General features: G+C 39.9%; 3 protein-coding genes across 5 annotated transcripts; all 3 read right to left on the bottom strand.

The window, feature by feature from the left end:
• Nucleotides 1-9,344: 9,344 nt before the first annotated feature.
• CYP26A1 (cytochrome P450 family 26 subfamily A member 1) lies at nucleotides 9,345-11,957 on the bottom strand (the record flags this gene model as incomplete). The annotated part of the gene is made up of 7 exons (XM_082286341.1): nucleotides 9,345-9,686; nucleotides 9,877-10,029; nucleotides 10,243-10,377; nucleotides 10,709-10,858; nucleotides 10,980-11,267; nucleotides 11,359-11,583; nucleotides 11,769-11,957. 7 exons carry the CDS (start codon nucleotides 11,955-11,957, stop codon nucleotides 9,345-9,347), a joined length of 1,482 nt encoding a protein of 493 aa, XP_082142467.1.
• Nucleotides 11,958-15,753: 3,796 nt separating this feature from the next.
• On the bottom strand, nucleotides 15,754-23,150 carry CYP26C1 (cytochrome P450 family 26 subfamily C member 1; the record flags this gene model as incomplete). The annotated part of the gene is made up of 6 exons (XM_082286628.1): nucleotides 15,754-16,116; nucleotides 16,393-16,899; nucleotides 20,457-20,612; nucleotides 22,255-22,530; nucleotides 22,660-22,884; nucleotides 22,959-23,150. 6 exons carry the CDS (start codon nucleotides 23,148-23,150, stop codon nucleotides 15,754-15,756), a joined length of 1,719 nt encoding a protein of 572 aa, XP_082142754.1.
• Nucleotides 23,151-23,860: 710 nt separating this feature from the next.
• On the bottom strand, nucleotides 23,861-110,420 carry EXOC6 (exocyst complex component 6). 3 transcript variants are annotated; one of them, XM_082286561.1, is made up of 24 exons: nucleotides 110,185-110,419; nucleotides 89,777-89,948; nucleotides 88,452-88,499; nucleotides 88,248-88,338; nucleotides 87,290-87,335; nucleotides 79,937-80,141; nucleotides 78,698-78,853; nucleotides 77,966-78,034; nucleotides 75,889-75,972; nucleotides 75,749-75,795; nucleotides 75,246-75,366; nucleotides 73,283-73,354; nucleotides 72,605-72,702; nucleotides 71,560-71,665; nucleotides 69,578-69,687; nucleotides 68,435-68,546; nucleotides 67,552-67,686; nucleotides 64,209-64,388; nucleotides 61,135-61,164; nucleotides 55,421-55,562; nucleotides 48,145-48,218; nucleotides 25,886-25,998; nucleotides 25,452-25,463; nucleotides 23,861-24,999 (listed from the first exon to the last, which is right to left on the bottom strand). In XM_082286561.1, exons 1-24 carry the CDS (start codon nucleotides 110,304-110,306, stop codon nucleotides 24,867-24,869), a joined length of 2,478 nt encoding a protein of 825 aa, XP_082142687.1. In that variant the 5' UTR covers nucleotides 110,307-110,419; the 3' UTR covers nucleotides 23,861-24,866. The 3 variants fall into 3 exon arrangements, with proteins under 3 accessions (XP_082142687.1, XP_082142685.1, XP_082142686.1); XM_082286559.1 differs by lacking the exons at nucleotides 23,861-24,999; nucleotides 25,452-25,463; nucleotides 67,552-67,686 and having other exon boundaries at nucleotides 25,666-25,998; nucleotides 110,185-110,420; XM_082286560.1 differs by lacking the exons at nucleotides 23,861-24,999; nucleotides 25,452-25,463; nucleotides 25,886-25,998; nucleotides 48,145-48,218; nucleotides 55,421-55,562 and having other exon boundaries at nucleotides 61,145-61,219; nucleotides 110,185-110,420.
• Nucleotides 110,421-144,179: the final 33,759 nt, after the last annotated feature.

The following is a 144,179-nucleotide window of genomic DNA, read 5'->3' on the forward strand; positions in this document are numbered from 1 at the left end:
CAGCATAACAATGGCTCTTTCTCATCCCTGCCCATCCTCCCTGTCCCAGTTAAATGAGCCATTTCCCAGACAAATAAAGACTGGAGAGTCTGCCTTCGCTAGGGGTAGGAGACTGAGGAGGGCAATTCAGACGGGAATGATGGGAGACTGCCGGCAGAGTTAGGGAGACAGGGCCACCGTGAGCACTGCTAAGGGAGATGAGGAATAAGGGAAACCTGGTACAGGGGAGAGAGATGGAGGGAGCATGAGGGGACATGAACTGCACTTATTCTGAGTAACTTGCAGGAGGGAAGGGAAGCCACAGTGCAGCAGCAGATATAAGGGATCAGAGACATGCAGGAGATCAAAGGAAGATGGGAAAGAGGAAGCTGACAGGGAGGTGACCCTGGAGCCTGCACCAGCTCAGCCTGCAGGAGCTGCAAAGTGCACAAGTGTTGGGTAGAACCAGCAGGAGAGGGCTGGGTTTCTGTGCCCCCCACTTGCTGTTTTCTTGGCATACTTATGTCCCCTCCATCTGAACAAGCTGAGCAGGCACGAAGGCACCTATACTGTCCTTGTCACAAGCTGGTGGCCTGACTACACTCCTGCTCCTTTTCTGCTGCAGCTGCAAGGACAGTGTGTCTGATCAAGAAGCTGCTGCTAAAATTCTCGTCCTTCTTCCAACCTTCAGAAAAAGCAAGCAAACAAGGAGCAGAAGCCAGATGAGACACACACTGTGCTTTAGAGGTGACAGGTTAAGCTTCAAGTCCACAGTGCATCTGTGTTTCTTTGCCTAGTGTATGTAATATGAAGTTAAAAATCATTTTTCATATTTCTGCCTGACTTTATATAGCTAGATGTATAGCTATAAACATTTGCCCACGTATAGTGTGAGTAAATATTTCTATGTCTAACCTGACTCCAGACTTCATGCTGCCAGATAAAGCAATCAGTTTTAAAGAATTCAGGAATACAAGATTGGTTTATAATATCTCAATTGTATTTGTGTCACTTGTGCTGAAAACAACTGCTCCAAAACCACAGCCAGCCATGCTGATAGAACAGAGCCCAGAAGTTAGGTTTATTGAGCACAAAGTTCAGTACATGAAGAAAAAAGTAGCAAGACAAATACTTAATTTGTTAAAAGACATTGGGTCAAATTTCCCTCTACAACAATGTTAATTATAAGAAGCAATTATCAAAATAATTCAAAAAAACCAACTTTGAGTCTGCAACACTCATAACCCAGAGAGAACAGAGAGTCTTGCACAAGACTGGGAAAACATATTCAGGAGCATTTTATGGTAGACATCCTCAAACATAATACTCTGCTAAAAGGATGAAGCTGATCGGTGCTGCAATCAGAACATTATTGACAAGCTCTGATTTAGCCTTCCCTGGTATCTCCTTCTCAATCCAGCCACTCCTTGTTACACAGGTACTGATGCTTCTCTATGTGCTTGTGCTCAGCCTTTCTGCAGGCTGCAGGAGCAAGGAAGTCACCTGAGGGCACACTCAGAGGAAGAACGCTCTCAGGAGAGTTTGTGGCACAGTTTCCCTCGCTTCCAACTGCACCCTCCTCAATATACCCCTTGGTAATACCGCTGTGACTTTCTTTTCCCCCTCAAGCTGTAATACTGGTGCTGAATTTTGATGAGACAAAACCAGGTGTAGCCTGTGGCATGTATTTATTTAGAAGAAAATGCAACATTTCGGTAAATATTTTGGAGTTGCAAAGGAGAATGAAAGGTCAATTGCTTCTCTCAATCCAGAATGGGTTCCTATATTTTTACCTGTCAATTAAAGGAAATACTTGCCTTGAATCCACAAATGTATTTTTCCTTTCAGATATTCCAGATGCTTTTGGATGTACATTAAAGTTAGTGTTCGCTCTTAATATAATTCATATAAGTAGCGACAGGCACAAAAAAAAAGTTAATTTCTTAACTGTAGCTTTCCTCTCTTTATGTTTGCAATTTCAATTAACTGTTCTAAATAACTGACAACATGGAATATAAAACATTCCTGCAACAATGTAGGTCTAACAGCAATTACGTTGATTTACTCTGGACCATGTTAAGTTCAGGGAGTAGGATAAAGAGACAAGAGTTTAAAACTTCTTTCACACTGATGTAATAAATTCAGTACATTGCTTTAAAGTTAGGGCAAAATAGCTGGTAACTGAAAGTCAAAAAAACCCCTTGTTTTGTTTTCCACTGTGATAGAAAACAATAGATTATGGGAAAGTTCTTCGGAAGGTGATCAGAGGAAAAGTTCACCAGCATCTATCATGGACTGTGTCTCTGCGGCCTGCTGGGATAGGAGGGAGGGACATAAAGGTGTCAGCAGTTGAACTGATACGGTAAATCACAGTAGGGCTAGTAAAGCGCAATGGCAGCCTAGTGTAAATGCCTTCAGGCTTCTATTTCTTCTCTGAGGTTGTACTCAGGACACGTCCCCTCTTTGTGACCTTATCTCTGGGGCAGTGGGTTGTGCACTGGTCTCTTCTCTTTGGTTTACAAGGACTAATCCATTTGCAGGTTAATAAAAGGTGAAAAGGACAATCACCAAGGAGCCACCAAAATAAACAAGTACCTTTGACTGCTTAAGGATTCTTGGTTTTCAACATCAGCGTGCTCAGCCTGTCTCCCTTCTCTCCTCCTAAATACTTTGATAATAAGTACATCTGCAAAGAGTTGATTACAAAAAAAATTACTATCAGTATGCAAAAGTGGAGAACAATAAGACAATTCCAAAAAAAGTGGATGGTTCTACTTTGCAGGCAAGTAACTGGTCTCTGTAAAATGTACTTTGCTGTGCATGTCCTTGTGGTTGAAATTTGTGATTTTTTTCTAGAAACGCTGACTGACAATTAGTGAATTTCAGGCACCAACATGCTCTTAGTCCCAGTTAGAGGAAAAGTCCCCTCAGAAATGTCACAAATCTGAGCCATTTCATTTCATACAATGAGCAGAAAGGTTACGACATGCTATCACTTCAAGCACGATTAATGAATTTTTCTCTTTAACTGCTAGATTTATAATGCATATGCTAGCTTGCTGCAGTACTGTAGGCAGCATCATTAACATCAATAATGTATATTTAATATAATGACACCAAGAGCCAGAGACAGCGGGACAAGGAGGATGACACCAGGGTGAAAATCACCTGTGTGTTAGGCAGCCAGGGCTGCAGTGTGGTGCTGGAGCAGTGGGGCTGTTTGTCTCACTGCTGGTTCCCCTTTGTTCCCACCCTATCTCCTTCCATTCTTGTCAAAGTTAAGGACAATTCACCAAAGAGGAGGCTACTGCCAGGTCAGGGAACAGTTTCCGATTATTCTGTGGCTCCTAGGCTTCCGAGGGAAGCTTTGGAGAGAAGCAGCGTGTTTGATAAGTAGGTATATCAGGTAGATTGCAAGTAAGAGAGGAAAAAACCCCAACTTTATTCACGTAGACAGGCACTGCTACTGCTATCAGGGCAATATGCAGTCCCTTCCTCTCTTTCCCATAGCATACAGGCAGTTAGTTCACTCAGGTATAAAATAAAGGCTATTAGGTGAAGCACACACAGCCTCTTGCTTCTTTAAGTCAATTAAGCCAGCAAGCCAAGGAAACCAAGATCTCCTATCATTCCACTGAAAATTCAGATTCAATCTTGAAAATATCTTTGTTCTGCTGATGTTTTTCAAAAGCAATATATTTCTGAGATACAGATACACTAGACTAATATTCATCCCATACAGCTCAAGCAGAAAAAAATACCAAACCTAAGTTGTTCCTTTTCCCCTCAAAATAGCAATTGCTGGAGGAAGCTATTTCATTTAAAGCAGCATTAACAAAGATGACTTAACAAGTCTTGGTAGATGTGTGCCTTTGTGCATCTCCTCCTTAAGCTGTACCTAGAGCACTGCTCAGGACCCACATCTCTGTATTGACACCGATCTTTTCAGTTTCCCACCACCTCAGAAAGTTACTGGCCTGCCTCCTACTCAAGAGTGTGAATGGTACTGACTGCATTTTGGTTACTTTTATCTCTAGACAGGTCCTGTGAGGGGCCCTCAGCTCTGGAATTTATTCCCCCCTTTGCTCAAAAACAGCCTCCAACAATCTTTGACCTTCTGCATAAGCTGTGAGGCCCAAGTCCAAGGATTTCCTTTGGGAGAAGCATAAAAAAGGTTGGCATTTGTGGGTGTGGTAGGAGAACATGTTGTCTATGCCTGATTTAGTCCTGGGTTTATAATTTTCTCATGTTGTGACAGTTATCATGTACAGCAGTGTAATCTGAACCCATGGACTTACAGGCTTTCCTAAATGGTCATAAACTGGGGGAAAGAAAAGCATTGAAATCTACCAACATATGAATGATTGTGTATTTGTGAACAAAATGACCTGGCAAACAAGTACATCATAAGTCACTTTTGCTAAAATGATCCTTCCAGCCTTGCAAATCACACAAGTTCTGCATGTCTCCGGGACACTAACAGATACAAGTGAAATTGCAACGTTGGGACTGCTGATAAAGGGACAAATACCACTTTAATTAACTGAGAATACTTAATATATTGCCCTGCCTATGTTGCAACTGAGAGGCAAGCTGTAAACACCTATCAAAACAGCACTATTATGTCCTACTACGAAAGTTCTCTTGTCTGTCACCTCTTAAATATTTAAATCTCAGATTCTTTAAAAGCTGTTTCTGCTGCTTTTACTCTTTGGATGTAAACAGATTTGTTAAATATTTTATTTCCAACCCACCCACGAAGCTACATTCATTTACATAACTTAATGAAGGCTGCATTATTCATTGAACTTCTCATATAACATTTTTCGTAAGACATTATTAAACAAGTGAAGCAAGCCAGTCTAATAATGAGTCTTCTCTAAACTTGCTGCCAGTTACATTTCCTTTCTCCTAATCTATCACTCTAATGGTTGCAACTAATAAACTTTTTGAATTTTTGCTGCTAATCTGTATATGTTTTGCATTGCATGCTGGATGCATAACTTGACAGAGAATTTACAATACAAACCACCTGGCAAACAAAACTATCTCAATTAACTAATGCTATCCAAACCCACCCCACTCTTTTTTTGTTATAATAGAGGACAACTCCATGTAACATAGTACCTTTAAGCCATAAATAAATTCACTAATTTGGGCCTGAAACATACCAGCAGTGTATCTCAAACACAAGATTTGTGTCTGCATTTTATAATTTCTAAAACTTTGCCAAAGGTAGTAGATTGAAGTTTGGTTTATGCAAATCTCCTGCGTGACCTTGTAAAAGATCCAGTAGTTTTGCATAGGATCCTGTTAGACTGTTCTAGGAAAGATGACATGCAATAATTTTAAGGTCAAGAAATTCAGTGATGGGTTGCTTACACATGGGCTATTTAATCTGTGTTTAAGACTATATCAAAAGTAGTTGGATTTTCAGGCAGTCTAAGCAGTGCAGCTCCCTTTGAGATAGATAGCAAATTTTCAGAATTTATACCTCATACAATCAATTCCAATGATTTAAAAAAAAAAAAAAAGAGAGCTGGATCCAGAGTCCTAATTTTATGCACACTAGTTTTTAAAAGACTGGGGCATATTATTTTATCAGCATCCATCCTGAAAACCTCTGAAGATCTGTGGAATTAACAAGACACAGCAGTGTTCTTTTCTCAAAGATGCCTAGATGCAGGTTTGTAAAAGCACTTTTAAAAACTTCCTATTACACTCAGGAAAGTACCACTTGAAAGTCAAAGATAAAGTATTTTACATATTATTAAGTATTTTTCTTGCTACCTTTTCAAAGGTTATTCTAAATCACTGAACAGAATAAAATAAGAAAACATACCATGGATTGAAATGGGGCAGAAAGAAGGAAAACCTTTTTGTCAGCCTCTCATCTTGCAAGGTCCAGGAAAAGACTGCTGTAATAAAAGTAATAAAATAAAATAAAATATCAGAAAAGTAAGTTCAAAGCCTTAAGCATACAAGACTTCAAATTATACTGTCCCTTGAATAGCTGCTTCTGTGAACCAAAACAAAAGAAAATCTTTCCCAGCTCAACTGCTGAAAGCAACATGCAAGTAACATGTCTTTGTTTCACAAGGACAAAAGAAATAAACCTGATCAAGTTATTTTTAAACATTTCCAATGAGTCTTCAGCACTTTTTTTTTATTAATATAACCATTACCAAAATTCACTTTTACCTGTTCTGACCTTATCTGGAAATACTCCTACCTTTCAATCAGGTATTGATTTATCAAGCAGCATTCCTCAATGTCAATTTACACCAATGTAATTCTTTAATGTCCTTTTAATTCAAGAATAGATATAACTGTGTGTTTTTAAGAATAGCACTGAATAGATAGTTCAGAAAGTCTAAGCTCCAGAGATGCTACTGGCTGGCAGGAGCTATTTCTCACATGGTTTTAGGAGGAGTGTGGGTTCTATTAACTCACCTTACCCTCAGGGAAGAACCAGCATGCTACATATAAGTCATAGCTTTCTACTCCAGGACCAAAGCAGAGCAACTTCTAAATTGTGTGTGATTTTTCCAAGAGAGACCTGGTCAAATATTTTTCTTCTAAATAACAGGTTAACCAAGAGAAGGAATATGAAATACCCTGCCTCCTGTCTCGGTGCAGCACCCCAGCACAAACTATGCTCATGTGGGGAGCTGGAATGAGGACCTGGTCTGCCCAAAAAGCAATTAGTTTTTTGATGGGTAGTTTTTCAACAAAATCAGTTCCTGGACCCAGCATAACAAGAGGGATGGGGGCTCAGGGTGCAGCAGACAGGCAGCACCTAAACAGCAACTACTGTCTCAGCATGTGCCCACCCCAGCCTCTGCTGAGCAGGCAAAGCTACACTCATACCAGAGCTCACCTGAAACTGGTCTGCAGCCAGCATCTAAGCTGTCAAAATACAGCTGCATACAGGAGATTAGCAGGGGTTGTAAAACCTGCTCAAGAAGTTGGGCAAATATTCTAGCAATTAACCCACACTGAGCTCTCTTTTACTGTAGCTACGCTGGTACCATTTCTCGAGATAGCTTGTTTAGAGCTAGTGTCAGGATGCCTAAATTGCACAGCAGTGACAGACCACTTAACTACAGAGATAAATTATTACAGGGGCAGTACCTAACATAGGTTATGTTGTCATGATTTACAACAGCTGAGGATGTGCCCCCAAGATGACCAGACAAAATCAAGTATATGATTTTTTTTTCTTCTTCTTCAAACATAAAAGCTGTGCAAACTTGACTCAAAACCAAAAATTAAAGACTTGCATGTATGACCTTAGACTTACACCGTGAAAGTGTTTGTATTCTCCAGACAGCACTTAGGTTCCCATTCTTTACAAAATTAAAATATAAACTAAAATAATGTGAAGACCATTCAGAAAGTTCCCACATATAAAAGACTTTAATTAAAACCAAACAAAACATTTAAAGAATATCAGCATCTATTTGGATTTGGAGAATGTTGTAATGTTACAGAAGAACATGTTAGTAAAGGATACCAAGACACGAGCCTTGCGGTTCTCCAGGCTCTAGATCACCTCCAAATCAGGATCAAGGTTTGCAATTTTCCACTACTATATTGGTAATAAAGGGGTTTTAAACTGAGGCTATTCATCAAGTCCCTGAGGAACATAATGGTACAACAGGTTTGCACAGTAAAAAATATTTAAGATTTTAAACATTGCCAAGAAGACTCAGGTGCAATCTAGAAAGAACATATTTTGTATTTTAAGGCTACAAAAAATTGAATATGAAAAATTCTTTATAGTTATGCTCATATGTAGGTTGCATCTAAGGCCATGTGTTAGAAGCTTCCGTGTTTAAAATGCTAGCTGAAAACACATCAAATGTGTTACAGAAACACCTCTTAAGAAAAAGAAAATCCAAACATCACAGATGCTATTAAGGACCTGCAGCTATTTTGGGCAACTTCACTCTGTCCTTAATTTTAATCTTGGGAGAACATAATGAAAAAGTGACTGTTTTCCAGAAGAAAACAAAAAATTTAATTATTCTATATGGTGCTATAAGTGTTTGTGACACTGAATTACATTGGTTTACTTTGTAGATGTTTATAGAGCCAGCCCATGTTGTTTGACTTTTGAGGGAAGACTAATAGGTGTAGCAAGTGGGGGTGGGCACAAAACTCCTTATGGTTAAGCCAAAATAGGGGTCATGCCTAGGGCATTTTATCTGCCCTGCTTACACACGCCTGGGGAATTGCATCTCAACAGTTGATTCTCTGTTAATCAATTCACATTAGTGCCTGCCTTTTAGTTTTCACTTTGCTGAATTCCAGGAAAGAAGTTCTTAAACCAAACGCATGCTCTATCTCTGACCTAGTCAGAACTGTTACATTTCAAGAAGAAATAAGCAGATCTTATTTGCTCTACCAGCTGATAAGAGACACCTTCATAAGCAAAGATTCATAGCCAGCAGGCTCAACACAGAACAAGATTCAGTGGTCTGTTCACACAGGTCAGCAGTAATATGGGAGGAGAGGACATTTACGGATTTTTTTCCTCGACCAGCTCCAGAGAAAGACTTATGTGACATTATTTTTCTTTCCTTTTCCTTCTTTTCTACTGTGGCTCAAAATGATGTGCTTGATAAGGAGACCTGTAGCATTTGCCATGACTCCATGCAGTTTTCAGCAGGCATGTGGTTTTGCACTCTTGTTGCACTTACAAGCCAAAACTTATAACTAACTAGTCACAAGCAACCACCTGTGAAGGAGGTGAGAGTTATGAAAACAGAAATAGTAAATACCTCATTTACAAAAGCAGATCTGACCTTACATCCAAACCCTAGAGCCACATTCATTAAGTTACTCTTTAGCATACACTCAGATTTTCATACAGAGGATCATCAAAAATAAACTTTATTATCAAACTTAAAATTCACACATGAAACACACGATCTAGACACAAATAATACTGAAAACATTCTCAAACAATAACCATTTCAGGTAATTTGGATAAGTAGCTAGTTTTGAATGCTTTGTATGAATGATAAGTAGCATTGTTTTGAATGCTTTTTGAATATTTCTTAATACACACACCATCCCAAAATGTCTTCAAATGCTTAGCTAGCCACCTTTCAATGATATTTTTAAATAGGGGAAAACTTATTTCTATAGAAATAACATTATCTAATTATGAATCAGAGACCCATAATTGTAGTGCTTGGGGGAAAAAATATCATAGCCTCTTGAAATATTTAGAAGACATAAATTACTATTGTACATTTACAAGTTTTAAATATTTAAAGGCCTTTGTTACTATAAAAAGTTACTATGTACATATTCAATGCTATATAGAAATCCAGTCAGAGGCGAGTGTTGAGCTCTCAGATTTGGCCGCTGAAACCTATGAATTTGGTAGGCAGATTGTCCACAGGGTACACTATGGGGCCCGTTTTCATTGTAGGAGGTCCATTCAGCAGCTGCCAGTCACAGCTCCGAGCCAACTCCACTGTAAATATTTTTAGGAGGACTTTTGCAAACTCTTTGCCCACGCAGCTCCTCAAGCCCCCACCAAAAGGAATGAAACTGAACCTAGAGGAATCCTCTGGAGATGGAGACATGAAGCGATCTGGGTTAAATTCCTCCTTGTTGGTAAAGAGATCTGCCACATCATGTGTATCACAGATACTGTAAATAACATTCCAACCTTTAGGGATCTGGTAACCCTATAAGAAGAAGAGAAAGGAGATGTGGAACACCTTGCTGTGTTAAATAACGTGAAGTGACAGCACAGGACACATCAGTGCACCCCACCTCCCCTCCTGGCTTCCTGCACGTCACTCTAAGGCAGACAGGCTACATGACCACAAAATACTTCACAGCTGCTCTGAGGAATTGTGCCCAAACCTTGCTTACATTTAGCTCAAGGGTCTTGAGTGCAATTCGAAATCCTCCAGGAACAGGCGGGCTCAGCCTGAGGGTCTCTTTGATGACACAGCCCGTGTACTTCAGCTGCTCCAAGACCTCCATGTCCAGCTGCTTCTCATGGCTGGAACTGCACAGTAACCCCTAGAAAGGAAAATGCTGCCATGACATTCATGAAGCAGCCAGCCAGAGCTCCTGGCACTGCAAAGCAGCTGCCCCTCACCAAGTGGTATTTTCCTGTCACCCCTAAAAGGAGGGCACCACCTGGGTCAAAGGGAGCCCTGTCTGGGATACCTGTCCTGGAGGTACCTTCCTCCCACTACCCCCTCCTGTGAAATGGCTCTGAGGAAGACACACCTTCACCTGCAGTTCTTTCCTCACTTTCTGCAAGACTTCATGGTGGAGCCCTAGGAAGGCAATCAGCGATGTGGCAGCACTAGCAGTGGTCTCATGGCCCCCAAACAGCAGCTCTGTGGCAGACTCCTTCAGCTCCTTACACAAAGGATAGAAGAGGAATAAACCAGGCCCTGAACGCAGTATCTCTACCAGGCCCACTCTACCACTGCAATGCTGTACATTGTTCCCAAACTGGAGCAGACACCCAGGGGCCAGAATGGGGGTGGTTGGAGGGGCTTATGCTCCCGATGGACATGTCTCCCCAACCAACAGCCTGAATGCAGCCTCTGTACCCTAGTACTCAGAACAAGCTGGTTTATTTTGTGGGGAGAGGGAGCACCTCCTGCTCTCTCCATTTGTCCCCACAAGTGTGATGCTCTCAGAGGGGCTGGGGGAAAGGGGTGACTCCAGTCCTGGGGAACCTTACCTGCATGTTGAGCTGCTCCCCGTTACCCTGTGTGTGTTCCATCAGCAGCTGCAGTGCATCCTTGTAGCCGCCCTCAGGCTCCTTGCGGGCCATCTTGGCACGGATGTTCTCCTCGATCTTGGCGTGGATGATGTTGCGTGCCCGCAAGCCCTGACCAAGCAGCAGGGAGAGCAGTGTGGGTCTCAGGCTGTACTGCCATCCCTTCCCCCCGATTCTCCCCTGCCCTGGCGGCAGGGGCACCTCTCTCCTCCTGGCCCGCCGTGAGCCTTACCCGGTAGAGCCCACTGAACGGCACATCGATGGGCAGGGAGAAGAGGTTGCGGATCATCTCCTCGAAGGCCTCCACCAGCTGCTGCTCGCCGTCGGGGCTGGCCTGGCGGGGCTGGAAGCCCAGCAGGATTCTCATGGCAATGCGAAACATGAGGCGCTTCACCTCGGGGTACACGAGCAGGCAGGGCCCGGCGGCGCCCAGCCACCGCTCCAGGCAGGCGCTCACCTCCTCCTGGATGACGGGCACGTAGTGCTGCAGGGCGTCCCGGGAGAAGGCACGCATGATCACCTGCTCAGGGGGACGAGGAGGAATGGGACAGAGGCTCAGCCGCCGAGCCCGGGGCGACCGCGCCCGCTCCCCGCCCACCGTCGGGCCGTACCTTTTTGCGGTGCTTGTGCTGCCCGTTGTGGAGGTTGGAGAGGCAACCCGAGCCCAGGATGGTCCGCACCGAGGCGGGCCACTGCACGGAGACGAGCCGGTGCTCGCCCAGCAGGATGTGCCGCACGTTCTCGGCGCCCATCACTCGTACCGTGGGCCGCCCGAAGAGGTGAGTCTTGTAGATGAAGCCGTATTTTCTGCGCTTCATCTGCAGGAATTTCCGCCTCTGGACAGGGGATGAGAGGGGGGAAATGATAAAGGAAATTTTAGAAAGGAAAAGAGGAAGAGGCAGGGAGAGCCTTTCCCACCTGGGCACGGGAGCCTGTCAAAGTTGCCGCTCATCTCCCTCCCCTGCAGCCAGAGGAGCAGCCGGGGCGCCTCTCCAATCCCCGCGCCATCGCCTCGCCTTACCTGCAGCACCAGCTGCAGCGTCTCCCCGAAGAAGGGGAGCCCCATGGTGCCCGGGGGCAGCGGGAGCGGGCAGCTGGGGTCGCGGCTGCTCACGCAGTACAGGTCCCAGAGCTTGACGGCAGCCAGAAAGAGTAGCAGGGGCAGCAGGAAGGTGCACAGGGCGCTGGCGACTAGGGCGGAGAAGCCCATGACTGGGGAGCGACTCCGACCCGGCCCCCCGGGAGCTCTGAGTACGCGGGCCGGTCTCGCCGCGGGCCGCCTTTTATACCCTTCCCAGGTTGCTGCCCACCCCTACCTTGGTCCGATAAATTAGTTCACCCAAAGTTCATCCTTAATTGCGGATTGTGGCCTGACTCCTCCCCCCGAAATCTTTAACTATTTGCTTTGCGTAGTGCATCCTGTCCACCACAGACCGCTGCCGGGGAAGGAAAGGTGCTGTCAGGGGCGGCGGCAGGAGCCCCGGGCTCGCTGACCCTGCACCGCGCTCGGCGAGTGGGCTGCGGGACGCCGCCGACAGCTGACAGCCGGTGGTCGGCCGCCACCGCCTCCTCCTCCTCGGATTTATCGCCGATGCTCGTTAGAGACCAGCGGTCGCCCCGAGAAATTCCCGAGCCGGCACCCGGCGGCCCGGCGACACCTACCCCGGGGCGCTACCGCCCGGCGCCGATGCGCTCTGCGGAGTTCCTTCGCCCGCCCGCCGCCGTCGTCGGCTGGGAACGGCGAGGTAGAGGCCGGACCCGGGAGACGCCGGGCCGGAACCGTGAGGCGGCCAGAGCGGACGGTCCCCCGTGCTGGGGCTGCCCGGAGACCCCCTGAGCAGAGCTGCAGCTGTGCTGGCGTGTCGGCGGAGGAGCCTCCGCTGTCCCCTGGTTCACCTCGAAAGGCACGGCTTGTATTTCTGCCGGGCACGGAGGAAGGAGCCCCCGGCAGCAGTCCGTCTTAGCCTCCCGATGCAGGTTCAAGCGCAGGTCACCGAGGGAAAAGGAGGTGAGCGCGGAAAGGAAACACCAGACCCGCCGTGCCCAGCTCCTCTCCCCGGGATCCACTGCCCGCCCTCTCCTGAGGCTCTTCGGCATCCCGTCGGGGCTGCCGCGGTCGGGAAGATGCGCTTGGCACGGCGGGGCACGTCGCCTGCAGCCGCGGCGCAGAGGGGCTCCGTGCTGGCACCGGCGGGCGGGCACCGGCGCTGCGCTCCGGGCGTCAGCGGCGGCTCCGGGCAGGAGGAGCGCGGTGGGAGCGGGGCTGCGGGAGGGCTGCGCTGGATGGGGTTGCTGCTGGGTACCGGCGGAGGAGCCGCCGGCCGCTGGGGAAGGGGCGCCCGGCGCGGACGGCGGCTGCGGGGCCGTGGAGCTCTCCGCCGGCCACAGCTGCCGCCAATACACTTTTTTTTCTTTACGGTTATTATCTCTTCCCTCCCTGTTACTTTTGCTTTCTTGTTCCCAGACAAGCTCAATAAACGCTGGAAGTTTTGTGTGTGAGTGTCTGTGTAGGGGAGAGAGATGTCACTTTTAATTATTATTTTTCTAACAATCAACGCATCACACGAGACCCGCCCTCCTCTTACGATGCCTTGCCGAAGCGGGGCTGCCCGCCTCCGCAGCCCCTTGCCCAGGAGGGAACCCCCCCGGAGGGTACTCTCCAGGCCCCGGAGGCGGTAGCCCCTCGGGGTTCGCGGCGGGCCCGGCCGGCGCTGGCCGGGAGCGGCGGCCGCGCCCTGACCCGGCGCTCTCCTCTTGCCGGGCGCTGACCTGCTTGTGACCTACAGCACGGACCGTGACATCTGCGTGAACCCGGCCGGCAACCGCGCCAAGTTCACTGTCTATCAAAATAACGAGATACGGTGGCCTGAGCACCGATAATTGCCACAGGAAGGCTTTATTATCTCCCCAGCTGTGTATTCCCCAGCCATCGGCTTGAAAAGAAATCAAATGGTAAAGAGTGAAAGGGATAATTAAAAACATCTTGGAAGGGGGTCAAGAAATTAACAGCCTAATATGAACAAACTTTGATTACAAGCAACAATTATTACACTTCATTTGTAAATGCTTGTGTTTATCTGAAAACAAAATCAGTTTATCCGTTTCTTTTTTTCTTTTTTTTTAATTTTTTTTTTTTTAAACTAGATTCATGTTACATTTTTCAGCGGGCTCGTTAGCAGTCAGGGCAATTTTTAAGTGCACTGCTGGAGGAGCCCCAACCTTCCTGCACCGGGTGCTGGACGCTGTAGACCCAGCCCTGCCCAAGCCCTGCCCGCGGTGAGACCCTGAATCGCTTGCGGTCTCAGCCAGCCAGTAGCTCCTGCTAATTAAAGTTAGTCATTGCCACTTGCAGCCACCATCTACTGATTTCACCTCTGATAGGCAAAAAGACTCACCTTTCAGGACAAGGTCAGGAGGGCCAGAGGCTCTGGTTCACTACAGAGTCGACTTGCCAATAGCACTTAATCTCAGCCCTGCCGTTCAACCTCTTCCAGATTTGACCTGTCACATTTGGGAGCCAGGTTTCTGCCCGAGGTAGCATGGTGGTCACTGCACAGCCCTCTGACAGCTAACGTCAGCACACGCCCCGCTGCAGTGCCCCAACACGGACAGGCAAGGGGGATTGGCCAGGGCAAGGTCATCTGTAACACTGAAGCAGGATGATGACAGAGTTTCAGGAGACTGGAGAGCTCCCCAGAGCCTTTCCAAAGGGACACCGTCTTTGTGCCATGTTTTGGCCCTTACAGGTCAAGCTGGTTCTTCACATAGAGCACACGAAACCACCAGGCATGGCATGCTCTGTAGGGACAAGGAGGATTATTTTCCCACTGCATTCACACAGGATGCATGACAGTGGGGAGTAGAAGTAAAGCTGAAAGAAAACACATTGTTGTGGATCAAGGACCTGGGCCCTGCTCTGTTCTCAGTACACAAACAACAGGACTCACTTCATTTTATTTTCATGGGAGAGAAATATCCCGTGGGAGTACTCAAAAGCCACATAAAAGGGTGCCCTCAGCATCCAAATTTAGCCTCAGGTACCACCCCCTGGATAGACCCATGGAGTTGCTGTCCTGACACTTTGCCTGGCAGAGCTGGGCTGACAGAGGTGACACAGTCAGTCTGGCCAGCCAGCCAGCTACCACAGGGCCTGTGTCACCTTGAAAATATCCCCTCCACAATGTGAACAGCATCATCAGGAACAAGGGACTTTCTACCACAAATCAGACATATTCATAAACGTCTGCTTTCTAGACATTTGCTCCCCTGCTTCTGTCCAATCCCATGAGCAGGCTGTGGCTGGGGAGCATATCCTGGGGGAACCCCAGAGGGGGCTTCATGGCAGACCCCAAGCAGCAGCCCAGTGCTCAAGCACAACATGCACAGCTACTACTAGTGAGTGAATGAGAGTTACGTTTGTGCCAGCTCTAATGGGAAGTGCATGAATGAGATTAAATATTTACAATAAAAACCACTTTACACCCTATTATTCTAGCTAGAGTTGATGCCGTAGATCGGGCAGCTCTGGGTTGTATTTTCCTGCAGAGCCCCCCTACTTTCCCTCTTTTTGCATCTAAAAAGCTACAATGTGCAGGAGGTTTGTCCTGCCTCTCCTATAACACACCTACAGGAGATAACCCTGGGAGCCCTAGCTGTGGGTCTGGGAGTTTTGCTCCCCATCCCTGGTAGATGGGGGCCTGTATGGGGCAGGGCCTGACTGAGCCCCCATGGTATATACACCCTGCCAGCAGCTTCAGTGGGTTTTGCCCCCAGTCTGGGTCTGAGGTTCACCCCAGTGCTCAGGAGTGGGACTCTGCAGGACACCCTACTCCAGGATGCTGCACACCCTACCAGCCTGTACACCAGGACGGGAAAAAAAGAAAGACCTCTGGGGTTTGTTCTGCAGTGACCCAGTAGCACACTCAGCCTGGGGCAGCAGAGACCTGCTCCCAGCAGCTGTGGAGGGGCATCGGCTCCAGGGCTGAGGGGAGCAGCGTACCCCTGGCTCAGGCCTCATGGCCATGGAGGGGCTGCAAGGGGTGGAAGTAGAGCTGCAGCCCATCATTGACAGGGTGCACGATGGGCACGGTCTGCATGGTGGGGTAGCCAGGGGTGGCCAGCTCCCAGCGGGCCGTGCTGACCAGCTCAATGGCCAGCAGCTTGAGGATGGCCTGTGCCAGCTCCTTCCCGATGCAGCTCCGTGCCCCGCCGCCAAAGGGAATGTAGTGGAAGCGGCCTGCAGCCTCTGGCCGGCTGGCACCGAAGCGGTCTGGGTCAAAGCTGCTGGGGGGGGTCTGGTAGACAGCAGCTGTCTCATGCGTGTCACGGATGCTGTACATGACGCTCCAGCCTTTGGGGATCTGGTAGCCCTGGGGAGGGGAGAGAAGAGGGAGGAGAGGACTGTTACATACCTGTGCTGCTGGAGGGTGAGCAGAGGGTGCCTGGGGACAGCCCCACTGCACTGCCCACCTGCTCTGCAGTTCCTTTTCTCCCCAGCCCAGCTGGGACCCACAGAGGTTGCTGGGTGACACTTCCCCTTAAGGTACACTGCCAAGTCCCACCACTGTGCTGGACACAGGGTGCTTGCACACAACTGCAGGCACCAGCTCTCTAGCAGCCTGCCAGAGTGCAAGGCACTTACTTACATCGAGCTCAAAAGTCTGCAGTGCCGTCCTGTAGCCTCCGGAGACTGGGGGCAGCACCCGCAGCACCTCCTTAATCACACAGTCCAGGTAGCGCAGGCGGCTCAGCTTCTCCAGGCTGATGTCTGAGGTGCAGTGACAGCTTTGCCCTTTTTGCGCCGGGAGCTGGGGGCCAGTGCAGGGGTTGCTCTGGGGAACAGTGGGCTCCATCAGGGCACTGGGCTGGAGGGAATCTTCCTCCAATGGGGCTGGGGGCTGGCTCTGGTCCTTGTGAACATCTTTGGCCATGGAGTGGAAAAGTGGTTTCTCTCTGTGTCTGCTCTGGACAGTCAGGGTGTCCAGGCAGGATCCTGCAGGGCAGCACTCACATTGATGGTACAACTCATGGGACATCAGCTCCTGCCTTATTTTTTCAATCACTGAGGGGTGCTTCAGTAGCAGGAGGATCAGAGAGGTGCTAGCACTAGCCGTGGTGAAAAAAGCAGCAAATATGAGCTCAATTGCTGATTCCTGGGAGAGGAATGAAAATGACAAGTTTGAATAACATTTTAAAGTGATTGTGTTTCAGACTGTTCTCACCTTTTGCAGGTTTTGCTACTGTGCAGAGGGCCCCCACTCTGCTCTCCCCAAACCTGCACCCATCCTGGGTTGGTAGGGACTAAAGCATTTCTGTATGAACTGGACATCCACTTGCCAAGTGACTGATGCAGAACCACAGCTGGGATGAGTACACATCACCTCCAATCCAGCTCTTCCGAGCTTTCCGCAAAATATTTACCTGTTTTAGAGCAGCATTTTAACGTGAATTATAGCATGTTGAGTGAAGTCCATTTCAAGCATTATTGCTTTTTATCTTCATCTGCCAATTCCCCTTTGCTTCCAGCTTTTACTTTTCTGCCCAGGCAGTGGATATGGCTGTGTTTATGCACAAAAATCTTATGCACAAATTTATGCACAAAAAATGTGCTGGCAGCTAAAATGGGTTGCATTTGATCCATCTCCAGTTATGATTTATCTTATCTGGGAGGGGATTCAAGCATAAAGGCCTCTCTGCTAGCGCAGGTCAGCCTGGGAAGTGCTGTAGCCAGCAGGGAGCACACACCAGGCAAAGGACTTGCTCGCTTTTCAAGCTGTACGATCTGAAGCACAGCAGTGTTCCGACAAGCAGATGTATCCACAACCAGTTAGGAAGTTAACCAGCCCAGATACATGGACCACAGCACACTCAAATCTGTAATATGTGCCTTATCCAAGTTCAGGGGTCCCTTTGCAGCCTCCCAGCCTCTGTGGAACTGTCTGCAGGGTCTATACGGCACAGCACATGCCAGGTTTCTGTTTACAGTACCCTCTGATCAACTTTTCCAAATGGTTTTCCAAAAGTTAAGGGTTGCCCAGAGCTGGTTCATGGCCTGTCACATCTCTGACAGCAAATGTAATGCTCAAACCTACAGCACCATCTGAAGGTGCCAGTGGCTCCACAGCACAAGGCTGGGAGTGCTGAGGCCAGAGGCTGAGACAAAAGCCAGGGAGAAGAAGGGAGGAGTACCAGGAGCTGCACCCCTGGGAGGGTTGGGACCTGACTGGTACTACAGAGCACTATTGCCCCAGCCCAGGGGCAAAGAGGACCAAAATCCCCCAGGGACACAGAGTCCTTTCACATGACTGGGTCTGGACTTTAAATTGTTCTGATACAATCAATTCTAGAGAGGTGAAGCCACAAACACCGAGAAAAACACTTGAAGACTGAAGGTCTTGAATTGAAGTCTTGAATTCAAGTCTGATAAATTTAAGGATACTGTAACAAAGATGACTCTTTGCTACCATCCCTAGTGCCACATATTGACTGGACTAGATGCTTTTGCCAAAGTGCAGCTCTCAAGGGCATCTTTCAGCTGAAATAAGACCCCTGGAACAACAGATTCCTGTCAACCCCTATCACACCTCCTGCAGGCATTAGCAGGAATTTTTACATTCACAAGGTAGCAGGCCCAGATGAAAAGAAACCTCTCCATTCCATCACATGCAATTAAACCCCAAGACATTTCAATAGCATGCAAGGAATTTAGGGCAAGCTCTTAGGTTTGAAATAACAGCCCTTATGCTCTTTGCATCAACCTCTGACAGTGCTGCTGCAGAAGTTGTGTCACAGCTGCTGTCACAACTTTCCCTCCCTGCTTCTCCAAGGCCAACAGAAACAGTGACTGGAACACAGGATATTCCCAAGCTTCACCAGTACTGTCCCTGTGCTACAGCCCAGCTCCCTGTCCTGGGAGGCAGAACAGGCAGCATTACATCCAGCCAGTGTTACTATATATTATACATATATAATATACATATATACGCATATTTATAATATATGTATATAATATACATATATACACATATATTATACAGCATTATTATGCAGGATGGGGTTTTTTTACTCTTTTCAAGGTTTTAAATATTTTAAAACAGTATTTTCGGCAAAGCAGTATCTTTTTAATGACCTTTACATTTCAAGGGTCCTGGTAAGTTCATGGCAGCAGTACAAATCACAGTGTATTTAGGAAAATTTCTGGGAAAACTGTCTTTCCAGACCATTTGAACAAAAAGCAGATTAGTAACTAGTGTGTGACAGTGTCTGAAAGGTCTCTCAAAGACAGATATATCCAAAATTCTGAGACAGATTTGGACTTTTTATCCAATTACACCATTTCATTAAATGAGAGCTCTGCTATGGTTTTATTAGAGTGGAGAATATTCCCATAATTGCAAGCATAGGCAGTTCAGTTTTCAAGTAATTTTGTTAAATACAGAGATTTTCTAACCATGAAGGTACAGAAAGGTACAGCATATGAACATATTATAATTTGAATCAGCTGGCCCAAGGTTGCTGTGATGTCACACAGTCCATGTTACATTTAATATCCCTTATTCTATTTGTGGTCAAAGCTAGGGACATGATGAGAGATTGTGAAATTATTCTTGAGCAATATTCATGTGAATACTAAGAGAGATTAATTAATCTTAATCACATTTTGAATCTGTCAATTATTTGTAAAAATTACATTATAGTAACACAAATAATAAATAATATAATAACATTTGTTTAGGAATATATACTGATTCTAATTATATCTACTAGTTGCTCAAAGTTTTTCAAATATTTTAGATTTAGAGACTGCATTTTTACAAAATATTTATAAAACATTAGTCTTTGGATAGTTTTCCTGAAATGCTTAAACGAACAGTAAAACTACCTTTAAACTATGTTAAGATACTTTAAAACCATATCCAGCTGCTGTATCCATGCAAAACTGCTTCAAAACTTGTTATATAAATGCAGTGTCATCTATCATTCACTGATACCAAGTGAGCTGGAACTATGAATGATGCAGTACTAATGACAATTTTTTCCCAAGATCTTTGGCAAAATACTCTTCACATTCCCTTGGTGGTTTTGGTTCAGTAAGGACTACTGGGTTCATCCCTAAGACACTGTCATACATCATATTCCACCATGGCAATCCACAAGCTACATGATCTGATTAATGAGGAGGTGATAGGGAATGACCTGGAATCCATCGTTCCATCCCTAGACCCATTATGATTTATGATCTCAGAGATTTCTGGGCTCACAGCCCTGAGCACTCCAGTGACATGATCTACACCCTGCCCTAGGCTGGGTGCTGGGCTGTATTTGAGGAGCACACAAGTAGCTCTAAGTATTTCCAAGAGAGTGTCCTGGAGGTTACTGACTGCACAGACGTGCAGAGCCTTAATGCAGCCACATAACCCTACCAGTATCCTACATCAGGCTGAAGGCTGGTGCCCATGAAGAGGAAAGGTAGAAGGGGCATTTATTCCCTTTTAAAGGGGTCCCTTTAAGAGACACATGACTACAAGAGTGTGCCAAGTGCAGGCTCCCTCGCTTGCGCAGGAGCTGGTGTCCTCATGTGAGTAAGAGAAGGGCAGGAGCCAGCAGGTGGTGGTGGGTCCCCATACAAGCCTCCTCCTGGCCCTCAGCCCATGCCTCACAAACAGCCATCGAGTCAGGAGGGGCACTGCAAGGCAGAGGTTCTCCTTACCTTTAGCTCCTGCATGGTGAGTTCTTTGCCGTGCTCCTTGGCACTGTTCATTATGAAATCCAGAGCATCGCTGTGGTCTTCTGGGTTGTTTCTCTGCAGTTTCTCCTGTATAGCTTTCTCCATAAACTTATGTAGCGTGTCCCGTGCTTTGATTCCCTGCGAGAGGCAGACACAGCTGAGGAGAACCTTAGGACCTGCCCCCTCTCTAGAGAGACCAGGGAAACCCAAGTGTAGCATCCTTAATCCCAGGACCTGTAACAGCAAGAACTGTTTAATCTGTTGCCCAGACCCAGAGCCTTGTAAGAGGCAGCAGTTTGGGGGGAAATGTTGCACATTCTGTTGCCTTGCTGTTGTGAATCAAATGCAAAGAGTCCCAAGAAACTCCCTGGGAGGAAAAGACAGCAGTAAATCCATGCTACCATGTTCAGTCATCTGCACTGAGCAAACCCACAGTTGTGTCAGGTCCAAAAGAAGCTTATCCCAAGGGACAAGAAAAAGTAACTTAATAAAACTGACTTCAGACAGCAAGGCACAAATGGTTTTACAAGGGTATAGTGGATAAAGACACATTAATCACAGCCAGCTCATCTTCAGGTGTGCTGCACTCCAGTGCAGCAAAACATTCACTTAAGATCTCAGCAAGTCAAGCGATCAGCAATCTCTTTGCAAAGTGGGATGGATGGAGTCACAGAGTGTACGACTCTCTTTAAAAATGTCTCTTGCAAAAGTCAGAAGGACCAGAAGTTTGAAATTAAAAATGGCCATGACCAGATGTTGGGAAGAAGATAACAGAGGCTTAGATTTGAGGTGGGAAGGATTGGACAAAGTTAACGCAGCAGGGAGCGAGGAGAAAGACAAGGAGACCTAAAGGCAAGTTGAAGATGTTGGTCTGGGGCCAGACAGGCTTTGTCTGACCTGAGAGGGAGTAGGGAGGGATAGGGAAGGAGGGGTGAAAGCTCACACTGGTAACAACCTGCAAAGGGAAACTGGACAGGGGAAACAAGAGCTTTGATGAAGAGTAGCAGGGAGGCTGGGGGAGAGCTGGGACTGGCTGGGTAAGGTGATCCAATGGGGCAGAGCTCACAGTGGAAAAGAAATGAGGGAAGACCTGGATAAAATGAACAGGAGACTTAAGCTGTGGTAAGGGTGGACAACCCAAAGTCAGAGGAGGAAAGAATGTGAGAGGAAGAATGGTACACAGGACCTACAACTGGAGCAGGAGTGTGGAGAGGCAGACAAAGAGGGGCAGAGCAGCAGGGAAGAAACTGCAGGTTGGAAAAGGCAGAGAAGACTGTCCCTCTCCCTGGGTCGTCTCTGTACTGCTGGACTACAAGGGACTGAGGACCCATAAGAGGGTCTTAAGTCCTCAGCCTGCCTGACTTGCACAGGGATGCTAACCTGAGGTGTTTTGTGCCCATCTGTCTTTGTGCTTATGCCCACAGACCCCTCTGCCATGGGCTGACATGAGTCTAGGTGGGATGAGATGGGACAGGCCCAGACATGATGGACTCACCAGAGGCAACATACGGGATGAGGGAGAAGAGGAGCCCCATGCTGTACAACGAGCTGGAGCCAGCGCCCAGAGGTGCTGAAAGCCAACTGGGAGCAGCTGAGAAGTGCAGAGAGAAGGGGAAACGGCTGGGGTAGGTAAGACACCAAGCTCTGAGACCTAGAATGGGACATTGCAGATGTCCTGGTACATCAGAAGTGCCCCTTGGTGGGCCTAGGGACAGGGGGTCTGTGCTGCCAGGGCCCAGGCCCTGCCCCTGGGCAGAGGGAGCAGTGCAGGTGGCAGTACCTTGCGCAGCCCACTGAAGGGTATGTTGAGGGGCAGGGAGAAGAGGTTCTCCACCAGCTGTTCAAAAGTTTTGGCCAGATCCTTGAACTGCTTTTCCTCCAGGTGGAGCCCCAGCAGAATCCGAGCTGCAATGCGGAAAGTTAAGGTTTTAGTGGAGGAATAAACTGCAATAGAGCCTGGCTCCATGCACCAGCCCCGCAGCTCCCAGCTCACAACCTTCTGGATCCGTGGCAGGTAGCTCTCCAGGGCGGCACGGCTGAAGACTCTGGCCAGGATCTAAGAGGAGAAGGGGGGAAGAGAGGCAGGTAGTTAAAGCAGTGGGAGCACACATGCCACCGAGGCCCAGGCCTGGGCCCGAGGTGCCACCTGGGCTGTGTGCCCTCTTGGGGTGGCCACGAGGCTCACCTTGCGGCGCTGGCGGTGCAGGTCACCAATGGAGCTGAGCAGAGTATGGGAGCCCAGGATGATCTGGGTGCTTTGGGGCCACTGTGTGCTGACCAGCGTGTGCTCGCCCAGCAGGATCTTGCGGATGTTCTCAGCGCCTGTCACCCGCACCACCGGCCGGCCCAGGAGATGGGTCTTGAAGACGTTTCCGTACATCTCCCGCCGGGAGCTGTGGAAGCGGGAGCCCTGGGGACGAGTTGCGGGTCAGCCCGTGGCCCCGCCAGCCCCTTCCCACCCCGCCCCGTCCCCCGGCGCCTTACCTGGAGCAGCCAGTGCAGAGTCTCCCCGAAGAAGGGCCAGCCCATGGAGCCCTTGGGCAGGGGCAGGGCGCTGGAGCGGTCCCGGCTGAGGCTCCAGCGCAGCGCCCACAGGTGCCGGCACAGGGCGACCAGCAGAGCCGGGGCCAGCAGCGCCAGCGCCGCCGCCTCTGGCCAGGAGAGCCCGGCCGGCATCCTCCTCCGGCGGCGGGGACGGGGCGGGCGGCGGCTGTCAGGCGCGGGGGGCCGGCGCCCCGCGACTCGGCTCCGGGCGCTGCGCGACGGGCCCTGCCGGCTGCTGCCCGCCCGGCCCCGCTCGCCTCCTGCTGCCGGTTCGCCCCTCGGCCACATTTATATAGATATTGGCCACTTACGCCCGATCCACCTTCGGAGATGACGTATCCGCTGCATATTTAAGCAGCGCGGCCAAGTGCGGTAATTGGCGCGGGAGGGCCGGGGCCACCAGCCGAGGGGCTCAGGGCCGCGGTGGGGCAGCCCCCGGGGCTGGGGGCCCGGGCCCCGCTCCCGCCCCCGCCCAGCCCCTCGAGGCGACCAGCCGTAGGCGGGACGGCCGCCTTTGGGAGCGCGGTACCCTCTCCGCCCCGCCGGGAGCTCCCGGCGCACCCTCGGGCCAGCCTGCCCAGGTAGCGAGTTCCGTGCCGGGCTCCCCCGACCAGGGAGCACCCCAGCCCCGCTCCGCAGGCCCCACCGCCCCCGGCTTTCCGGCCTGCAGCGGCAGGCGAGGCGATCCTGCAGTGCTCCCGGCCCGCACCCCGCCGTCGGGGCCCCGCGGAGCCCCGGCCGCCTTCCCCGCGGTAAATCACCAATGAGTCGGGACCTGCACAGGTCCCGCGAAACCGGCTCCGAGGTGTGTTTCGGTGTGTGAAATTAAACAGGAATACGGGTGAGGTTTATATTACTGTATTTAGACCGTCAATAACTTAAAAATACAGCTAAAATATACATTATTTTCACACGTTCCATTTGGTTTGTATTTGTTAGACATTCTCTTAGTGCCTAAAATAGCCAGGAGGGGACAGTGCAAAGAGACTGGTAGTGGGACAAAATGCTAATCGCTGGGATGGGGCTGGCGCGAGAAAGCGCAAACTAACAAACAGATGCGGCACAAAACCAACAGCGGCAAACCTATTCCTTACTGCAACCTGGGATAAAGAACCCGAGATCTTACAAAAGTACAGTCAGAAATAGTAACCCTGAGGAACAAAACCAAAACGAAACAAAACAAAGCGTCACATTATAAAGAACTCAAATGGTTCTTTACATTCACAACCTCAAGATTATACCCTTTTGGAGAACAAAGCCTATAAGTCCTAATGCTAAATAGGTATCAAGTCTAGTTCTCAGGTAGTTTTCAAAGGTACTAAAAATCAGAAGACTTTTTCATACCTCCAGACTACAAAACCTGGAATACAAAATTATGTCCAATCACTTTAAGGCTAATATACATTTAATGCAGGAAAACAAGAGGTGGCATCTGAAACACAAGTATCTCAATGCTTAAAAACATTAAATTAGGATTCAACCAGGAAACAGCAACTAAGGGATTATTTCTCAAATAATTCCTACTCAGAGCAAAATTTTGGACACCATATCTGCAGATATTTAAATAACATATTTACAGTTCAGCTGTTCCATGTACAATATGATTGCGCTGGTTTTTATTGTACAATCTCATTTTTCACCATTTGTTTACAATATACAAAATAGTAGTCGATCCATTAAAAATACGTACAAAGAATTTTTTGTTGAAGACTCCATGTACAATCCATCTACTGCATTTTTGCTTTTCTCAGTCAAACAAAAGTCATAACTGGTATCACTATTTGCTTACTAGAAATAGTGGCTAAGAAACACCTCTTGGTGTGATGAGATACTGTCAATTTAAGAGGCCTATGTATGCTGGGACATACCATTCACTAAACTCCTAAGTTGCTTTACTACAGTCTCTATTAGCTTCTGCTTGTCACGGTCATTCTTCCTGAACTGAGCAAAAATGTTGTTCTTTTTGCTGGAGTCTTTCATTCTAGAGAAATAAAAAAGCAAATGACAAACATATTAGAAACATAATCTGAAAAGGAAAAATCCGACTATTTAAATCGGTTTACTACTGTTCCTCTTTTGATCTTTCTGCTAATAAGAACCTGTTCACTGTGTGTTCTTAAATTAAACTTCTGCAGTGCAGAACTCACTTTAACAAATATTACTTCACAAATAACCTGTAAGTATTAAGCAAATACCCCTTCAGCAGGACCCCTGATCCTACCAATTGCCTTAGGAGAGAAGCAAGTCAGAAAACCCGTTAGTATCATCTGCTTCCATGGCAAATTCAGACTCGGCAAATGGGTGAGTTTTGTTCACCATCAATAACGGGCATCTATATCTCCGATTTCCCATACCAAAGGATTTAAAAACGAAATTCGGGAAATTAAGCAAGTTGCAGAAACAATATTTTGTAACAATATAGGCGATACGTACCCTCTGTGAACTCTGCAAAAGACATTTTCATCGCAGGCAGGAGAGGAGAGAAAACACTGTTAGAAAGCGTCTTTAAACCGCAACGTGTTTCGATGCGGCTTTTACAAGCAGGTTGGTACCGGACTGCCGGTAACGCGCCCTGCTCACCCTGCCCTCCCAGCCCGCCCGTCAGGCCGGCCAAAACGCTCGCCCCGGCTTCACCACGGCCAAATCTCAGCGTTCGCTTTCCCCAGAGCGGCGATTCGGGCAGCCGCTGGCTGCTCCCGCGGCCCCGGCCCCGCCGCCATCCCGCGCGGCTCTCGGCCCCGGGACACCGACCCGCTGCGGGCTCCGGCCGCCGCCGCTCCTGGCAGGGCGGCTCCGGCTCCGGCTCCAGCTCCGGCTCCGGCGCTGCTTTGCATCCCCGCGCCTGCAGCTCCGGCCCCGGCACTTACTTCTCCAGGAGCGTGAGGGCCGTGCTGGGGTTGACCCGCAGGTACTTGGAGGTGGCCTGCCCGTAGTCAGCCAGGTAGGTGGACCAGTCCCACACCATGAAGAGGTCCAGGAGCTGCGGAGGAAGAGGCGGGTGAGGGAGCGCGGGGCGGCTCTGCAGAGAGAGGCCGGGCGCAGCCCCTCGCCGAGCCCAGCCAACAGCCCCCATTCACCTGCCCATTTCTTTCTTTAACCACTCTCACTTCCCTCCGTGTGCAGGGAGGCGGCTGTGCAGGTTCGGCCCCAGGAGGGGATGCTAATGGATTCACGCTTTGGTGTTCGGGAACTTGCTTTACCGTGGGGAGCAAGACAGGGATGTTCGAGTCTGCTGCTTCTCACAGTAATTAAAACCAGAGGCTCAGGTAGTCTCAATTAAGTGAACTAAACACCTCCTGCCGCACTCTCCATTGTGACTGATCTCTGAAACTCAGCGCCAAGCCCCAGGCACACTTCTGGCCCAAACAAACCCAAACACTTCAATGGAGGAACAGAAAGTCTCCAAGCACAGTCCCATGCCTGGCTGCAGTTTCAAATCAGGCCTTTGACTCATGATCTCAGAGCTGCTGTTCAACAAAAAACCAGCCTGCTTTTACAATCAGACGCAATGCCGAACCTTCAGCAGCCAGCACCCTCACAGCCCTCAAAGCCTAATTCCCCCTCCACCATCACGGGGTGCAGGCCAGCCACCGCTGGGCACCCTGCCCAGGCTGCCAGGGGCCAGGGCACAGGCAGTCCCGCTCGGGGATGCCTTTCCCACGGCTACCTGCGGGCCGGCGGGCCCCAGTGCCATTGACGTCAATGGCGGGGCGCCCCAGCTTCCCCCTGCGTCTGGTGCCTGGCCTTGTCCTGCTGCTGAGGGCTAACAAGGGCTTGTTCTCAGGCTGTCCTGTGTTAGCCAAACCTACTGTTAAAATAAGCATTGGGAACCATTAACAACACTTTGCCCCAGCGCGCAGTGCCTGTGGCTGCTCCGCTGAGCTGGGTCCTCAGTGTAACCTAGAGCCCTGCTTGCCTGGAGACCTGCTGAATCAGTAATGCTGGAAAGATGGGCTGGAACAGGATTTTGTGCAACAAAACCACTGAAAAAAATGTAACAGACTACTGCAAGTCGCACCATTTTGCTAATTCAAGGAAGAACCCTGTACACTTAAAACTTCTGTTCACTTCTGCTAAGCCAGACCAGAGCTGTTATAGCTGGGGCACAGCAGTAGCAGCCCCTGCTCCTGCAGGCAGAGCTGCAGCAGGTGCCCACTCCTCTGACTTCTCAGGCTACACTAAGAGAAGGGACTGCACCTTAGAGAACCTTGCCTTACTCAAATTTTTCAGCCTGATGAACTGTCAGAGCTGTCCAGTAATGCTCATGCCCAAAATCATAACACCAATTTATTTACAGAATAAAAGCATACACCCAGTCTTCCCAGCTTCAAACTTCCATGCCTTTTTTGCAAATTTTTCCAGTTCCAAATCACTTTCTTATGTTACTTTCAAATAAAGTGTCTAATTTAAATATATAATTTTCTAATTAATTACTCCTTCCTTATTTGTAGTGTAGTCTTTTAGGACTAGGTAGCAACATTTCCTGGCATCGTAATGGACCTCTGACACACCTACTGCTCTGTCATCCCAAAGAGTTCCAGGGACCCTTACAAACCTCAATGACACCTACATTTTACATTTCCCTATCTCACAGGGGTGAAAGGATCTAAAACCCAAGGAGGCTATTTCATTCTTTGCTGACCAGATATCCATGATAACTACAAAGGTCAAATTCAAACAGTTCTTTCCACAAAGCCCTTTCTCAAGATGGACACCACCAATTTTACTGAGCTGCAGAGAACATGCCTTTAGTCACTAAGCAAACAGACTTGGGAAGGCTTGGTAACTCAGAAATTAGTATCATTCGTAAAACCCACAGCCTCAGTTGCTGCTGCATGTTATTTATCACTTGTTATTACCTGTGTCACACAGTTAGTAGTGCCCAGTCCTCATATAGGTATTTTAAAGCCCAACTAAAAGAGTAGAAAGATAGGACAGGCAGATGCACAAGACAAGCTGTGAGGATAAAGCTGACAGGAACCCTAACTATATAATCTGTTCATTAATAACTTTCTGCTACTTACAGTGCTACTTGTCATGTGCTCCACATGGGACATGGTCCCTAATGATGGACCAATGCTCCCGCAGTTGCATGCAGTGAGTCAGAGGTGAAAGATTTCATTTCTTATCCCTACTGTAACATTGAAATTAAGGATTCTGGGTAAATCCTAAACAACCCTGAAGCTCATATGGGCAAAAGGTATCGAAAGGTATCCTGTAAGCAACGTGTGGCCCAAAGCCATTGATGACTGACACAATTACAGTGCTGACAAGTTCAGAGAAACTTCCCTGACAATACTGCATGATTGAGTTCCATACCATGCTTTCAGTGGTTGACTCAACTGTCTGATGGTGCCATGGCTCTGGGAAATCTCAGTCACAGTGATGGCTGGAAGATTACACCTCATTTGTCACCTGGCCAAACACAGGTAAGCATGTAGGGCTCTAAACAGACCATGAAGTCTGTTGTTTTTCAACATGAGGTAAAAAAAATTCACACAAAACATGAAGCATATTCTGTGTACTCCAAGACAGTCCTGGCTCTAAAGAATGAACACCTCAAAAGACACTATTTGCAAGGGGGATGTACCCAGAGCTTCTTCCCTGCTCCATGCTTGGTCAAAGGGCTGCACGCAACCAACCTCATGCTAACAAATCTCTTAAGTTCAAGCAGCTGTCATGACATGTGGCAGGTAGCTCAAAGGCTCAGACATGCAATCAAATGACACATGCCACTCAGTCACAGCCCCCTTCCCTCCTTCTGTGCATCTGTTCAGGGGCTGCAGTGTGATAATCATGTCCTAGGCTCTGGATTAAATGTGGCAGGGAGCTGCAGACACTGCTGGAGACCAGACTGCTGCTGTGAACAATTACGCATTGTGCATTTTGACCCCATCACAGCTGCAGTTCTGCACTGTGGCATATTGCTGTGTGCAGTGGGCTTTGACAGCACATACTGCATGCTGTGGGTGGGCAGGAGCTGCCTGGTGTGCAGCTCTTGGGATCTGTTTCCGGGCCATTCCTATCACCTGCATCTGCCCTGGCACCCAGGCTCGGCGGATGTACAGCCCATGCAGGCACTTTGTGAGGGGAGCAGGTTGGTGAGCAGTCAGTGGCAGGGAGGACAGTCTAGCAGAAATGACTCACTGGCCCCAGGACCACCACATGGGTGGTGGGAAATAACTTCAATCCACTCATGCAAAGCTTCACTTGAGCACAACACAACACCGAATTCACCTTCACTCCTGCAGCAACAATGCAGAGGTGTTGACTCACCAATCTGTTTCAATTTCTGCTGCCCTGTTCCTTTCTGATTTACGCCATCTTTTGCTACACAAATGTGTGCCCTATTTAAATTAAGCATTTTAATTCCTCTCCCTGATATAGAAAAAGTAGGACTGTCTTGGCCACAGGCACACGATGTACATGAAGCACAGGACAATTTCCTGGTTCTGTGACAGTAGTTTTTACTGCAGCACCTAAGATCAAAATTATTAAAGGCCAAGTTAAAGCAACATTTCCCTACTACTACTTCATCTATTAAAGCTTTAACCATTACTGAGACAATAACTGAAAATGAGGTGTATTTTCTAGCAAGGAATGGTCCACACTGGCACACATTGTCAAAAGATAAATACAGGCAAAGAGTAGGTCCTAGCAATAAGTATTTCCCAGGCTCAAAAATCAAAGGCCACAGAGTGTATAACATCATACTGGTGGCTACCAGCTGCAACTCCTTCGAGGTTAGAATGTGATTTCTTGCCTTGAAATTACAATAGGAAAAATGTTTATTCTGCACATGCATCTTTCCAAAGTTAACATGTATGGAAAAAACTTCAGACAGAAAGGCAGTCACCCTCACTACTCGGAGTCTGGAGGCAGAGCAGCCCATTTTGGCAGTTAGAAAGCTCCTCAGCCCTACCTAAGGAGCCACCCAGGGGTGTTCAGTCAGAACCAGCTTATGCAGCCAAAACACTGTGAAGCACCAAATAAACTAAATATACATACTCTGCTACCCAAGAACAATGGTACTGCTGTGCTCTTTATCCCATAACAACCATGAAAAATAAGAATAAGCTCAGACAGACAATACTATACCTGAGTATTTTATAATGAAGCAGAATATGCTTCCCTAGGAGCAAAGAGCAATTATTCTTTTCTGAGTAGGAACAATTTGCAGAGAAGTGTCTGTGTCATTACAAAAAAAAACAACAAAAAAAAAAAGAACAAGGAAACAAACAAAAAAAAAACAAGCTTTAGCCTTTCCAGTACACCACATAGAACATCCTATATATTGTCCACTTACTTACAAGATACAGTATACACTTCCACCTTATTTAAATGATTTTGCCTCTTCTAAAGGTGTGATAGAAGGGGAACCTTTATCCAACATCTTGGAACCATCAGGGCTGATGACCAGAAAGCAGCATGTTTCTTTTATTGTATGTGCAACAGCGTTGCTTTCCCAAACCATTACATTATTAGTCACATATATACTTCTAACGTTATAGGTAACTAAAGTCTCTGGTTGCTGTTCTGCACTTTTATTTTGAATTATGCCCTACAGAGCTATGATTTTGTAATTTTCCCTTCATGTGCAGGTATTTTCTAAATGCCTTTTATGTCTAACATTAGGTCTCTCTATAAAAATAAACACCACTTGGAAAAGAAAAGGTGTTTATATGTACTTATGTAAAAGTTTATAGGACATTCTGACATTATACAGATAACACTGCTATTTTTAATTAGAAGACTTTTATTTTAAAAGATACCAAATTATGTTTTGGTTAAAAGAGCTCCTACTGTAAGACCTTGCTAGCTAACAGGATCAGTTAACACAAAACATTACAATATTGATGCTATGAGGGGAAAAGATCTTAAAATTTTAGGGACAGAATTCTGATTTCAAATAGGGTACTTGTACCCATTCCTCAAAGTTAAAGTGTTTTCCCAGTATCTAGGTGACATGGCTGTGTTTGGTTAGAAATTACTGTTCATCATTGCTCACTAGAGCTTTGCATTGTATTACCTAAAGTTCAGAGCAGCTCAGCCATAGTCCTGTATTTAGGCCATCTTGTAATTACGTGAGAATTTTGTGCACTGGGAACTGCTGGAATCGACCATCCGGCCCTTTCAATGCCATTTGAGCCTCTTGTCACATCCTCAGATATCATACAGATGCCCTTGCCTTTTTACTTTTGGGCAACTGTCAGGAATAATCTTGGAAGAGAACACAACTTTGGGAACTTGCTATGCACAGAGTGAACACAGCAACAGAAGGAGGAGACACGAGCTTTGCAGATGGAAATGGGGGCAGTGTCCATTAAACAAGAGCAACTGTGCTGGTTATACTACAAAAATCCTAATTGTAAATTATCAAGGTAGCTTAGTGCAAGTTGGAATGGTGCAATTATCTCTTCTAAAGTAGCACAAGCACCAGCAAATAGCTTTGGTTGTACAAATGGCACCAGTGATTCAGGAGCTGGAGATAAAACTGAGGAGTTGTACGCTTAATATCCTACTTACCTTTCAGTAAAGTCAAATATTCCATCCAAAGAAAAGTAATTCTTTAACATATCACTGTCAGTTATGTCAGTTCTGGCCCACTCTCCTTGCTCACAAGCTGAATATTTCTTATGCTAAATAGTTTATTAACCCCTAATCACCCAGTTACTTCTGGACTTGATTGCATGTGTAATTACCTTTTGTCAGGTACAATTTGCCTGATAAACATGTCAGAACACTTGCTGCTTAGTCTGTTGAAACAGATAAATGCTGTCTTTCCACAGCCTTGGGGCATAATTAACAGGGAAAAAAAAGGCAGTTATAAAAACACACAGAAGCTGATTCAGTGAGGCAGGAGTTCACAGCGTGCAGCCCGCCAAGGCCCATTGCCCGGCCCGATACGCTTGCCTGAGCTCTTATTGAGTTCCAGCCTGCTGTGACAGGGCAACAGGGGCAGCCCTCAAAAACTGAGATTTAAAGTAGGTTTCCACGTGAACTTCAAAAAAGAGTGGGATGATGCCTGTTTGGAAAAAAAAAAAAAAAAAAAAAAGAAAGAAAGAAAAAAACCAACACAGTGAAGCAGCAGATAATGAAATTGGTAGAGTCCCTGTCTTCATTATGTGTTATACGCTCAAGCAGACTCTCTGGGATGGGACCAGGAAGGGAAAAACTAAAAGAAGGCAGAGGGAAAAAAAATCAGGAAAAGCAAATGGGTCAGGATTAAATAAAAATGCTTTGTGGCATCCTTGGGCTCAATTGCTTCTGATTTCTGCCCTGTAGTGTTTGCAGGTTATGTACCCATGCGCTACGGGGAGTGTGAAAAAAGAAATCCTTACCTGACCTCTGGATAACCCAAACAGGAGATTAGCCCATTTCCAAGCAAAGCAGGTTGTCACACTGTTAGGCCAATTGCTTCTATTGACACTTTGCATAAACATCTTGCACAGGGTGATCAGAAACGACTGTTATGCCATTAACACTCTTTTTATTTTTTTATACCTAAGTCTTACAGAATAAAGGCCTTTCTGAGTAAGGGATAACAAAAGGGTCAAAAGGTCACAAACATTCTTTTAAGTAGGCAAAAATCGGGGAAGTTTAGATTCATTGAAAAGTGCAAATTGGAATTTTTTTGCATCTTGAAACATTCCAGCACACTCAGCTTTTTCGAATTTCACTCGTACTAAATTCATTATCTACTTAATTGTGCATTTTCACTTTTACTTTTAAATAAAAAAAATGCTAAAGTCCTCATTTTAGGAAATAGCAAGCTGTCTAACCTTCGCAGCTAATCAGTAATCTAAACAGACTTACACATTACCATTAAAATCCTCCTGAGGACCAGCGTGAAAATACATAGAACTTTTTCTTGAAGTGGGATGACTGAACAGTCTCTCACGTACAGTTTTCACATAATTTACACGGCATGTGGTTTGCACTGTGTACAGCAAAATATTCTATATTTTCTTTTGTTTTGCTTTTGCTTTGATCAGAGATGGAAACAATCTCCCTTTAATAGTATAAAAGCCACCTGCTGGGCATCACAGACTACAGCTAATTGGTAAATTCTTTGAAATTTTGATATAATGGATTTTGACCTCTTTAATTAAAAAAACCCCAAAGCCTAGAATACGGTGAACTCTTCTGGGAAATGAACAGTGCCAAGCATATACAACTGCAAGCTACACCCGACCTTTTCTTAGGAAAGAATACACAAGTAACATTACAATTTTTTCCTTGAGGATGCGTGGCTTTTGACCTACAAAATAAAAGACTGTTGCTAGCTATGTATCATTTAAGTCACTAAGATAAAGAAATAGCAAACACATTGATATTTCAATTATTACTACTTTTATTGGGGTTTGGAGCTAAAAAGCACCAAACATGAAGGGGACTTTTTTATTTTAAACACAGTAAACTCGCAAAAGCCACTCACAAATGTTCCAGTCCTCAACATTTCCTACTCCTAGGAGCTCACACTGTACCAATCCACCCTACCTTGTATTCAGAAGGACAAATGGGTTTCACAACCCAAAAGGAAGTCTGTCAACCAGAATCGTTGCTGTTTCATAATCTCTGACATAACGTTAACCTTTCAGTGGAGCTATAATCTCATTGCTTTGGGAACTCTGAGGCAGCACTGTCTTTCTTTTGTTAAAACACTTATTTATATTCTGCCCAGCATAATGGGGCCGTGGTCCATGACCGGGACTCATAGGCACTGCAGTAACACAGCTACACAGCTACACAACAACAACACCACTTTTTTAATCTTTGCTTAGGTTTCATGCACAAGTATACATGAATATATGTTACACAGGTATACACTTATTTCCAACAAAAACTGTATGCGTGAGCATGAAGATAACACCATCATTATTCACCAAGTTATGCTCCTGTTAATTAAAGCATGCACACCATGAAAGCACTTACTAAATTGGAAAAAAAAAACCATAAAGGACCAGGATAAGAATCAGGACTGGACAAGGACAAGCCTTGTTTACTCTGAACATTTCTTGGTTGCAAAGGAACAACAGAACTACTTAAAATATAGATACCTAAGTCCAGCTTGAAAGAAAAAAAGACCGAGCTTGCTAAGTGTAGAATAACACCCTACCAACCAAACACAATTATCCCTTAATCAGTAGGTGTTCATTACTGCTGATAAACATCTTGTTAGCCTGGTTAGAAAGTCTGCCTGCCACTTGCCAAAATATTTTATTTAGACCTGGTGATTAATTTTGTGAATTTTAAAATCCGCCCAATTGATCACATAACTGGAATAACGCACATTGGTCTTGTATTTCAAAGTGTACATCGATCTCTTGATCTGTGAATGTCTCCCTGTAGTTTATGCTACCCTTTTTCTGAATTGGTACGACAAATAGATGTTCAAAGTGATGTTATGGGGACTTAGCTATGCAATTCCCATTAGTGTCAATGGGGGTCGCAGGCTAAATTCCTAGACAATGCTTTGAAAACTGAGCCCTGGATTTTCAAAGGAAGGATAGTCTCTGTTAGAAAGGCAGTGTCTTTCAGTTTTTAAGCCACTGCATTAAAACTCACCTTCTTCTTTCAAGCACCATGCATTTAGAAATTGTTTCTAAATTTGGGACATTGAAATGTTCACAAGAATGAAACAATTTTGTATTTAAATGTTACCATCTGTTTCGAATTTATAAGTGAAATTGTATCTGTCACTATCTTGAATGTTGGGATACAATCTTCAACACATTCATATATGTACAATGTATAATGTTATGACAGGTGAACCATTGGGATTTGTTGCTATGCTAAGAAAAAAACAAAAGTTACTTGTATTCATACATCTTTTTTAAGAAAAAAAATCCTTGCAAAGGGCAGAATTCTTTCCTAAAATCTGGACCTTGTGGTATACTTCGAGAGATGTCTGGTCTTGTTACATTCATGAACATGTCAAAATAATTTTTTTTTCCTTTGGCACTTCAAATGAACTTAGGCCTGCCTAAAAAATAAAACACTTGCTGTTGAAGTCACATGAACAAGCTTTTTGCTGTTACCATAACCAGAAAAACACTCATAATGTATAATTTTTACAAATCCCATTAAAACTTCAAGCAGCCCAAGATGTAACATCTGAAGACACAGAAAAGTAGTTTCTGAGACAAATATAAATAGCTAGGTCCTATGAAATACACAGTATAGCAACAAGAAATACCTCTTCAAAGAAGATTTGTTTAATTACAGTGAAAATGTTTATTATGAAGTGTGTTGTTCTTCATCATTAAAGAATAAACTGGACTAGTAGCAAAGAACCATCTTTTGAGTCTAGAAACAGGGAAGAGTTTGAAAAGCAGGAGCCTGGCAGACAGTCAGGCTCCAGAGGGCACGGGCTCGGGCCAAATTGCTCCTGTCAAGCGTGTTAGTCCGTACACAAAGTCCCTTTAGACAAAGCATAAAACTATGTCGATGGCAAAATTCGTGTGGATTAAAAACTGTGGATTATGCAATGGTCAGGTCATTCACCATTTTTTCTGGTTCTGAGCTCCTGATGCAGAGGTGTACTCGCTCAAACAGCATGCAGGGGTGACAAGTGCAGCCCCTCAAAATGGCCCATCTGCCTCTCACCTGAATGAGACACTTTGAAAACACAATTTCAACTGTTAAAATTATGAAACATTTAATATAGCACAGTTAAATCTCAGCTGGCACTTTCACTCAGTTTATGATTGTTTTTTTAAACACAGGTTTGCCAGTAGTACTTAATATTGACATCTACCAAAAAGGAATTTTACAGTTTAGTTTATTTAGTTTTTTATTTTCTATAGGCACTTCTTTTTTACTTGCACTGAACTTACACAGGTTTGCTTTAAACTATTCACTCATCTATGAAATAATGCCATAAATAGCACATGATGAGGCACAGCATCCTAAAATACGTTTCTCAGGGATTAAAACGATATCATTTGTCTCACTCCTTCCTGTAAAAATCCATCCAAGATGATTCACTATAAAAACATCTTCAAGAAATTCAAAATCTGAAGTTAAATTTTAACCACTTTCTCTGGTTTAGAGGTGGGTCTAATTTAAAATAATCTCATTTGGTGTAACCAGAATAAAATCAAACACAAAACATATTCACTTCAACTTCCATACTGTGTTCTGAAATTGAACACTCTTGTCCCATCTGTCACACTTAATATTTAGCACTACCCATAAGAGTAACTCCAGATGCCTGCAGTCTTACAAGTTTATATATACATACCATATCACAAGAAGTCATTATCTGACAAATGCTGGTTTTAACTACCCCAAACTGTCCTTGTATACACACACATCTAATCTAGACAGTCAGGTTGCTGTACCCTAGAACTAATCACCTGCAGTGGTCTGTCCAAGTATAATTACAACTCCAAGTTTAAATTTCAGTCCGGTTACTTCTAGGATTGAAGGAAGGAGTTTTAGATACACAGCCCTGGCACAGAAATGCAAACTGATGCCTATGGGAAGACAAGTGAGCATGGCACAGCTCCATGGCATCAGCTTCGTGCTTACAGAGGAGGCAAAGACTTCAGCTCTTTGTGTGAAGTTGCAGCTCAAGAACAGACCCAGGATGCTGCCAGCCCAGGCACTGCTGAGAACTAGGGACTCAGTGAATGGAGCATTTCCCTCTCCTAACTTTCCAATCTTTTCTTGTCGTATTCTGACTTGAACAAAAACACCTGAGAAAATTACATCTATGAAATGTGCTGAAATTAGATTGCTACACAGATTGACTCAACTTAACAGGAGGATATACATCAGGTCTGTAAGGTTTATGACCACCTCTTGAATCTGCAGCAATTGGTCTCCACGGAAGTCCATGATCTATAGTGTGTACTATGAATCACATCATTTCCACTGAGATAACCTGAGGTTCTACAGCAGGTAAGGGGAAATAGTTTGTTTCAACACAACAGAGTAATTATTTTTAAATTTAAAACTTTTTTTTGGCTTGGTTTCTTTTAGGATCTGTGCATTTGTCAAAAGCTGCACATCTAAAATAAAAAAATTACGGCCACAGTGCACCAGATTCTTCTCTTAGGCGGCCATCAAAACACTTAGAATTTCATATACAAGGTGTCTCTCTGAAAAGCTTCTGCAGGAACCAGATACAGCAAGTGCTCAAATACAGCAAGTGCTCAATAAAGTATCTCAGCTGATCTTGGGTGCTGAGTTAGAATATGTGAAAAGCCACTGAAATTCAAGACATAACAGGCCACAGACCAGCATAAGTTTGTTCGCATCCAGAAACAAAAATCCAGTGCAATCCATAAAGCACAGACACTTACAGATGTGGCCATTGTAAGTTTACTGTAAACAGATAGTTATTTCTTCCAAAGTAGTGCACTCAGAGAACGGCTGCATAACCACCCTTTATAGCAGATGAAGTTACATCCCTTAGGGAAAGCTATTCTAGACCTGAGAACCACTGGACAAGGAATTCCACAATCAGTAGCTCAGGAATGTAAATAGAGACAAGTTAAAAGGAAAGCCAAAATCACTAGGAAAAAACTTTCATATTCTTTCATGGACAACCTTCACTTTCCTCTTCAGCTACAAGAAGACATTTACTTCCATATTTATATCTAATATCTATATATATATATCTAATCTGTATCAATCTGTATCTATCAAATGACTCTAAAAATATTTTAGCAAATACTACAGCTCATATAAAATCCTGGCTTTGTTTTGTTAACTTGTTGTCTAGATAACTTGGTTTAACAAAGGCTTCCAAGCCCAGCAAGTTGTAACCTGGATACCTCAGAATTTCCTTTTTTTATACGGTTTTTGCAAAAGATCTTTCTCCTCTGGCTCTTGTTTGCAAACATATTAGGAAAAACTCCTTTTTGCTTAAAGGCAATAATCCAATACAATTTCTTTTCTAAGAAATACATCTTCAAGAAATTACTCTCCTTGGAAGCTGGTCTTTTTCCTTTAGATTACACCTTTTCTCCTCACTTCTATAGACAGTATTTTCTTTAAATGTTTTATCTGAAAAATTACTTCTTATGATTTCCCTGGAAGACTGAGTAATTCCAAATTCTGTTATATGTCATTTGCAATAATTACTCTTCATATTTTAGCTCCAACAGATCCCAGTACACATGGAACTTTTGCTGACTAATGATGGCAAAATTCAGCCTCTAATGCCTCCTGCAATTTGAAAACATCTTCCCCTGATTTTACTTGCCACTTTGAAATGTTATCCCTTTCTAGTGAGTAATCCTGTGCTAGATTCTTTTGCTTCTTAAATGAACATTATTCTCACCCTTTATTGACTGACCAGATCTATTATCACATGTAAGCAGTGTTAATCCTCTAGTAATTAACACCCTTATTAAAGTAATTTTAACTCAAAGAAGTTTAAATCGCATTATTTGTTTTATTTAATTAAGCTATGAGGGCCGTTTTACACTGTCATTTGAGTTTTCAGCTTGTGCCTTTTCTACCACTTACACAAGTCCCCCTTACACACACCACACCCTGACACACACAAACCACCACCACCCCACCGCACACACTTACCATGGCATTTCTGTCTAGGAGTTATTCAACATTATTCCGTTTCACTGTAAACTTTTTGGACTATTCTGCATGGCAATAAATGCAAGAAGTAGACACTATACTAAACATTTTACCATTCCCAGAACTATCATCTGGACATGCATTGGAATGATAGTATCAAATTCACCCTTCCAGAGGACTCAGTATCTTGATAGTGCCTAAAGTGAAAGAGCCACTTTCAATGTCCTTCTCATACATCCTAAGCAAGGGCAAACATTTTTATTTAAACTTCAGACTGGCAAAACGAAAGAATCTGAAAGCACTGAGTTGTGCCACTTACAAAGGCCACTTTTTCTGTTACTTTGAAAATAAATCAGGTTTTAAAATTGTGTTTATGTGTGTGCGTGTCCTACTGCATGTTCCTTTCTATGGGAAAACATCTGATGGCCTACGTTGTCTTACAGATCTCAGGTAAGCTACTCAACTGACACATTTGACACAGGGTCAAAAGATGCAAACTGTCTTCTGGTTTAACTGCATCATGTTACACTGTGCACTCTGGACGAGTGTGGGCTAATTATGTGTCCTCCTGGACGATTTCCTGGAGGCACACTACTGAAACCGGGAAAGCTTGAGTTCTTGGGAATGAGACAACCTGATGGCTTCACGGATTTTATATACCATTACCTGTGTACTGAAAGTCCTTTCTTTTCTTTGGATAAAAACACCTCTTCAAATTTCTACTGTTTAAAAAAGAAATGTTCTTAATGGGTCTCACCATAAACCATGGAAAATGATAAACACAAAAAGAAAAGGGTAAGAACAATAAAGTACATTTACAGACACAAACTGACTTTTAATCTTTTTTCCCCCCTCATCCTGTATTTTTATGTTCTTCTTTTCTCCCCATCATCAAGTGCTTCCATTTACTCATATTTTGACTTTTTTCTCTTTTTTTCATTTCTGCTATTATTCACTCTTTATTCACCACCATCACACTTTTCGTAATTGTGGGGTCTTTTAAGTTGCACTGTTCCTTTGCTACTAATGCTCTAGAGAAAGTCCTCTGCAGGGAGGACACAATGTATATGTGAATCATCCATGCAAACTTTGTTATTTCAATATTCTTTAAAATAGCACAATTTGTAGGAGGATAAATTGCTCCAAACCTGACACATCCAGGCTATGAGAGCCATAAATGTTAACATGTATGATAAGCTGGATTTTACATTTGCCCTACAGTGACTTTTAAAGATAAGATGGACTTTCCTTTTTACAGAAGAAACTAGCAAAAGGAAAAAAAATGGGGTATTCTGTCTGCTGCATGTGATTGACAGATAATTTAGAAAAGGAATGGAACCTAAATATGTTGATTGATGCAACTGAAAAAATACTGCAGGCAAATCTGTAGGGTTAAAGGGTTAGTAGTGCTGCTCAGTACATACTACATACCAGCGACACTACCTGTTTATCTAAGGCTGGAGAATGTAAGTGATTTTGGTGCAGAAATTACTTAATACACTAGTGCAGCTACCAGTTCCATGGCTCCCTGATGGGAGACTAGGACTTAGAAATGTTAACAGACTACAAACAACATGTAACTTGAAGGAAACCAATAATTTTCTTCTCTTGTGTTGCTCAACTAACAATCCTTATTCATTACTCATAGGAACCACATATTGCTCACAGAATTCAGAGGAAGTACTGGGGAGATGGGGGCTCCAAAACTGAATTCAATCCATCAGCTCAGGGCTACAGAAGAGCCCAGACACAATGGTGGAGATCCTGCAGCAACTGGATGTCAGCAGGAAGACAACAGCTTGATATAATGTATTCACAAACCTTGTGAAGTTCTGCACCCAAATCTTTCTTCTTTGCATGTACATAATTTCTTACATGACAAAGGCAAGGACTGGATGGGAGCAAAACTGCTAGCAGAAAAATAACTAGAGAGAATCTTTGTTTCATTGAGTAACTTCCACCAAATGGAATGCATATCAGTGACTCAAAAGGTAAGTAGGATTTTACAAATGTAGCATGCATAGATCAACTTCTAATTCAAGGAAGGTATTTGTTAATTGAGAAATTATCTAGAAGTGAACCTTCTCACACTTTCCTACCAACAGGTCCTTCTGCAAAAGAATAAAACCTCCAGATAAAGTTTATTTTGTGCCTTCTCTCATAATGTCTTTGGAAATGGCTGCTTCGTAAGTGTTCCACAGCATGCCAGTTATAAAAGAAATTTAGTGTCATGCCCAAGCAAATGGAATTGGGTTCTAACATTACGTGCAGAGTATTCTTGGGATTTCACTTCAACTACCAAGGACACAATTTAGTTCCATTTAGGTCCCAGTCTTATAGGAATTTCCTCTGTAACTATGGGATGAATTTTCTTGAACGGGAAGGTTTTACAGAGATACGAAGTTTTCATCATAACAACAGCTCTGTAGGTTTTGAATTAAATGATTAACTATTTCTTAACTGTGTCTTGCAAAAGTAATGATGACCAAGAAGAGCTTAAAGCTGATTAAATGTGACAGTAGTCAGATAGGGATTCAGAGATGTCCACCTAAATAGTCTTGACAGCAGCATTTGCCAACTTTTTTTTTTTTCCTTAATATCTGCTTTGATCAACCTCTCCAGTGAAACTTTTAGTGATTTCTATGATTGTAGCATTTAGAAGATAAAACTCCCCTGCACAGTTCTAAGTCAAGTGTTTCACCTGCACATGGCAAATGAGACCAATAAATGCGATTTCCTGCCTTAGTTCCCAAAATTATAAATTCGGCTAACAGCAACAAAAAATGCCCTAATGTTCTTGTTCTTATGTTCTTATTCAAAGATTGTTATCTGCAGGTCTCTAAGTCAAGCTGAGTCAATGCTTCACGAGTTCTGTCATTTCCTAAATACACAGTACAGATTTCTTGTCAGCTCATTTAGGTCTCGTGTGTATCTTGTTAGGTAAGAGGACAACTGAGAGAATTGCATCCCTTAAATTAACTAGCTTAAAGAAACAATAAGAAAATTTTATTATTTTTTTATAACTTCCATGGTTCAGGTACCTATGGCATTCTTTACTGTCAATTAAGAGATGGCATTCTGCCTAAGCATTACACCGTTACCTCACAACCTTTTGTTCACAATATATTATACTTTCCTCTGGAGAAACTGGTACGGTTTTTGCCATAGATGGAATAGGGTATCTTTTAGTTAAATGGCCATATGTATACCATTTTAGTTAAGTGAGGTATTGATAGAGCTACTGAAGTGAAGTAACAGCATTTGTACACTGAGGTTTTCAAACCTGTTTTCAGGTATTCCCCCTCACTGTTAGTACACCAGGATCTACAGAAAAAGCTGGTACATGATCAGCATGGTATTTACACTTCTCTGCCGAAAAAGGGACATTTAGATGAACTGGATACAATCTGTTTTGCACTGAATTTGATGAATGATTTAATGTCCCAAAGAATATACAGACACCTAATACCCGGCATGTGTGCTTTTAGTTTCTGGCAGTAACAGGGTAGGAATACTTACTACCAGGAAGTGACTGACTTGCCATTCTGCTTTGATTCTGCAAATCCTTATCAAGATGGTGAATCCAAAGCCACGATTGTTTTTGACCCCCTGCTGTTAATTTCTGTGCATTTGTTACCAAAGCTTCCTAATTCTTACCAGCTGGCAGGTATAAATCCCATCCCAGTAATGAGCCGGTTTGCTTCTGTGTACAGAGCACTGATTGAGATCTTCCTCACAAATATCTATACACACAGCTTGTGATCTGAGCCTACCGTGATTTACTAAAGGCTTTGCAGAACCTAGCTGAGAAGGAGAAATCAAAAGTAAGAGATTCCATTAGGGAATATAAGTGCTTACAAACAAGTTGCCACATTTATGTGAAGAATTCCTGTCTACTTGGAAGAATACAGTACTCTGAAGAAATATTGTGTCTTCCCAGCAAGGGAAGACATGTTACAAGGTAACATGTATTTTGCTTGCAGTCATACTCAAATAACTGTGTCATTTTAAACCCAGAGATGCATATGCATGCTACCATTGTATGGTGCAAATACATGAGATATTGAAACTTGACATGTGCCTGTTCTGATCACAGTGTGTCTCAAGCCCTCCTGCCTTACTGCCAAGTTAATTTATGGAGAAGGGAAAGTCCAGGAAGAATTGCTTTCCTCCTCCAGCAAAGCGAGGATCTGAAATCCAGGGAGATGCAACTCCTGTTTTGTTGCTGTCTGAAACCTGAGCTCCTTTCTTTAGCTAAATAAGCAGCATTGCACTGAAAACTAGAGAAGCACAAATCCCATTACATAGCACCCTGAGGCTGGGCTTCATGTTACAGATGTAACATGCTCCTCTGCTTCTTCAGAGAAGCTGGGGAGTGCAAAACAGGGGGAAAGGGATCGGTAAGCATTGTGAAAGAGCCTCTGTGAAGATGAAAGTCTCAGCAACCATTTCCCTCAGGAAGCAAAAGATGAAATGTTCTATACTACTTTCTAATTAAAAATTCAAACTGTTGCCTTATGAAAAGAAGTCTTACTTTTTATCTTCAAACTCTGAAGCTTTTAAAACTTACTCCTAAACATACTGTTGAAGATTTCTCCCTCTTGAAAAATCTTGATGTTTTTTCAGTTCAAAACTCTTTTGGCACAGAGGTTGGGGTGAGTGTACCCCACTAATTTAAAAGCCTAGGCACTCTGTGGGCTGGCAGCCTGTAAAGGAAGCCAGAGCACACCTTCAGAGCTCTCAGCCTCCAAGAGTAGAGCTCTCAGCCTCCAAGAGTTATGGTGAACTGGTCTGGCAATAGGCTGCAACTTCTCTGAGGTTTACTGAAAAGCTCGAGAGCATTTTCCACAGGGAATACAGATGACAAGAGCTTTGGCAGGCTGCACCTTTGGGAATCGGAGACAAGCCAGAGCTGAAACGCAGTTACTACCACAGGAAATTAATTCAAATTAAACACTGAAAACATAACAGTGAGGAAGACTGAACTGTCACCCTGCCTTTAGTGGCAGAAAATCCTGCGCCTGGGACTGAAGCCCAGTGGTCTGTTACACAGTTCCTACCTACTATGAGTTTCTTTTGAGTTTATCAGAAGGACAATGCTATGTCTCATTAATGAATGGGAAGACAGAGGAGGGCTATATTAAGTAGTAGTAACAATTTCCTCTTTCAAATAAATTTACATTTGTTGCATGGAACACTGCAGGTCAGAAGGTTAGCAATATTTCTCACCAGAAAACACATCACAAAATAAATGGACAAGCAACCCAATAAACTATCAATGATTCCAAATTAGAAGATAATGTATTATACTTTTAAATATCAGGTATCAATTTGCAGATGGAATACATGTTGTGGACTATCAATAATTTGAGTTCATAGAAGTGACACATGCTCATTTACACACATCATAAACAAAATCTGACAAAAACGTATCTTCTAACATTTCTATGATATATTACTCTGTATATTAATCATATTGATTGTGTTATGACTTTATGTCCAATTTATCTCTAACATTCAGAAAATGCAAACAGAAACTGCTGAAAATCATCTAAAATTTCCCCCCATGCTTAAGCAGAGCTTATGAACATTGTTGATCACAGCCCCTGCTCTACCATCTGAGGGACACCACTATCAGACTGTAAACTCTGTGTTTGTCACGTGGGTGAAGATACCGCTACTATGGTTGCTTAACTCTGGAGTTACCAAGAGATTATTTCCACTTGAGACTGCTGCCCGTTGCAGGACCAACACTAACAGCAGCTGGGGGGTGTTAACCACATGTACTTAAGTGCCAAAAGAACACAGATGAGACACAGTTCTCCTCACCCCAGCAAAACAAGGAAATTCCACAATCATCAAGCTAGCTTGTTTGAGATGAGACAGTAGAGGAAGAAGCCCATAAGCAGTGCTGACGGTGGAGAGAAACATCAGGAATAACCTTTGAAGTCCAAAGTGAAAAAAAGTCAAGCTATGTTGGCAGCTTAGGTTATATCTCTGCAGGAAATAATTTGATTTCAAGAGTAGGTATTTGTTGGCACCCACTTGGTCAAGAATCAGGATATTTGGCCTAGGACAGCAACTACTGAGCCTAACACAACGTTATTTTTTTTGTCCACTACATACTACACTGGCTCTCCAAAGAATAACACACAAATTATAATATTAATGTCTTTTCCTCACAGTACTTAGGTGTACAGAACATCCAAGAAACTGCCTCACATTCCAGAACTGTAACCCTAGTCTTTAGGCACTAATGAACAGATCATAACCAGGAAAAAACTAATTCATATCAGAGGCTGTGCTTTCTCTTCAGAGGCGATTCAAGTAGAACAAACTAAGACCTGTTCACTTTTGAAGGTTAATTCCGATTGACCTAAGATCTGAACTGGTAGCAAAATCCCCAAAGTTTATTCCCCCTCACTTTGGGCCAGTGCACTATTAACCCAGGCTCCCTGTACAGACAGTAGCAAGAAATGATTGTCAGAGAGCAATGCAAATTGCAGGAGAGCTGGGTCATCTTCACAAGATGCCAGAGACATCTCTGTAATGCAGCACATGCCACTTTGATAATTGCCTGGCTGAGATGGCCCCTCAGTGGCTTTAAGTGAGGTCAAAGGGTGCACATAGGTGTGACCTCAGGTCATACACTAAGAAAAGTGGCATAAGGCATGACACAATTACTGCAGCTGCACAGAACCATGAATCTGCCCCAATTTTCTACCTGCTAAAATAGCTGGAGCTGCAAGTTTCTAGATGGTCCATGTGATTCACCATGTGTGATTAGCCAACCACACCAAGTCACCTGTGTAAAATGCTGAGATGCTGTGGTTATGGAAATAGCACAGAAATCTTTATTGACTAGGGTTTCTTCAGATTACAAAGATCTGTAAGGAGCATATTAAGTATGAAAAAAGCCTAAGTGGAGAACAGTATAAAGAGAAGGAGGTGACTCAAAGGGCACACTGGTAAGTGCTTGCCCTTTTGTGATTTCTGTCCTCTTAGAGCTTCCTGCTACTAATTACTATTGTCTTCTTAGACACAACTCTTTCTCATGCCAGCTGTTTCTGCTTCTGTTTGCTCTTCCATGTCTGTGGAAGGAAGAAGGAAAGTGGGCTTGCTGGGGACAACAGGTTCCCTACACATTGTCTTCAGGGAAAGACAGAGGATCAAGAACTGTTAGGTAAAAAATACCTATGGCAATTCTTTTCAAAGCTGCTCTTCCCTACATGGTAATTATCCAAGTGTAGCTCTTCTCTCTCTCTTCCACGTTGGCTCCCTGTGACTTTACTTCATTAGTAAAATGTGCTATAATATCCTACTGCCCAACCCTCATTAATCTTACACACTGCACTAGTACAGCACAGAGTGAGTAAGCTGTTGTTGAGATAACTGGCTTCCATTAGCAACCATGTGATTGGCAGGACGATAAAGTCTTTTCCCTTGCAGGTCAGCTGCTTTTTAAGAAGAGGGCAATCCTGCTGATCCATCTTTTAGCTACAGTCTCTCACTGAGTCCCAAATCTCCTGCCTTTTAGCTTTGATACGGTTCAAGCTTTCCCCCTTGTATCAGCCCCTACCTGTCATCAGCTCCTCTGTACCAAACAGCCAATATCAGGAGTTTGACCTCAGGGCACAGTCCGGGTGGGCAGGTAAAACCTGACCACTGGACCTACTTCCTTATCTTTCATATCCTGCAATTCATGAAGAAGTATCAAATTCAAACTAAAAAACAGAAGCATGACCTTTTATAAGAACTTTTTGAAAAAGGCTCTGTTGCCTTTCTAAGTATTCTTGAAAAGAACTGTCATCTACCCTATTAAGACAGAAATGGATCACAAATAAGGAGAAGAGAGAAAGCACTGAAAAGCCTTACTAAATGGTAGGACTTTTTGATGTGTGCCTGCAATACCTTTTGGTGATGCACACAAAAATATAGTAAAAACCAAACCAAATCACATATACTAGAACTCTTCTACATCTGCAAGCTCCAGTTGCATCCCAGTAGAGAGTTGCCCAAACTTCTCCTGTTTATAAAGTATCTTAAATCAACTAAATTCTCTCCTCTATAAAGTGCTTGAGAGAATTCTAAATATAAGTTGCTAACATAAACTAAGAGCTATCATAAACAACATAATACCTATTGAAGTGACATACTCCCCAGCTAGTGCTTAAAATATACAAGAATCTTTATTTCCTGTAGTAAGTATGCCCTCCTGCATAGCTGGAAAAATTGCTTTCCCTTGAAACAAACATAGGTTCTGCAAGGATTTATACCACTTAAGTGGAGGACAGAAATGGTGCCAAAATCTCAACATCCTTTCCCTTAAACTGAAATGATCTAAGTACAAATTGAAAGATGTGTAGTCCTTTTAACACTGACAATAAAAAGAGAGTAAAAAAGAATCCAAAAGAGGAAGGCTGCTAGTCAAGGCAAGACTTGTGGCATGAACAAGTCTTGTAGCCATAATCCTGTATCCTTCTCACATAGTACACACTTATCCCACTGTTGATAGTGTTCATTGTTATGTTACTGCGAGAATGTAACAGAGAACCCTCCTTTTAACTTTTTCATTTAAAAAGACAGTTGAATGAAGTCCTTTCTAACTATCAGGAGAAATGTGAATACTTTTGCCTCAAGAACTTTCCCTTCTGAAATGCCCTTTAATAATCTTGCTGTGAAAAACCTACTAAACTATTAAAAGCAAGAATATTCTTACTATATAGATAATTTGGTATGGAATTCTTTCTACTTTCTCTTATTTTCTAATGACTTTGATAGGCTCATAATGGTGCTGAAAAATCATCAACATCTGCAGGCTAAAGATCCTCCCTGTGCAGTTAATGATTCATTTCACTATTTAAATGGTACGTATACTTACAATTTTGTGAAATAATAAATCATTTGTAAAAGCTAACTTCAAGCATGAAAAGGCTTTGAAAATCATTTGTTATGGGTGGTTATAGTGTCTGAATTTACAAAGATTTTAGTAAATTTTAGTCTGGAAAAACCTTCCTTTTGGCAAGATCTGTGGGAAAGTGTTCCCAACATTACAGTATTTAAAATTAAATTAAATTAAATTAGATTTTATGTAGAATAAAGATCATCCAGTTGGAATAAATCTGCTTTCCAACAGTTTAAAAGAATTCTATGTAACAAATTCAGGAAAGGAAATGTTAAATAATGTGATGCCTGATTCTGCTACCCAGGGAGTAGTTTTGCAGACAGGAGCAAATGCTCAGAATGGAATGAGATCAGCACACACCAGGATAACACATACACTCTTGCAAAAAGGATCTTTCCACAGGATCTTCACAGAATTGTCAGGACCAAAATTCAATCTAATATTCCTGTAAGAGTACTACCAGTAGCACAGTGCCCCCTAACCACGCACTGGAGAAACAGTTTTATGCTAAATTACAGGGAATAGTGCCACTAATAACACTTCAAATAACTGCTTTTCACAACTAATTACATGGGAATGCAAAAACATGAAAGGTTCTTGAATTTAATAACTTCAGCATTGGTCAGAAGGGGAAATTAGTAGGATAAAAAACACCAACTAGTGTCTTACTTGTCTGAGGTCGATGAAAGCTAACTGCAGGGTGTCTCCCTGGAATCCTGGCACAGGCTCAGAACTAGCAAACACTGCAAAAAAAAGGTTAAATATTACGGATGTAGATTTTTTTTTAATCTAACAGAAAAATGAAGCTCTATGCAATGTAAATGCTAGGTAGCATAGTTTCATAGGAATAGTTTGAACTAATAACTCACAGTGATTAAAACCAAACAAACCAACAAACAACCTTTTGACAGTTCTTCCAATAACCCTAAAGAATAATACTTTTAGGAGTATTACTAGAAATTTTGCTTAAAATTCTAACCCAGTAGTAACATTATGACCACAGAAAACAAGATATTTTTTAGCCTGAGGTGCATGATTACTGAAGAATTTCAAAATAATACCAATTTCATGGCTGTCAATGTATTTTCAAACATCTGCCTTTGCTACAGCATCCATGCTATAAAAACCTCAACCTCCAGTCAAACAGCATTAAAGGACAAACACTAAGGTGGGAGTTAGCTTCATGTGCAGACAACAGGCAGAAAGCCCCATGTGCCATTGACAGAGCAGAGCTGAAATTCCTGCTTATGCTTTTTAGCCTGCTTATCAGTAATGACCTTCTGCTCATTTTGAACCCAAAATTGGCTGTCAGAATTGGCAGGCAAAAATATAATCATATTACAAAAAATGGTAACACAGTAGTGAAAGAAAGTCAGCTATTTATCTAAATCAGGAAGCAATCAATAGTTGTTCAACTTAAAAATAAATACACTTTTTGTTGTTATTATCCCAGTCACAAGTTAATAACAAATACTCACTGCCTCACATCCCCACTCAGGTTAGATATCTTATTTCAAAAGAAATTAAGAGTATTTTTCTTAAGCCCTTCAGGTAGAGCTCTTAACAAAACAAAGTAGATATTACTGCAATAGTTTTAGAGAAGCATCATCTGAGGCAATGAAAGGTAATATTTTTTTCCAAGTTTGAGAGACAGGTCATTCAATGGCAGAGGAAACAGAACATATGCATCCAGTGCTAAACTCTACTGCTCCTAATACTAATATTTAGAAGTAATATGAAATCCTTAATATATTTTTTTAAATGGCTAGTTAGAAAATGTAGATTACGTGGAGGTAAAATCCAGAAAACCACTGGTGTCTGAGCTAACACAATGGTAGAATAATGGCCTCAAACATTTAGTTCTGAATGTATGGTTTCAACTTAAAGCAGACTAGTGAATTCAGATTGACTATTCCACAAGTATAAAAATGACTATACGGAACACAATTTTAAAAAAAGACTCTCACTTAAATGGTACAAAGAACTACTAAGAGCATCTCAGAATATTTAAGAATAGCTTAGTAATAGATGGATATAGTATTAGAGTAGCAGCTTTACCAGTAGAAGCAGAATTTATTACTTGTATTACACTAGTGCAGAAGTCATGTAACAGGAGAATGAATTGAACTGCAATACAACTTCATTCTTTATCAACTACAGAAATAAAAAATAGCAATCAAATGCCTTAGAGAGACCACTATAATGTCACAGACAAGTATTGGCAACATTGGCAAATGCTCACTGATTACTGTATTCAAGTGTGAATTTTAAATTGGCTGGTCTTCCTACTGTAAAAGTAACACCAACTTTCTAGAGGTGTTTTCAGGGAATTCTAATTGACCACAAACATGCCTTTAAAAAAAAAAAAAAGCTAAAAAACAGTAGAAAAAACATACCTTACACTCAGTATTTTATAGGCAGAGTTTTCTAATATTAAACTCTTTAAAAGCAGCAAAGAGAAAACAGCCTGTACAATCACCGTCCAAAGATGCCTAAGCCTAGGAACCCTGGGCACCCTTCTGAACAACCCAGGCTAAAGGCTTATGTGTCTACATTGCTGTCTTCTGCAGGTATTTCATGGCCACTAAGAACACCTTTCTTACAGACAGTGAAGCTGGGCTCTGTGGTCAGCCAAACACAGAGTTTAAAACGGAACACCACACTCCAGCACAGAATTCTAAGCAAAGCTCCACAGTAAACAGGTAAGAACAGATAGATGAGTTGTGAGCTCTGGCAGCACATCAATAAAGAGGATATGCATGATGGTCAGAAGGGGTCTTTTCTACACCCCTTAAACCAGGAAAGTAAGGCCCATCAGATCATCTGATCTGATCCTAACTTTCTGCTCATACACAGTACACTGAGACCAGCTTCTCCCACCAGAATCTCAACTCCTCCAGCCACTCCACAACTGTAGCTAGCACTGGGAGAAAGAAGATCAATGACAAAAAAAGGGCTACAGAACTGAAAAGTAAATATAACTGAAAAGTGTGACCTTAGAAAGTCTTTTCAGCTTTTGGCACTGTATACTTTGGGAGATATATTCCTACACCAGAATACTCTTCCATGCCATGGGGCAAATATTTGCCTCTTTTCTGTGCTCATCAGGGTAAGATAGTTTGGAATTTATCCTAATGCATTAAATAATGCAGAAAAAAATTGTTTCTCTACGTAATACCTACTAGCATTGCAGCTATGGAACAAGAAGCACACAATGTACCAAACTTAGTTGTTGTATCAGCTTTGTTCTCTTAAACTACAATTTTATATTATGAATGCATGTACAACATTAGGGACACTCATTACAGCACAAGCATTTATTCTCACATTTGGATCACTCTGACAGGTGACTACAATAGAATTTGTTTCATTATTTTAATTTCATGAGTTCAAAGGGCAAAAAGATAATCTACTTATGATAACAGTCAGACAGTTCCCCCTCCACCCTCAGTGCAGGGCTTTTAAGTTTTGCTAACAATTTTACAAAGCTAATTAAATATTTTCTACTGCACAGCATATTAGGAAGATATTACAAGAACAGGATTAACATTCTTAATGTCTTTGTCCTAAGGGCCCTTTTCCAGATAGTAATGAAACACTGTCATATATACATCTTCTAAAATATTCACCCCCTACAATCATTCTAGACTTAGAGAGGATTTGGAGGGGTAGGGGGCTGGTTGGTTGTTTGGCATAATGTGCATAAAAGCATTCTGGAATTTTATAACACAGGAGAATGAAGTGCAAAGATCACCATTAAACTGTCACTTTTAGGGACAAACAAGTGGCTGTTTGGCAGCTTGAATCAGAATCTTAAATGTTTAGGAAAAATTCGTTGAAAATACACACTGTGTGATCTGGTATTCACAAGGTTTTTGTTAACATCATCTCTTCCTCTGCTTTGCTGCTACTGTGCATATAGAACAATAACTTTGGCACAGCATGCATCCTCAATATGTAGAATCTCAACATACTTCCTGTAAGAGGCAGTTTAGGAATATAAAGAAGGCAGGATCGAACAAAACAAATATATAGTAATACAAAAACAGGCTGGGAGGTAACACACATTACAATGGTGAATAGAAGAAATGTTGCAAAGATTACTTCAGTCCATTTTCTTTTGAATATTTTGCTTTGATCTTGTAATTACATTTTGTATACAGGATATATGAGAATTGACATATATATACGTAAATATTAATGGAGATCATAAGATAAAGGCCGTATCTGCTAAATGGAATTTAAGACATCTTTAACTGTAAATTGCACTGATTTTCTCTGCAATTCTAGATTTATTAACAGGTCTCCTTTTTATTTTCTCAAAATCCCATCTTTTAGACATCATCTGGTTGTGCCTCTCTGTTGGTCCGGGAATTCAGTACCTAATTCTTGACAAACAGTTTTGCTGTTCAGTGGAAGAAATTAAAAACCAGAGTCCAGACTTTGAATCAAAAGCTAAACTAGGACAGTTTTACTCCAGTCTCACAGCACTGATTCATAGGTAGGACAGCAAAGCTTCAGAAGTATTTTTAAAGGAAGAGCAGAGAATCAGGTGACTATCTCAGCTGCCTCAGCCACTTTGCAGCCCTGTTGGATGCTCCAGCTGTTCAAACATGCCTGGAGGGAGCCTTGCTGAGGGAGCTGCCAGCTGGCCAGGCAGCAGCCCCCAGCGCCAGCAAGACCTCGCTGCTTCCTCTCCCGCCCGTGCTGCCATACGTGACCGGCACATGAAGGATGGCTGCCAGCGAGCGAAGTTAACCTGACTGCCCAGATGGGAGAGAAGGCAGGTAAACTGAGGGGGCTCCAGAGAAGAATATCGTGTCTTTCCAAGGAAAAACAGGATCTGAGTTCCTCAGCCTCTGGCATGCCCACCTGGAGATTACTTTTATGTGTGCTCAGCAGAGAACACTTTGCTCAAGATGTCACCTGCTCTTGGACACTGCAGCTCTCCACACAGTGGGTGGAAGGAGGGACTGTCAGGAAGCCATACATACGGCTGATCAGGAAAATACAGAGCACCCTGCTTTGCACTAACTCTCTACTAACCCTTGCTCAATTACAGGCAAGACCCAAAACTTTTTCACCCTTTCACATCTGGGTGAAGAAGGATGCCCATTCACCCATATTTCATTCTGCTAACTAATCCTGCCTCACCATTCATCTGTGTTAAAACACATACATTAAAACATTTTGCCCTTCCAACAATTACAACTTCTGACAACTTCTAACTCTTTAATAAGAAGCTGATGCAAGCTAAATAGATCTGGATGGTGTCTCTGAAAAGCTCATTTTTATTATGTACACCTTTCTTCTTGTAAAGTGAGATACAGTAACCCACATCTGAATTTCACTTCAATATACCTCCCCTTCGCAACCCGTTTCCTTTCTGGGGGAACCGAAATGTAATGTGCAAGCGAAAGACTAATCTTTGGATTTTATTCAATGGGACTTAGTACATTCTATTTTTTGAACAGTGCTGAAAGAATCTCAGTCAACCTAGTGGAAAATAACCACTGAGAAAGAATGGTACAAAATACAGGGGTAAAACACTGCTCTAGGTTATAAAATTCACAGAGGAAGTGGAGAAGTACTTTGATTAGAACAGGACAAACTGAAATCATACTGAAAGAGTTTGGAACCTTTGGAAGGAAACAAAAAACTTGCTAGAAGAAGAACAAGATGATGATGATCTTTTTTTCTTTACAAATCATGAGACAAGACCATCTGATGCTATTATTATTGTTGAGCAAAAATATCAGATATTTCCAGATTTTCTGCACTGCTTTTTGAAGTTAGCTACTACAGGTACTACACTGCATGAAAATTTAGTGCAGGATAATGAAAATCACAATTCACCAGCAGATCACTTCCTTCCCTTCCACCTTCCTTTCTTGGAAGTCCACTTATCATTCTACCTATCCTTTGCCACTAAGAAGAGCACTTACAGACTTTAACAGATTGCTGGATTGTTCTTTGGACTGTTGATTGCTTTTTAACAGAAAAGAAAAAAGCTAATAAGTTATCACATTTTCCTGATTTTATTTAGATCTCTCCAGTACATATCAGAAAGAATAAAATTAAAGATCAGAAAAGAAATTCTAGGATACTGGCAAGAATTTTTAAAAGTTTACCTTCAGATATTAATAACTTTCTACATCTCATCTAAATTCTTAGTTCAAAATTCATCTGAGTATACTCCATTGTAAGTAAAATGTCAAACCCATTAATACAACACAGTAGAAAACTCGCAACAGTTGTGAATTATTCGCACACTCTAAGCACTAATTGAAATGTCACTGTCGTGTCCATTAATCCCGAAGAATCAAAGAATAAAGCTGGGGGAGGGTGATGAGCAAGAACATAAATCATGGGCATCACAGTGAGGCCTGGAATGTGCCTGTGATGGACCTTATGAATGAAACCACATCAGCAAAGCAGTCTGAGCAAAATCTTGTGTCATTCCTTTATTCCACAGACTGCAAAATGTCACTTGTTGCAACACACTATTCTGACAAGCTTCCATAATTGCATTTAAACTATTCAAAGGGTTTCTGTGAAAAACCAATTCTTTTTTTCTAACATGCTTTAAAAGCCTTGCAGAAAGGAAGAAGTAAAGTTCATTCTATTAGCACTTGTAAGACCCATGCTAGAAATTACAGAGTGGTGGAAAAGATGCATTTTTCAGTTTTTAAGTTACTAGCTTTCTGAAACTTTCTTTTTTTTGGCCCAAGTTTTGATATGTCCTGTCCACACCATATGTTCAGAATAACAGCTACATATAAAAACCATGTTGTCTTACAGTTATACTTTAACTCTAAAATAATGAAATGTTATCATTTTAGATCAAATAAAACACTGCTAAGATTTCTTCACTGATTAAAGTTTCTGCTGTGCATCAACCAAAGATGGCAGACAGAATGGCAGTAAGAAATTAGGATAGCACTAATCAGGGCACATATCACCCTTTGCCTGAGAAGAAAATGGTCTGAAAAAATCCAAAGATCAGATGACAGCTGGACACATTGGAACTTCTCCCTTCTTTGCTGTGAACATACTGTTCATAATGTGAAAGTCACCTGCAAGACATGCATTTTATCCCCTGTACTGCTAGAAATCTCAGGGTGAAACAGTGCATTGGTTCATCTACAGAGAGTAGTGAAGGACTGTGTTGCTCACAGCTGGTATTTTAAATATTAGAATAATACTGTAATGGACAAGCTTTCTTCACTGTTACACTATTTGTTCAGAAGGCAGATGATGGTTTAGTGGTTGCATTCATTCAGCTTGTTAAGATGAATGATTATGGTGTCAGTATTATGAATACCACATAATTTCTGTTTTTACAACTTTTTAATCTTTTTTGTATGAGGTAATTAATCCTGCCTTCAGTTCTGGATTTAACCAGTTTATAAAATAATTCTGATGCCATATTTTAAACAGTGACAGTAAAACAACATCTGATGTTTAGTAAATGAGTACTATTATTCTGCATAATAAGGCAGTAGCTGTTCTAGGAGTGAGGAAACCCTATGTAACAGCACATTTAAAATTTGTATTGTAATAGATGAACTCAAGAGGGAACACTAAAATTTCACAGACATTTGACCTTTGCTCTTAACTATCAAAACATATATTTATGCAGTAGTTTGGGGCAATTTTGTACTAAACTAAGTCTTTACTGTATACAGTGATTATGATCCCATTAGGAGTAACAACAATGTATGTTTCAATTCAGGTACTTTAGTTAAAAGAAAAGTTTCATAAAAAAATTTCCAAGGAATGCCAATATACTTACTCATAAATAATTTTTACAAGATGTACTGTAATGTTATTTTTTTAATAAAAACCAAAGTTTTAGTAGATTATGGAAAAAGATCACTGTATAGCTTACATTAAATAACTTTCTTCAATGTTAAGACCAATACAGATAGGAATATATACTTACATTCACACTGTATCACATCTAAATTAAACTGCTGAATTGCTCCCATGCTTATTTGTTTTAATTCACTGTCCAGTAGCATCTGCATTAGGGACATTGAAAGATGCTGGCAGGCTGACATGCAAGCTGTCTGGGCCACTTTTCCCTAGTAGAAAAAGCAACAAGTTTTACGATAGAAACAATGATACGTCACTAAAGAACTGCTCATCTGATTTGATTTTAATACACACTCTAAGTCTTAATGATACAAAACTTAGATTAGAAGGAGAGAGATCACACTTCTGTTATTTATTTGATCTATTATATTTGTTTCTATTAGATCAGAGAACTACGTTAAATATATTTTAAAGCAATTATTGATATTTCTTCCAGATATCCAGCAGTCTTCATGAATACAAGGCCATTCCCAAAACAATGACAATTAAAGTTGTTGAAGCATATGAACAGCTTTGTGGATGTATTTAAATATTTTTAACCCAAACAGAATGAAAGCAAGAATGTAATGAAAATCAACATGCAGCATAATTTTAACAACAGTAAATTACAAAACCCCCAAATTTATTTAAACCAAAATGATTGCAATTGGTTGGGGCATTTCTCGTAAGAGCTTGTGCTAATTACTGGTAGTTTAATTGCTCAGATTCCATCTCAAAGCTTGTTGCTAAATTATTTTAAAAATTCATGATTATCCATCATCTTTTCAGGTGCTTAATAAATCAGTGCTGTCAGTGATCAACTACTTACAAAATGAAATGTAGCCCTCTGCTGTACAAAACAGAAATAATTTCCCAATCACAGTCTAGCTAGCAATATTGTTCTTTATCATCTACACGTAAATGAGACACTTTTTCCAACATGAGATCAAAGAACAAAACACAAACTCAGACATTAACCTGAATAAATTACTTAAAATTTAGTACGGAAAAATTGAAAAAACCAAATTCCTACTTATAGTTAAGAAAACCACTTGAGACCAGACACCAAACCAGATGGCACCGTTCTATTCACAGCACTGCCATCTTTTAGAACAGAGTGATCTTGGGTGTCAAATGCAACTATATGATAATCTCTGCAGTTTAATGTACTGAAACCACTCTTTTCAACTGATGTGTATGTTGAATGATATTGAAACAAAGGTAACAACACATTTACACAAAATAAATCATAATAACAGAGCTATTGGAGCACACACACTATTGTTTTACTCCTATCCATCAGTACAGTGATGTCACCTGTTTCTCTGAAGCAATGGTTCCCCAGCTGTTTTCTGCAAAGCCAGGTTGATCGATTCATTGCTGACTTCCAGAAACACATAGAAGTAATGAGCAATTACAATGGACAACAGTTCGCTGTCCCAAAAAGTTTGGAAAGTTCTGCTCCAGCACCTGAAGAGCCAGATCTTGTCCTTAAAAAGTCAACTTGCTAACATTACTGAATTTCCATGTACAGAAAATTTTCCTAACAGAAAGTAAATCTTGCCCCAAATATTTTGTGCTTTAAAAATGTGTTATTTGTTAAAAGGTAATTAAAATGTAGAGAATACAATGGAAAGCCTTCAACTCTCCTCATCTTCACACTGAAACATTAAATGGCTGTTGCTAATTCTTTTTTAGCATTAGGACACCTTGAACTGTTAGGAGCTTTTTATCTAAAATGACATGTCAGCTTCTTAATTGAAAATCTCAGAAAAGCAAATAACATTTTTGAGCAAAATAGATGAACTGACAACAAAGAATGTAAGAAACAATGCAAGAACAGCATGCTTAAAAGTCTCCCAAACCAAACAGCAATTATACTGGGAGACATGCAGCTATATTCCCCAAGCAGAACAATATCAATATGAATGGGGCAAAAAGAAGAAAAAAAAGAATAGGCAAAAAAAAGAAGGAAAAGAGAGGTGAGAAAGGGACTCAATGGGCCACAGCTCATGTAATTACAGTGTAGTATGTCTGAAATACTTAATGGAAATGTCGTTTTGATTTAATGGAACAACTAGTGCATCTCTGTTTAATGTACTGCTCCATCAAATCAGCTCCATGTCCTATTTATGCTGCCACTATAATGTAATAAAAGTTCAACCAGATTAATAGGATGTCATGAAAAATTTTAACATTCAGTTTATTTCATATGGAAATAATGTGTATTCATCTGTTATCTTAAATAAATGACAGAATTTTATATTTCTAACAAGCATGTGTAGTTAATTGTTACAATCTGGCAAATATCAATAGTACTGGAGCACAAGATAATGGTTACAATACAGAAATGACATGGCTAAAGCCACTTGGACTTTAAATAAGTATCAATACATGTACATTTAACGTTGATTTTAAATTTTAAACTTAAAATGTAAGCATCCTAACATATAAACTATTTCCAACTATGTAACTTGAACTACAGGCTTATTGTTCAAATGACACATCAACAAATACTACAAGTTTACTATACAAGTTGATACTTAATAAAAATCACAATAGTCTCAAATTTAGAGAAAAAATAAAGCTGCGCATATCTATCAATATGCTGAATTTTAACTAAGAGAAACATGAACTATACTGTTATCCCTCTTCAAAATTCAGTGCTTCCCACTTCAAAACACATTGAATGTATCATACCCAGAAAAGAATAAAATTAACATCTGTGTTTGAAAAGTAGGATCTATTTAAAAATTCATCTCCGAATTTCCAACGTGTACCACATAATCAATTCCTTGCCATTTTTCCATACAGCATTTTGAAGAGGAAATAAAGGGTTCATGAACATAGCAATAACATTTCTTTTTCAGACTTGAACAAATGTCAGTTAATTTTAAAACAGTCTTGATGTTTGTTATTTCTCAGTCAGTTGTTTTGCTTTTTTAAATTACTATTATTTTTTAAGAGGGTGGGGGTGGCCATGGTTATCTAGCAATTAAATACCTATATTCAATAGCATGCAGAGATTCAGCAGGCTTCTCACATCCGCCCCAGTTGCCTCCCATTTGGAGACACTACTATTGTCTCTGCTGTGCCTATGCTAATTGCTCCTATCTACAAAACCTATTCTTCTACTCAATCAGTGTAAAGTTTAGGAAACAAGGACCCTATTCTATACGCAAAAACACCTGCTAACAGTGTTAAAGGCAACTATTTTTTCACCCAGCCTTCACATTTTGCTGAAATACAAGTTTGTAAAAAGAGAAAACCCTTAGACAAACTTCTTATATTTCAAAGGAGCTTGTAAAGAGAATCTGCTGACATATTAAATCCTTTTTTACAGGACCCAAAAGCTTTTCTCCTAAGAACAATTGTAGTAAAGAGACATTTGGCTCCTAGGAAATTCCCAAAGGGTTAGCCATATGCATCCTTCCATGGCACCTTCGCGGTGCTGCTTTCTAAAACCCATGCTAGCTGTCTCAAAAGCAGCTTTCATCATTCACTATGGTGTCAGTCAATATGATTTATGGACTGCATTCAACAAAGTCAAAGCATACAGAATGAGAAATATGACTACAATCTGCTAATTTGTTTTGTATTGAGCCACTTAGGAGTCAAAGACCTGATGTCAGGCTGAGACCAGCAACACAATTAACCAGCCAGTGACAGATTCATCCATCCTCCCTGCCAGGCTGTGCCAATCAAAGACAGCATGAAGCAGCAGTTGGAGAAGTCAGTAAGAAAACCCATTCTCTAAGTAGCCTGTGGAGGCTGTTGATTGACAGTTTTTGAATATAGCTGCAGAAAACCACCACCCCTTCACCCTCACTGCAAGCTGTGAAATTAGGCTTTTGCTGCCAATCACGGAAACAATAAAATAACACAAACTGCTATCCTCAGCATAAAAAGAAAATAACAAAACTTATCCGTTGAATCTAAGATGTTAAGATGAAGAATTAATTTAACAATATGAAATAACAATGTTATTATTTCTGAAAATGCAAATAAATTAAACATACAAATTTCATCACTCAGGGTTAAAAACTCCAACTTTTGAACTACTGATGGAATACAAGTATACTAAAAACATGAATGGAATTTTTAAGAATCAATTTTACTTCCTGTCTCTGCCCAAATGCTACTGAAACAATTAAAAATACCTAGTTGAAAGTTAATTTGCAACTGTCTCTTTTCAATGGCCACTCTTTTCCAACTTTGTATTGACAAGGCACATATCTAGAATAAAATTTCATCTAATTCTAAACTTAGATTAAAGACACTTACATATAGTCCCACTACAATTTCAAGTTAACTGATCTGGAAATACAAGGTAATGTTTTTCCTTAATTCTTCAAAATAAAACTAAAAAAGGTAGTTGCTTAATAAAAAAAATGATCATCCAATTTATTTAATGAGATTAATGGCTGTATAATGAAATTTTAATTCGCTTTTTGATTCAAAGCATCTAGTGGCACTTCAAACTGCAAGATGAACTTAAAATGGGATGTAAACATAATCTCAAAAGATTAAATTCTTGTGAATTCAGAAAACAGAACCATTAAAAACTGCATGACTTCCAAAAGCCACACAGCTTCTGTGCTCTACATTGCTGAAGTTCCGCTAGTCCTCGATTATAACATAATCAGCAGTCTGACACCTATATAACATTACCAGGAAGTATTTCTACACAAAACACAGAGCTCATGACACCTATTAGCTTGACAGGTCACCACAATGCTGAGTATTCAAATGATGGAAGTGTTGATTGGAATGAACCACCGTTGTCATCTAGTCCAGCCTTCTACTTGGAGCACTATTGCCAACACTACTTCAGGTCTATTGACCTTTTTCCTGAAGAGCCTTCAAAATAACTGAGGATGGGAATTCAGCAGCCTCTTTGTGCAATCTCCTTCAAGACTGCATTACTGTCTCCGAGCACACTTCTCCCCTAATATCAAAACTCCATCTCCCAAGCTTCTACCTGTGACCACAGACACGTCTGAATTTGTCAGTCCTACCAAGAAGTTTGGCTCCATCTGTTTCTTTGTTCTTCAAGATGTTGCAGGCTGCCCCTAGATCTCTCCTCAGCTTTCTCTTCAACAGACTAAATACTCCATCTCCCTACACTTCCACTTGTAACTCATGTGCTCTAGGCTTCAAACAACTTGGGAGTCCACTGCTAGATTCATTCTACAGATTTTAATAATTTTGTAATATTAACCTCATCACTTTCATTATCACAGCAACGCTTATGCCAAATCAAAATAAACTCCTTATACAAAAAAAAATTACAACCTGAAAATAATCAGGGGATGGGAGAATTCTTAAATGCAATTCATCAGCTTCTTAAAAAATTTTTTAGAAAAGCAAATAAAGAACACCAGCACACACATTCCCTTGACCCCACACAAACGGAGCAGAGGAACGATGGAACTTTCACTGATTCCTTATTCAGCTATATCACTCTATCCTCATTCTGTATGCATGTCTCATGTATTTTGATACCTGACCTCTCTTTCAAGAGGTCTCAGTCTCCTCTAAATTAGCTCATTTGGGATGCAAGGCACATCCCATCAACCTTCTGCAAGGTTTTTAGGACTCCTGCTGTCTGCGCCAGTGTATGAAAGCCCAATGTTAGTCATTAACCTGATCCCTGCATGCATCCACACAAGGTACACAGCAAGTTATCAGCAAAACAGAAAGGCTCTTTTTATTAAATGATTAAAAATTGAAGCAATAAGCCTGCAGGCAGTTCATAGTTTTTCTGCTCACATGCTTTTTCTTCATCTTGCATCTACTTACCGACATAGCTGCATGGTCATTGTTGTTATTCTGAGAAGGAAACCAGTAAGGCAATCAAAACAAAAAAATTAAGATGTACTGTCAACTTCAAAAAAAAAAAAAAGAATAAAAAATTGGTAGCAATAAAAGATAAGGAAAAGCTTACAAAAAGAGCAATTATAGCTACATAATAATATTTTTTTTTAAAACCTCTGAACTTATACAGTATTTTGTTGAGGTGTTACAAAGAGATTATAACTTAAATAATACTAATCTGGCAATAATATGTTTTTCTGTAATAAGGAACCATATGCCAAAATATCAAAGTAGCAAACTTCAAATGAGAGAATGTCTATTGAAATGCCTTTCCAAAAACTTTTCATTACAAGAAAGAGTATTCTCCAAAACTCTTAGGTTGAAAAACAAATGCCATGTTTACCATTACTGCTTACAGAGGCTATCTGTATGTTATTAACATACTTTGTTCAAGCAAGACTTAGAATGACTCAGGATAGTAAGAATCTAAATATAACACGACTCATTAATAAATTTTAACATAAAACTTATGGCAATGTAACTGTAGGGTGGAAGAAAGCTGTTTTCTTCTCCAAAATTGCTTCTTAAGTACAGTAAACAAACAGGGAGGAAAATTAAGATGCAGAACTTGAGAGGGAAAAGAAGCTTTGGAGACACAAGACATTTCCAATGACTCAACAGAGACATCAGACCCCAACTAACTTGCGTCACTTTGTGTGCAGATTCTGTACAGTTGCGATCATGGTCTACCTGATTTAGAGCTCTCATACTCCAATAAAACTAATACAAATTGCATGAAACAGATATACAACATCAGATGCATTTTTGAAAAGTTAGTCTACATTGGTACAGAAATACATCAGTACAGCCTCACATGAAAGCACAAAGGGAGACACATCCCTGTGCATTTACACAGCTTATACATACAGCAAAAATAAAACAAGATTCTCATGACAGGAACCCAATAACTGCAACAAAAAAAAATTGTTAAAGAACATATTATAACACTTCTACAGGCAGACTAGAGTTTGAAACAATACCAAAGAGAAAGTCAGTGATCCTGGAGTGTAACAACAAAGAACTAGTGTGGCCAGCTAGTGTCCCCAGCCCTAGCCCAATGCCCTCTAACACAATTGGGTATGCTAAGGTAGAAGAGGAGACCTCTCTATTTGTCCCACTCTTTTTCTTACTAGAATTATGGCCAGTGTTCTAGGACTGTTGTTCTTTGATTTCTAATTACAGAAAAGGTTCTGATAAACTATTTTGAGCAGTGGAATGTTTCTGCCAGCCATGCAAAAATTATTATGGAAATGACAATGTGACATTAATGGAATAATTCACTAATGAAAACTAATTCTAAAACTATTCCAAACCTTAATTATAGCATGTGAAAATCTAGCTTAGTTTACCACTCCGAAGCACTTACTATTTTAGTGAGTTATAGAACCTAGTTCTGGGCTAATCTTAGAAAACACTTTTACTATAAATTCTCTCTTAAAGAAAGTAACTTACTAGTACAAATCTAACATAGTGAAACTGTGTACACATTTTCATAGAAACTCCACAGCTTACACACAACATTCCCACGACTGTTTCTACAATTGGCCAAGACAGGATAGGGAGAAAGATGCAGGGTAAGTAAAAATTACAAGAAACCTGTTGCCAGAGCAGACTGCTTGTCCACACAATTCTACATCCTGCCTGTTACCTGACCAGAGTTTGAAATTACAGAATAACCTCTCCACAGAAACTGGCTTTCTCCAAAGGCTGACTTGTACCCCCAGGCACGTAATTCTATTCCTTCCACACTCCCTAAGTCCTAATGCCACAGCTGCTTCTTTGCATTCCTCTTAACAGATTACTTCGTTTTGTCTGTGGCTCATTTCTGAACACCTATTTAGCAACATACATTCACGACAGACTTCTGTACACCCTGCTCTACAAATTTCACATCCCTTAACTGCCATATGCATATGAGGAGCAGTGCCATTTGCTCACACTGCTTTGTATACTAAGTTACAGTGAATTACACTATCTAACAGACTTGCTATTCTTTATCAAAAAATGCTCCACTTATTCGGCACAGAAGCATATGCCTCACATGACACATTCACATCAGTATCACATGATACGTTTTGAGAGGGCTTTGTCTTTGAGTCAGTTTAAAGAAAAAGAGACTGAAGAATCACAGTCTCTTTGTGCAAAACCTGGAAGATGAGATAAGCCTGCTATGCTAGCAACTTCAACATCTTGCTGCACACATAAAGAATTATCTTTTACTTCCACTCTGAAGCCTTGAAACGTCCTATGCATTGAGGACTTATTCTTTATAAGCATTGCAGGTGAGACATCAGTGTGACTGTAACAATCAAGGACAAGCTGATAAAAAGCAGATGTAGCTTGAATTACTTACTGAAGTTACTCCAGACCTATAAAGCTATAAACCATTATGATGATAAGCATAACTAGAAATAGTCTTTATCATCTGAAAGCAAGGGGAAATCAGACAACAGAATGTAACAATTCATACATAAGACAGGTCAACAGTACCCTTTTTCCTGGGACAAAATGACACAGGATATATTTGAATATGAACATGGATTCATTTCAATAAAGCTCTGTTAACTAGAATCAAATAACTGATCAAAAATATTTAGCTAAAAACCTTGGAGAATACAAGACCTCCATAACCTTATGCACAAATGCAGGACTTGCACCAATTCTGCATTGTTTGAACCAATGCATGTGTACACAAAACCAAGATGGTTAACCAAAAAGGCTTTAAAAAACTGAACGAGTTCTTACACTATTTGTAAATTAGTTGTTGGTAACAATATTTAGACTAAAGTATTTGAAAGTATTTTCTAAGTATTCTGATGGGTAAGCTTTATCAACATACTGAAACATATTTGACAGCATTTCTGTGCTGAGAAAATCTTAAAAATACATCTGTCAGCATGTGCACAATTCAAAAAACCACACCTTTTGTTAAAACCTTACTGTTTTAAAATAAAATATGTTCAAATAGTTTGAAATTAAACTTGATTTTGAACACTTACAGGTAAATGAGTAAAAACTTGAAACGTGCTTCTTAAAAAGTTAATTAGGTCCATTAAGTATCCACTGGCTCGTCCATCTGATTCAGACATTGTCCAATCATAATCAGCAATCTGAATAAATTCATCTATTTTTTGGTTAAGTTTTGTATATATTTCTCCTTCTGCAGCGTGCCTTGCATCCTGAAAAAAAAAATTGTGTGCAATGCTTGTCAGTATTCTAAAATATTACTGAATTCAGATAAGATTATATCCATCAACAAAACTGAAGTCTTTTGTTTTTCTTAGATTAAAAAATATTTTATTTAAATTGGTATTTTAATGTGTCTTACATCTGAGGCTGTGGTTTTTTAAATACTCCCATAATGCATACTATGAGTGTTTATAACATGATATGCCTACAGAATAATCAAAGTTTTCAGAAAAATTAAGTTAATTTTAATTTGGAAACAAAGCAATTTGTTTACTTTCTTTACAACAACCACCTTTAATTCAGCCTTACAAATGTATCAACCTTGACACAAAGTTCATTTTTCTTTTACAAAGAAAATAATAAAAGAACCTAATAATTTTGTCTTTTATGGACAGAGGTAAAGAAATCATATTATTTTTATATAATTAATGTCTTAAAGCTGCACATCTGAAGAACACTCATAATTTTTCATCCTCCTTTAAATATCCTGATCATCATACACTGCGATGCAGAGCACTCCCCTCCTTCCTCCTACTTTTGTTCTGCCACACCCTGGATTCTACTTTTTGGAACAGCAAGGTCCCGCATTTACTGTGAACTGAGTTTACAACGCTGTCTCTCTGTCTCCTTTGTACAGGGGACATCCTCAGTGATGCAACAGGATCCATGGGCAGATGCTTGTGTGTGTGGCTGGAAAGTTGTGCTTCTGCCAGTCTGCAGTTTAGAGATATTGGGTATCTTTCTAATTTGGGCTCAACATAAAATTTTCTTCCCTGATACTGAGAAATAATTCAAGTAAGACATTTGATTTAAACCAAAGGGATCAGTTGCTTAAGGATTTCAGAGGGTAAAAACTGCCTGGATATACTGAAGCAACAAAAAAGCAGATGAAACCCCCATCACTACTTTCCTCTGAAAGAAAGTAATCCAAAAAACTTGGCATTTGACAAAAGCGTAAATAAGAAAAGCAAAAAGAAAAAATAAAAATATTCACATTTATCTGAGCTTAAAGGCGTCCTTACATTGAGTGTGCCAAATTTAGTCTTCAATGAGGCCCAAGGCTGAGAGGCACTTCAGGAGTAAGCAAGAAAGTATGTGGCCCTGCCATAAATACGTATTGAAGTATGATTCCCTAAAAATAGCATTTTTACTGCCAAACCAACTTGAGAAAGCCTCCACTGAACAGCTCTCCAAATCCAACATGCAAGAATCTGGCAACGTTTCATGATGTCAAAGGGGTATGCGGATATCCACAATTTTGTAGATGGCCATGACTAAGGAAGTTTCAATTAAAGTCTAGTCTATATTTAAAGTTTCTAATTAACAATGAAACCTCAGTTGCAACAATGCATAATGATGGGACTTGCAAATATATCCACCTAGGTTTAGCAAAATTGCTTCAATTTTTTTGTTGTTTGTGTTAGGATTTTTTTTTTTTAAACACTAAGTCATTCATGGAGTGGTTGTATCACCTTTAACAGCTAAAATGATTTAGTGGCAGTGGCAGCACTAGTCCTTCTAGTTTTGTCTTGCATTAAAAAATTACAGCGTAGATGTACTTAAAAGCTCATCTCATGGAATGTAAACGTGATCAATGCTGTTAATAAAAGGAGATTTTTGACCACTCTGAAAGAATAGAGGTGACACAATTTGCCACCAGGAGATGAATTTAATAACAGTAGAACATACCAAACTCTGTGAGGGCCCAGTTGGGGAACTGTGAGCAGTTTTTCATTACAATGGAGAGGGAAAAAAAGAGGGATTAACAAGAAAAGAATTTTCGACTATAATTTGAGAACGTTGTGCTAACAAGTTCTCCAGGCAAGTAGACAGGAGAGAAGCCACACACACAAAAAACCCGTTATGTTTGTCAGAGTTTAGCCCATATTTTTCCAAAGTGCATACATGCTAAACTCACTAAGCACAGACACACTATTGTGTGAATCCCTCCAACAAAACTTAGCTGGCAGGAGTGTTAAACATAACTTACAGCATAAGCAATCTACAAAAAAATAATGCAACTTGAAAATGCACGTATTAAATGAAACTCAAGGATAAAGAACATCTCACCTCTTACCAAAATCACAGACTATGGCCGTATTAAGTGTTTTTGAATGCGTTTTTGAATGGTAAAAAGATAATAAACTGCCCTTACATGAAAATAGCTATAGATACACAAATTGCAAGACACACATGCACTATTGGTACACAACAAGCAAACTAGGCAGCCTAGACCAAAATTAGTAAAACTGCTGCTAGCGCAGTGGTAACCAAGTTCGGTTGCTAGGCCACAACCTTTCCGTCTTGCCTCATGCACTAAATCCTTAGCAAAACAAGCAACAGCTAATGGGAGAATTGTTAGCAATCAACTGGAAATAAGAAGTGTCTTGCAATGATGATATCTTATTCCACCTCACCCACCTTTTAACATCTATGCCAGAGGGTATATTACATATTGCATCAAGAGAGAAAACGAATTGCAGAAAACAGAACTCTCTCAATAGGATTAATCCTCTTTATCCCATAAATACAAGAAATCACTCTCCTTTGTTTCAGTGTGCACAGAAAAAAACACCAAACACCTAAACTTCAAGTTGCAGCTGCTGTAGAATCCCTGATGACTTTTATTTTTGTTTTACTTTTTAAATACTAAAAATATCACAGAATACTTTTAGTTGAAGCACTAATTGTTAATACTTCTTTTATACTAATACTTACACCCTTTAAAAATACATCACAAAACATTTCTACCGTAGAATAAAAGCAAATAGATACAAACATTTTAGATTAAGCTAGCTGTTTTGCTTGATTCCATTCAGAAAAAAGGGAGATGTTACACAAACTGGAGCTTAATCTATTAAAAGCTTCTGGTGAAGTTAAGCTTAGATTGTCATTTCACAACTTACTAAAAAATGCATTTGAAAGACAATACTGAGGCTTCTCACATCCTGACATATTCCAGGTCATACTAATAACATAAAAACCCACTGTTTATCTGCTCAGTGTTACAACTTTACAAGCTTTAGAGTTCAGAATAATTTGAGAGACAAAAAAGAGAAGACATGCAGCTTTGCTCTCACCCTTTTTGTTTTAAAATGCTTCATTTACATAACTTTTCAGACAAAGTCATATAATGGATGAGATATACGATACCTTAAATGTAGAAAGCCCATAAAGTCTTGCAGTGTGAACAGTCAATTGTGAAATATTTGTAATGTTAGATATAAAATCCTCAAGGTATTTACAGGCTTGCTCCAAGTGTGTTGTGTTTATGATGATTTGAACAAGCTACAAGGGACAAAAAATTCTTGTAAAAACCTTTTTATATCACTCATTGTCATTTGATTTTGTAAATGGTTACCTCTTCCAGGAACAATGGTACTAGAAATTCATTTCAGTATTTCAGGTTACCACCTATTTCCTGTTAATTTTGAAGTTTGCTTTCAAAAATAAAGATTGCAGACACCTACCCAGAGAAATAAATCCAACGGATAGTTTAGAATTAAAAAAAGGAAAATATATTGCTAAAATAAAATCACTAATTTGTGCCATTTGATTTTTTTTTAATTTACTGCTATTAAAAAAGCCACAACATTGTCTACAGAATGATGCATTCAAGTATATATTATATCCTACTCCACTCTATTTTTTATAGGAAGAAAGAGAAACTCAACATTAGTGCTACTAACTGCTAGACAGAACACACAAATCATACTCTGCATATAAACAAAAATGTATGAGTCTTTGGCTTATTTCTTGCAACTCCCTGTTCATCACACAAAACACAAAACTCTTTCATTGCCACGTCTCTCTCATGAGGCCTCTCTGGGCCCAACTAGACCCAACACTGTATTGCTCTTATTTATGTAACAGATATTGATGCTTTTTTATACTTCTCTTAATTTTTCATTTTAAAGTAAACATTACTTGATTTTCTCATACTGTGGTGTCAATATCTGTGTATCTACATTTACAAAAACAGTTTTTGCATGGATTGTTTTAAAACCCATCGTTTTGAATATGTTTTAAAACTTACCTCTGTTAAACCTATATGAGGTTTTTTAATTAGGTTCTGTAAACAACTGCTTAGAGTTCTTGTAAGCAGCAAATTTGTAGATTTTCTGAGCATATCATCTATTTCTGTTGAACTGAAAAAAAAGTTTATTTTTATAATTATGCTGTACATGACAATACTTTGACAGTGATATTTAATAATTTTAATTTCTTCCCTGCAAAGGGAACCTTTGATGCTAAGAATTCTCTATGTACATTTAAATTCCAGTTGCTCCAAGTTTTCTGTGATCTAGCAGATAGAACACCTTTTTCACTTACCAAATTATCCATTAACTGAAGTTCAACACTGAAGCAAAATCTGTTATTTTTAAATTTCAGACATGTTTATTGACACTGCAGTTTGTAAAGGGTAATTTGTGGGTTTTAATGAGTTACTAAGGAGGTCAACATGTGCTCATTAGTACGTGTAAATTATAAACAGTATCAATTAAGAATGTGTGAAAGGGAGTAATTTACATCTTTAACAGTGCAAAAGTGGGTGACAAGGACCACAAATGCCTTCCAGATTTCAGATCTCTGAATTTTATTTTATGGAATTAATACTAAGCTTTTGAAGGCCAGAAGAGGAAAGAAAATGGGTGAAGTGTGATGTTTTCCATCAGAAGACCGTGGGATAGGAGAGGGAGTGAACATGCAGACAGCTCATTTTCTTGCAGGAGAAATCATTGCTAAGGAAACTCAAAGCACTGAGTAGGGAAAGACTAGGAAGTAATCAGGGATGCTAAACAATTACTTCTGAAATGGTCAGTATCAAAGTATACTTTTCAATCTTCACATGCCTTGTTAAATAAGTTCTCTAGATTATTCAAACCAGTCAATACTGTTTAAAAAACCCCAGCAGTGTTTTAACCTGCTTACCACACCAAAGTACACTCACCGATGCACATATTGTATAGTGTATATATATATCCACATACATATAAATATATGCTACAGCACTGGGAATCATAGATTAAACATATATAAAGAATTACATATGTAAATTATGAAACAAGCATAGCAAGCAAGTACACAAGAAAGTTTATTTTCATTTTAGTATATATTTTCAGGTGACCTGAAAGTTACAAGCTACTTTACAGCCACATTCCTGATAGTTCAAGCTTACCTGCGGTGAAGTGACTCTGAAAACTTAAGGCTTGCATAAATAAATTCCTTCACCTGCATATAAATTTGAGGCACTGACTGAGACATTGGAAGCTTCTTTGGAAAGGATTGCTGTGAAAATAAGAGATAATACTGTCTTACACTTGAAACTGATTCCAACAGAGCTTGGTACTAAACACAACAATTAGAAAGCCACTTAACATTATCAATGTTTTAATCTATCTTAACCTTTTCTGGTTTTCATCAAATACAAAGCTGTATGTGTTGAGCTGACTTCCACGTCTGTTTAAATAGCTTATAAGCAAAATAGAATTTTATCACTTCTTTAAATTACAATAAAGTTTGGAGATTTTATGTAATTCACAATGCCCCTGCAGAATGCAATTTACAAACATACATTAAAAAACAGGTCTCAAACTGCTTTTAATCTGAATGAACAAGATAGAAGTAATTGGGATAAGAGGTTCAAAAACACAAACTTTTTTTTTCCCAAAGAAAGCAGTGCCAAAAAAAAAGTTTGAGAAGTTCAACTCTTCTGGGATTCCCAAAGTATCTAGAGAATGCTCAGACTATTCTTCTAATGGTTCACAAAACCAAAGCAGTTTGAATTATTTTCAGGAATTTGGATTAACATGTGGGAAATAGTAATAAGTTTGTAATAATAAGATGCTTCTTACACTTTGATTTTAAAGCTGATACTGTATTTGGGAGAACAAAAGTGAATAAATTCAATTTAATCTACACAGACCAAATAGGTATTTCTGCATTGAACACATAATTTTTGACATTTACAAAAAAAATCTTTTTCTCTTTATGACTAATGCATGAGAAAAATAATCAACAACTGGTATCATCCATGACTAATTCATTTTCTCTTTTAAAAAAAAAGCATCCATCAACAACAGCCAAATCTTTGTAGTAACCATACATATATGTATAGCAGATAAAACTATTCAGTACAAAATGAAAACTTTTGCCATTTATTAGCAAAATATGCCATGCTAAATAGTATCCAGGGTATGGTATACTTCCAACACTATAAGGGATTTCCATTCTGTTCAACTTATTTTAGTATTATAAAGGCCAAGTAAATTAATTTGATGGCAGAAAGCATCCAGAAAGCACTCTGGAATCTCATTCAAAAATCAGCATAAAAACTTTAATTTTTCATCTTCATTGCAACACTGTATTAATGACAGGCAGCTGTTACATTTGCCTGGCAAATCCCTGCTGAACCATAGAATTAAAATAGCTTTTCACTTTGGCAGGTATCTGTAGTGGTGGATTGTGTATAGAACAGCTTCCTCCTACAGCAGTTACTCCCACTGGCACGAGGTTCTTAGACTTAGTGCCCCTCTACAGACTCCATCATGAGCCTCTTGTTTCTTCATGGTATTTCTAAAACCACACTTGAATAGCAGAACAGGTTCATCACCTTTCTGTGAAAAGAGTCTGTACTGAAAGAATGGCTGAGGCTACAAAAGGACATCCTACTGCTGTGCTAGTATAGTAGAATTATTCACAGTCCCTTCATGTTTATTTTGCCCCACATATGCAAACACAAATATTAAAATTTAAAAGTGAAATACAAAAGTCATCGTCTCTAACCAATCTCTATTTTACATGTATTTTTGCAATATAACAGCATATACTGAGTAATTAAACCCAGTGAGTTGCAACAAAAATTAACTAAAGACAGATTGCATTACAATTACATAAAGACTTTTTCAATTAAACTCTATTATTAATTTGTTTACAAAACAATGGGTTTCATTATTCACTCCAACATCTGAACGAATGAGTCAACCTTTCATTTTCATATTTACTTATGACTAGATAATTACACACAAAGAAGGTGATTTAGCCTCTTAATCGACCTAGCTTTTAAAATTTTAATTGTTTTTTAATTATAAAAATCATTACTGTCCCTAGTGTCTTCAACTGGATTTCCACAAACTTTAATAACATAAAAGATTCCCTTACCTTATCAAGTTCTGCATCTTGAAAAGGAAATTTGCTTATAACAATTCTGTATTCCTCTTCATTTGCTACAGGGATAGGGCTGTAGTTGTCTGCTTCAAAAATATCCCTGGTGAATAAGTGAAGCGAAAAAAAATTTAGACATGTAACTTACAGTATTTTCTGGTGTTAACATGTGTAAATAAATATAAATTTTACTACCACACTTAGGTGCGCACTTTCAAAAAGTTTTAAGAATTTTACACATCCCAAGTATTTTTAATTACTTTGGAAATACTTCATATATATTAACTTTTTACAGTGTGTTGAATCACAGAGCAAGAACCCAGAAGAGTTTTAATATGTACATAATACAGCAAAGGAACCTCAGAGCAACTAATCCACTCCAGAGTAAACCATAATATACCTACTGATTATGGACACCTACACTTTTCCAGAGAGCTGGACAACCTTAAGAAGTCAATTTAATATTAAGTTTTTCTGTAATGAAACATTTTATGGCAAACGATTTCTGCACATTGAGACATCACACCCCATCTGTAAATAGGCTTTGGAGTACAGTCTCAGGCTGACATATTCCTGGGTTTAAATTTTATTCAATTAAATGATCCCAAGGAATTGGTGGAAACCAACCTTCATTTAAAAAAACATGAAGACATACTGGCAATGTCAGTAGTTTGTCATGAGATATGGGTATCAACTAACAGTAAACATTAAGACAACCTAAATTAGGAACCTAAAGCCCTATTGCAATAACCTAGAATTATTAGGTTCCTAAAGAAGAGAAACAGATGTCTCTTTCCTACATGTTTCTCTGATAATGTTCCTTTGGAGACCTTCCTTCTTTCCATTAACTATAGAAGCAGTACTTGATGTCTCCTCTTCTAATTGTAGTTACATGTGATGAATATCTTAGTCCTAACCAACCTGAAATTCATACACAACACTTGAGTTAACAAATTCTTTCAGAATTACATCATAAAAACTTGAACTCAGACAAAAACAATAGATGCAATATAAAAGGCACAACTATTTTGATGTACTGTACCTGAACAATACAGACCACTTTTTAAGAAGTGTTTCATTGTATTGGTCTCTTATCTCAAATAAAAGATCAAAGAGTCGGTTCACAGGAAAACCATAGCCCTAAAGGATAAAAATGAAGAGGGGATAGTTCAAGAACCAATACACTCAATTCCTATCACAACACTTCAGAAATCTGAGGTGAGATTTATTATTCAATCTTGTCACCTCTATAACACAAATCATAGTACTTTCAGCCCACCACTACATGTTGATTTATTAAATTTTTACCAAAGTATTTATCCTATGCACTCAGAAATTTACCCCATTTGTCCTTGTCTGTTCAAAATTGCAAGAATACTTCCCAATGATGTTCACTTGGTCTTTCAGCTAAAGAGTTAAGGATAACTGGAATGCTATTTTTTTTTAAGATGAGAAGTGAAGCATTTTTTAAAAACAAGAGCATACACAGATTTTGGCACAGATATGAATAACTAATGCTTGCTGGATAGCCCAGAACACATATGTTCAGTTCATAATAATGAAAATGAAGACCCAAGGCAAGAAATACATTTTTTAAATATTACTGTGTAATTTTGGGTTTGATTTGTATATATGATTCATGAAAACACAAACATCACACTCATCTAAAGTTAAAATCTGACTACAAGAATTTCAGTTAAATTAATAATACAGAATGTACCTGCAAAGTATCAGCAAATACTACAATGAGATTCTTCAGTTCCAGAACAAGGTCAGGATCACTGCAATATGACTGAAAGTGAGAAATTCTGGTTTTGTTAAAAGGATTTAAAATATGGGACATATATTTTCAAAGAATATTATCACAGGTTAAACTCTCCAGCCCTAGTGAAAAACAACTTAGACTCAATTGTCTTTACTTAGTCCAGCTACACAAAAGTATTTGTTAAATTTTTATACAACTATCAATGGTGTAGAAGTTCAGAAAAAGTAAACTAAAATATGAGATTCAATAAATACCAGCATGGTGTACTGAGACTGAAAATCAGCAAACTACATTTATTTTAGTGGAACATAAGCACACTTGGCTAAATCAGTATCAGAGAGGTTCCACAGGACATTCTTTTGACCACCAAGCCTGGGTCTAACTAATGCTGTACCACCTCAGACAGTTTTTCCCAGCTGTATGCGTAAAACTTAATAAAATATTTTCTAAACAAGTTCAAATTTAAACTAGATGATAAAAAGGTCAAGACATTAAGTTATTTACTAGATGACTGAAATTTGGTTTTCAGAGGTGTAGAGTCATACAACTCAGCTTCACTATTTGCAATACCAGATAAAGTAAAAAAAAAAAAATTAATATTAAAATAATTTAGAGCTTCACAAGAATACAGTATTGATTGAAGACCATATACACCTGTTTCACCTTTCTTGAAGTTTTGGGTTTAGCGTATTTTATTAAAAGTAAGGGTTTGGTTTATTTATCTAAACATTAGTCTACAGTAGGATGATGTTAGAGAGATTCTGAAAGAACTGGGTTTGATGTGAGTTATGCAGATTGGGAAGAAATAGTGACCAAGTAGACAACAAGACTTTGAAAAGTTCTTTAGAGATTACACTACCTTCAACCCTTAAATTATCATATTCTTATATAGGTGTATATATCTACACGGAGACAATTAACTAGCAAAGTATTTAGCTTTAAAGAATTCTGGATGGATATTTATTAATTAATCACAATCCTCTCAAAAGAAGTAAAGCGTATGAGAACATCTCATGTACCACTGATAATAAAGGTCCTATGCTAACTATGGTTGCAATCTCAACTTTTTCCCCATTTTTACTGAGTATATATGCAACAGAAAATATTCCTTGAATTAAAGATCAATTTTAGTAAAAATAAAAATTAACACTGCATAAAGGAAATGCTGCTAGCAAACATTAGAAAGGGAAAGATAAAATTCTTCTATTTTTTCTGATAGTAAAACTTACACCAGTAGTAAACTCTCGAGCAATTTATTATCAGTCAGTCTGAGTGAACAATGTGTATTCCATTGGTTTTTCATAGAGGAATAAGAAATAGCATGCAGCATCACTGCAGCTAAGGGAGGAATATAACTTTAGGAGACACACTTGAACACACTGAAATACCCGAGTGATACAGAATTTTTCTAATACCTTTATTTCAACATAAACATAACACTGCTATAGCATTGAAGAGAGAGCTCCAAAGGTTTTGCTGGTGGAGTTTATTTTGGAAACACAGCATTTGGAATGATAATTAGGAACTATTTCCTGGTGGTGCTTTCAGCACTGAACTATTCAATCTGATCTAATGAAGAGGTCAGTTGAGACTAATGAGGAAGGATTGCAATAATAACAGCAGATTAACTCTGCATATTCTAAACTGCTGGACTAAGAGAAGGTTTGGAAGACCCTGTGAGTTGTAAATCAGTGGAGGATTATGCAAATAGCCCATGGCTGTGGATCACAGCCTGATACTGTTGGGCAAAACAAAAGCTTGGCAGGCTCCCTCCAAAATCTGAGCAATTTTTAATCACGAGAAAAAGAAAACATGAGAGAGGTGTAATTTTTCACTTTGTTGTTATCCCAGCTTTAAATACACAGAGCTCTGAAGTAAAAGGATTTAAACTGCAATACTGGTAAGACTTCTCACTTACTGAATGTGTTCTAAGAACAGCAATGATCTTGGAAAGGGCCATGTTCCAGAGTTCATCAGTGTATGTTCTAGTTACCAATCCTTGCGTTACATGTAAAATGTGGTCTTCTACTACAAAGAAACTAAAACAAAATAATACTTAAATTATTAAGTTGTTTCTAATATTAGAGCAAATACTACCCTTCACACCCAAGTATAGCCAAAACCTTCCCCGTGGGAGCAGTGACACTTCAGTAGGTTTGCTGTTGTGCTTCACCCAGAATGAAGTAAAAATGTGAAAAGTTTGTTTCATGCCATCTGGAGCCCAGGATGCTGGAGGGTCCTTGTAGGGCACTGTGCTGGTAGGATCTGGATGCTCTTTCCTGCTCAGATCCAGCAATAACCACCCACATGATTTGTGCAGAAACTGAATCTTGCAGAAGAAAGTTTTTGGACAATAGGAGATAGGTTGAATTAAGAATCAACACAGTAAAACTGAAATAAATTTTCATTAAGAAAACTTACCCTACAATTTGACTGAAGTATCTTCTGTAGCCTTCTACTGTTTCATGCTTTCAGTGAAAAAGAAAACAAGTTTAGGAACAAAAATACCACTAAGCATTAGCTTCAACTCAAATCAAGGCAAAACCAAAAGTACTGATTACCATGCTTGACTGTGGTTGCAAAACTAATCTTGCTTGTTTCCTCCTTTGTTTTCTGTAGTAATTTTCAAATATTTCTCCGTCACCCTAAAAAAAGATGTAAGTAGTCAAAAAAAGAATATTGTCTCCATATGAAAAAGGCTCTTCTTAATTTAAGGGTAGAATTCTCTTAAACTAAGCACATATTTTGCATTTATTTCACATGTAAACCTCCAACTGACACCCGCAAAGTTTTGCGTGAAATACGCAGAAATTACCTTTTTCTGTAGAGAAGCTTGCAGCCTGTACTGTAAACAAAAATTTTGCTCATGTGCGTACATTTTGTCAAGTAATATTATTCATTTTAAACAGTATGTCCATTTTTAAACTACAACTTTCAGAGTGTATTAATATTCATAGACAAGGCATATTGCCTATTACTGTATAATTGAAACTCACTGTCTCCTAAAACATTTGTCTAGGTTAATCAAGAAAGTAACTGCATTATAAAGTTGTTATAAAAAAGCTTCTGTGAATATATGACACATCTGAACACTTCCTGCATTACCTTTGCCTCAGGAAAGACACACATGAGACTTACTGAATATTTGCTTATTCTCTTCAGATTTATAATGAGTCTGGATTTGGATTTTTTCCTATCATGATCCTCAAAAATACAATACCTTCTGTTCTGTGCCTAAAGGTTATATTATGAGGAATTCAAGTGACATCCTACTCATCTCATTAAGATGACCATTCAGTAGAAACCATCTGTCCATTTGAAATCAGTGCTGCATTGACTCATCTATCTGCTAAACCACATGTAACTTGTATGCAAGAATAATAAAGCATCTTAGTATTTTTAAGGTTTGTTTTCACTTTATGAGCCCATGATTAGGCCAGTGCTATTCAGAATTCCATTACTTGGTCTTCCAAAAAATCTCCAAATCAAATTATTACAGACATTGTATACTACTAAGACAGCACTACTTACCTAATTCCTTTATAAGATATAAATTTAGTTCATAACGAATATTTAGTTCACAATGAATATTTAGTTCATAATGAATATTTAGTCATATTTAGAAATACTGCTAACCTAAGAAAGCCTAAAAGTAAAAGAGACTTTGCTTAAAAACAAAAAAAAATCCCCTTGAAACCAAGTTGCAGAAGAACTTTACACAGTATGCTCCAATTCATACAAACACATACTGATCAGATATCAACCATTCACCTCCAGCCCAAATATTCAGTGCAGTTTTCAGATTGTTGACTTCTACCCCCAGCATCAAATCTCTACCCAGTCCTGACAGTGAAATAACATTTTAAACAGTATTTCAATATGCAAACTTTCATGTAACACTGCTGCAAGGATTCCATAAAAAGATGATAACCCAGCCTGAATGCTTGAAGCCAGGTCCAGCTGAGACTGTAGGATTAGCAATACTTACATCTATATCATCAACGTGTCACTAATACTTATATTCTATAAGTAACCTGACTTCAAAAGTAACTGAGACATAAGAAAAATCAGAAAACAACAAGTAATTTGATACCGTGTTTCCCAAAAAAAGTGTTCATCCTTGTAAGATTGTGCACTGAATCTCTTTCACAGAAGCTAAAATGGGCTACTGTGTCTCTGCCATTGAATCCAGCCTAATCTGCCTGGGCACACCCTGTCAGAATCTCCAGGTTTTCCTTCCTATTTTTCACTACTACTCTGACTTCCACAAGATTCAGTCTGAATATTCCTATGTTTTGTAATATGCATCCAAATATTTGGGTAACATGGAATACTTGTGGGAACTGCAGAAGTGCTAATACCAGTATTAAGGCAAACATGCATATTTTACATATATACTTAAAAACACCAAGGTAGTTAATGCCTTGTGGAGTGTCCTTTATTATGCATACAAAAGAACAGCTGGGCTCATGCCCTGAGTATCCACAGTCTACCCATCTCAGCTGGTTCATCCAGAACTACTAGCACTAGAAGCAACACACTTGCCTGTTTGGGAACTGTTAAGATTATGGACAATATGAAAACGAGCATGCAATTTCAAAAATTTAAATCTCTTCTTGAGGTCACCTTAATACATACCAAAACTGAGTAGATGTGCAAACACCTGTAGACTGGAGAAAAGTCTACAAGATCTTGGGCAGTTAAAACCTGAAGAAGTAAAGGAAAAAGAAGAGTAGATAAAACATAATAAACATATAATCTGCAAAATGGGATGTATTACCAACAGAACTTGTCTACATAATAAGGACTCAAAAATGGATGGCTTCTATCCAAAAACAATAAAACAACTGCTCCAATCTCTCCTCCCTTTGTATTACAGTAATATATTTTATTTGTGTTACAATACCACACTCCTTTCTCTGTGTTTTGAGCATCAGATTTAAAGGTCTAAATACTCACTGTTTTATTCAATTTAGGAATACCGAGTATTTGACAGATGAAAGAGTTCTAACCCAAGTTGAGGTCCTCAACACCAAAGTGCTGGATTTAGCAACACCAGAATATTCCAGCGGGCCATGTAACAGTGGACAGGTAATGGATGATGTAAGTTGCAACTGAATTCCAGAGTAACTGAAGGACCTGTCTGAATGAATGTCCTCAAACATAATGCTAAAGCTAGCATTAATACAACTAAAATATTAGCATTAATTTTTCACCCTAAAATGCTGATCTGGACTGGTACCCCTTGGAGGTATTCTGTATGTTTTACTAATTAACGTTAACCATCTAAAGACAGTGTACTGCGAGCTTTGTTCAATAAACCTACAAAGTTCACTTTGAATAAGTTGAACTGATTTTGTACAAAGTTACCTCTTCTTCATGTTCATCCTCATCTTCAAATGTTCGCTTCAATGTGATTTCATTCTTGGATTCCAAAATTCTGTTTCTACCTAAATGCATATTCCGACCATAGTTTACATTATTCTGCTTCTGAAGAGCAGTACTAAAGGTTTTCTGCTGCTGTGCCTGTTTTAAGAGTAGAACCAATTAAGAGGCATGTAATTCAAATTTCATCACTGATAAGTATATGCTATGACATGAAAAACAGGTGGTACAATTGAATATGCATCAGTATAACTGCAAGATGTGTGCACCCTCAGTCTACACCAGTGATTTTGCCTTTCATCAGTTTGGGATGACAAATGAATCCAATAGTGAATCCTGCATAATTTTTCCCTAATTACCAGAATACAATTTTAAAGGCAGAAAAAAATAAACAATCCGTAATTTTCCTGACCATAAATCGCAAACAGAGAATCAATATTTAAATGAAGTACAGGTATCTGAGTTCCCAGCTATTTTTTTGCTGTCTTCAGTTACGTCTAAGTGAGCAGTCAGCTGCAGAAGTCAAGGGCACTATATTGTCCTTACTATTGAGGGCAGCACACCACAACCTTGCAATAAAGTTTTATTTATAATAATCGATGCTGCATTTTACAAGAACCTTAGATGACAAAATGGCAACCCAACCTGAATTCTTTCAACAAGAAGTCAAAAGAAAACTTCATTTGCTCTCTGAATAAATTCTAAAAGCATTAACTGCTTTAAACCTTGCCCAGTACCTGTGCTCTGAAGTGGCAGATTATTTTGTGATGGAGCAGGCAAGGCTCCCAGCTGTCTCAGTGTCCTCCTGGCTCTTACCTCTGTCTTCTGTACGAGTAGCACTTTAGAGAGAACTAGGCAGTTATCTCAACACTTCTTTTGTCTAATTCATCCTGGCCAGCTGGCCAGACAGGCTGCTCTTTGTTTTGGTGCAGTAGCTGCTGAGAAACAGACTATTCAGGAGTTGACTACTCCGAGTATTTTGTAATTTCTTGAAACCTGAGATATACAGCATCTCTCCTTCCTTTCTCAGGGAGGAAACTACTTCTTGTCTAGGACACTGATAAAAACTACACAACATGTTAGCATTTCACAGCTCTCCTTCTTTACTCAGAGGTCCGTGGGATGACTGTAATCTTTGAATAAACCTTCTGGGATAATTTGAGACTAATGAAACAAATTTTCAGTAAACAACAGGACCAAAGTCATCCTGTTAGGCTGGCTTACCTGCTTCATGGCAGTTTCCCCAATTCTGTCAGAATGCTTTCGAATACTCTCTAAGAAATCCTTCAGATCTGACATGGATATTTCTTTTATTTCTTCACGCAGTTTTGGAAGATTTTCTATCATTATCTGGCAAAAGCGGTATTGGCTAACTCTAGGAAGATACAGATTTTCTAGCTGCTCCATTGTTTTCAAAGCAGAATAGTATCTACGAAGATATTAAAATAAAATTATGTATCTTCTCATAAAAACTTAATAATTTATTTATCAAATATAGACATCAATATCACACATGCAACCAATACACATCTAATTAGTTTGCTCTGTTTTTAGAAAAATTAACAATCAAAAGATCATCCATATAAAGTTTGAAAAAAAAACCCCTGTGAAGTGCCAGAGTAGCTCAGCCAAGTCAAAATTTTAAGTAGGCTCCTATAGTATTAACTGTTCTGATCAACAGTCCCAGGACCACATGGTGCACTGTGCAGAATGGAGACACTAAAGTCATAACCATTATCTTCCCTTCTATATTGAACTGATTAGGCTTTTTACAAGTTGGAGTTTTTTTCTGAAACACAAACTTCCAATCACCCAACACTGCAGTATATGCACCAAACAGTGAAAAAGATCTTGAAAAAGCATGCCTACAGGCATCTGCCTTCTTCAGGTATATGTGAACACAGACACACATCTACACCCACCTTCTTTCCACCATCCTTAGTCAGAAAAGACATGTATACACCTATCCTGAACAATGTTTTTTTCCAGCATTATATCATATTTTGCTGTAAACCACAAACCTATTAACTCTTCTGATAAAATACAGTCTATCCCACCCAGAAAACAACTACATTGAATCAACAAACCTGTGATCTCAACCACATTTTAAAGAGAGGTATAGGAACCAGGTTAAAAATGAGCAGGACAGCAGTCAATTGCAGATGTGACAATAATTTTCCTTTATGTAGTATTCTTACCAGCTACTCAGCCCTGGAGGCATTTGGGAAAATGAATTTAGTTTGTCTGATTGCTAGAACAGAGTAAGGTAAACTGAAGCCTTCTGGCTTGGTCTTAAATGGGAAAAGCAAAAACACTCAGATCAGATGGAGTTAATTTGCTGCTAGTTCCAACCCTTTCTTTCCATAAATACGGAGTAATATCCTTAACCCATTTTCAGCTTTTCTTCCATAATCTTAGTTCCTTTTTCCTCCTGAAAGTCCCAAATAATCTGTTTTGGAAAATTATGAAATTATTTTGGAGGAAAAAGCTAAATATGAGGAAAATCCCTTCAAATGAGAAAACCTGGAAAATTATCCTTAATGGTTCTTTAGTTTCCAGACATTACTTTGTAAATATAGTGAGTAAACACTTTCAAAAAATGTAATTCAAGTTTCTGGCTTCCTTCAGTACACAAGCAATAACAAATTACTAACAACTACAGTTATGACTTCTTGTTCAATTCTGAAATTAAGACAGTGCTTTGAATCTTCTTAATCAAGACATTTCTAAGTTAACAACTCAGCATAGCTGGAGGATGGGAAAAATCTTCTCTTTTATTCCAGAACTGAGCTGCTTTCAGAAGACTGCAAATAAAGAGGTTTCAAGTGTAAATTAGGAGCTTTTGTTTATTATACACTTGGTTTATATAAAATATACATAAGGTGACGGGAATGTTGCACATAAGAAAAGGTCTGGGGGGTTTATGTGTGTGGGTTTTGTTTTTCTAAACAGAAAATGGCCAAGAGTGCGCCACATGGTGAGACTTCTGGGGAATAAAACCATAATAGCATCAAAATGGTATAAAAGGTTTTTATTTAAATTATACAGATCAGCTTATCAGAACACTGTTAGTTCATCTGGAAGGTTTTTGACTGCTGGCTCTAAGATCAGAATTAACATAATCCATTTTAAATCCATTCTAGAGTCCCTTACTAATTATACATATATGGAGCTCAGGACCTTGCCCTTTTAACATCTGTTCTGATAAAGCACTGAAGTCTTATTAATTTGAAGGTCATCTGCAGGTCAGGATTTAAACTAAAAGTTTTGCATATCATTAGTTAGAATGATGTATTTACGTATTCAGATTTTAAAACTTTCCATAGATTTAACTCAATGCTGAAGATTTTGACAATATTATTCGTTCCCATCATATATCATCAATCACATAAGGTGAAGATTGACCATGTGACTACAAATGAGTTAAAGAAGTATCTTCAAAGTTATTTTTTCATATACATACAGTATTCTTCTGTCTATTCTTCTGAGCTAATCTTGTGAGAATATGCTCCTCAATGCAAAATTCGTAATTTTTTGAAACTAAAGACACAAGTTTGAAACACCAACATGGGTCATACGATATAACTGTGCAGAAATGATCCATTTCAACACCAGAACAAGAAAATTGCATGATGGATTTTACCAACATACCCAAACTATAAAAATGGAACCTTCTAATACTATCAAGAACCAGGACAGAAGAAACCAAAATATAACACAAAAGTAAACAAAAAAACCCCTCACAACAAACAGCCAAGCCCCCCCCTTTCAAAGATTAATATTAGTGTTTTGCATCATCTTATTCTTTGCCAAATGCTCCGGGCACAGAAGAGTCAGGTCTGTAGAGAATATGAAACATCAACACACAAAAAACCCAAAAGTAAAAGAAAATGACCATTAATTTAGTGTACATGAAGTATGCATTTATGCTTTAAATGTCAAAGAGAGCTTTTAAGATTTTTATCAGCAGAGTGTTGTTTGGAGTCAGTAAAGAGAAATACCATAACTTACTGAAAAAGCCGCACCAAGTTAAACTACAGCAGTAAAGAAATTACACAGATCAGGAGCAAGATGAACACAAAGACTGAATTTTACTGAGAATAAGTTATTTGCACACAAGCTTATTAAGTAAAAAAACATGTAGTTATAGCCCAAAATTTCCTGCTGAAAAAAAAGAGAGACAGAATCCTCATTTTATTTTAATTAAGGAAATAAACTTAGTTTACAAAGAAAAAATAGTAGTATTCCCCAACTTTAGTGCTTCCCTTAAAGGAAATACTGTATATTCCTGCTTACTACATTTCCACTGAATAAATATGTAAAACTTTGCTACCAAACACATTAAAAGGAGTTCCTTGGAATTTTTCAATAATGCTCCAGAAAAGTCATATTCAGAGAGATCCTGAAGGTGACATGTTGAAATTGCAACTGAAATCCTTTTACCACAAGTCTTTGTTTTCAAATCTAGTTGCCTTACCAACTTTAAACCTAATTTTTAAACTTCCCCAGTATACCAATTTTTTCAGTTGCCCAAAGGACCATGAACTGAGACAGAGGCACTAATAACTCTATAACTTGTATAAAGTCAATCAAAAGCTCAGTATTTCCAAAATTCAGATTAAAAAGCTGCTGTGTGGAAAAAAACCAAGATCTGTGGAATACCTTTTTTGTCAATAATGATGTGGTAGGAAATTTTTTTTAAAAGTGAAATCATTGAAATAATAAGACTTGAGAATGGTGATAAAGAAAGCAGCTGACAGTTCAGTATCAAATATAAATTTTGATGGGTTTTTTTGCCATATCCATGGTACCTCTGGGAAGCATTTATTTGCAGCTGGTAAAAGCCAGTGCTGCATTCTGACGTGGTTCCAAAACAATGCAGAAAAACAAATCAAATCACCATGGTTTTATCTGTTCTATTTCCATACACACGTGGGTAAAACCAAATTATACAAATTACGAACTTTTCATATTTGCATCCCTTATGTCTTAAGGTTTATTTGGATGGTTGGAAGGTTTATACAGAGAAAGGCTGCATGGCTGTCTCAGTGAGTTTTAGTAACCTAAATATCTAACCAACTCTGTCTTTTCCACAGTTTGGAAAAAAGCTTATACCAAGGTCAAAAAACAAATCCAAGTCTTTCAGGGCAAAAAGCTCACTCTGAAACACTATACTCATTCTTCAGTCCATCTCACAGAAGATTTGAGAAGATTCAGCAACAACCTTAGCAGATTGACTTACTTAATTATTTTCATTTTATGATGGGTTTGGGTTTTTTGTAATATTTATTGTGGAAAAAGACTTGCAAGAACACCAGTTCTAACTGTTTCCAGTTAGACCACAATCACTTGAAGCAGCTGGGACCTTTCTCCCAAGACACATATCATAATCCAAACACTAAGGCCATGGTAACAGAGCTGTATGAAATGTGTGATGACCTTATCTCAGACTTAAAATTCAAGTTCGAATTGTCTAAGTGCATAGCCCCCACTAGGCAGTTGGGAGAGCAGCAAGAAAACCACACTTCTCCTTTGTGTTTCCCCAGTTAAGACTTTAAACCCTCTGTAACTCTTTCCAGCCAACTGTGTCTGTTTAGAGCAGATTCTGCAGTTACTTCCTCTCACTACTACAGTTCTTGTCAACTTGTGTTATCCACGGCTCAGGAGACAGATAAATAGGATACAGAGCCTTTCACCTCTAGGTCATCAGTTCAAATGTTACCCATGTTGGTAAGGACCAAAAGTTGCTATCAACAGATGGCTTTTTGGACTTTTCCATAAACCTCTATTCCACCTGCACAAACCAGTATGTATTCTGGACCCAAAATCCTGCATTATCTCAAAAGAGATCTACCAGGGAAAAAAGGAAATGTAACAACTCTCTGTAACAACTATCCCCCAAACATACAGAGTATCCATATTTTTGTTTTCCCTCCCTTTAAACATTAGAATTGTGAGTTTTATTCATGGTGCAAGACTGTAAGACAATGGAATAACAAAAATACATTCTAAAAGGCCACTAGCAGAGAAAGTCAAGGTGTCTTTTTATTAAAAAAGAGCAGTGAAAGCTTTGCTGCATTAACAAACCTCAATGAAGGTTTATGAGAAATTATCTTTGCCTAAATCAAACATTCCTCATTGCTTTGTTATGTCTGGGATTGTGACTGCTACTCTCTCTGACTCTTCCAGGAAAAAGCTTCACAGCAAAACTTAGGAAGATCAATTTTGAAATCCCTTGTATGTGTACACATCAGCTGTCAAGACTTTGCTCTGACACTATGGATGTCCTTGCTGTTGCTCAATCTTTTAGTAGTGATAAAGGCCAGAATAAATGCACTCTGCTGAGCCACAAGGAAATTACCACTTGAATTACCTGCAAGTTCCATAGGATAGCCACCTGTAGGCTGTATTATAGGGAATTGTAAGTCACAGGCAAAATAGTAACTGTAGCGTAGCTAATGAAAGAGTTATCTGAGCTGAAGCAGTAGCCTGCAGCAGAGTCTAAGCCTTCTGCACTCCATGTGATTCCAAGGCATGGTACATCAAAGCATCTCCCCTTTCCTTTAGATCTTTTTATGGTATGACAATAACATGTCCAAACCCCTCAATTCAGGAGTCCTTTGACTTTCAAGACTTCCTGTCTGGCAACAACTTCCACAGGAAAATTATCAGATGTAAGTTTAAGATTTGAAGAGTGCTGATGGTTTCTCAGAAAGCGCATCAACCATCAGTGGACTCTAAAAAACCACTAACAAATATGGAGTCAAAATGCTAAAAACCATCAGCAATTTTATCTTGCCTAAATGCTCTTTACATGATGACATTAGGAACTATAACTTCCCCTGCAATTCAAAAACTAGAACACTGCTTGCCTTGCCTGACAGAGCAAAAGTATGGCAGAATGCACACTTGAACCCAGTGTTTCCAGTATTTTCAGCACACTAAACATAGCATAGTCCACAAAAGACCTTGCAGAGGGAAGTGGTGTGATTCAGACAGCACACTCTTCAGTCTGATCTCTGACTGAAGTAGCAAGGGGACTATTTACATCTTTATGCAGAGCCGCTCCAAGAATGCTGCAATAACATGCTACTACCACTACTACATGCCAGCTGCTCTAAGCAGATGCCAAACTAGTGCCCTGTTCAAAGCTAATACTGCATAGTAGCCAAGCTGATGAGATCTACCACACTGCTTCACATACAGCATGTTTTAATTGTAATAAGAAACACCCCAGTGCCATAGCTGTAAGGTCATTCTTAAAGCTTTTGTATTTCTGCAAAGACCTCCCAGAGAACACACATACCTACGTATCGTGTAGCACATATATCACTGTCAAAGACGCATCAGATTTTCTGCAATGTTCATAGAGCTGATGTGTACAGTTAATCTGAAGCACTTTGGACATGTCTGCACACAGGCTTCAGAACTGATTGTTCATACACAGTGGCTGCTGTTGAGGTTTTTCAGATGTCCAACAGTATGGTAGGAGGTGTTGGCTACTCAGAAACTGAAATCCAGACAAACAGTCCAAAAGTAAATCTGGATTACATAGCAGCCCTGCAGACAACTGACCATGCACAGCTAGTTCCAAATGGAACCAGTCCTGTCCAGACAGACTTGTCAGCAGGAGCTCCCTGCGGTGGTGCCAAGTGCACAAAGAGGCACCGTCAGCAGCCAGGAATCCCGAAAGGGCAGGCACAGAGCACCAGTGACTGAGCAAACCAGTCAGGGATCACAGTGGCAGTGATGATATGGAAATCATGAAGAAGAAAATAGCTGCAGTGGTATTGCTGGGGTGGGTGTGTGAGGTGCAGGCAGCAGCCCCAGTGGGGCAGGATGCAGCTAAAGCATGGGGCAGGGGCAGCCAAGCTGCCATGGAGGGAGGTAGAACTGGGGATACTGGGACTACAGCAGCAGTGAGTGGCTCCCTGAGAGGATGAAAAGTGGAGACACAATAGGAAGGAGCAGCTAGTCATGTACTAGTTATAAACTGTTATTCTAGAAATTAATTTTTAATTATATTTTTTATTCTTTTTAACAAGTCAACTTGTCACAGAGGGAAAAACCCCAAACCACAATACATTATCTGCACTTCGTTCTCATATTTGCATTTACACAAAAGTATAGAGAAACCAGATAGGTCTAAAGAAAGGTATAAGGAGTAAAATGTCCTTTTTTCTTGCATTATGAGTTTGATTTAAATATATGATGATATATTAATCAGCTATTAATGTACTCTGAAAGATCTTTAGTCCCTAAGGATCTTACTTTCCTTGCTTCTTAAACTGCTTTAAGTAATAAAGAAGAGCAAATTTTATTTCATATTTTATAATCATAACTTCATTACATGTCATGCCCATTTAAGTAAGCATTATTTTTCATGGCAATCACTAAGGTCCTAGAAGCTCTTTAATACAACATTTTCAAATATTCTTGAAATACAGGCCAGTAGGAAACAAAGACTACACATATGCCAAGCTACAGACTTAGAACACTTACTTGTCTATGTAAGAGCTATTCTATCGACTTACTTACAAATGTTACATTTTTTCTCATAGAAATAAGTTTACTCACCTTTTTACACTCATCTGTTCTTTTAGTTTGCTGTACATTTCCAGCGCTGCATAAAAACAAGCAGATTAATTTGTTAGTCTTATTATGGCTTTAGTTAATAAAAAAGGAAAATATGTACTGTAAAGGACAAAATTAGAAACAGAAAAGGATGTGCTATATTTACCTTATTTAATTACTACTATAGCATAAATGCGATAAACCTAGCAAAAAAAGATTCTAGAATGCAGCTAAAAAAGAAAAAAATAACTGAACTCGTAACAGCTTTTAAATTAAAAATAATTAATATTAACAAAACAGTCAGCACTATACATATCAAGCATATTCATTCACTTACTACATGCCACAACCTTATCTGCATTACCAGTCCATGGCCTGTCTCCATAAAAAGGCAACAGTACCACCTACTGTACTTAGAACATGTCAACAAGAAGACTTCACAAAGAAAAATTCTCAAATCTACTTTACACCAATATGACAAACAGGATAAAACCCTTAGGGAGCTTATGTGCAATCCTACAATATTACCTTCCTGAAACAACATTTAGAGTCCTTACGTTATATTTTAAAACACCTGTAGTGACACAGAGCTAAAAGTACAACGTTGAAAGAGTATCATTAGTATTTTCCCCAGTATTCAAACACTAAAACCCACCCTCTCAAGCAAAAAAATGAATTGTTTAACATATTAAAAATATTAGTTCATTCAAAGCTGTATGTGGCCACATTGTTTGGATCATTTAAATGTCTCACTGTCTTCTGACAGTGTTGCAATTGCTCTATGTCAAATATTACAAAAGACATGGAACCTACGTTTTGACATTTTTTAAAAACCTATTAATTTTTTCGTTAAACTGGATGTTACAAGACCACAACTTAGAAAAAATAAAAGTCTTTTCCTTTTGGCTATTGTGACTTACTTTATTTAATTTGCCATCTTATTTAGCTATAGGTCACTCACCTGGAAGACACAACTGTAGTTTTTCTACAACTGTTGTAATATTCCGCTGTTGAACTCTACATCGGATGATTTCCTCTGTTTGGGCTATCACCTTAAAGGTTTATTTTTTTAAAAAAGGAAAGAAAATCACACTTAAATTATGCAAATAAATTTATTTTGCTACAAAAATTCATAATGCCCATATAGGAAGCACCATTCTCTCACCTCTTTCCCAGCATCCTGAAGCCTTCGGTTGGTATCAGTAACTTGGACCTTAAAAATAATTTCACCTTTGTTAGACAAATATGCATATATTGCCCTGATGTGACTGCTCACCCTTGTAATCAGATCATGCTTCCTGAGAAACTTAGAACAAAGAAATGCAAATTCAAATTAACTCTACAGCTTGAACTTGAACTTTTGATCGCAAAGGGCTTTTGTTAACTTCAATTACTTATGACAGTTCTTTCTAACAGATTCTGTGGCAAACTTCTCAAATTTACTTGGGATTTTTGAACTTTCCTTGTTTCTGTAGGTCTGTCAAACAATTCAAATCATTGACCCAATTGACCACTGGTCCCTTTTTGATAACCTCAATGAGCTCTATGGGCCATTCATTGTCTGTAAGAAATGGTGATTGCATTTTATGGTAATTAAACATTCATACTTTGCTGAATGCAAACACTGGGTGGTTGATTAACATCAAACGTGGAAATCTCCAAACCACAGCAACATTTTAATGCTGCAGGTGCAGGCAAAGCTCAACCTCAGATTTTCCCACATAGTAAGTGACTCATTAGGTCATCATAATAAGGAAGCACATTCTAGTTTATTAAAAATCTCATTAATTTCTGAACAAAGATGCTCAATGACCTCATTGATGCTGTATTTGGTCTCTTGTTATCTGAATATCCTTTATATAATGGTCCTCTAATCATAACCTCTGATGAACTATGCTCATTCTGTCTGGTGTGCATATTTTGCTCTCAAAAGTGTAAGGAGAGCTAAAAGGGACGGATCTCATAATTCACTATTCTGCATTCTGATCTGTGAGTAAATCTTGGTTCTCCTATCTCATGAAAACTACTAACATCACCTACTCTTCTGCACATTACAAAGTAAAGAACAATTTTTTTTCATGTATAATTGTGGTATTTTTAGTTTTCTAATAAGGACTTCAAATTCTTCTAAGGTCTGACATATAAATGCATGATTAGGAAAAGACCTATTTCAGAAATACTGTGTTTATCATTTGTTGCTCTTTACCTTCTGAGAAAGTCTTTAAAAAAGGCAAAATAATTTGGTAGCATTTTCTGAAAACATACATTAAAAAAAATCAGAATGAGATCTAATCAAATATTCAGCTTTGTAAATGTAAATTACTGTATCAGGTAACACAGCTTTAATCACAAATCCAATTCACTTCTAAAAATTGCTGCAAACATCAGAATGCATGTGATAAATACTAAATTAATCTTCAGTAGAAGAGTCCAGTTCCTTCTTTTAGATTCAAAGATGATATATGAAACTCTGAAAAACTTGTTCCTTACCTTTAGTTTTTCTGCATCAGCCCTAACTTTAAGAAGTTCTGTAATAGCATCCACAAAGCCCTGATGGTGAAAATTGCACATTTTTTCTATCTCCCTGTCATGGTTACGTATGCAGGCATCAAGTTTTTCCATAAACTTCTGATGTGCATTTGGTTGGTCATCATATACAGACCTATTAAATACAAATAAGAAAATCAGAGTTTACTTTTAACCCCAGTTGAAAATAGTATGTATGCAACGATCTTTATTGAAACCTATCTCTCTTAAAAAGAAAATAAAAGCGAGCAAACTTGATGTCAGTGGTATCCTTTGGTGGATCCACTCCACCAAAATCAGCGTTAAAAAAAAGATGGCACAAAACCGAGAACTGATGGCACAAAACCCAGCCCTTATGGCATTAATCCAGGTGCTTAACCAGTTACATCATGGTTGACCTGAGCCTCACTGGTCTGTTATTTATGCCCTAATGCTCAAATATGGGTACAAAAGAATCAGTTTCTCCAACCACCTCAAATAGCATGGATCGCTTTTCCATCAAATTCCACTCCTTGCTAAATATAAAGAAGTGCAAACATACAAATTTGCTTTCCCGGTATTCCTACCAGCAGAGTTATCCAACTAAATCAGAGCCGGATGACTCCAGCCGGAATGACCGGAGCATTGTGCGGCAGCAGCCGGACCCCTGGCAATCCCCAAAGCTCCGTCCCCACCTGCCCACGCCCACTGGCTCCCAGGGCAAAACCGTGGCATGCACACGCCTAAGGCTGCTTCCTCCATGGGATCTAACTGTCAGGAAGGGCTAGAATCGGGTCTTTTGGCTTATTTTACTAATTCTTTAATAGCTCACTTTGAAACCTCCAGGAGGAAACATGACTTGGGAGAAATTACTGACGCCGTTTGCTAAGCAGCATCAGAAACAGAAATCTGTGTGCAAAAAAGCTCCAGCATAAGAATGAGTGAAAGAGGCAGAGGGCAACTTAAACCTTTAGACTTTGTCAGAGGAAGCAGGAGGTTTTACATAGAACAGTACCAAAACCAAAGGTATGGAGTCCCCCAACAAAGACAAGGCACAGACAGTTCAAAAAGTTGATTAATAATTTCATACATCAACAGCAGCAAAGACAGGCAGTTTTAAAGTAGCTTCTCACACAGAATGAGAGCAGCAATACGAGGATGATTTAGTCATACACATACAAACGTTTGCAATGCAAACTACGAGTGTTAGACAATAGAAGTGATCAAAAATCTTTAAATTGCTTTTTTAGCCTCTAATTTCCTTTCATAATTACAAAGTTTTCTCCAGACATTTATAAGGAGAAGCTGGTTTGTAAAAAAATAAAAATTTTAAAAAGTTAAGATGAGGAAAAGAAAAGGCTGAAGTTCCAACGGTTTCAGTGTTGCTTGCAGAAGTACAGTCTTAAGTTCAAGAACCAGGTAACCATGAGTCAAAGCCTCTAAAACTCTTGAGTAGACAGAAAGTACTTCCCTCCCAATCTTCTTGGAGAAGTGTGATTTCCTGTATTCTTCAAGATTCCCTTTTCTAACCAGACCCCTGGGCTTTGATGAGATCTGGGCTCATCATCAGCACAACAAACCTATAGCTGAGTGTCTGACAGGAACGTGACCTTTCAGTGAAGAAAAGGATGCAGAAGAGATTGAAAAGACTTGTAACAAGATTCCTTATGCTTTTTGAGTGTCTTTTAACCTCGTACAATATATTCAGAGAAGCAACTGAACTTAAGAGACATAAGAAAGGCAATATGCTCTCCTACATTCTGAAGGAAGAAAGCCAATTCCTTACGTTCTGCTTGTTACAGGTATTTTCTCAGGGCAAAACTATTGAACAAAATATTCCAAGAACAACCCCTTTTGTTGTTGGGGACAGAAAAATAAGGCTATGGTACTGAAAGTAGGTTCTTTCCTCCAAAGTGCACCAGGGGAAAAATAAGGTTGTTTACCCATAAAGTGGTTCACCCCTCACCATTTCCACTGCCACAGTTTGAAATGACAGCTGGAAGAAGCAAAAGTGTGCCCGTAAGTCTCTCCTCTTGAGGTTCCTGTCAGACCGCCTGAAAGGGCTCCCTCAAGGCTGCCCAGGATGACTGAGCTTTAAAGGGCTGTGGTCAATGGTCACAAGTGACCTGCATCTGCCAGGGGGAAATACCCACACCCAGAACCCAGTGCTGGCTGGCGGGAGAAGCAGCATCCTGGCCTGGGAGGAAGGAAAGGCACAAGACACAGTGGGCATTGAGTGAGGCCTCATTAGGCAACCTAATGTTCTGTGTGAGAAGACACAGGGGCAAGCATGTGGAGCCTAGCACTGCCACCTGTAAAGAAATGGGGAAAGGATGAGAAAAAGGTTCAATGACTGATGTTGCAGCACTCCAAAATACAAAGGCTGGTTACATGAATATTGCGCCATTAAGAAAAGGGTCAGAGAGGCTGGAAGCTAGAGGGTGGACACAGAGGGACATCCAACTGTCTTCAGAGTCCTTGGAGAAGAAAAAAAAGATTAGGAGGACCAGATGTATCAAAGTGCCTTCACAGATAACTGGAAAGCATGAGCCTCCTCTAAACGCGCTGGACTCATCACCTATTCTGCACTGCATGCTAAAGCAAAAAGACAGAAAAAAAACCAAAAACCAAACCAAAACAACAAAACCCCAAAAACAAACTAACCAACCAACCAACCCAAACAAACCCAACCCAAACAAACAAACAACCCCCCCCCCCCCCCAAAAAAACCAACAAAAACAAACCAACAAAACACCATACACAAAAACAAAAGTTCATTTTATTACTGCTTTCTTTAGCCTTTCTGTTTAAGGGTGGAAGAAGCCTTCAAGTTTAGGTCTCCTTCCAGTGTTCTCAAAGAGAAGTGAGAAAGGAGGCATTATCACAAAGACAGGAGACTTCTATCTATCACCATGTGCTCAAACTGTAAATTGTGTAATGTAAGTATAAATGAAAACAGCAGTAAAACTCAGTAAAGAAAATACATCTAAAAGGAGAATGAGACTGCAAAAAGATGGTGCAAGAGGAACTGCATACTTGAGTTTGTAAACTAAACTTTCTTTGATGGTAGCAATGCACTGTCTTTTTGGACTTAGTTATTGCCTGATGATCTGAAGGTATCCAATAGCTGCCTTGATAACTTTTTATCCATTTCACATCCCTGCCAACGCTTTCACACATGCTGTTAAAATACTGAAAAAAGGGAATCCTTTGCAATCAGAAGATTGCTCCTTAAAATGATATCAAAAAATTCCAGAAAACACAGCCAGAAGTTCTGGAAGTACATACAACATAGCATAGGTAATACAGTTTTCACTGTTATAAAAATCTGCATTGATTAGGTTTTCCTCAATATTAAGGCTGCTTATGCTTAAATTTAATGATAATAAAGTACTGGTTTTTAATCTCAGGGGTATTATCACAATATTTAATTGAAAATAATACAGGGAATAAATGTTCGAAATGGGGGGGGAAGAAAGAAATAGTGTGTACCTCCCAACGCCTTAATCACAAGATTACCCTACCTCCTTAAAATAATAGTTACTGTTTTGTGTCATACATTGTACCCTTTTCTGCAAAGATACTAATAAAATTGTGACCTATGATTTAAACCAGTATTTTGACAGAGCTCCCCAAGATGCACCAGCAGTATAAATTCCATGTTAATTACATATGTAGACAGCTCCACCTTGTGGGAACAACAAATCAACGCTCGCTAGCACACAAGTGAATAAAACCCTGAGAAAGAACTGCTTGCCTTGGCAGAAATAAATCAGAGTATTTAGAAGAAATTCACACTTTGTATCACAACTTTCCCATCTAGGTGAGAAGAAGATGAATTAAACGGGTTTACTGACTCCCTTAGGACACTGTCCTCTGAAGACACTTTACACATGCTGTTTCAGGGGCTTCAGAACAAAGTCTGGCCTAAAGCACTAGCCTTTGTGAAAAAGTAAGTGTACACTGGAGAGCCAGGCCATCTCTGGCCATGGACAGAAACCAGGCTTTTTCTCAAAACTGCAAACACAACTGAGACAATACACATCTGATTTACCCATTACGGAACATCACACATCATAGTTTATTTCTGATACTGAAGCTTATTTTCCATACATATATTTATTTCAAAGATTATCTACACCTATCTAAATAAAGTAATTGCTACCTCTGAATAATTATCTGAAAGTGTACATTTCAACAGATAATGACACTGCAAGAGATGCGGATAACAATTCTCCACTTTTGAGAACTAAATTATCAGGCAGACAAGTGACCAATATTGCAGTACCTTGAAGAGACATGGAATCCTAAAAGCATCCTAGAGATAATTTTTTTAATTACAAGACAAAATTAACTGAATTTACAACACACACACAGAGTGTTTTCTGTTGGAAAGTGAGTGAGGAAGTAGTAACCCTTCTAGCTCCATTTCTTCAGGAGGTGACAATTACATGCAATTATGTCTACCCTAAAAATCTCTCTCTCACTGAAAATTGCTTCACATCCAGGAGGAGGAAGTGTCATAAAAAGGGGAAAATGTGCCTAGGATACCAAAAGAAGTTTTACATGTGTAATATAGTTCTTTCAGGTTCTGTTTACATTTATACACCTCTGAATGAAGAGCCCCAAGGATCTTCCTCAGCTTTATGGACCCCTGAAGTAGATGCTGATGGTCTGAAACATAGCACAAATTTGAACTGTGTCAAACCGAAAGACATGATCAGTTTTTATTACAACTGCTTTCAACCTCTGATCTGCACAGCTATAGGAACCTATAGACTACTAGTGCTTGATTCATACCATGAAACTTTGACAAAGTTTTTTCCTTGGTAGGAGTCTTCAAACTGGATCAAAACAGGAGAAAATCACTGTTGTTGGAGACTGAAGCTTGTATTTGATTTTGGCGCCCAAAAAAACCCAAAACTGCACAACGTTATCACCTTAATTTTCAATCTGGAATGAGATAACATTAACTTGAATGTTCCTCCCTAATCGACAGGGCAAGCAGGGAACCCATGAAGAGCACAAGCAGAGCTGAACAACTTTCCTGGTAATGTGTAGCAGGTTCTTTGTCTATATTCCCAGAACTCTGTATATAAACTGAGACACATTTTTTTTTTCACTCATCCCAACAACTGGATGAGTCATATTAAAGTCAGTCTAGGTAAAAAGAAGATAGTGTAGAAAGTAATTGAAAAAGGAAAAAAAAACAAACTAGGAGTACTCAGAGACCAACCTAAAGGAAAAAGATGTCTCAGTTCACTGGATACATTTTATTGCAATAGGGATATTTTTACCTTGATCTTTTTTACCAGGTAAGCTGAAGGGAGAAAGACAAGCATAAACAGATTTGAATTCAGGTCTCAAGAAAAAATGAAGTAGAATTTTCAGATATGCAACCATTTTCCAATTTAAAACAATAAAATAAGTTTACTTTATACCGTAAAAAAACTTCCCTAAAACTTTTACTTTCAAAACTAAACCACAATATGAAAAACGTGTATTTAATAGCTCTTACTGATGACTTTTTGTGTTTAAATGTAAAAATATATTGAAGCACCAGAGGGCACCATCCTATGCACAAAAACACCAACTGTTAAGTAAGCAAAAAGGCTCATCTCCAGAGAACTAAAATTCAGTCAAAAATTGTAAAACTTAACATGCCAAGAATTCCACACGACCCTTCAAAAAATAATACTAAAAATCAATTATCCTGAAATCATCTGATCTATTCCATAATGATAAGTCCGTACATATACATTATCACTCCAAGCGAGCATCATAAATGTCTTCACAAATGGTTACAGTCTCACTTCAAAAATACATTTCTGCTATCATTTCATACAAATATTTCTGTGCATGCAATTAAGGATAGATGTCCTTAAATGCCTGAGTGTAGGCGGGATTGAAAGAGAATGAGCATTTCACTAAGGAGGATGGAAATAAAAAGTTAGAAGCAAAAAAAAAAAAAAAAATTGTATAAACCCAAAAATTAATTTAATACATTGACTGGACTACTACTGGAAGGGCAGACAATTGACATGCATACAGACTATTAAGTGTAAAAGGAGAGGAGACCAAAATTATTTTCTGTAAGTTCAACAAATATCCCAAATTTGCTTTTTCCCCTCCTCATCTCCAGTTTATCTCTGCATCTATGGCCTCTAGACTAGAAAATGACAATAACCAGACACCTAAATACAACTTTTACTGTAATCTTCTTGGTTTAGCATGGAAAAATAATTGCAAGAATAATCAGAATGGCAACTAAAGTAATTTGATCTCATATATATAGCAATAGTTGTAACTTTTCAAAGGAGAAAAGCAGAACTGCTCAGGAACTCACACTTCAGGCAAAAAAAAAATGAACTTGAAGAGTTTATTTTATTAAAAATAAAATCTCCATACTTTCATACAACAATAATGATTCAGAAGATAATATGAATTCCTGGTTGGTGATAACTTTGTCACTTAAAAATCATTACTAGAACAGTCTATTAAATAAAGAAAAAAAAAATATTTAACAAATCCCATTGGAGTTTTTAAAAAAATATTGTTTCTTGAAGGTTTTGGGGATTGTTTTGTGTGTTCTTTTAAATAGGCAACGATTCTATTTTTAATTGCAATCCATATTCAGGAAAGACAAATCCGAGCTCATGAAGCATTACTGTAAATTTTTTGAGAGAACAATTCTCCTAGTAATCATTTATAATAATAGGCTCTAGCAGCAACAGAAACTTTTAAAACAGATCATGTATTTTAAAATAGCCAAAAAAACATGTCAGAAAATAGAGAAAAAAACAGCAATCTTTTTACAGGACAAAGAAACTCCTTATTAATGACTTGCCACCTTTCACCATTTTCACACCTCCGCCAACCCATCCTGTTCTGTCCCATTTCTAGGATGAATTGCAGGTTTCCCCAGCCGTGCCTATATTGCCATAGAGTCTTTCATTTCCTGATTACACAAGACATATGAAGCAATTAAGAACTGTATGTACACATTCCTTTCAGGATACTGATAACCACTCAGTAAGTGCCGATCAGTTACAACTCCATGAATGCTGTGACAATGACAGGAATTACATGTGTCTGTACAACAGTTGTACAAGTTTGACATGGAATGTAAGTCTGACCATGCAACTTCTGACCTGCAATGGAAGCAAGAGAAAAAGATTCATTTGTAGAGCTTCAAATTAAGCACTGTGCAGGGGAGAAAAATTACTACTTACTTTGATCAATTAAATGCAGGCACAAAAGAAACCCCTTCCAACCATACACTTTTTATTTAATGTTTCAAAGTAATATTTAAAACAAAACACACACACAAATAAACCAACTCCCAAATGAAGAGACTGTGCTTATGGAAAATAATGTTTTTACTACTAATATCTTGCTATCAATGCCAATTTTGTCCTGATGCTGGAGATGCCCTCAACTAGCTCCCACACACACATTGCAAGAAGTGGCCCACTAGATGCTCTTCCTATTTCTCCCTTCATTGAAAAAACATCCCAAATGAAACAGTAACACAGAGATATACTAAATAAAATTATAAAATTAAGTAATATTCACAATTCAAATTTGCATGATGAGTTCAGTGGGAACAGTGCAAGCACAAAACACTGACAATGCAAATTAAGATTCTGCCCTTAAAACAGACCTGTCACTGTGACTATAACCATGGCATCCCTAACCACGATACTGTATCACACACTCCATTTGAGCTGCAATTTCACAGGAAACACTGCAGAAACTTCCTTTGTCCTACAATATACAAAGATATTTTCTGTTTACACAAGCTACAAACTTTGTAGGGATTTTTCCACAGAGTAATTTCATATAGGTGGCTGCATACACCCTAAAAAGCTTTATAAAATAATGTCCAGGTGTTTCCGGTCATTCAATTGCAGTTATGGTAATAAGCACATTTCTTAAAACCTAAGCAGCCTTTCAATGCCAGACACTACCTACATTCCAGTTCTGCCACTCTTACTCATAATTACATCTCACCACTCTATTTAAAAGCTCACATTACATGCCAGAACAACATAGAACTCAGCTATGGCCTATTCAGAGAAAAGATTTTATTAATCTTAGTTTAGCTATTATGCTTTGCTTGCCTGGTTTTCCTGGATGTGCAATTTCTGTGAATTGTTCTCACTAATAGTATCCTGTTTCTATGAGCAGGAAAGGGCTGAGTACAGTTTGTTAGTTAACATTACTTCCTATAAGCAGGGTCCTTATTCTGTAGTAGCAGCACTAGAGCAGTCATTGTTCATGCTGGATAAGCAATGGATCACGCTGATGGCTGTTAATGGACATCCTCTGCAGCAAAACACGAACTGATAATCAGTATACCCAGATTTGCAATAGACTTCCTCCTTCCTGTTTTTACACTGCTGACCAAGGAGATGCCTCTTCCTGCTAAGCCTTTGTGCGACTTACTGATGTATGAAGCAAGAAACTGAAAAACAAGTGCTGCGCTACCACTTTTTTTCCCAATTTTGTGTTGTAATAGTAGATAAAAAGGCAGCAAAGGAAATGGCAGCTTCGCTCGCTTTGGTACTGGCTATTGCCACAGAATGAAGTGCCAAGTTTGGCCATCTGTTTCATATACCCACATGGATACGAGTGGATGTAGTTGGAACCTATGTTATTTCATAGAATATAAAGTAGGAAATTGAAGTCCATATAACAGTATTTTTATCTTCCCTTAATATTTCCACAGACTGTTTGTTACATAAATTGTTGTATTTTAGGAGAAATGGATTCATCCGTAAACCAAATTGTGAGCTTCTAAGTTCTTTTAAAAAATTTGATCAGATTTCTATTACATATGTACCAGAAATAATCAGGCATCTATTACAACCTCTAGCTAATCTGTCAACTTTATCTAGAGCACTTGAGACATAATCTTTGAGATAAAAACAGACCAGTTGTTTTGGTAGACAAAATAAATTTCATATTTCAACAATCTCATATGTCTCTTCACAAGACATATGAAATAAAACAGAATATTTAATGTCAGAAATGTTTAAGTTACTTCAATAGGCTTTGAATATCAGTGCTACACAGATGTAAATATATTATTTCACAAATTTAAGAAGTTCCAGATTAAATAAAATTCCAGTAATTTAAAAGTTTCAAAACCTGGATTGGATTAAGAATGTATTCTATTCAATACAGATCAAACCATTTAACTCTTTGGTGCATCGCATTCCTCTGCAAACCTATAACCAAATCATGCATTTTACAATGATTTTATATAATTCGTTTTTGTTAACTCTATGAGCTCACACACCCTACACATAAAAAATCATAATGTATTTAATTCATGTAAAACAACAGTCTGTGCTATATATTCTTTGCATATCTCCCAGGATCACTGAAGAAAATAAAACATGACTTCTAAAAAAAAGTCTGTTTTCAATTTAGAAGTTGAACTGAAACTCACAGTGTTTCTCTCAGTTAGGAAGCAATTAACAGTGTTGAAGCAACTGACTTACTCCAGTTCTCGACCTGCTCGATAAACAAACCAAGAAAATCTGTTCATTTCTTAGGGAAAGGTGACACTCCAGCATAGCACAGGAGCTCCACATTTCAAGAGAAGGTAGCACACACTGGCTAACTGCTTACAGCTTCCTTCGTGTATGAAACAAACCAGAACAAATATACAGTATAAAACTGTATCTACTACATTACTTTTCTGCTAAAATTAACTCAAAACAAAACTTACAAGGAAACATTCTTTCCATGAACAAAATGGGGTAAAAATCCTTCAAAGTCACTCTATGCCTAAGGAAGAGTGCAAACTGTGTAAGTCCCAAAACTTGAAAGTTTAAACACTTCCCTTTGAAGCTGAAATGTCTCAAAAGAATCCCCCAGGTACATATACGACAGTATATGCATTATTAATTTTGTATTACTCTGATACACAGGAGAATTGCAAGTTACACTCACTGCAATTTTGCAAGCAAATTACTTTCCCTGAGAAACAGTGAAAATCCCACTGACGGTATTAGAACGGAACACTTTTCTCATGCTATATATATATAAAAAAAATCCCCAGCATCTTTTAGGTCCTCCCTATCCAATCCCACATCTTTCCATCAAGGCTGATGCACTCTAAAATCTGTTTCCTTCCTTTTTAATACCTCCCTCAGTGATTAAGTTCCCTACTAGTTTGCTATTACTGGCAAAGGTTGAGGTAAAGGAAGGGCTTCAGCCAGGCTCCAGGAGAGATCATTAACTCCTTCCTGCACTGGACCCAGTCTGTCAGGAGTACAGATAGTTCCACAGTAGACATGTACAAGATGAGGAAGAGATGCACTGTTGAAAATACTTCATCAAGCTGAACACCAAATTGAACATTCTGCCATTGTTATACCAAGGTCTGTGGTGACAGGGATTAGGTTTGGTCATTTCAACCATCATCAGAAAATAGCCAGAAAGACTAGCCACAGCTAGATTTTATAACTAGCCATAGAAAGCCCTTCAGCAAGACAAAATCTCATGTGATTACCTGATGCTGATGCAAAGCTATGTCTATATTTTTTAATGAGTTAGTACTTAATAGCTTACTACAACCCATAAAAATAGCTTCTTATTTTCAAATCCTTTTCTGGCATTATCTTAAAAGAATTATTTAAGACATACTAATCCTCATCAACTTGAATGAGCTCATATTAGTAGTACAAGACATAAAATGCAACATGACAAAACTTAAAAACACACCAGCACTTACTGATCAAAACCAGATTTATATTTAACTGAATTTTTCTAAGGCTCCTCAGGTAGATATCTGTATTGAGGAAATTGCAAAGTCTTGGAGCAATAGTTCAGCCAGACACAAAGCGAGCTGGAGCACAGGCTATGCTGTTGGCTTTCCAAAAAAATCTGCAAGGAAGTAAGCACCTGTGTGACTGGCATTTGTGAAGGACGTAAAATTATGCACTTCCTATGCACATGGCAGGTCCGAAATCTGGGTCACCAGACACTGAATAAAATCAGCTTGAGGAATAAGTCAATGAAGAGATGACAGGAATAAGAACTGGCTTTTCTGAATTTAACTGATGTAAGAGTGCACAAGAATAAGCTGTTCATATGAAGAGAAGGCTAAATTTAAATGAGAAACAATGTCACAAACTGCATTAAACATCTATTAAGTACACTATTCTGATGATGATGCAGCAGATGATTTCCCTATTTTAAAAGCTTTAATGTATTTTGAAACTTGTTTCCTAAACACTGGGACAATTTCAAGCTCTTTGGTAATGCTTGGGAAATTGGAGAGAGCTGTTTCAGAACAATTCACACAGGTTACTAGGTAGGTTAAAGATTCACTTGGCAGTTGCCCATTTGGAAATCACTGCAAGAATTGAGTCAGAAGCTGATGCATGAACACTTAAAAGATCAAGATAACCTGATTTCTAGACACATATTTCATGACAAACTTAATCAGCATGTAACCTAAAGATTTTTTCACAACAAAAAAATGCAGTACAGGTATGATTACCCACAAGCAGTTTCAGGCTTTATAAAAACTTGAGAATATGTTGAAACTTGCAGCAATGCAAGTGAATCTTTCTAAAATACTTTTGCTACCAATGGCAAATCTGACTGATCAGGCTACAGAAAAATCAGAACTGCAGTTCTGCTGCTGAATGCCAGATTAATCAGTCTACAGCACAGACTCATCTTATGACCTTTTGTCTCTATATAATGGACTAGCAATAAAAAAAAAATTGCTCCTTCATAGCAATATACATCACATAGACAGTTGCGTTATCTGACTGTTGTCTTTCAACTTAAATACTTGGAATACCATCAAATCCTGCACCAAGTAACAAAATCTGCAACTGACACTACAAGCAAGCCTCTGTTTTTTTAGGCTACACTGGTTCACAGTGAGCAGGCCATTCTCCTTACTCCATAACAACCCAGATACAAAACAGAAGTTAGCTATTATAATACAGGTAAACTGATATATAAATATACGTGCTGGTTTGGGCTGGGTTGGAGTTAATTTTCTTCACAGTGGCTGGTATGGGGCTGTGTTTTGGACTTGTGTTGCACACAGGGCTGATAATACAGAGATGTGTTGTCATTGCTGAGCAGGGCTTACACAGAGCCAAGGCCTTTTAGTGCTGCCACACTGGTCAGGAGGCTGGGGGAGCACGGGAGGCTGGGGGGAGACACAGCCAGGACAGGTGATCCCAACTGACCAAAGGGATATTCCAGAGCAGATGGCATCATGCTCAGTACATAAAGTGGGGGAACAAGGAGGAAGGGAGGAGACATTTGGATTGATGCCATTTGTCTTCCAAAGTAACCACTACTTGTGATGAGGTCCTGCTGTCCTGGACCCGGCTGAACACCTGTCTGCCCATGGGATGCAGTGAATTCATTCCTTGCTTTGCTTGTGTGCGCAGCCTTTGCTTCCCCTATTAAACTGTCTTTATCTCAACCGACAAGTTTCCCAGCTTTTACCCTTCTGATTCTCTCCCCCATGCTGCAGGTGGGGGAGTGAATGAGCAGCTGGGTGGGTCTGGCTGCTGGCTGGGGTTAAACCACAACAATATGCATGAAAGTACAGTCTGTCACCTGATCCAAAAGAGACCACAGCTATCACACACGGAATTTCCAGTTCTTTTGGGCTACTTTGTAACTTTTCTTGAAAGGGAACCAGGAATGAAACATGTTAACTTGAAAATTGAGAAGGGCTTGAAGACAGACCATTAATAGAGACTACAAATTTTCAAAGCAGTAACTTACAATTCTGTAAAAGAAAAAAAATACAATTTGAAATCAAAATATATGATCAAACCACTAAAATTCTGATTTATAGCACTGGCTGATGATCTCAGAGTACTCTTATTCTGTATTTAAAACAAGACTAAGCTATAGACAAAAATGCGAATTGCTGGGTCATACTCCAAAATAATGAAGACACAGAAAAATTACTTTAGACAATCCTACCAGACAAGTAGGACCACAGGGCAAAAATGAGGGCAACCACATTTTGTTATTGGATAACCACATCACAAATCCCAATAGACCATAGGCAAGTACTCAGAAAAAGTATTTCCCTGCCTACAATTGTGTTAATGCTGTACCATCTTCCCACGTTTTGAGATTTCATTCATACTGCCTATGTTACTGCTCACTAACTGTTGTGCTGAAAACACAGAATCACATAGCCAAATCATGCCTGCTAGTAACTGTAATGTAGACTTTCAGTAAAACTGAAGCTACATAACATTTAGGCACTTTGCTCATTTTGCTTTGGACAGCCCCCCTCAATGCATACAAGAATATCTCCAAAATACAAATTACAGACCCCAGTCCGGGCAAAGCACCTGCAGTTGCAAAGTGTACCGCAATACAGTAAAAGCAGCAGAATTAGACTCTCATTCCATATTTCTAACTCTGAATTTTCTTAGAGACGTTGATCAGTAAAGGACAAAATAGTCTTGCTTATTTTTCAAATGATGCCTTACTGAAGTGTAGCATTTACCTTTGGCTTCTCTGTAACTCAAGGACAGAAGTACAGGATGAACAGCTATCAATTGGTTCTAACACTTCAGCCAAACTCATTTATGACATCCAACCTCCAAACTCTGTTTAACCTAAATGAGAAAAACCCAGCACTATACAGAAATGATTTTGCTTTGCAGTCTCAGCTCAGTGCTGCTTTTACCAGTGCAATGCAGTCCTAGATCAGTGGAGGTGACTGCAGCATACTGCAGCATCAGACAGAAATGCATCGACTGAACGGTGCTTGTGGGTGTGATTGCTGCAGCCAGAGACAACAGGCCAGTGAAATGTCTTCACAGGAGGCTCTCTAAGAACTCTGCAAAGAAGTTTCACAGCCAGCACAACTTAGAGCAACCTGGAAGATGCTCTAACATCTACGAGGCAACAGCTTGGTGATGACCGATTTCAGGAAGAGGGAATTTGATTAAAAGCATTTTTACACTGACTTTTGAGGAGCACTTTCCAAGCTGTGACTGTGGGTTAAAGCTACAGAGTACATTCCACTTATAGATACATCAATAGGCATAGCACCTCCTTATCAACTTCACCTTAGCTACAAAATTTCCATTACCAAATCCCCCACAGTTTTTATATTTAATTTTACTTCTGTATTTTTGTTCAGTCAATGAACTGTGGGCATGGAGGTACTCCACTGACGGCTGTGCATGGGAATCACAGAACACTGCAAACTTAGTGATGCAAAGCTCACAAGATGAAGTGTTTAGAGAAAGTCTACCATATGCTTATGAAATATATTGCCAAGCTAGAGTTTAAGAGTTAATTCATTTATTTTTAAAAAAAGCTTTGAAATACTACACATTACTACAGACTCAAAAAAACTCTTATCTATAGTATACAGAGCACTGGCAGAACAACTCCTACTCTGTTGAGTTCCACTTTGACCTATTTCAACCAACCATAAACTAACCATCAGATAAGGTCAATTACTTTCTTCTGAAGAGAATTTATCTTACTAGCTACCACAGCATGTCCAACTGACTATTCAAGAAGTGTTAAGATACAGGCTTCAGTGAGGGTCTTAAGTTTTTTGTTAATAACTTTTGGGGTTTTTTTGTTGTTGTTGGGAGGATTATGGGAATTGTCTTTCTTTCTGTCGTCTTCCATTTCCTTTCCAAAGATTCGAAATGAGATAGCTCTCCCTGAGAGAAGTGCAGAAGTATGTATGAAACATGAATTATACTATATTAACATGTTATATAAAAAGGTGAGAGCGATGAGCCTTTAACAAGTTTTGTCATTAATCTCATTTTGTTAGCCATTAAAGCCAAAAAGATGTTGACAGAAGTTTCATAGAGTCTGATGAAAAAAAAATTAATCCTGCCTTGCTATATACACAGTGTGCCTATTTAATGAAAGGCTTAACTGCTGGCTTAAGTCTCATTTATAGTGATACAGCATGTGTTACTGAATTTAGAGATGAAAGTAAAATAGCAGCAAATTTAAATCACTAAATTCACACAGTTAAAATCTAAAAAGAAAATTAATTTCATCCAATACAATCTCTTCATCTCTTGAGATGCAGAGCAATCTTTAGGAGCTAACTCTCCTGAACAGTAAATAATCCCAACTGCACTAGCTGTATGTTGATTCCTCCTATAAAGGACCTGCATTTCACATTCCTCCTTATGGGTAGATCTCAGCACTAGAAAATCACCTGCAGGATCAGTCTGTATGTTGTTCCTTAACTGTAAATTATACACAAAACCATTATATATCAATAAATGCTATTATTTTTTCTATAATAAGAACAAGTGCTGCCACTCTTTAGCAAGGTAAGAAGCAGCACCTGGCAGGGACAGCTATACCAAACCAGCAAGAAAAACACTGAAGAAAAACAGGAGCAAAAATGTGTTTCCATGGAATCTACATACGGCCCACAAGAAAAAAGTACACATCCTTTGTGAAGCATGGATGCACTAGGAAGACATTTATGTCTTGATATTAACAATTAAGGATAAGTCAGATCCTGCATATCCTACAATCTTCAGCATTTAATATTACCTCATGCTACTTATCCGAACTACTCACCTCAAGTCCCTTCTTTTGTTCTGCTATTTAAGTAGGTATGTTGGTACTTTATTTCATGTGGCAGTGCTATAAATATTCTCCCAGCATTACAAACCAGAGATTACAAAAATATTCCATTTCACATAATGAAATTAACATAATTTCAGTCATTACGTGAGACAACTGGCTTCAATAGCTTCTGTGACTGGAAATCAATGGATCACTTCATGTTGTAGCCTTATGCAATTGCACATAGAATTACTCAACTCATTTCTTTGATTTATATTGTTTAGCAAGTAAAACCTAGATCTCAGGCAGAAAATAATGCTCCATTTTACATTCATGCTTTTGTTCATTGAAATAGATCTGGTAATTAGATGTGGGACTTTAGACTTTTCAGTTTCACACAGCAATTCACAAATTGCAACAGACAGAGCTGAGCAGACAGCTCAAGTTTTGTTTTTAAACACTGGTGTTCTTAGGGAGTAGAAGCATATTTCTGCGGTGTTTGCTGGACTTCTTTCAAAACACTGAAGAGTAACCACGCTTTAACCTCATTCTTTTTAATTTGTAATTGAACACCAGAGGTTAAATCAGACCAACATGCACTTTTTTCCTAAAAATCCTGAAAGTCAGCAATGCAAAATTCCCTTACTGGAAAGTCAGTGATAGGACAGGAACACGCAAAAAAATAAGAAGTTAAGTTTTAGTATTTATAAAAACATTAGCAAATTTTAAATGCTTAATATGAATGAGAGATTCATATAGTCCCTTCCCCATCCACGCCTGTGGTTCCCAAACCTGCCACCTTCTGCTGTGTAGCCTAATTCTCTGTCCTTTCCACAGAATACTCTGATATAAGCTCTGTACTGGAAATGGCAGCGAAACTGCAATTATATCTAATATTTTGGTGTGGTTTTTTGCAGGCATCAGCTTCAACCTGCCTGGGCTTGTAAAGTGAAACACTGTTAAACTGCCTCCAGGGACAACTCAAGTCTGAAAGCATCCCAGCTACTTTCTCTCAGCCTAAGCCCACAGACTTGTCACATGGGAAGCTCCTTGTGATGCTAAGCTTCAGCATCTCCACACTGTATTCCCAACAGCAGCTGTGTTTAAGGAACATGAGGGGAGATCAGAGTGCAGTTTGCTCCAAGCTGACCTCCCAAGACCAGACTGACGCAGCAAGCAGTCCCTGTGTGATGTCTGGATGACCCCACCACACTCCCCATGGGGGTTCTCAGAGGATTGATTAGCCCCAGCCTCACACAAATGTCCAGACTGCCACCTCCCACACAGCTTTGGAGGATCCACACACAGCCAACCTCAAAATCAATTGCTATGATGTGCAGAATGGCCCATTTGGCATGCAACAGAAATTTCTCTTCTACCAGTTCTCAGCACTGGGTTCCTCACCCATGCACCCCATGTTCACCCTTTCCCAGCCCTGTCCACACTCTCTAGGAGGCATCATTCCCACTCCAGGAAAAGCCAGCAGCACCATGCTCACTGCTTTGCAGCATGCTGCCACACAAACTGCCTTTCCCAGTTTTCTGCACACAGGCTCACTGTATCCTCTCAAAGAGATAACATTCAAATTCACAGTTGTCTCTCCCCTGTTTGGCTAGTGCCTATGCTTTTTTATTCCTTTCAGACATCTTTAATCAGGGAAGTATCTTTAATCAGGGAAACATCAGCAAAGCTCCATGATGAAGGCCCCCTTTCCCCCTGTTTCCTCTATAACCCAATTCACTCACCACAGGCCCTGCCCTTATCTCCCCAGCTCTAAGGGAAAGGCACTTCGACGTTCGCCTCTAACAGGAGAGGTTATGCAAAACCTTTTCTTCAACAAGCAGGCTAGGCCATTTGGCAGTATGTGGAATTGGAGGGAAAAGACAGAAAACCAAACCACTGAAGTCATGGCACAGCAGAAATGCTCTAAACACAGCCACATTTCCAAGGAAACTGACCAGGGTAGTATATTTCAGTCCTCATCATTAGGGGTTGCATAGTGGAGCGCTGCAACACCCACCCATGATACGGTTTCGGCCCCGTTCTCAGCACAGAACCGGGGCTACCGGCACACCCAGGGAGCTGACTCTTGTCCAAGTGCGGGGCAGCAAAGGCCGGCACTGGGTTACGGCGGGTGCCCCAAGCCCGGCCACCCGCATCGGGCCCAGGGCCGGGCACGTCCCGAGGCCGCACTCCAGCCCGCCGGAGCCGGGCCGTGCCCGGCTGCTTCCCCGGTAGACAATACCAGGGAGCGGCCAGCCTGGAGCCGGGGCACAGCCGCCGTCTCCGCTCGGCCCCCATTGCCTGTCAGCGCCCCGGCACGGCGTGACAGCCCCGCTCCCTGCCCGCGCCGCACCGGCCCCTTCCCTCCGCCCCGCAGCGCCCGGGGCGGGGGGCGGCGGTCGGGCCCCCGCGGAGCGGCACCGGGGGCTGCTCGTCCCCTCCGCGCCCGGCGCGGCCGCTCCCGCCGGCGGCGCTGCGGGCGGCCCCGCGCCGTCCCTGGGGAGCAGCTGTCAGAAAGCGCGGCCGGGCTGGGCCGCGGCTCCCCGGGCCGGCGGGCGGGCAGGGCGCGGGAGCCTCGCCCGCTGTCGGCGCAGCGGCCCCCACGCCCCGCACCTCAGGGTGGGTCCCACGCAGGCCGTGTCGGTGCTCTCGATCTCCTGCAGGATGCGATCATGCTCGGGGAGACTCTCCGCCATCTTGGATGGGAGGGACCCCGCGGCCGCGGCGCTGCGGGAGGCGCCGAGGGAGGAGCGGCCACGGAGCCGGGCGGGGGCCGGCGGGAGCGGCCGGGGAGGGCTTCCCGTGCGCGCGGGGCGGCGGGGAGGAGGGAGGGAGGGAGCGGGACAGGTGAAGAGGCGCAGGTTCGCACCAGTTCGCCAGTGCCCCGCGGTCCTTGGCAGGGGAAGGGCTGCGCCGGGGACGCCAGGGGCGCCCAGCAAAGGCCCTCCGTCCCCATGGCATCTCCGGGCACTGATGTCTGATAGAGACTGCGGGCAGCTGCGTCTGCCCGGCGCCAGCCGCTGCGACCCGCTCAGCGCACTGTGACAAACGAGGGGCGCGCAAAATGCGGCCCCTCTCCCGGACGGACCGGCTGCCCTCCCCAGTGCACAGACGCGCTACACAGACGCCTTGAAGGTTTATAGGCTTCAACACGGCCTTTTCCACTGAGCTAGTTCTGGTTTGTTTCATGGCGTGCTTTTGCTTTATTATTATTATAATTTATTTGGTTTGTTTTGATTTGACCACTGCCGCACACGCGGCCCGTGCCCGTCCAGGCAGGAAGGCACCGACCCCTGAGGCGGCGGCGCCGCGGGGGTTTCTGAATTCAGGTTATGTCACTGACTTCAGTCCTTCCATTCTTTACGTGATAGAAACTTGGGGATCGGATTTAAAAAAGAACAAAACCAAGCCAAAACAAAAAAAGTGCACCTTTACGTGCAGTGGCTTGCTGTGTTTCAGTAGAAACTGACATACTGTTTCCTAGTGCTTTGTACAGCAAAGCTTCATGTGTCAATGAAGGAGGAATAACCTATTTTCTATTTAAATTTTACGTTTTGTGGCCTGTGGCCAGGGATTAACTAATCCTTGGGGTTTGCATGCTCAGGAGGCAGGATGCACCTGCTTTCTGGGCAAAGTTCTCTGCACACAAGTAGGAAGCTCGTGTAAAGAAATAGGCTAGATATGTAAAACTTCAGCGTGATGTGTAGCTACTTTTTCCCATAAGGAACTGACAGCATTTGACAAGTGTGAATGCATCAAGGTCTACAATTGCATCTGACACCCTTCCAGTTACTGTTATCAAGCTCATCATCTCTCCTGCTCTGGTGCAACTACACCTGTACATGAGTTAATAAATGGCACCGAAGATGGTGCACATCTTGTCTATGCTTGTGCCTTTATTATATTCAGCACTGATTCAGATAAATTTATTAATGATGCCTACTAAATCAACAAGGACTACTCTAAATGTAAATGAGTGCTTACAAAGTGCATGATGCAAAAAAAAAAAAGGTAAAAATCCTACCACTTGTATTTCCTTCAAGAAATCACTCAAATGCAGTAACGATCTTCCCACATTCCTTTTTTTCCCACCATCAAAATACCGAAGTTATAGATTGACACATTTTTCAGGGTAAATTTAATTTTCTTTTTTTAGCCTGATCGTTACTGCAACCTGACGCCTACAGTGCCAGGCAGGCTATTTTTAAAACTCTTCTGCAGATACTGACAATATACCTAGACAGATTACAAAATAATCTTTTATGTATTACTTTTTTAAAGGATGAATATGCAGAGGAACTTTATCAGTTACACTTTTACCCTTAGATAGTTACCATAAGCTGCAAATTAAAACAAAAACTAAATGTTCAGATATTTTCGAATATCAACAGTAAAACCTTAAGTAGTTGTGTCTTTGGTGATTAAAATAAAAGTTACCTTTATTAAAAATTTAAGAATAATAAGCAGTTAATTCTTTAAAATTATAGCTGTAAACTTCAAACTAAAAACACTGCTACAAAAAAGACAAAATTTCCCTTTGTTTTCATTTTTAAGAGCACTTTCTTTTTTCATAAATCTGCAGCCAGCCATCAGTAACAGATTGCTTTGTCCTGGTGAAAAGAAAGAGCAGAGTAGGTGACCTTGGTTTGTATTTTTTCACTTAGGGCCAATCACGTTGAAATTAAACTCAACTTTCCTGTAGGCTTCAGGGTCAGGAAAACAAAGTTTCTAATATATTGTGCTGGCTGAAAGAACAGCTATAGAATGGAACACATCCATCATGAAGAGTATAGTATTATCAAAAAGAAGCATACCTTAGGGTGGTTCCAAGAGGCAGCTCAAAGGACTGGATCTCAGCAAGGGCATTTTCGTATATTTGATCTTTATTTTCTTCTAGATACAATTCTGACAGATTTGACTTGCTTTTCCTTGCCATAGAGTAGCATAAAACTAATCTAACATTAGGAGAGGACTTTTATTCTGATTATTATAGTTGACTAAGTGACTCTGTAGTCAGCAAAACCAGGCATAAAAAAAAAGATCCTGTGCTAACCTCGTGACTCCTGAGGACTTTGTGTCCAAGAATGGTGCACAGCTGCTGTTTTCCTGTCTACTGGTAACATGTGCCTCGTATGCAGTACCCAGGCCTGCACAGTCTTTTGTGTGTGTGTGTGTCCAATATATTTATCTTAACAACAAATTTAGTGCCAAAATAATATTTTTACATCCTTGAAATAGCTTGTCATTAATAAATAGTAAACCTGAAATTTAGTAATTTTGTAAACATAACTTTAAAGGAATTTCAGACGCTAGACATCAATGCTTAATTCCTCTGTTAAGTTTTATGAGATTAAAACTATTCTTTAAAAAAATTCTATTTTCCTTTTGCTATATAAAAAGCTTGCACACAGGGACTTAGCTGGATTTATGAAAGGTTTATGGATCTTGTAAAGCAGATTAGAAAAACAGAAACATGTTCTTGTCGTTTTCAGTATTAGTAGTTGCTACTTACAACAAATTGCAAAAAATTCTCTATGATAACTGTGGGTTTTATGTGTGTGAGCAATAAAAAAGATGTTACTAATTTATTATCTGCATGGAAAAAAATGGATAAATGTTGAGAGCAGTGCTGCTGTCACATCATTGTCATGATGATGGCAAAGAAAACACTTTACACAACTGCCATGAATTACTTTAATTTCAGACAGTTATTTCAAACATGAGATTGGACTTTAGATCTTTCAGTTTAAACAACTTTTTAGAAGGCTAATTCAATATTATTTGGATAATCAAACTTAATATATTTTGGGTTTTTAAATATTTCACGAGTTTTAATCAAAATTTGGCTCCGAATCTCAGTACTGCTCCTGACAAAATTGATGAGTCCAGACACTCGCTGTGCACTCAACAGTTAAATGCAGGGAAACAGAGATTACTCATTTTTGAGCAGGGTGATATATGGTTTATTCACTTTTTTGTGCCCAGTGGGAACACTGAGGAGATGAGTTCACGTCAGTAGCAGTGGGAAAGAACACTAAAGGCTGCAGTGAGTTAAGGGTACGTACAAATTTGCAATGTGTTTCCTTGAACAAGTTGCTTTAATCACCAGTTTATTTTTGAACCAAAATTAAGCAATTGCTCTGTTAGCATTACTATGCAATACATTTCCTGCTTTCATGTTCTTCATGGAGTTCTGAGTAATTTTTACACTTTTCCCCAGAAAGGGGAGCCTGTGATTGACCTATCCTGCCACTGGATGTCACACAAACGCAGACGAATGGATGGATATTGTAACTCTTCATTCTAATCTTAACAGTGACTGGGTTCAGTATTAATTTAACAATTATGAGGTGACGCTTGGAAAGTAAACTGTAAATATTACAATAAGCTTAAGCTTATTCGTGTGATAGAAGAAAGTACATCTACTGCCACTGTGGCAGAGCAGAGGCTGGGCAGGTAAATCACAGATGCCTCAGACACCTACACCCAGCCATCACACACTGGCTGGCAATAAAAATAGAATGCGGTGATGGAAGCATGACTATGTATACAAAATGCTTTTATGAATATATTTATATGATTTTAAGTGAGCTCAATTCTTACAGAGGCTTTGGGTAAACTTTCTTCTTCCTCCTTTCCCAAAAAATTTAAATAGTAGCTTGCTTTAGGAAATCAACCAACCAAAATAAACAGGACTCTGACTCTGTTGTGCAAATGTTCTTGTTGGTATCACAGCTGCGTGGAAATAAATATGTTTAATAACAAAGCAAAACAATGTAAAAAGAAGCAAACAAATACAAAGATGAATTACCAAGAAATAGGCAGATGTTACAGTCTCTTCGGTTGTGGCAGTGAGTGAGGAAGTACCTTGGTTCTCTGTACAAGATCAGACCAAATGCACCAGGCCTGGCTGCTCAGCTCTCCAGTGTTTTACAGCCTCACTGAACCAGTCTAAGACCATGACATCCAGAGGAGGATCCAAGGTACAGTGATGGATCTGTATCTGATCCATGGACAGTACATTAACACCTGCCAAAAGCCCTTTATGCACAGATGACCCTGCTTCTACCCTGTGCTGTCTGTCCAACCTGGGCTCCCCTTCTCCACTTCTGTCCTCTGCTCCTCCCCACCGTAATTCCAGTGCTGATTAGATGTGCCCAACATCTACATCTTTCAGTCACACAGGAGCTTTTCCGTTTTCCAGCTGGGCTCAGGGCCACTCTCGAAAGGCTTTAGGGAACTGCCTTGTTCAAGGAAATGAAGGTTTTTTTGTAAAAAGACAAAGGCACAAATTCAGTATAGGCACATGACATCAGCTTCTGGCAGAACAGTGTATCTTTGCTTCACAACTATACATAACATACTTGGAGGCTGCAGCTAAATAGATTGTCAGCAAAGACAATGCTAAGTTTTTTGGTTAGTTTTGGTTTTGTTTTTTTTTTTAATTTATGGTACTCTCCATGCAGAAAAGGAGAGTAGAAGTTATTTCTGAGGTATCATACTTGTACTAGTTCAGATTTAACCAGGTCAAGAAGCCTGATAAGTTATTAATCTTCTAGAAGTCCCTGGCAGAAAAAGAGAAGATATTTTCTGTGCTGGTTAAACTCACGTTATTTCTGTGAAGGAAGTATTTCATTATTTGGACAGGCAGAAACCTCAGGCCCTGTAAGTTATAAAGACAGCTGCTGCCATCTTTCCAATCATCCTAAGCTTTTCCTTTAAAAAATGATCTAAAGCACCTGTTTCTTGCTGAAGGTATAAAAACGGTTCACAGCTCAGAAAAGGGCAAGGGGGGAAATTGGGGCAAATTATCAACAAGATTGTGAAACAGGATGTAGAGGCTTATCTAGAGCAAACCCACTTTCACCACGTCCTTTCTCCCTTTCCTCCCCTAATTCCTATTCTTCCCCAACCCTAATGGGATACCAGAGGGCCAAGAACTGCTGGTTTAAATCTTGCCTGCCTGTGCTGATACTTTAAAAATACATTTTACCCACATGACCATTACAAAAAGTGTAATGTGCTGTAGAATAGAGTCCCTACTGGGTATGCAATTCCCGTGTAGATTACTTCCTTTTTTTCAAATTGCCAGTGCACGATTAGCAGCCTTGAGTCTGTTTAATTTTCTTTCCCAGTTGGATTGGAATCCATTTTGAATGATTCATGGAAAAGAGAGAAGGGGGAAAATGTCCACCCTCAAATGGAATTACTATAGATAATTTTCACATGCAATGCCATCCATAACAAATTACTTCATTGGTCATTGCCCAGATATCTCCTCTTTACATCCCTCCACAAGGACAACAATGCCATTAGTCATTTCCCTGGCATCTCCTGCTCTGCTACTGCTTTCTTTCCTGGGCTCATCCCCAAACTGGACCCTTGCAAACTAGCTCATTCTCCCTAGAAACTGAACTGGCTGCTTCCATTCCCCTTGTGCCTGTTTTTCTGATGGCCAGACCCATTTCTGCCTCTCAGATGAAGCATGGTGGCAACAACCCTATCAAATGATACTTGGGGAAAACAGGCACATAAGGAGATGGTGGAATTACCATTATCAGCAGGGAAATTACCTTTTTTTAATTCAGAGCATTTAAGTGAATTATGCTTTCTGAATAGTAGTCAAAATCATAAATACATTGGGTTTTTGTTTTAATTACACTGTATTTAAGAATTGGACAGTGTATATAACAATCTTCACCAAATACTGAATGAACAATGTTCTATTTCACATTTACACCTGGAGGTTTTTTTATAGTAAATTATCAGAACAGCACACATCTTTCCCATTAGGAGGGCAGTCCATCACTAACTGCTTTTGACATTTCACTGACATCTTACAAGTTCCTAAAAATATCTGGAGAGATCCTCAGCTGGCACTGATGTTATCTTTGTAAGAGTCAATAAAGGCATCAAAACGACTGGTTGAACAGAGGCACTTCTGTCTGACTGCAGTGGGAAGGAGAGGAGAGTCACTGTCATTATATGTGTTTATGTAATGCTTGGTGACATTGAAGAACAAGTACTATTTCATTTTCATTGCAACATACAAACCATATTTTTTAGCACAGCATTTGAATTTCCTATTTGAAGGAGACACTTTAATAATATTGGGTAATAGCCTACAAAGTAGCATCTTTATCATTCCACAGAATGAAACACTGATGCATAAAAAAATTTTCTCTGTGCTTATGAGTGCTTTTAAGGAACAAGCATCGACCAAAACCCTGAGTCAAGGACATGCCCTGGGAGCCTGAGGACTTTGCTTCTTTGTAGGCAGTGAGGAGCTCTATTACAGATACTGTTCTAGAGGACATCACTTTCCTGGAACGGGAAGGCTTTCTTTTTCTCCGCACTTTTAAGAGCATCCAGTCTTAGATAGCCACAGAATTTATATTCCTTAAGTAACCCAGGAGGACTTTCTTGAGAAAAACAGCCCCTGTTCTAGTTTGGGGTATGAACGAGTCAGAAATTAAAATTACTTTTGAGGTTAGGATGAGTGCATGATGGACATCTGATGGGTGATGGCCAAGTGATCCCAGCTTGATGAGTTGTTCTGTCGCTGAGCCACCGTGAGTGACAGACATGGTGCCCACTCTGAGTCTACTCTCACTGCAAACTGAAATGCTTTAATTGAAACTACTATGAGCAAGCCGCTCAGAAGCTTGATCATTTTTATCATGGCCTATATTCTTTTAATACTTTGGGGAAAAAAAACCCACAACCTTGTTTGAATATAGGCTTGAATCACTTTAGCTAACAATTAATTAAACTAAATATCTCCACAGGCATTTTCAGTCTCTGAGGTTCTTAGTTTAAGTTAGAACACCACCTAATTGATTTAAGTGAAATAACTCTGCCTTAGAAAGGAATATTATCAGATAGATTTTTGCACCAGTTCTGTGCAGGTCAGCGTTATGCTTCTGCTACATTCTCCACTCATGCTTCTCTTAAGTTTGTAAGAGGGAATAGTTAACATTAGGTTACCAACGCATGATGGTTGGTATTTTAATTGTCCTACTAGTCAGATGTGGCCAGAGGAAATCTTCAGTATTCATTTTGCTGAAGAGTGCATGCCTAACAATTTAGTAGTGTTAACAGCTATCAGGAAATTTAAAGGAAGTGCCTTGACTATCTGCTGCTTAGATAGCTGGGTCTCATTACTTTGAAAGAAAAAAACATCCAAGCAAACAACACTGCCAAATAGTACTATACTCCAAGAGAAAATCTCTTTTCCAGTAAATGAGTACAAGAATCATTATTTAAAGTATCACACCACACTAGCTGCTTTTTTGTAATATTTCCTAGCTATATTCAATTAACATAGCACGTTAGACCTTGTAAATCAACACTGTTAGCTTTGAAAGGAACCGCTTGTTTTTTGAGAACATTCCAGGCCACAAACACTTTTTCCAGTGAAAACTGAACAATTACAATAAGTCTCTGTTTTGGTATGAAAATAGGAAATGATGCTAAACAAAAGGGAATGTTTATTTAGAAATTCCAAGGCCATTAATTTATATTAAGAAACTGTTTGTGCTCAGAGACTATAATCAAAAGGTGATGTGAATCATTGATCACAAAAGAACTTTATAGATAAGGAGCAAATGCAGTGCTGGGTGATTGTATTATATATTAACAACTTTCATGAGCAACTTTTGCTGATTCATTTGGCAGGAAGTGAGCTGCCAAGAGAGATTTCTAGGGGAGGAACAATCAACGAGATTTTCATATAAAATAACCTCCAGTTACTGTATTGTTCTCACAACATTTGATAATGAATGTTTTCCTGTTCAAGAAAAAAAAAAATGCATAAATCACAAAAACAAAGGCAAATCTGGTTTAGTGTTACACGGCTATAAATACACACACAGGCAAAGTAAGGGCAGGGTCTGATCAATTAAAAAATTGGGAAACTGGTAAGTACTCCTTGTGAAATTGCTGCACAGTTTGGAATTAAAGATATGGTAAATGCTATTCTTTTTGGAGGAAAAAAAGTCACACCTTTATATTTCTTCTTGGTTCAGAAGCTCACTGGCCATGGCATGCCTGGGATTTTATCCAAAAAGCAGTGCTTGGTTTCCATTCAGGAGAGCAGGACCTCCACAGACACCGGTACTGAGCCACCCTGGGGGCTAACACCATGCTGGGAGGCTGCTACAGGTGATAGGAGAGCTCCATGCTTTAAAAATTGAAACTGAATCACTGCAGGCAGACCCAACACAGCAGCACACCCTTAGCCCAGGACATGAATGTCACTAGGCCAGCCCCACCAGCATGCTCCAGAGCAGCCCATGGCACGGGGACAGCTTGGTGCTCCAAGCGAGTCAGCCATGAGCAGCACAGCCAGCCAAGGAGGGGTCCCCACACCCCACCAAGGTGAGGAGAGCAGGGGGCCTGTGTTACATAGAGTGCACCAGGGATAGTCCTCAGCAAGGGGACATGGTGAGTCTGGGAGTCCTCTGCTATCCAGCCCATGCCAAGGATGCTTTGCCCTCAATGCCAACAGGCATCATTCAGCTTTCTTAAACCCTTTCATTGCTACCACTGGTACAAATAAAGAAAAAAATACAAATGCCTTCAACTAATCAAATTAGTTATAACTTGATGTGTGATGGCACTGCCCAAATGCAGTGAATTTGGGAACACATGGTGGAGGAAAGAGAATAGGAGAGAAAGCACGTACCAAGGAGCTTCTGAGAATAAAAGGTGCTGCAGCATATCTTATAGACACTTGTAGGTTCTGCTCTGGCTGGATACTGGTTAGATGTTATTCACAACCAGTTGTGTAGTTCTTTTACATAAACTTTCCTATTGTAAGATTTTCTACAGTACTTGTCCTTAAATGCATAGTAACTAACCAGGGGCAGATTAGGAAGCAATCTATTAGAATGGTTAAGAAAAGTTTTAAAGAAATTAAGAAGGAAAAAAAACAGAAGACAAATATGTTGGCCATTGTGGACTTTCATTCAGCACAGACCTGGCAGAGCTCTGGTTCTTTATCTTCTTTTTTTTTTTTTTTTTAATTATGAAACATGTAGCTGTTCCCTGATTCAGGAAATACTAATTAGGCAAATATGGAAAGGAAAGGCAACTCTTGCAAAGGAAAAGTGCTGTGTAATAAGCTGTCATGAAATTCCACTTATTCTACCACAAATGATCACCAGAGAAAGTACTGATTAGCAAAACCCTGTCAGTCAAATAAATTCTAAAGTAAGGATTTAGAGAGTTTCTTAAATTAGATTATCTTGAAATTTTGTGTTCCATCAGCAAAATCTATTAGCATACCTGGAGTCTGAAATCAAGATAGAGTTTGTATACAGTTAATGTAAATTCAGACTTTAGAAAATGGTTTAAAATATCACACATTGATGCCAAATAAATACTCACACTCTCACTTCTGCTGGTTGATCTCATCCTGAGAACACAGATATCACATCTTTCAATAACAATCCATTGTAAGATTTAGGGTGTCCTGATAATGTAGCTCATCTGAGTGACAATTCAACAACAAGAAGCTATAGTCTGCTCTCCAAGCACTGCAGGAAAGACAAGACTAAATAATTAATCACGGCAAAACCCAGGTAGTGGGAATATCAGAAATTCCTGACTTAAGAATCATTGTTAATAACATAAAATATTTGAAGCCATTCACATACTGAAACTTACCAAGACAATGAGGATACTATAAAACAAATATACAAAATTGTAGAAAAACAAATTGCATTCTATAATGTAAGCAGATTTTGTTAATTAAAAAATCTATGATTTAAAGTCCACGTGATTATTTAAATTGTTTAAATTGATTATTTAAATAGCAGTCTACCTGGGATACTAAGAAGCATCAAAAAGATTTCAGGAAATATTATCTATCCAGTGGAATTAATTAATAACACATACAGATATTTAACACATCCCATCTCCAATTAACCAGGAAAGACATTAAAGATATCTGGGTCATGTTAAGAACAGACAAAAAACATTTTTTCACATCAGGCTTTACATTAGGAAGCAAGAGGGATGCACTGAAAATGTTAGAATGGATTCATTCCTCTTTTCATTACCCCAAGAGGTACATTTATAAGACAAACTAATAAAAGCCTCACACAAGATGCAATTCATGGAAAACAGGGTAATAGTGAACCTTCAGCAGTACTGGGAGGATTCATATTCACACTGCAAATAGAGATTCTAATAATGTTAGAAAGCAAACAATTATGTCAAAAGAATTGCTAATGATAATTTAAAGGATATTTTTGTTTTCTCTTCTCTTACTTTATTAATACTGGATAAAACTTTCCTACAGTCCTATTATCTATTTCAAAAATTGACAAGTTGAAATAAAGGGTGATTTAACATATTTATATGCTCAGACATACACTACTTGTATGTTAGCCATTACCTGCCACCTTCCTCCCCCATCTCTCAGTGTAACATAAGCTTTACATTTACAGTTTCCTTTTCCTCTTAAAGGCAATTTATCATTTTCAGAGGTTATGAGCCCAACAGTGTAAATTTTGCAACTTGAAATGTAGCATATAACATTGTCTCCCATATCTGCTTCAAAACATTACGGGAAAATTTGCCTGATAGACACAAAAAGCAATCAAGCCTTCTGTTTTGGGGAGTTTTTTTAATGTTTTGACTACAAACTTTCAAAAGGCGCAGAAGTATTTTCCTTGCCCAAGACAAGCAACCGACAGACTTGGAGCCCACCACAGACCACTGCCCAGGCACAATGGGAAGGAAAATCAGCCTCACCTCTGAATTTTCCTGTGTGTTTAAATCAGACACTTAGTGATTTTGTTTTAATGTAGGGTTTGAGTTTGAATAGTACTTTAAGCACTGAACTGTCTCCTTAATGTTTGGAGGGGATTAAGTTCAGAGTTCATTGTGTTGTCTGTCATTTTAAAAAGATTAGATAGTTTAGTTCGGCTCCTACTGGCTATGTAAAAGTCTCTGTATTTATTGACTGTCTGGAGTCATTATCAAAGCTTCTAAAACCAATCGACACCTTGTAAACAAAAGTCCCATTATTTTAGTGATCCCGATAAGATTTACATGATATGCACATTTTTGGTATGATCGATTTAACTGTAAGAGATATTCATATATGTGTGATAAATGGTTACCAATTCAATTAGCAAATTAGGCTTTACTTTGGTTTGGAAATCGCAAATGAATATAACCCATCCTAGTCTGTGTCAGATATAACTTGTAGTTTTGGGTTTGGATCAGAAAAATTCTGAAAGGTTTCAAATATTCTTCCAGAAGAAAAAGATCCTTTCAAAGGGAGGAAATGATATTTTAAATTTGGGGATCATTCTGGTGACTATTAATAAACTGAGAAACAATATCATGTGGAAGAATCTGATGTCCTGAAAGAGTAGATTTTGGTCATGTAGTAGGAAAGCTGTGCACCACAGACTACTACTACATAATTGTTAAATTATATGAATTATTTATTTTTCAAATAGCCATACAAAAATCAAGTTGAATTAGAGATTTCAAAGAGTCATTCTCAATAAATGACTGAAGGATTTTGGTTGGTTTATAAAGGGACAAAGCTAAATTACAGGATGGTCAATTGAACAATCACATTGTAAATATCAATGACAACCAGTACCATTTCTGGTGCCCCAGGACTTCCATTTGTAAGTCAGATGTTCCAAACACAGCAATGGATTTCTGAATGAGAATAATGCATTTCACTGTATTTATTTAGAAGATGGGTTATAAAATCATAAAACTTAACTGACAGACTAAGCAAGTTCCATTGGATTTGGAAACTTTGGCATAATTTTTGCAGCCTTGCTGTCACGGCAGTGGTTTTTTCATCATTCATGTAAAGAGGTAAATTAAGATACTCCAGGAGAGGTAAGAGCTTTTTTTTTAGGCCTGATGATATAGTTGGTTAAAAAAAACCCAGTTTCTCAATACCCAATTTATGCTGTGCATATTGTGTAGGGCTCTCACATAAACTGGTTTTACAGAAAGCCTTTTGCTATTGAACTTCAGCTTACACTGTGCAACAAGTCATTTTTTGTGGTGATCTGTCTGCTGGACATTTGTTTGCTGACATTTGATAAATACTTGCTGCTTCAGATGTTAATCAAATGGTGTTAATAAATCAAATCAGTTTGTTAAAACCTGGTATGTTGACAGTGCCAAGGTATCCTGTAATCTGTGTCAAAAGGATCAATAGAAGCACATGAAAACATTACCACTGTGGGACAATATTGATTTTTGTCGTAGAAATACTTACTTAGCTCCTGAACTAAATCATTAAAATCAATGAAAAATCTTCCATTGACTTCACTGGGCATTGGGTCAGGCATTTAGACTGACAATTTTCTGGTTCAGGTACTGTTTTTAAGTTTGCAGTAGAGCCTCCCAGAGAATGGGGGCCTGATCCTTAATGTCAAGTTCCAGGCATGCATGTGATTACAAGAAGTAGCTCCGGGAACAGCTCCATTGCACAGTTTCTCAGGAAGTACAAATTTAGAAGGTTTGCATGATAGGCAAAAATTTAATCTCCTTCCATTATTACTACTTTAGTTAGTGTGACTTAGTTTTTCAAACTTAAATCATCTTCTTTTTTGTCATGTTTAAACACAATGTTTAAGTAATGTGCCTTCCCATTAGAATTATTTCTCAAAGAATTTATGGCCTTCAAGGTAAAGGTCTGTGTAATGGGATTACAACCATAACAACGACACAATAGCATCATTAAGGGTACTTCAGTTGCATTTACTTTCCCAGTGCTTGAATTTATTGCTATACTGTAAAGTCTCTATTCAGAAAAAAAAAAATGTTTAGTTCCATTTACAGAGCTGACTTTGCCTGAGAGAGATTAGAAGTAAAATTATTTGAGATAGAATCAAAGAATTCCATCTTTTTAATTAGTCTGTTAAAGGCAGGAGTACCTAAAACAAATATTTAACTCTGTTGTTGAACACTACTGCCAAAGTCATGAAGAGGAAATTTATAGGGAGCTCTAAAGTCACTTGACAATTATTTCCTTGGGTTATGACTTCTCAAATTGCTGTTTATTGCCAATAGCACTATATTTCAACATAAATAGGATTCATGGGATTAGTGCACTGTCCTGGTAAAGATGTTTAATCTTCACTTTAAATGAAATATGGTAATTGAACCCCTTTCTTCTTGTGCAAGAAGTGCCTTTAAACAAGCTTGGCTGTTTTTATACCCACTAATGAATCTCTAGCTAAAATACCTTTTTGGTCAGAAGCCAGGCTTGTCTTGTTACCTGATGTTCTCTGTAAATATAAAGCATGAGGTGAAGAGGGGAAAGAGGAAGGGAAATGTTCTAATAAGAAACAAGAACTAACCAATACTACTTAAAATAATTCATCATTAGTAGGATTAAAACTGAGAGGAAAAAATAAACTTTGGCCAATAAATAGCTAGTTCAAATCCAGGCAGTTAAGTGTTAAAAAAAAAAAAAAGTAATTTGAACATTCTTGGTTTGTTCTGTTTTAATAAATTTTATAAACTCTCCCCTCTCTTTTTTTTTTTTTTTTTTTTTTTTTTCATTTTTCCTTTTTGGCAGCTGGACTGAAGCACAGCATGGTTTAGCAGAGAGACAGAGACAGGATTACCTCTCAGTTTTAGGATGACCCCTTGCAAGCAGAGTTAAAGAAAGCTCATCATTCACGAGGGGATTTGCTTTGTCAGAGCTGAAACAATTCCAAAAGGTCCAGAAAAATAATGGACTCCATCTCCCTACCTGCTACTTCAACATTTCTATTGGTTGCAAGATAGCAAGCATTTTAAGATCGCTTTAAATATTTACTTTGAAGATCACTTTAAATCACTCAGATGCTTATTGTTTTGTCTTAAAGTCCCATGCCAATGCCAGTCAACATCTTTGGGAGTCTCAGAACTTTTTACTGAGCCCTTCAATTCTCCTTCCTTAGCTACAGGGGTCATTGCAGCGCCGTTTGCAGGACAAACATCCCGTACCTGGGCATCCTCAGCACAACCTTGTCACCTCGGCAGGTATTCATGTGGGGGGGCTCTGTGGGCAAATGGCACAACACAGCTCAATCCACACATCCAGACAATCTCCTGCTGTACTGTATGGCCTCGTTCTTTCTGACCACTGGGACCGAGCAGTGGCTTCTGCCACGCCCTGAGACATGACCAGGTTTTGCAGTGAGGAAAATTGGTGGTTACAGGTGACAACTGCCAATAAAACAAAACAGACATTACAAGTCTGTGCCCCATCCTGGTGCTCACCCCACAGGGATGCAGCCAGGCAGATATCATGAGCTCAGACCCAGCTGCACCCGGGATACTGGTGTGACCACTGTCACCCACAAGTACAAATTTTCATAGGATCAGAAAGTCAGAAATCCACCAACAGGCAGCATTTCCCCAAGAGCATACTAGGAAGGATTTTCTGAAGATTCACCCTTGTAATCCCTGGCCCTAAATATCCCACAAGCTCATAAACCTTCCCAGGGTCTCAGAACAAATTAACCAGGCTCTCCTCCCTCAAAAACTTCGCTGAGTCAAGTCATGGAAAAAAAAAAAAGAAAATATTTTCTCAGTATTTAAAATCCCCACACCCAACTGTGGGAGATGTCTGTGAGGAAAGAAAGGAAAGAATCAGGCGGAGCACAGCCCTCCCTTTGCTTCATGGGGAAGCCAAACCTCCAAGGTGGCCACCACATGCTGCTCCAGCCTGGGCCAGGCGTGTCTTGGAGCTGGATTTGGGAATTGCATGGGTTTCCCAGGCTGAAGGACTCAGCAATAGAGGAAAGGCTCTCCCTGCTCTGTCTCTTCCTAGAAGTTCTCATTTTGTACATTAGAACAAGCTCTTGTCTTATGGAAAAAATTAATTTTTGTCACTTTGTTTTCTATCTTGAGGACAAGGACATAATGCCTTCTGATTTTATGTGATTGCCAGGAAGCTGCTAAATGACTTCTCACATCTAATGTTCCCAAAAGTTAACATGCAAATTTGTTGATGTTATTAGGACTCCAAAGGCAAAGAATCATATTCATCATCTGTCCCTTCTTTCAGAAAATTATCCCATCTACTTTTCCCTTATTTTACCTTAGAGATTTTAAGACAGTGGAGTTCACATTTATAGGCCACTGGTTTGTTCTAGTTAATTCTATTTAGTGTTAATTCTTAAATTTCTTAATAAGGCAGCATGGAAGCATTTGTTGAATTTAGAAATGCCTGGTTAAGAAAGCAGAAACATCATGTTTCTCCTGTCCACTCCCTGTATGTTCCCTTGTGAGAACCCCAACTATATTAACTGTAGCTGTGATCTTTACCAAAACAATGTAGTAGATATTTCTGAGAACTGGTGAATGAATTTTAAAATCTGCCCAGGGAACTTTGAAAATATAGAAATACTTTCCAGATAAAACATTCAGATTGCATTATTAATATAACTGGCATCAAATAATCAAATGTATTGAAGCACCTGCCAGTAAAATGAAGATGTACAACTCTCTTCAGGTTAGAAGGTAGTGGCATTTAGCAAACAGGGTGGCTATGTACATAGAGCTGACATCTTTTAGACAAGATCAGAACTGTTCTGCTCTGCTAAATCCCTTACAGGTAGCGCATGAGCATATTTTAATTAAATTTGTTTGATGTCATAGTTACACACAGTTGTGCAAGGGGACGCTGCTGGTATCTCATAGCTGAAGGGAAAAAAAGAAAACCCTATGCTAAATATCATGAAGCATAGCTAAAGGGACCTGGGGGTCCTGGTAGATGGCTAGGGAATATGAGTCAGCAGTGCCCTGGCAGCCAGGAGGGCCATCTGTGTCCTGGGAGGCATCAGGCACAGCATTGCCAGCCAGGCAAGGGAGGGGATTGTCCTGCTCTGCTCTGCACTGGGCAGCCTCACCTCAAGTGCTGGGGGCAGTTTTGGCTGACAAAGTACAAGAAAGATATAAAGGTATTAGAGAGCACATAAAGGAGGGCAACAAAGATGGTGAAGGGCCTTGAGGGAAAATTGCATGAGGAGCAACTTGGGTCGCTTGTTCAGCCTGGAAGAGCCTGCAAGAAAGACCTCATCACAGTCTACAATTTCCTGGTGAGGGTAAAAGGAGGTGCAAACACTGATCTCTTCTCTCTGGTGACCAGTGACAGGATCCAAGGGAATGGCCTGAAGCTGTGTCACGGGAAGTTTAGGTTGGATGTTAGGTAAATGTTCTTCACCTAGAAGGTGTTTGGGCACTGGGACAGGCCCCCAGGGAAGTGGTCACAGCACCAACCCTGACAGACCTCAAAAAGCATTCGGAAAATCCTCTCAGGCCCATGGTGTGACTCTTGGGGACGTTCCTGTGCAGAGCCAGCAGCTGAACTCAATCTTTGTGGGCCCCTTCCAATTCAGGAGATTTTATGAATCTATGATAATTCTGGCTAATGTACTTGTATTTACCTTTTGTTAATGGTACAGTACAGCAGGCCTGGTGTGATATTCCTCATTGCACTTGCAGGTTAATTTGAGAGTAAATCACTCACTGACTAGTGCCAAGAATTCAGAGTTAAGGATTGAGATGGCATTTATGCAGTTAACCAAGGCTATACACACTCAGCCATCCGTTGTTAAAGTGCTGGACACTCCCAATTTCTAGAGGTCTAGACAGGCTGTAAAAAAGGGAGTGTTTAGCAGAGTCCTGGTTTTTATAGACTTAGAAGCATCCTACTCCCAAACTGGAAGCACAGAGAGCTACACAAACAGGAGAACCCTCAAATACCAAACCAGCTTCCAAACTCAGTTCCTCAAAACAGCTTCACAAGAAGTTTTTGAAACAATGATTGGTGTGAAGAACATTTGTATGTTACCCACAAAAACTCTTGTCTAGCATAAACCCCCACATTTTCATAAATCAGACTGTACATAACCATACAGACACAGGTCTTCTATACACAGTTCACCAACTTACATGGTAAGACATGAACTTACTCCAACAGGGACTACTGTCAAACTCTTAAAGATTGTGGAACTAACTTTGAACTTCTTAATGTTGGTTTATATTCAATATCGAATCCAGTCTTAGGACCTCACCCACTACTTCTGCAATGCAATGCAACTGTTCAGAAACATATGTGGCCTATGCAACATATCTCAACCCAAACCAGTTTGCTTGGGTTTTCAAAGGTCTTGTGTCAATTATACAATGTCATAACACCTCAGTAACCAATAACCATATTTGCTTTTGGCAAACATTCATCTAAGAATGATAAGTGTGCCAAGCACTGAAAGCTACATCATCTTACTCTAGCTTACTCAACTTCTGGTTTTCTTAGTGCTTCTGAAGCAGCTAGCAACAATTCCAGGTTCCAGGTTTTGCATCTATAACAAAAATACTTAGTTTTAGATGTCCAGTTGGCTTCAAGTTCAAAGAATTCTTCCATTCATCCTTAGAACATACTGCAAAGAAAATACCTTTGACATCAACTTCAGTCTTTTTATCTAAACTCACATGTGCATACAGATGTTCTTTCTTGTAGATAGTTTTTCAAAGACCACGTAATATAAAAGTGGGCAATACTATGACAATTTAAAAATAGAATAGTACAGTATCTGTATCATGGTAATATATTTATACAGGTACATAGCTATGATCAAAAGATAGCTTAATCATTGTCTAATGGTGAAGACAAATGACTCAGTGAGTGCAGTAGCACTTAATAAAGAGCTTAGTCATTTGCTTGAGAATAATTTTAAGTCTGAGTTCTTCTTAAGCACAATGGAGAAATATGTAAACCATTACACAGCAATGTTATAATAAACTTTGATACTTGTCTCTTTTTAACTACTGAAGCAGCTGTGATGAAACTTTTTCTGGGAATCTAATTACTTGTAAGGCATTCTTTTGCAATATCTTTTGCTGAGTAGTTTGCTGCAAATAGTTTTGTTTGTATGGTTTGCACTTCTAACTAATGGCATATCCAGGATTAAATGTTTTAATTTTTGTATTTATTTAGCCCCTTCAAAAAATTGACTCATGAAATATAGCAGCATATATTCTAAGTGCTAAATCATGAAAAGAGGTAATGTGTTAATAATCTGTTATTCATACCTATGATAAGTTACACCCTTGCCTCCTACTATCTTTTGACTGATGAAAGACCATGGAATTTTATGTGGTCTTAATGTAATAGCTGAGGATTCTTGTAGTGCTAAAAAAATCCTTGTCAACACCTGGCTCTGTGCTACACTTACTCTATTAATTTTTGTAAATACAAGTTCTAAAGAGCAAAACTCTTTTATTAAAACTGGCAAGTGGATTGATTCACCATTCCCCAAGATAACAAGCACAGTCTTCAGATCATTAACTGGAGTCAAGGTTGATGAGAAGTTGTGGCTACCCTTCAGACCTTCATTTACATCCCACCTTTCAAATGCAGCATTCTCCTGTACATCTGGGAATACAACTCCCTATGTGCAGAACACTCAGACTGGGTCATCAGAAACTGAGTATGTGAGATGACAAGTTGATCTGCAGAGCCAGGATCTCTAATCTTAGGGTCAGATCACCCCTTCCCTGCTTAAATTCAGAGCCAGACATGTAGCTTATAGATGCACTGCCCAGTAAATCACACTGCTGAATACAAGCATGAATATACTCATTGCTCAAGATTTGCTAACCTTTAGGTCTTAAAGAAAAAAACCTTTCAAATGTATTACTGAAAATAGCACTCTTCAGTGAATCCCTTTAAAAATGGGATTTGATTCAAATGGAATTTGAAAATGGGCTGTGTAGCCCAACCCACTCCAGGTCACCTGGACGGGAGTGACAGTCACAACACACGCACAGAGCTGCTTAGGACTGGGATAACATGTCTCCAGAAACAAACACAACAGCTTGTTCTCCAGCAGGTTGAAACAAGATAAAAATAATGATTTGGGAAACCAAAACTAATCCTATGTTTATTTAAATGTGACAGCATTTTGTTGTTGTTCTTAAAGAGCCTCTCTGTGTCACAAACAGCTCCAATCACCACAGTATCGGAGCAGTGTGGAACCACGAATTAACTACTGGGAATCACAGAATATTCTGAGTTGGAAGGGGCCCAAAATTGAGTCCAACTCTTTAGTGAATGGCCTGTGCGTGGATTGAACCTGTGATCTCAGCATTATGAGCACCCTGCTCCACCCAACTTAGTGTTCCTTCGAGGGAAGGAGGTAGCAGCTGTTTCACAGATGGGTGCCTGAAGCATAGACTGATTTTACTAAATAACTTATCCATTATCAAACTGCAAATGAGTGGCAAAGCAGAAAATTTAACCCAGATTTCCCAAGTCCTAGCCCAGGATTCTCAGCACAAGACCTGTGCTTTACAAAAGTGGGTACCTCTGATTAATTTTTGGTACTTTCAGGTTCTGATGAGGCTGGAAATATTCCAGCAAAAGAAGGAAGTGGAGACAAGTATGAAAAATGAAACAAATACACAGATAACCAAACTCTTTTGGCAACCTTAAGCTTGGTTTAAACTTAGAAAGTTTTGTTTCCAGGACAAATTAATCTTTAAATTAAAGTCTATGACTTGTGATCTGACTTTCCTTTTTAAAGCAGATTAATAACTGTACCTAAAAATATGAAAGAGAAGAAAGCAATTTAGGAAGTTAGACATTTGAGGTTCAACCTTAACTTACTGCTGAGCATAGTCTTATGGAGCATTGTTGCCCAAAATGTTGGATCTGCTGCCCAGAGCAAAAATTTCCTGACCTCTCCACAAACTGGATCAAAGAATGAGAATGGCAGAAAATATATTGGATACTATTGGTTTTCTTCTTGTTTGTCCCTCTCTTAGCTGGCTGGCTGCTGGATCAGACATTGCTCCCGGTGCACAAAGAGCAGCAGAAAATTGTGGCACAAAGATTGAAAGGGGACTGTGCTTTGCCATATCATGTAGCTGCCACAAGTAGGTAATGTAACTCCAAAATCCATTAAGTGAGAAAAACTTGGTCCCAGATTAAGGTAGCCATTTTTTTTTCAGACTGAGATGAAGAAGGGCTTCTCTCCTTTGCTCTTACTTGCCTGAAGTAATTTTCCAGAATGGTACCACCGTGACAGTGCAAATGTTGTGGTCTTCTGAGCAGCTACAACTTCTGTGGGGCAGAGAAATCCATCTCTGACAGAGTCATTGACTCAACACAGACACAAACTGAGGTTGTGGATCCACCATTAGACTGTCTTGTAGGATAAGTTCAGACCTGATCAGGCATGAAAACCATGATCATATACAGCTTGGTAAATCAGTTCTATTTAATCTTTTAAAAATAATCAAACAAAAAGAGCTTTAACATTTACAGAAAGACTGTGAGCTGTGCTTTATGTTACGGAGCCCTACATTTCTAATCAGGTGCAAGGTTCCAGGAACCCTAATTTATTATCTATTGGAACCACAGACAGAAATTTACACACATTGTATAGAAGCCCGTCTGCATACTCCACTGTAATTGCTTCAGCTTCCAGAAGGCAGCAAATTGCTAAGATAGGTGTTTTTTCAGTTTAGCACCAGGCTCCCAACAAGATGAAAACAGCTTGTGGTAAATATAATAGCTAGCAGCCAGAACAATAGCAATTAGGACAACAGCCTAAATCCTGTGGTGGCTCTGGAAAATGTGTGAACGGTCTTGCTAGTGTAGTGATAAGAAGTTTAAATTAACATTCATTAGCATCTCTGGGAGTCCTACAGCAGCCCCAAGCCAAGAAATCGTTAAGCTGGCTCTTCTTCCTCCTGGCTAACCCTGGTGGGACTTAAGCAGAGTTTTAGAGTTGACATCACCTTACATGCTTTTCCAAGCAGAGATATGGGGCTCTGAATCAGAACCAAAACAACTCCAAACTGGATGACACCAACCTCCCCCCCCCCGCCCAAAAAATACAACCCTTCTAAAATTAAAATAAAAATAAATAAATCTCTTAAAAACCACCAAAGCATTTCTATTTAAAGGCATAGTGTGCGTGTGAAAAACTATACGGCTGATTAGTAGCTGTAAACTCTTTTCCACAACACTGATTATCCATATTGACTAACAAAAGCAGGGGTTCCCACACCCCCAGTGAAAATGGACATATTCTTAATGAGGCTACAGTGCATATTTACTTCCTGCAAAGTACTGTTATTTTCAAAGTAAAACTATTTTGAAGCAGCAGGACAAGGTTTTTTTGAGGTAAGTTCCAGACTTTCGCTTTTGCTATATAATCTACAATAATATACAATCTATAAGGGGGGGGGGGGGGGGGGGAGGAAACTTCAACTTCTTTAAAAAAGTCATTGGTTTTATGCGCTTTCCTGTTTTCCGGCCAGCAGTGAGAGTTCATTCCTCATAAAGGGCCGACAAGGCTCAAAATTACAGCACACAGCAGCACATCCCACATTTTTCAAAAATTTCCTTAGCTCTCCTGAGTGCTAGGGTCCACGCCACCCTTTCTGTGGAGAAAGTGGTAGGAGGCAGCAACCAAAGGCAGGAAGACAAAATAGAAGTGCCTCTCAGGATTTCCTTGGCATAGCAAGGCAGAGTGGAAAACAGTGGAATTAGAAAACTCGATTGTTTCCCGGATTGCATTCAAGGACTGATAGGATTCTACCAGTGTCAGCCAGAAGATCGAGTCATCCCTACAGGTTTGGGCTTTGGGGCCCCTTTGTTCGGATGGGATGGCTCTGCTCAGGTCACGTTGCTGACTGGCTCCCCCAGCAGTTGCTTGATGGGATTTGGAGTAATCTCTTGATCATGTTCATCAACTACTAATATTCAGTTAAAATAATTGAAAAAAGAAGAAGGAAAAAGCCCTCAATCAGTTTCTGCGTCCACCTGCTAATAATAACTTTTTTTTTCCTTCACAGATAAGAAAAGAGACATAAAGAGAGGAGAGACTTTTACTTTGTCTTTTACTGCTGAGTAATTTAAACTCTTTTTCCCTCCCTTATATAGTACTAGAAGATTTTAATAATCAGAGGGCGTGTTACATCATGGACCTGAGCGTGGATACTATTTTAATTTCATATTCTCAGGTTTGCATCTATCATGTGGTTAAAACATGCACCAGAAGTGTGTGGGAAGGGGCAGAAATAGACCTGAAGCTGCAACTTCCCAGCCTGGCAAGCGGGTATCAGGCTGTGCAATGCCCAGACATTTATCAGAAAACATGAAGCCAACTTGTGTGGAGCAGAAGGGCTAATACAGTTAAGTAAGATACTGCAAGGGGTGTGGGACAGGGTGGTGTTAGAAACCAGAGTCAGCGCAGAGGAGCTGCTGCTTGGAGCAGAAATATTGCTACACAGTTTGAATAGACTTCCTGTGGCTGCCCTGAGACAACATCTGGCAGTGCAGCCTGCTGTACTGGAAAGGGAACTCCTCTGGCAAGCCCAGAGAAAATAGAAACATAACCACGAAGGTGGGAGAGCAGGTTCGTAACCTGTACCCAACCTCCTACAGTAACTGTTGTTATTTGTTATAGTCTCATTAAGCTTATTTGACACATAGTTGTCTAGATAACCATCTACCATTTCAGATTTGTGGGAACAATAGCCAGCTGAAAATACAAGGATTCAAAACTTCAGAGTTCTTTTTTTTTTGTGACATAAGCAGACACCCCAACAGTGTACACCAAGTAAATCCCATCTGGGTCTGGGTTTTTTGAGGTTTTTTTATTGTAGAAGCAATATTTTTGTTTTCGTTGTAGTTTACATAGTAAAAACAGGCAAACCGTGTCACTCTTTAAAAAGTGATAAATTTAAAAACAAGAAGTGAAACAGTGCAGATACCTGAAACTACACCAATTCTGCTAGCTTTGCTACACTACCAACAGAAATAGTCCTGTCCTGTTTAGATAGACTTTGTTTTGCTACATGACTGCATATGCAGTGAAGTGATATCAAGTCCTGAGGGTCCACTCCTTTGATGAGTTAAGCACACAAAGGCCCACATTTTGATGCAATCTGATATCATATATTTAAGTCCTAGACAAACTGCAACTGTGAGGAAGTGATAAACAGAACTTCCTGCACAAAGCTGCCTGAGATAACACTTTCCATGGACTGGAAAAAAAGAGACATGATTGCTACAGAACTAAAAGGGAACTATTCTGCTCTTAATAAATAACCCTTTCTTTTTCACGTGGCTATTGCAAAAGCCAAAGCACAAGTGACTAAGATTCTGTAAGCTGCAAAGCAGTTCTACTCCCACATTGCTGAAATGATTCTTTAAGGAACTGCACTTAATTCTGAGTTCCAGATCCATGCTCTCCCAAAGGCTTCTGTGCTGCAGCTGGAGCCCTGCAATTCAGAAATCTCCTAGCTAATATTTTCACTTACATTTTAAAGAAAGTTTTAAAGAAAACGAAACTAAAAACTTAAGTCAAATGAAGAAATAAGGAGGGATTGTTTAAAGAATAAGGCTAGATTTGTCTTCCATGAAGAAAAAATCCTGTAGGAAATAGAATTAATTCCTTCTCATGGAATTTCCTCCCAATTTTGCATCAATGTCACCTCAAACTCCAAGAAATTTAATATATTTATAATTACTTTGAATCCACTTTGTGACTGTTGGAGCAGTTTTCCTCACACTGAAAGCCGTGGGGGAAATGAGCTTCAAATGTGCGTATTTAACATACACCAGAAGTTGTTTGGGGTTTTTTTTAATTAGAATTTAGAAAATATTTGAAAAATGGAGGTGTTTCTTCATATACAAACTGACTAGAGCACAAAATAAAAATCCATGGAAGTTAAAGATCCAAAGCACATGCAATTTCTAATACAAAGTGTCAAGAATTCGTAACAAACTGTTCAAGGGTGAAGCAACTTTTGAAAAATAGACTTACACGTTGTCAAAAGCACAGTCAGATCACTGAAGCCTGGAAGAGATTCCACAGGTGCTTCCACAGCAGCTCACATACTATGCAGACACCTACTCTCACCTCACGTGGGGATGTCCTAGAACCAGCCTTGACATCGAGTCCTGTTTCTGAGGCACCAGAAGGCTCCAGACTCCAGACATTACAACCTGTTCTGTATAAAGTATCTTTGCTAACTTTCATAAGTTCTGTGCATTTCTTTTTAACCTTCTGTTTACACTACTTTTTTGAGGAGCTCAGACTGTGTTACAAGCAAGAGAAGCAACTGCAGTATATTAAAAATCAATCGAATGCTACCTATTTTTGGAAAGTTTAAAAAAAGCTTCTGCTGCTATTGCAAGTTTGAGAAGTAATAAGGGAAGCACAATGATTGATGAAACTAATGTGACAGCTCTCTGGTGATACTCTCAAGGACTTGCCCTTGACACATAAAGAGCCATAATATCATCATTTCTTCTGGTCCCTTTTGTACCCCACATGCTGCTGGTTGGGCCTACACCTTTCCAGTGTCCCTGCAGCCCAGCTACCGGCAGAGCAGTGCTGAAGATGCCCACAGCACAACCGTGCTGAGCTCAGGCAAACCAAGGCAGAGCTATACAGAGCTCTCAGTCTGCGAAACACCAAGTTTTTAAAAACAAAACACCTTTTCAGCAGCCTTTTTATTTGACCCATTTCAGAGGCTGGGTCAGAGCAGAGCCACACCAATGGGGCACCAGCCCCGGCATTAATCTGTGTGTCAGGCAGGGAGGAGAAAAGGAGAATCAGATTGAGCTCTGGAGGAATGGTAAATGAAAGCACAGTCCAGTGGTTGCTGATAGTTATGCTGTCAGGGTATGTGGCTGCAGAAAATAGCAGGCTGAATGATTCTTTTTCTGATAGCCTCTTAGCCACACACTTGAGCAAAGAACCAAATGCTACGGATGACTACAGGCTTCTTGTGATTTATGAGACAGTAACTACCATGGTGGCAGCAATAGATAAAAAGTTTTAAAATAAATAATGTAATGCACACGTGCTTGTCAATTTTTGGCCTATTTCCATTGTCTCTACATTATATTAAAAATATGGAAACTCACTCATTTGTAATCAAATTCAAAATTTATTGTTTTCCCTTTAAGCTTGCACACTTGCTAATTTTATTCTGACATTCCCTTCCCTGGAGAGATTTCTCTTGCAGATAAATTAATGTAATCAGATAACAATTTGTATTTTTCAGGTGCAAGTTGTTTTTGAATAAAAAAATAATTAAATTGCTTTTCTTTGCAACTCAAGGGCTGCTTATTCACTTTAAAAAATATTGAACAAACATTTTTATCATTGTCAAAACATGTTTCATTTTCATTATACTGAGTTATCTTGAAACCAATATTTAGTATAACACTTGAGTGACCAGCTTATTGTTACTCAGATAGCCCAGTGATAGGCACCTTAGAAAGAACAAAAATAGGTAGTAGGCCAAACTATAAGTGGCAAACATTCTCAGTCTCCTCCTCCGTTACTATCAATACAGCTGAAAATCTGCAATCAGTGGTAATCTCTTAATGGGATTGAGCTCATTATCTTGTCTATGAATTAATTATTGATTTTTCAACTGCAAATACAAGCCTGCCGTGCAGACACTTGTGGCTACAGAAAGAGTGCTCATCTGATGTGAATCAGTGGACAGAGGAATATTGTGCGTCAGCAACTGATCCTTAAAGTAAATAAAATGTCACTTAAATATTGTAAAAGCAACAAACAAAAACTCATTTGATTTTTAGTGTTGCCAATGGAACACTGTGCCAACTTTGCTCTGCATAACAAGTCTCAAAAAGCTCTCCTGGGAATGTTTATATTGTGTTTCTATCCAGACTTCATATTTGCTTTGAATTGTGACAACAGTTTGACTGTTTTCATGTTAAAAATTTCCTGCCTTTGTCGTGAAAGGAGCTTTTCATCAATATAGACAACAGTCATAACAGGAATTCAGGAATACTGCTGCAAACTTTATGAGCACCTGCCTGGAAGTGCTTCAGCCCCAGTCCCACCCCTACATTCCCCCTCAGTCCATGTCTTCAACAAGTGCCAGTACCCTAAATCCCCCTGAGAGAAAGCAGAGGACAATGGGGTCCAAATCCTGCTATTGCTGCCCCTCTGGGAGGGGGGAAGGGCCGGGCAGGAGGCACCAGCTGAGTGATGTAGGAGAGGAGAGCTTGGAGGGGGAATCTGAGTGCAAGGATGGCAGAAAAAGGGCTCTGCTAAGATGCTTTTGGAAATGTCTGTCTCACGCCCCAGCCTCTTTTGATCAGCATTTATAGTTATGAAGGTGGTTCTCTCAAATATAGTCTGACAGAGAATTTCAGAATGGACTGTAACTGTCCTGCTAATCTTAACTGCACATTTTAGAACCGCTGGGAATGCCAGAGAAATGCTGATACTATTATGCTCTCAGTTACAAAAGATATGTGCATGTTTAAAATTTGGGGGGAAAATATTATTAATTTTCTGTTCTAGTACTATAGAATAAGAACTTTGACAGGTGTGCTCAGGTCCCACTGCAGTGTGAAAAGCAAGCACAAAACAATGTGTATGTGTACCTCAATACACATACACTTGTATGCGTATATGGAAAAATCTTGGATATGAAGAACTCATACACATACTTACATATCAGTTTGTGTTTTGATTTTTAAATTGAACACTGCAGAGCAGTTTGCTGTTTCCACACACATACCCCAAGTCAAGTAAACTATTCACATCCCAGTATCTTGAAATATATTGACTGCCCGTTACAGAAAATTCTACTTGGAAGATAAGACCATGCACAAGACTGAAAATACTGATCAGGCAGAAGTCACAGTGTCTTTGCCTAGAATAATTAGTTACCTAAAAACTTCATCGCAATGACGAGAAATCAGAAAGTATGATTGGCCTTTTAGGTTGTTTTAGTTGAGTAACAAATAGACTGAACTTCCTTTTTTTTCAAAGTGTAGTCAAATAGTGATTATGCAAAGTGTACAATTCTAAACAGCTAATTAAGCAGCAAACCCAAATCTTTACAGATGAATAAGCTGCTTTAAAAAAGAAAAGAAAAAAAGAAAGAAAGGGGGAAAAAAAGGCCAGAAAACCAGTGTCTTGTGTACAAGTTTTAAAAAAATCATCAGCTGCTCTAGCAATTCATCTCTCCACATGTTTTTATCTGTGCAAAAACCAATGATCTACAGGAATCAGTATATTTTCCTGTCAGAAGCTCCCAGGGGAGCTTCTGTCTGGAGCTCCCAGGGGAGACACTCTGTTTCCTAATCAAGAAAGTAAACCATCAAGAAAGTAAAAGAATAATGCAAACTACTGTGATACGACCCAGCTTTCCAATATCTTTGTTCAGGACTAAAACCTAATTATGTCACACCAAAGAAACAAGAGCATCTCAAACTTTTCCAAAGGTAATTTTAACATGACCTATGAGTTATGTGTACTTTCTTTCCATCATATTTGTACAGAAAAAGGAACAAAATATAAAAATAAGTTTGAATAATATTCACATACTTTGGGAGACATGGCAGTATCTCCTAATAACTGCATAGTAAAAGACAATTTTGAACATTTTCCTTGAAGTAGGCTAGACATCTAGGACCATGTAATTCTACCTGATTTAAAGAACTGTTCAGCACAGTGAAAAAGCGTACTCCAAAACTGATGTATTTGTCTATGCTTCCTATGCAGTGACCTTAATTATGTTATCATAGACTTACTCTGGTAAAGCCAAGAGTAGTGGCAGGGTTTGTTTTCAATGCCTACTTGAACAGTCCTGGGATTCTCTGGACATTGATCAATCAAGTGTAATTTCTTTAAACTTCAGTGAAAAGCTACCAACTGTCATCTTGTAGTCCTTTTTTTGAAACCTGAAGAGAACCTGAAGTAAATCAATTCTTGGTCAAGCACCACATTAGTCACAGAAGGTTAGCCCCTCAACAATGTAATTTAATGCCTTTAGCTGTTCATTATGCACACTAATGGACACACTTAACTATGAGAAAACAGCCATCGCTACCCAGGACCCATTTTAGCAGGAATAGCATCTGCAGTACTTTCTTTTTAATCACGTGTGGACTGTTTCTTTCCAGCTACCATTATTGTTGTGTTCAGAGCTGAACAAAAGCTAGCAAGCTTCACACAAACAGGCACCAAAAACCCTTACCACTCTCTCTTACTGTATGAGGGAACGGCTATGAACCTCTTGTCTGGATTAGGACACTTAGTTCCTAAACCCATTTTATCAATTTCATTTTCAGAAACCTCCCAGCATTTTTTTAAACCTTTTTCCACATTTACATTCGTTTAATGGTGCACTACTTTATGATGCAGGTCACCCATTGCTATTGGGATATATATCCTTCTAAACAAACAAAACTAATTCTGAAAAAATACTTCTGTAATAAAAAAAAAAGAGAATTCAATGCTTTTCCCATATTTTATGATAGAAATACCACTTTGTATAATGGGCACTACTGCTAGATTTTCACCTTAGCAGCCAGGAATGCTGATTCAAGTACTTTGCTTTTATTATCCTGTTATCTGGGAGTGGGGTCCTCAACAGTACAAAAAACTATGTGAGACATTCTTGATACTCTATTTAACTTACTTTACTATGTCTCCAAGGTGTTAAGTGAAGTCTGTCACTGTCCCAGAAAAGTTCCTTAAGTCCATGGCTTTCACAAACTTATATAACCCATTTATCTTCCAATTCACCTGGGGATTACAGAAGACCTCAGCTAAATTGTAGCTTTTAATGAGCTTACCCAGAGCCACAGGGCTGAAATACCGAGATTGTTCCTTCTCTGCAAGGCCATGGCTCAGACAGGGGTACAAGGACAACTGTGTCAGAGCACAAGCCAGGCCTGCTTCCCTTCTATCTCTAGCCAGACATCAAGGAAAAGGCTGACTATATGATTTGTGTAAATCATTGTTTCCTAAACATGGTGGATCACTGAATTTCCGCTAACCCACAACACCAAATTTTCACCTGTGCTGAAGGTTAAGATGCATGGTTAACAAATGTTCTGAGGTTACATGCCTCAAAGGGCTTGCTGAGGTTACCTACCATTACCTGGAGAAGGTTTGCTGAAAATTAGGTTTCCCAGCAAATTTAAGCTAACCTAAATGTGTGCTGTGACTGAAAGATGCAGCCCCATAACCTGCTCAGATGAGTGTTCTTAGTGTGCCTCTTCTGAGTATGAGTAGCCAGGAAACTATGCAGCCAGTTAGATCAGGGAACTTCTGCTGAAAATTAACCTGAAAAAATACAAATAAAGTGGTGAGTTTTCACCAGCGTGAGTTTTCACAAAATGTGTGGGAACAATGACTGGGGAGAAAAGGGCCAGAAAAACTATTTTGGCTGCAACTTCTTAAAGCAATGGTGGTACCATCAGGAGGGTACTGAGAGCTATGCCCAGACTAGTGGGAGCTCTTTGCAATGACTTAAAACTGGGTTGTTTGGAAACAGTATGTTTGCCATATGTTTCTATGCTGCCTCCTGCTGAGGATGCTAAAGAGCTCAGCAAAGCTCACAAACGGCTCCTTGGTAGGTATTATCACTCCTGTTTTACAGGATCGAGGATGTGGACAGAGCTTGGACTGTTTGCCTGAAGCAAAAAGCAAGTTAGTGGAAGAGAGACAGAAAAACAAAGCCACTGATCCTTGATTCCCACCACTGTGTTAATTAATAAATCGATTGTGACCAACAGGCAGAACATTGAGAAGTGCCCCCTGAACATTTACTAGCAGGTTAGGCAAATGAGCAGCTGCGTAGCCACACCAGTGCTTGCTCTGCTGCACAAGCAGAGAGAGCAGAGCACACAGGACCAGCACCCGTGGGGCTCTGCGCCCTCCCTGAGGAGGCACCCTTAAGTCTGGTGAGAACAAACAAGGGTAGGAAACCCAGGAAAGGCACAAGGTAGGATTTAGACACGGATACAACCCCAGCAGATTCTAACATCAGGTTCACATCTTGAGGGTGCAGGGCGTTGGCTGGTCTTGACCTTGTCCTGTCCATGGTGGGGCTCTGCACCCTGCACAGGATCTTGCTGGTCACAAGATACAGGAGGGAGCCACTGTTTTGTCATCCCTGACAAGTCAAGAGGAGTGTTCATAGCCCTGTGTGGTTGTTGTTAAGTTATACCACTCCCACCCGGGAAAACAACTACGACTATAATGCTATTGAAGGAGGAGGAAGTACTTCATTTTATTCCGTTTTACAAACACACATTACATAAGGGTACAAAAATCTTTGTCATTGCTTTGAAGCCCATATGAAGCCATGCAAAAATATATGCTGCAACAGAGAAAGCAATGCTTTATGCTCTGTATAGAGTGGTAAAAATCAGATTAACACCCACTTTATCATAGTTTCTGACCCTGCACTTCTGCTGTTCCTTCACACCACTTTGTATTGACACGAAGGATGGCACACACTGTGAGGTAATAGATATTCAGATCTCACCTGTTAAAAAGGGAGTTGCTAGTTGGCTGTTAAATATTTTTATCTTGTGGTTTTATAGCCTTCACTTCAACAAGTAAACAAGATGCTTCTGCCCTTGAAACCATGAAGGTTGCAGAGTTAACATGGGCCTTTGAGGTGGCACCACAGAGGTAACAAGAGCTGATGTGCACAAAGCAACTGTGTCCACCAAGTAAGATTTGGTGTGTACTAACTCATTTTCACCTGTTTTAAGTATTAATAGCGGTGCTTGTAAGTATGTTTTTCCTTTTGCAGAAGTCATCTTAACGTCTTAATATACGAAATTCTCTTTTCACCTCTCAAAACTTTCCAGCTGAGGACCCAGTTATTTGTAACGTATGCTTAATTAAAAAAAAAAAAAAAAAAAAAAAGTCCAAACTCTTCCTTCAGCTAGTTCCAAAAATGCCATATTTCATTCATCCAGACTTTGGGCAATGTCTACTGTTCAATTTTGAAAAAAATATCACATATGAGAAAGACTTTGGCAGAACTGAGGCATTTAAACTTTAAAGTGTGTAATGCAGCTCCTTCCCCTAACAGTGGGGACACACTTAATTTCCCTGGCATTGACCCTTTGCTGTGTGTATGAGCAGGCAGGCCTTTCCCAATCTGACCACTATTGCCCACTCAACACATCTCGATATCTAGTCTCATGAGTTTTCTATCAGATGCTATGGGAGGGCATTTCTAACCATTAATAGAAATGCTGGTTTATTGACCCAGAAAGCTGACTCATCAGAATCAGGTATTTCTGTGAGGACTTTGCAGCAGGACAACAGTGATGGTAGCCACGGGGGATGGGGACACTACCTCACAACAAACCTGAGGGCTCTGGTGACACATTGCTTCAGGGTCTCTTTTTGGCCAGCTCATTCACAGGGGCTCACAGTGGACACACCTCTCTGCAGTTGTTCTTGTTCTGCCTTGGCAGAAGCCCAGGAGTGGGAGCAGTGACAAGGATGGGACAGAAGTTCTTTGGAAAAGAAGGGTAACCTGTGTCCTGGCAGACAACAGTTCCGTTCTTTATCACTTCCCAGACTCCAGGGGAACACCAGGCTAGAGATCTTAATCAAGGAAGCATCTGGATGTCCAATTTTTCTGCTAGACAGTCTTTCCCACCTAGCTGCCATGCCAAGTGCTTCCTCTCAGTTCCTACGCCAGGATGTGCATGAAACTGACCCATGAAATTTAGACAAAATAAAGTCATAAAAGGGAGCGGAGCAATGCCTGAAACCATTCACTGGGCATGGATTGCCACCAAAAGCGATGTACTTTAGGAGAACTTTTCCAGACAGGAGCAGGAGCTGAAAACGTAGGCTCCAACATCTCATCAATGCCACAGGGTTTGGCAGCTCCTCTTTCTTTAAGTTTCCCACTGCATAATACTCCAGGCACAGGCACTAGCACATTGTGAGAGAAGTCACAATAATAAATAATCTGTATTAATCATGGAACTTTATAAAATAAAATAAACACTCTAAGAGCAATAATTTCCTGTGTGATTTTATCCTCTGAACTTTCCAGAGTTGGTTGAACTGGCCTTTTTACACATATTTGCTACAGCTTGATTTCAGATGCATCCGCACAAATTCAGAATAAACAACCTAGAAACAGTGCAGGAGCTTTGAGCTTCCACTACCCTGACCGAGAGCAGAACATAACCCACTGAAGGACATCCTGAAGCCAGACTTGGGAAATGCTTAGAAGATCCAACACAACCAAATCCTTTCAGGCAGGAGTGCCATACTATAAACAATATATTAAAGGCAACTTCCTAAAACCTTTCCTGGAAAGAAATTTATGTCATAGTTAAAGGCATTTCCCTGACATTTTCATCTTTGTTCTTTCAATCTTTGATAGTGTGGGAAGGAAATCAGACAGCTTGTGGATATTGCTGCTACCCTTCAATTCTACTGATAATAGTTGTGGAAACATACACATAAGAATAACTTCCTGAATGAAACAATATTTAGCGCATATAGAAGCCTTTGTTCTTGTTGCCTAGATAATATATAGTTATACACAATTATAGTGACTTTTACATGACCACTAGGATGTGTGAATGCTCTCTTTGAAAAAAGAAAAGCAGCCAAATCAGGTGGGTTTTTCCACACAGAAGGGACAAACATACGTGCTCGCTCCATTTTTCTTAAGCCAGTTGTATCATAACAGGAAGTATTACTCATTCTAAATTAGATGCTGAATTATTTTACAAAAAAACTATGATTAACAGTGGACAGAACTTTCCCCTTTTATTTCAATACCTTGAACAGATTTTTCAGAAGCAGCAGCCAGTGTGTCACTAACTGGAACACATTCAGTCACAGGACTGAAGACATAGGGGTTTGATATTCCTGCCCTCACAATTACAGAGAATCTACATGATTTTGTTTGACTTGGGCATAAAAGGAAAAGAAACTTATGACAAATACACCTGTCACAGCAAGATGATAAAAAATACCAAGTAGTTAAGTTTTCCCCAGTGTTTAGACTTTCTAATTTTGTAAGACAGTAAACTGGGGAATATAAAAATGGCCATATTGGGTCAGATTAAATCTCCAGATAAACAAGTATCCTCCAGCAGTTACAACTATGCTGGATAATTAAGAAAGGGGGCAAGAACAAAATAATGGGAGAAAAAGAAAACAAAAAAACCCAAAAACTAAACAAAACAGAGCAAAGTGAAATAACCTCTTACAACTGTATACACTTACCTACTTATTTCATCAGAAAAGCTAAAGGACAAGAAGGACCCAAGCACTAGTCCTCACAGATCTCCAGAAGGAAAACAAGGGAGCGAACTGGGCCAGAAGAGGTAAATTAAGAACAAAGAGACAACAGGGGTTCCTTTTTTAGGTTGGTTTTTTTTTTGTGGTAGGTGAGTAGTAGGATTGCCATCTCCTGAAGCGAAACTCAGACCCTATAAGAAATCCTGGGGTGTGTAACTTTATTAAGCTGAGCTTTTCCCTCCTCTACACTGGAACATGAAGAGATTATTTTATGCTCATATTTCACCTGTACTGTATATTCAGCCATTTTATTTTCTAGGCTACATGATTTTGACCTTGCACATGTTAATGCAAAGTGCTGTCATCATGTCTCTATAATTTCAAATCAATACAAAATTCTGATGTTACACAACAGGTTAAAACCCACATAATTTTTCCCTTCCAAGCCAGTATTTAACACAGTTATCCAACACATCTCAATAGCATGACTTGAATCTGACATTGAATGGAAAAAAGCATGCTCATTGCTTTTTCCGAACTTTAGTATATATATATATATGTAGTACTTAAAATTAAGTGGGGATTTTTTTGTTTGCTCGTTTGTTTGTTTGTTTGTTTTACTTTAGTAGAACATTCCTTTGTTTTAAAGATGGATTTTATTCACTTTATTTCTCCTCTGGCTGGGAAAGTTAAGAGAAGTCTGGTTTCTTATATTAGACACGACAAATTTCAAGCACAAAGATTCTAATTCCCCTGACTCTGCACACCTTGCATAGTTATTCACCCTAATCCTATGTCTGAATTAATAGCATCTGATATTTATAGAATTAAATACAGAAGAAATTAGACTTGCAGATTTAAATCTACACTGTTTTGAAGTACTTTATGCCATATCAGAGAACCATAATGGACTTCCCCACGTAACAAAACCAATGTTTTATTTCATTTATTTCAGCCTAAGATGGCAAAGACATAATCATATCTGTTTCTCTATCCTACCAGCTGCCTGAGTAAACAGTAAGTATTCACAAGATCAACACATGTGGAGAACAGTGTCTCTCAATGTTTAATTAGAGGAGCAAAGTAAAAGTAACTCTTCTGCATTAAACACATTGGCTTTAAAGTTTCAACAAACCTGAGTGCTTTTTAAATTGAAGTCTGTAAAACAGCTTGATGACTGCTCCTTTATTATTTCTGAGTATATTTGAGATTATAACCTTAATCTATATTTATAATTTTATTCTAAATCTTAACTGAAGAATGTCTCTTCCTTTGATTTTCTGACTGGAAGAATGAGCTGTGTTATAATTTGGATGAGACATTGCTGACAGTCAAATCTCCAAGGGGAGGCCAGGATGGCTTTGTCCAGCACACTGGCAGGGAGGGATTCTATTCAGAAATTCATTTGAGGCAGTTAGGCCAAAACAAAATACTTTTTAAAATCTCATCCTAGTCAGGCAATTTCATCCTCTGTTTTGTTCTACTAGGTGAGTACACAGAGGTTTGGGGTTTGGTACTACACCTGCCCCATCTAAATGGAGGCTGTGTAAATAATACGCTGGCCAGCCACCATGCTGGCCCATCAGCTAACAAGTATGGCACCAGCAGCAGGGGTTGTGTGGGAAATCAAAGGAGACAAGAAGTGAAAAAAGAAGTTGTGTGAGTTCTTCCTGCCCTTGGTTTGTGTCTTTATTTTTTTTTTTTGGTATCTCCACCCACATCATCACCCCAATAAAGCTGTGGCCAGGACAACCCTGAGAACTGTGCATGTGAACAGGAGCATCTTCAGCACATTAGAGGACTTCAAAGCATAACATTCACCATTTCCAGTAACAATGTTAAAACTGTGAGTTGCCCTGTTCAGAAAAGTCAGAAAATTGAAAAAAGCATATTTGTTTTAAATATCACATAGGTTCTTATTTGCATTATGATACTTTTAGTCCCTGGCTGCACATTTTCTAATTTCTCTTTGACAGTGCTACGGGGTCTTTGCACCTTTTTTTTTTTTCTTTTTTTTTTTCTTAAGGACCAGGTTATCACACAACAGCAAGAACCAAGGCTGAAAACGAACTCTAAAACCTGGTGCAATAAAGAGTGCACTGCAAAGAGTTGGCGACACCTCTGCTGTGTGACCCTGGGCAAGTCTGTGCCTTTTTGCTCCCTTTCCGCTGAGTAAATAGATGCCAGAGGGGCAACTCTCTGTGTACCAAGCTCACACGTGAAAGCTGCTGAGACAGTGAGATCACAGAGACCTTTGCTTTGGTGTCATCATCCTGGAAAGACAGAAGTACTGAATCAAAGGCATCAGGTCTTTCATGTGAATAAAGTGCTGATCCCACAAGCTCTGAGGGCTCTGCTGACTAGCACTGCTGAGCACGGAAGAGCTGCCTTTCCACCAGGTCAGCAAACAAAAGGTGCTGTTCCAGTGGTCCCAGAGGCTGATGCCACCTCTGCAGGTTCCCATGAGAATGTCAATCTCCATGCTAGCACAAATGCCTACCTCAACCCACCACACAGATAATTTCCTCTTGATAATGACCCAGAAACATATGTTATATTAGAGAATTTGTAGCTCCAGTTGTCGGGCATGGAGCACAGGAGGAAAGCAGCTACCTGGGCTTGTCAAACACATACCATGTGAGTTGGCATCAGTAGAAGGGAAGCTCTTTATCGCTTTTAGCTACACAGATTACTCCATTTCCTAGATGGAGGAGGACTCG

The sequence above is a fragment of the Coloeus monedula genome (genome assembly GCF_965178545.1).
Source record: "Coloeus monedula genome assembly, chromosome: 8".
In the NCBI taxonomy this organism is placed as follows: Eukaryota; Metazoa; Chordata; class Aves; order Passeriformes; family Corvidae; genus Coloeus; species Coloeus monedula.

Bases quoted from the DNA above. Each gene is read 5' to 3' on its own strand.
- EXOC6 (XM_082286561.1), bottom strand. From the start codon at position 110,306: ATGGCAAGGAAAAGCAAGTCAAATCTGTCAGAATTGTATCTAGAAGAA. The intron at 88,339-88,451 runs GTGAGAGAATGG...TAAACCTTTAAG, and splicing joins TTCAGGATGCTGGGAAAGAG to GTGATAGCCCAAACAGAGGA. The intron at 48,219-55,420 runs GTAAGTATATAT...TTTTTTTTGCAG, and splicing joins AGATGTGATACAGTGTGAAT to TGTTTGCTAGTTCTGAGCCT.